Here is a 144179-nt window from a genome sequence, read left to right as displayed (position 1 = left end):
GAACTGGCAGCCTCGCCCCCAGCCTTCAGGCCCTCCCTGGCCTGAAGGTGGGGTCTTACTGGGGACCTGCCCCCTACAGCCCAGGAATCTGACTTCCTCCTGCTGCCATTTATGGCCCCAGGGCTTGGCCCCAACCCCACTCCAAGATTAGAGACGGCACTGGGAGAGGAGAGAGTCCAGGCAGTGGGAGCAGACACCCCCCAGCCAGCAGGGATGGAGAGGTGAGGGGCCTTTCCCAGGCCCCTGAGGATGCAGACTACAAAGATACCCAGGTCCTTCACCTGGGAGGACAGCTACAGCTACACCCAGGGAGCTCCCGCCCCACCAACTCAGAAGAGGCAGTGTTCCTGCTTGTCCCCTACTCCTGCCTGCTCCATGGAGCAGGAGGCCCAGGTCTGTAGCTGCAGATCAGGCGGATGCAGCTGCACCCAGTAGGGCAGATCCTGCCTGCTCCCAACCCCCTCCAAGAGCACAGGGAGGCTTGGCTCCACAGCTGCAGTTTGAGTAGCTGCAGCCCCATCCAGGAGGGTGGGGCTCCTGCCTGCTCCTTAGAGAGCAGGAGGCCTGGGTCTACAGTCACCATTTGGGTGGTTGCAGCAGCACTGGGGAGCTCCATGAAGTGTGCAGCCCCAGCCACACCACCCTGCTGCAGGTGCTGCCATCACTATCGCAAACTGTGCATTTGAGGGATCTAGGTTGTGTGCTCCTTATGAAAATCTAATGTCTGATGATCTGTCACTGTCTCCCATCATTCCCAGATGGGACCATCTAGTTGCAGGAAAACAAACTCAGGGCTCCCACTGATTCTATATTATGGTGAGTTGTATAATTATTTCATTATATATTACAATGTAATAATAATAGATATAAAGTGCACAATAAATGTAATGTACTTGAATCATCCTGAAACCATCCTCCCCACTTGCAACCCTGATCTGTGGACAAACTGTCTTCCATGAAATTGGTCTTTGGTGGCAAAAAGGATAGGGACTGCTGTGTTAATAGACGTTTATGTTGTTGGTAAGGCTTTTGGTCAACAGGAGTTTATTATCAGTGAAGTTCTGGGGGAGTTAAAAGTTTTGTGTATGGATTTTTTACTGCATGGGGACCTCCGCATTGTTCAAGAGTCAACTGTCATTCTTTTTGTTTTCCCTTTCAGGATGCCCTTCATGTTCGTCATAATCACAATTTGCCTTTTTAAAAAATTTAGGCTTATGCTAAATTTTTCACCTGGGAGGACAGCTACAGCTACCCCCAGGGAGCTCCCACCCCACCAACTACACCGTCTCTAATCTTGGAGTGGGGTTGGGGCCAAGCCCTGGGGCCATAAATGGCAAAAATTTAGACTTATGCTATGATTTATACCCTGCCTCATTTTTAAGATGATCCCAGCAATGTATGAGTAAACATCAAATAAGTTTTAGAGATAGCATTCAAAAGGAAAGAGATTGTCACCTCATGTATGCAATAACCTTAAATACAACAGCGAACATTTATGTAGCACTTGTTGTGAACCAGGCACTGTATTAAGTCATTCACTATCTCCCATAATCCTTACAAATGGGCTATAAAATAGTTACTATTTTTTAAACTTTTAAATGAAGTATAGAAAAGAAACAGTGGTCTCTATTTTCATCCTTGTTTTACAAAGGAGGACACTAAATGCTAGCAAGTTTAAATAATGTCCTCCAGGCTGCTTAATGTTGTTCTCTAATTCCAAAGCAGGAGCTCTTCACTGCCAGATTGTGTGCTCTTATTTTCTCCCTCGCCTTCTGTTATTAATTTCCTAGGGCTATTGTAACAAGTTACCACAAACTTGGTGGCCTGGAGCAACAGAAATTTATCCTTTCACGGTTTTGGAGGCCAAGTCCAAACTTGGCTGTGCTCCTCCTGAAGGCACTAGGGGAGAATCTGATCTTGTCTCCTCCAACTTCTAGTAGTTCCAGGCATTCCTTGGCTTAGGGTTACATAATGCCACTCTCTGCCTCTGCCTTCATGTGGGCTTCTCCTCTGTATGCCTTCTTTTCGGTCTGTTATAAGAACACTTGTCATTGGATTTAGTCCTACCTGGGTAATCCTGGATGATTTCATCTGAAGATTCCTAATGACATCCGCAAAGACCCTTTTTCCAAATAAGGTACATTCATAGGTTTTGAGGGTTAAGATGTGGACATAACTTTTGCATGACCACCATTTAACCTACTACACCTTCCTAATGCAATCCCTGTGGGTTGGAGTTGTCATTTATATGATATTGAAAGCTTAACGGACTCATAGAACACTAAGGGCAGAGTGAATCCCGGAGATCATCACATTTTCAACAGGATAAACTTAGTTCCAAAGGAGAGGTGGCTGACTTATGATAACACAGCAAGGTCACAGCGTATTCAAGACCATGCTTAAACCTCCTGATGCCTTACCCAATGGCCATTTCACACTATCAGAGAATGATTATATCATTGTGTGATTAAGAATGTTTTTCATCTCATAGTGTTTTTCATCTGCCAAAGAATCATGGTAAAAACAATTATCAGTATGTCTCTGTGACAAATTTCTGTCAGATCTCAAGCCCTTAACAAGTTTTTTTTTTTTCACTGATGGGCTACGTTTCACATGGCTAGGAAAGCCACATAATTATCTCTCTTTGTGGCCAACTGCTAAGGGATTAGGTCCAAATCTTAGAATCTCATCAATTCCCTGCCTTCCAGGCCAAATAAATTACTTTTTCTTGGATGGCTTTTGTGTTGGAAATTTTTGCTGCAACTTCAAGATACAGGCTATCAAACGTCAAAGTGTACCGCAAGGCAGACAGACCTCTGGGGAACATCCACAATATAGGGGCTTGAGAATTGTTCTGGGGCATCATAACTTCTCACCCTCAGAGACAGTATGCAAGGGTTGGGGAGGGGATTTGTGAGAACTCCCTTGGAAAGAGTTGTCGGGTGCTTTCAGTCCTACCTTCTCACCCAGTGTCTGCCCCCACCTCAAGCCTAGTGAGAAGGGCTTAGCTATGTCTACTCTGCATTGGAGGGATTGAGTAGCCTAGTATTTACTGAATCCTTGGGGAACCAGAGACAGAGATAGGTGCCTACACTGGTGGCCAGAGAGAGGGAGAGTTGCTGCTGCATTCCCAGAGTTGGTGGGTGCTGAGAAAGCCTGATTGCTCCCAAGGGTCAGATGAGCAGGTGTGGGGTTGCCAAAGGTCCTGCCCAATTGTTCCAAGTAGAGGGGCAAACAAGCCTCAACAGAGAAATACTGAAAGCATCACAGCACTCCTTTACTCTGAAAGAGTAAGCAGTGAGCCCAAGGGGAGCAAATCCAGTGAGCCCAGGTCAAGCAAACTGCAGGTGAGAAGTCCTGGTAAAATGCTTTAAAGAACCCATGAAAGAACTCCAGAGTATCCAAATAACCACAGAAGATCCTCTGTAACAAGAGAGTCAGCTTGAAACATTACCCCTGCTCAGAGAATGTGAGCTGGGCTTTCCACAGCACCAGCCAGGTAAGAACTCTCCCACTTCACCTCCCTCTCCTCCACCCTCTGCTCAAATGCAGGAAGGATGAGAAACAGCTGTCAGTTGGGGAAGTGGGGTAGGGTGGAAAGGAGGTAATTTAGAAGCAGCCGATCCTGTACGTTTCTCAGGAGTCAACAACCCCCCCGGAATAGGCCTTATCTGAGGGAGAGGGAGTAACTATAGTTTCAAATGAAGTCTCAAGCTTTGACAATGGAACTAATTTCTGAAACGAGACTGTTTCACAATTTAAAGATGCCTCAGGACTTTGTGTTAGCAAACAGTGACTAGAAAAGTCACGGGCCGGCCTGGCGTGGTGGCTCACGCCTGTAATCGCAGCACTTTGGGAGGCCGAGGCGGGTGGATCACCTGAGGTCAGGAGTTTGAGACCAGCCTGACCAACATTGTGAAACCCTGTCTTTACTAAAAATGCAAAAATTAGCTGGGTGTGGTGGAGCGTGCCTGTAGCTCCAGCTACTTGGGAGGTGGAGACAGGAGAATTGCTTGAACCTGGGAGGTGGAGGTTGCAATGAGCCGAGATTGTGCCACTGCACTCCAGCTTGGGCAACAGAGCAAGATTCTGTCTCAAAAAAAAAGAAAAAGAAAAGAAAAGTCATGAGCCTACCGACCACTTCCATCCAGGGTCAGAGGAAGAACTTTCTTTATTGAGTAAATCTTAAATGGACAGTTGAGGAGCAAAATTAAACTATCTGTGTAGTTGATAGGTTCTTGTTCAAATTAGCAATTACACTGTGTTGAAAACAAAAGCCACCATCTCAAACACCTGTTGATGAACAATTGGAGATCTATCACTCTTGAACAAAACGGTGTTTGTTATTGTGGGACAATGCTGGCAGAGATGGGTCTCATCTTGTGATGACTTCAGCAGACTGCCACTATTCACCACACACTGCCATAGCCTCCCTTTAGTTTGCTGTACTTCTCTTCCAGTGGCCCTCTCTCAGGAGCAAAACACAGTCTATTCGCTTTTCCTTATAGAGCAGGTTAGCCATTTCTTATTATGTAAGCTTCTGACCTCCATACTCACAAGGTCAATTGGTTTTCCTAATATAATTCCTTCTCTAATAATAATTCTGATGTCAACTGAAGAGACAGTGTTTTTCATCCCCACTGCATTTGATAGTAACCAAAAATGAGCTTCCCATTTTGTACATTTAAAAGATAATCTTTTCTCTTCAGTAAAAATTACACAGCTGTCAAAACCATGAAACTCACATACATGGTGAGATTTTGCTTGGCTACCATCCAATGTTTCTAGTTCCTAGTGGTTATTAAAGAGTTATAAGCTTCATATTCATTCAAGCTTCTGAATTCTTATTCATAAAGTCTGTTCAATCCAACTATAGGATTGACGAAAGCAAGTGTCAAATTAGTGGCCAGGTTATTGGCAGTGATTTGATGACATTTCCAACAGGATGAGAGTCTGGATGTCATAAAACTGGGAAGCTTTCTACTATTTAAAACCACTCAGCTGAAGAATGTTCTGATAAATAAGAGATGATTGACAGGATTTTTAAAATAACTCATGATCTTCGACTGTGAAGAATTACATATTGAAGAATTACATATCATTTGCAATTGACAAGACATTTGTCACAGGAAAAAAATTACATACTGAAACCATACCTAGCTCTGATTGTAATATCCTAAAATAGTTCCAATTTCTCAAAGGTTATTATAACATTTAAAAATATCTCCTCAACATAATTTCTATTCACTTCAGTTTTTAAAATATGCATGTAAAAGTTATAACTTTAAGGTAAGTTGTATGATTTAACTTTATAACAGTTCATACCAGATACATTCACATTAATACTATGCCTCTAAGTTGTAACACAATGGCGGACTCGAATAATCACTAACATTGCTTGAGGCTCTTCTGGAACTCTTCTTTGGAATTATCATTAGAGTTGGTCTATGAACCAGACCAAAAAACAGACAAAACAAGAAGTCATATTATTTCATGGATCTATCTTATATTTCTTTTTTAAAAGAATGAACAGATTACAAGGGGAGAAACTAGCCCAACCAGACATTAAAACATACTAAAAAGCCTCTGTAATTAAAACAATGAGTTACTGGTGCAAAAATAAATGAGTGAAATAATCTAGAGCAGGGATTAGCAAGCTACGGTTCAAAGTTATTTATTTTTGTAAGTAAAGTGCTATTGGAACACAGCTATGTCTATTCATTTACAAATTGTTTATGATTGCTTTTGCGCTATAACAGCAAAGACCTTGTGGCCTGCAGTCCTAAGTATTTACTGTGTGGCCCTTGAAAAAAATGTTTGCTGGCCAGGCACAGTGGTTCACGCCTGTAATCCCAGCACTTTGGGAAGCTGAGGCGGGTGGATCATGAGGTCAAGAGATTGTGACCATCCTGGACAACATGGTGAAACCCCGTCTCTACCAAAAATACAAAAATTAGCTGGGTGTGCTGGCGCATGCCTGTAGTCCCAGCTACTTGGGAGGCTGAGGCAGGAGAATGGCTTGAACCCGGGAGGTGGAGATTGCAGTGAACCGAGATCGCACTATTGCACTTCAGCCTGGCAACAGAGTGAGATTCCATCTCAAAAAAAAAAAAAAAAAAAAAAAATGCCAACTCCTCGACTAGAGTGTCCTGAAATACATTCAAGTGCATATAAAATTTTAGCATATGATAAAGTTGTCATCTTAACTTTATCCAACTCAACTTTACGCCAACTATTCAACCCAGTAGTTGGCATCTACTGGGATAAATATGGAGTTTTAAATAAATGATGCTGGGACAATTAATTCACCATTTGGAAAAAGATAAAATTAGATCCATACTTCACACCCATATACAGGAATAAATTCCAAATGTGTCAAGATTCTAAATAAAAGGAAACTAAATCATACAAGTATTATACAAAAACATGGATGAATACTTCTTAAATCTCTGTGTAGGAAAATCTGGAGTCAATGAGAGAAAATATTGATACATTTTACTATGTAAAAATGAAAAAAATTAACATGCAAACCCACCATAAACAGACACACACATACTGAAAATTTGGGAAAAAATATTTGCAACATATGTGAAAGACAAAGTGCTAATATCTTTAATATAAAAAGAACTCTTAAAAATTGAGGAACAAAGAACCACAAATCTCATTTTAAAAACTGGGAAAAGAAACAGGCAATTCACACAAAAGATACAAAAATGGCCCTTAAACATATAAACATATAAAAAGACACCCATACTCACTCATATTTACATTCTACTCATACTTACATCATTCTAGGTACCATTTCTCACCTATAGTATTGATGAAAATTGCAAATTAAAAATTATGACAACACATCCTGAGGTCTGGGGAAATGGGCAGTCTCATTTATACACTGCTGATGGGAATGCAAACCTTTTTGGGGCAGGCTATGGCACTATCTAACAAGATATATTACCAATCCTCCTCCAAGTCCTGGAGAATTTAAAGAGAACTTGAATTTAGGATCTTATCTTTAAGTCATTTTTTTCCTTTGTTCTCACTCTAGCACCTCATCCCTGTGATTAGGCCCAGGTTTTGTGATCCTGTCTTCTTTACCCTGTCAATCCTGCCCTGTGTTCCAATGACCTGAAGTCCATATGTGGGTTGTGGAGCTAAACCACCATCAAGAAGGGAAGTCTATATACCCACACAGCCACATTCATCACAAGTTTCTGTTGGAAGCTTGTTAAACTCATTACAACACAGATTAGTTCAGTTCAGTGTCAAATGTGCATTTATAAGGTGATCATCTCTATCTGCTAAGTATCAATACAGTAAAGTTTATTTTTGTTTCCATTTTTTCTTTATGATAAAGCTGTTTTATCCTTTTTCCCTTTTCAAGTGAAAAAAAAATCTCTAGGTTCATGAAACCGTTGAAAACTAGAATAGGAAATAAAATCTGCTTTTAGTCGGGCGTGGTGACTCACACATGTAATTGGAGTTTGAGACCAGCCTGGGCAACATGGTGAAATTACGCCTCTATAAAATTGCAAAAATTAGCCAGGTGTGGTGGCACATTTCTGTAGTCCCAACTACCCAGGAGGCTAAGGTGGGAGAATCAGCTGAGCCTGGGAGGTCAAGGCTGCAATGAGCTGTGATCATTCCACTGTACTCCAGCAAGGGTGACAGAGTGACACCCTGTCTAAAAAAAAAAAAAGAGAAGGAAGGAAGGAAGGAAGGAAAAATCTGCTTTCTAAAAATATTTTGATTACAAAAGTAATGAAACTCCCTGTTTAAAAAAAATCATCCGTACAGAAATGAAGAAAGTGAAAAATGTAATTACCCCATTCAGCACTGCTAACAGTGTGGTATGGCCAAGTGTGCAGCTCACGCCTGTAATCCCAGCACTTTGGGAGGCTGAGGCAGGTGGATCACAAGGTCAGGAGATCGAGACCATCCTGGCCAACATAGTGAAACCCCATCTCTACTAAAAATACAGAAATTAGCTGGGCATGGTGGTGCGTGCCTGTAATCCCAGTGACTTGGGAGGCTGACGCAGGAGAATCGCTTGAACCTGGGAGACGCAAGTTGCAGTGAGCCGAGATCATGCCACTGCACTCCAGCCTGGGTGACAGAGCAAGACTTTGTCTCAAAAAATAAATAAATAAATAAATAACCAAAACAGTGTGGTATGTATAGAAATTTACCCTACTTACAATCTTTCATAAGTGGGTATATATGGAAAAGTTACACTACAGTAAAAACCTCACTGTTTCTCCCAATTACCAATGGATGAAGTTAGTGGATACCTGCATAGTCTTGTCTCGTTGAACTTAATGAACACGTGGACTTTGTAATGAACAAATGGGCTTATTAAAAGCCATTTGAGGCCAAGCACGGTAGCTCATGCCTGTAATCCCAGCACTTTGGGAGGCCAAGGCAGGCAGATCACAAGGTCAAGAGATTGAGACTATCCTGGCCAATATGGTGAAGTCCCATTTCTACTAAAAATACAAAAAGTTAGCTGGACGTGGTGGCATGCACTGGTAGTTCCAGCTACTTGGGAGGCTGAGGCAGGAGAATCACTTGAACCCAGGAGGCAGAGTTTGCAGTGAACCAAGGTTGTGCCACTGCACTCCGGCTTGGCGACAGAGTAAGACTCTGTCTCCAAAAAAAATTTTTTTTAAAAATGCCTTTGAATCCTTCCCTATTGAGGAGCTTCTGTCTTCCCCAGGTTTTCTGTGTGTTGCTAACATCTGATAAATTTCAAGCACTGAGTTTCCTCAGGAATGTATACTGTATAATGTTTTCTTTTCCCAGAACCTTTCTTTCTCTTCAACAAATACTTCTTCCTAGATGACATGCAATGTAGAGGTCAGCTGAGGTACACAAACCCCAACTTATCCATTGATTTTTCTTTAAACCACCCACCATTCTCAATTTTCACTACCTGGGAAAATTTTCAAGTGTTCCACTAAGATTTCTGAAAATGTTCACGGATTTCATTTTAAGTCTCCTTGGCCCCATGGATGATGTCTGTTTCACCCTCCTGTCATCTCAGAATGCAGAGCTCAACCCCATTTCCAGTTCCCACAAGAATGTTCTTCACCCCAAGAATATTATATTCAAAGTTTGGAGGATTGCCTCACATGGTATTCAGCCTGCCTGCCACCAGCTCTGTGACCTCCCTTTTCTCTCCTTCCCTTCTGAATCCTCTTCCCCGATATGGTTTGGCTGTGTCTCCATCCAAATCTCATCTTGAGTTGCAGTTCCCATAATTCCCACCTGTCATGGGACGGACCTGATGGGAGGTAACTGAATCATGCGGTGGTTACCCCTATGCTGTTCTTGTGATAGTGAGTGAGTTCTCATGAGATCTGATAGGTTTATAAAGGGCTTTTCCCCCTTTGGCTTGGCATTTCTTCTTCTTGCCATCATGTGAAGAAAGATGTGTTTGCTTCCCCTTCCACCATGATTGTAAGTTTTCCAAGGCCTCCCCAGCCATGCAGAACTGTGAATCAATTAAACCTCTTTCCTTTATAAATTATCATCTCGGGAATGTCCTTATAGCATTGTGAGAACAGACTAATATGGTAAACTGGTACTGCAGAGAGTGGGGTGCTGCTGTAAAGACACTAGAAAATGTGGAAGCGATGTTGGAACTAGGAAACAGGCAGATATTGGAACAGTCTGGAGGACTCAGAAGAAGACAGGGAAGTGTGGGAAAATTTGGAACTTCCTAGAGACTTGTGGAATGACTTTGGCCAAAATGCTGATAGTGATATGGACAACGAAGTCCAGGCTGAGGTGGTTTCAGATGGAGATGAGGAACTTGCTGGGAACTGGAGCAAAGGTGACTCTTGTTATGCTTTAGCAAAGAGACTGGTGGCTTTTTGCCTCTTCCCTAGAGATCTGTGGAACTTTGAACTTGAGAGAGATGATTTAGGGTATCTGGCAGAAAAAAATTTCTAAGTGGCAAAGCATTCAAGAGGAAGCAGAGCATAAAAGTTTGAAAAATTTGCAGCTTAATGATGAGATAGTAAAGAAAACCCCATTTTCTTTGGCCAGCTGCAGAAGTTTGCGTAAGTAATAAGAAGCCAAATGTTAATCACCAAGGCAATGGGGAAAATGTCTTCAGGGCATGTCAGAGACACTTGTGGCAGCCCCTCCCATCACAGGCCTTGAGGCTTAGGAGGGAAAAATGGTTTCCCAGGGCCCAGGGACCCTTGCTCTGTGCAGCCTCGAGACATGGTGCCCTGCCTCCCAGCTGCTTCAGCTCTAGCTTTGGCTAAAAGGAGCCAATGTATAGCTCAGGCCATTGCTTCAGAGGATGCAAGCCCCACACCTTGGCAGCTTCCATGTGGTGTTCGGCCTGCGGGTGTGCAGAAGACAAGAACTGAGGTTTGGGAACCTCTGCCTAGATTTCAGAGAATGTATAGGAATGCCTGCATGTTTAGGCAGAAGTCTGCTGCAAAGGTGGAGCCCTCATAGAGAACCTCTGCTAGGGCAGTGCAGAAAAGAAATGTAGGGTTGGAGCCCCCACACAGAGTCCCCACTGTCTCAAAAATTAAAATAAAAAAGACTTTGGGGGACTGTTGGGAAGGCAGACAGATTGTGATTTGAAATGTAAGGACAAGTTATCTGGGAGGGGCCAGGAAAAGAATGATATGGTTTGGCTGTGTCCCCAACCAAATCTCATCTTGAATTGTAGTTCCCCAAAATTCCCATGTGTCATGAGAGGGACATTGTGGGAGGTAATTGAATCATGGGGGCATAAGAATCATGGGGGCAATTACCCCTCTGCTGCTGTTCTCATGACAGTGAGTTCTCACAAGATCTAATGGTTTTATAAGGAGATTTTCTCCCTTTTGCTTGGCACTTCTCCTTCCTGCCATCATGTGAAGAAGGATGTGTTTACTTCCTCTTCCACCACGATCATAAGTTTCCAGCCATGTGCAACTGTTAGTTAATTAAACCTCTTTCCTTTATAAATTACCCAGTCTCAGGCATGCCCTTATGGCAGCGTGAGAATAGGCTAATACAAGTGCAACCCCAGATTCTTCTCTTCAGTTATTCAGGTAGTGTCTTCTTTTTTGAAAGTCAGTAGTTCTCGAAATGTGGTTTCTGAACCTGCAACATTATCACCACCCAGGAGTGTGTTAGAAATGCAAACTCTCAAGCTCTACCCCAGGTCTTCTGAGTGAGAAATTCTGAAGGTGAGCTGACCAGCACATCTGAGTTTTAGCAACCCCCAGGGTTTCTGCTGCATGCTAAAGTTTAAGGACTTCTGCACCCAAACACAATGTTTACAGTCTTCTCCATGTTTGCCCCTGAAGTAATTTTACAAAGACACCTTTCCCCCAAAGAGGAATCTTTGCACCAGCTACTAAGGGAATAAACATATCCCCATCTTACTATATTCCAAATCTGCGGTGGTTCCCCCTTCTCTTATAGTAACCAGAAAACCTGCTAGATAAATTCTAAAAGAGCTGTAACATTTTATTATAATACATTTGCTTCTTGCTTTTCTGACTCTTTCTCTCTGATCAGACTCCTTCCTTGTTGCTGACCCTGGAGGTGGAACCAGGGACTTGACCATCCCTTTGACTACATCCTGTCTGCTGAGTTGCTGAGCCACTCTTGGGTGACCTGGCTGGATCATGCCTCTGGGTATCTAACAGACAGGGGATTCACAATAGGACAGTTAGGTCTACATATATAAGAGCATTTGAGGATAAGATGTGCATGGAATTGACTAGCAAAAACCAAACATTAAGGTAGTTGGAAGGTTGATATAAATTAAAGGCACTCCCATTACACCAACAGCTATCAGTTTAAAGTTTTTGCATTACCTCGGATAAGCAGAAGAGACACTGGAAAGGAAGAAGCATGGCAGCAAACAAAACCCCAAGTCCACCCTGCCATGGAAGGTCATGAGTAAATCTTCCCAAGAAGTAGGGAATACTACCAGACCAGGTCATGAATAAATTTTCCTAGGAAGTAGGGGATATTCCTTCCACCAGAGACTGCTACTCTTTCCCAAGAATGGAAAGAGATCTGGAACTTCACTGGGCTGAGAACCTCTTGGAAGGACAACTGATTCTTTATGGGATCTGAATTTGCCTTCCTGCTCCTACCTCCCAATCTCTCTTCCATCCTAGAAGTCCTGATTATCTTTGGTCATTGCCATCTCTGCTCATCTCTCCTCTTATGCACTCTCAATCCCCTATTGCTCTATTTTTTATTTTCCTCACCCAGTGTTCTACCATTTCACTCTCTCCTAAACTTTCCTTTCAACTGTGACCTTTGGAAAGGTTTTCCAGGCACACAAACTCCCCCATACACTTCACCTTTCCACTACAAGTTTATTCTGCTTCCAGAAAACTGGCTTTGCCCTGAGGAATCATGTTTCCTGCAGCTCTTTCTAAGAATGCTGCTTTCTTCCACACCCAGATTCTTGAATAACCCAGTCTCACCAGCTGTAGACACAGATGGGACCACATTTTGTGTTTGCTCCTTGTTCCTGCAACCAGCAAACCCTCAGCCCCCAAAGTTTTCCCAGTGATGTGTTGTAGCCTCAGAGGGTGACTCGCATGTACTCTTGGTCTTTTCTCCAACATTCTAAACAGAGTTCACTGCCTCTGCAAGCCAGTAGAGGCTGGCCCTGATGCTGTCCGCAGATGCTCTATGGGTCCAGCCATACAGTAGTCTTGGGTACTGAATAGTAGTAATGCCTCTGTCTCCAACCCTGTATCCCTTAGGTTCCAAAGTCCCATAAGGTCCTTCATTATCCAGTCCCTACAGCTTCTACCGAAACCTCCTGGGGTATCGATTTCTTTCATTTTTCTCTACCTATTCCACAAACCCAGGCAACAACATCTTTTCCTCTTTTAGCCCAAAAAAGGTAACAGCATCCATGTACATTAAGAATACAAATGGATGTCATGGATTGGAGCTGTACAGCCCCACACAACCACCATCCACAGCATTACACCCTTAACCTCCCATCTTCTAGAAAGGACTTAGCCGCTTCTACCTTTGAGAAAGGCTCTTAATTTTGGCTTTCAGAACACCACCTCCTTGAACCTTCCTCCTTCCTATCTGGCCCATCTTCTCTTTAGGAGCTCCTTTCTTGGGCCCTAGCCTACATGTTGATGTTCCTCTCCTAAGTCCCATTTTCCTTTTACTCCACACATTTCTCTTGGCCACCATTACTCACTGACCATATGGCTTCAATGACTAGATATGCTGAGATTCCTAGATTCATAACTGTAACCCAGACCTCCTTCTCCCCTTCAGAGCCACATATTTACATGCTCACTGGACATCGCTTCTTGGATGTCTTCCAGGTACCTATCATTAGTATGTGCTAATTCATAGTCTTTATCCACAAACTCTTCACCTATGTTCCCTATTTCAATGAATGGTATCATCACCCTTCTAGTTGTCCCAGACTAGGGGTCTCTTACTTACCTCTACTTCCCTTTCACTACCTACAACCAGTAAATTACAAAGTCCAGAATCAAGTCTTGACCTCTTGGTTCAGGCCAATATGATTTCCAATTGGAATTCCCATCAAACCAGTCTCCTTACCCAGGATTTTGCTCTCCTCTATGGCAGTGCTTTCTCATCTGTTTTCTTATCATAGCACACAGAAAATGACAATTTTAGTACAGCACACTAGGATAACAACTTGAGGCTACTGGAGGAAGCTTCCAGCTCTGACTTCCGCCTCAGAGTGTAAGAGGTTCATTACCTTGGCTCAAAGCCTATTAGTAAGCTCTTCTCTGATTTTTTTTCACCCTTCTGCAGCCAAAGTGGTCTCTCTAAAGCATAGACATTACCAGGTCCCAGACTCCCACGCTGGCTCTCCACCAGCTAGACCTCTTCGATCAGACCCCACCTCCCTCTCTAGCCTCCTCACCCCCTCGCCTTCTGCTCATGACCCCTTCCCCATGTTCCAATCACACCAAAACAACTTGCTATTATTACCCACAGAGGCCTGTGAGCTCTTGTCTCTAGACTTCCTCACCCTCCCACAGCATCCTGTACCTACCCTGAGGCTGCACTCCCTATCTTCTAACAAACATGAAAATCCACCAAAGGCAGGGGGCTGTGCCCAGAACTGCACCTGGCACATAGTGAGAATCCAAACACTTTTTGAAGAATGAGTGAATGGATGAGTCAGCTTTTGTGATAAATCACTAAACCAGGAAAGAGAACCTTGGATCCCTGTTCTGCCACTAACCTGCTAAACCACTGTGGATACCTCTGTCTGGGCCTCAGTCTTCTCACCCATCAAATGAGAGGATTCATCTCTGAATTCCCCTTCCTGCTGCAAAGGCCTGTGTACCCCTGGCTCTTTGGATCATAGCAATTCTGCAGTTATACAATTCTTCACTTTTAAAAAAAGACATTTGCTAAAAATGTCTGCATCAGCAGAAATAGGGAAGTAACTAAATGTAAGCAGTATTTTTAAAATAATACTTTAAAAAATTCTGCATTTAGGGAAGACAGCAAACCTTGAACTCCCCCACTCTCCCCTGCACTTTGCAGGAGGAGGTAAGGCACTTGACTGTGGAAGAGAATGGATTTCAAAGTCCCTGTGCCTCCTCTCTTCCTGCCATGATCCTCTTCTCCTCCTACCTCCACCCTATTCATTTGATTCCAGGAAAGAACAGATGCACTGTTTCTTCAAGACTAACTATGAAATAAGGTCTATGTGAAGGAGGTGAAGAGGTAGGTAACACAAAGTCTGAGGCAGGCTCTTCAAAAAGTCCTTTCAAGATTGTCCTGATTGGCCGGGCGTATTGACTCACGCCTATAATCCCGGCACTTTGGGAAGCCAAGACCGTTGGATCACCTGAGGTCAGGAGTTCGAGACCAGCCTGGCCAACATGATGAAACCCTGTCTCCACTAAAAATACAAAAATTAGCCCGGTGTGGTGGCAAGTGCCTGTAATCCCAGCTACTTGGGAGACTGAGACAGGAGAATCACTTGAACCTAGGAGGAAGAGGTTGCAGTGAGCCAAGATCGTGCCACTGCACTCCAGCCTCAGCGACAAGAGTAAAACTTCGTCAAAAAAAAAAAAAAAAAGATAATCCTGATCTTCCCAGGCCATTGTCATCAAACAAAAAGCTTTAGTCATCATGAGGACAATGAGTTATATTTTAGTGCTACACTTTATACTGGGTGGTAACTCTAAATGAAAATGATGCTAATAAATGATCTAACTCGAGAAGAAAGAGAAATGTCAATCTTCCCACGGAAAAGAGCCTAAGAAACTCAGTCACTGTTAAGGGCCTTTGATCTTGAAATTGTGTTGATGTGTTTAGGATTAAAACCAAGCCTCAAACCAAAGTGATTACTCCTACTAAGGTTTCTGCCAGGTAGAAATTTTACAGTTGAAAGGCCTTGCTAATAGCTGCTCATCATAATAATGTTAGCCATCAAATGCTGAACCATGGAGTTATTGTGCCCATTGTGGGCAAAATGAAGCCTATGTTATAGTATTCTTTTTCATGTATGTATTTGTTCTTTAGCTTAAGGGAAACTATCATCATAGTAACCACATACACACATATATCTATACATAAGTAGCCCTCATATATAATCTAAATCTAGGGCAGGTGTGTTGGCTCACGCCTGTAATCCCAGCACTTTGGGAGGCCAAGGTGGGTGCACTGCTTGAGCCCAGGAGTTCAAGACCAGCCTGGGCAACATGATGAAACCCTGTCTCAACAATAAAGACAAAAAATTAGCTGGGTGCATCGGCATGTGCCTGTAATCCCAACTACCTGGAAGGCTGAGTTGGGAGGATCACCTAAGCCTGGGAGGTTGAGGCTGCAGTGAGCCATGATCATGCCACTATACTCCAGTCTGGGTGACAGAGTAAGAACCTACTTCAATAAATGAATAAATAAATAAAATAAAATAATAATAAAATAATATAAAATAATATGCCTGGTGCAGTGGCTCACGCTATAATCTCAGCACTTTGGGAGACCTAGGTGGATGGATCACCTGAGGTCAGGAGTTCTAGACTAGCCTGACCAACATGGTGAAACCCCGTCTCTACTAAAAATACAAAAAATTAGCCAGGCATGGTGGCTGTTATCCTAGCTACTCTGGAGCCTGAGGCAGGAGAATCACTGGAACCTAGGAGGCGGAGGTTGCAGTGAGCCAAGATTGTGCCATTGCACTCCAGCCTGGGCAACAAGAACAAAACTCCATCTCAAAATAAATAAATAAATAACCTAAATCTATAGACTAATGACTGTTTTTATTTCTGTAGTCCTTTACATTTGTAGGTATATATTTCTTATTGTCATATTTTACCTTCATTCACATTTGCTTCTTTCTAATACACCCAATAGATTAGCATTCTGGCATCGAGATTTGATGGCCTGAGAAATTTTAGAAACATGTCACTTACTGGGTGTGGTGAGAATGAGGAGCAATAGAGAGAAAAGTAGATGAGAGAGAGGAGTGAAAATTAAAATGAGTTCTTGCGTTGGCAGCTTCTCATTTTGCAATGTGTGCCCCTGGAGAGAAAGTGATTTTCTTTTGACTTTAGAGTAAGAGATACTAGGGTTATCTCAGTCAATGTGAGTGACTGCAGGCACTGCCTCCCAAAGGTATCTTCCCGCAGAAGGATGGAACCAGAGCTCTGTTTTCTGGCAAGTGGGAAGATCAGTCTTGTGGATTTCAAGAGTTAAAAATGAAAAGCTGAGCAACCCAAGAGGGACAGGGACAGTTTTGGACCTCCGGGAGTGAATGCCAGAACCAACCATGACACTGAGGTCCCAAGGTAGGGAGCGACCTGCCCGGGACTCAGAGATGAAGCCCCTGGGCTGGCCCCTTGGGAGTTAACCCCAAGTGAGAGCCTTCCTTCGCTAAGTCTAGCACTAAGGCTGGGAGTATCCAGCCTCAAAGCTTCATTTCAGTCTGATGGCCTGGGTCTGCGAAGCGTTACCTCCCAGTAGACAACAGTAACTGCAGGTGGTCATGGAGGCCCAGCCTTGAAAAATGACCCTGAATGCCAGTGAGACACAGAGGCAGCAATGGCTGTCTGGACTGATTGGACATGATTGCTTTTCTGGCTTGAGGTAGCAGTCAGCTGACCACATCCTTTTAAACAGGGCAGGTCCTGAGCTTTTTGGAAAATTGGGAGGGGAAGACATATATTTTAAAATTCCTTTGGTTTGTGTGAAAGTTCATCTTCAGGTATTTAAAGAGTTCTTTTAAGGTCTCAGGTTCTTGCTGTCACACGGCAAATAACCTATTTGAACAGTCAATATTCTGTGGCAAACCTTGGTGTAGAGTTGGAGGTGAAGATGATATTGGAGATGAAGCAGTCTTAGTTTTTGCATTTTATCACAGGTAAATACCATTCTGTTTGTTGATCTTTTACAGGAAAAGAAAACTGATGAGAGTTTAGGGATTAAGATGGCAGATAGGAGGCAGGACTAGCTTGCAGTTCCTACTCAGATGGATAAAGCAGCATGTGGAGACTCACATCATGAACTTTTGCTGCAAGAACTACCGCAGGAACATAACAGGAAAGCTGAGAGAATCCACAGACCCTCTGAAGAAACTCGATCACCGCTGAAGGCTCCTTGAGACGCTGAAAAACTGTGAGTCAGCTTGCTTTCTCAACAGAGAGGCTCGTGGTCTGGGGCAAGTTCTCAGCCCTGATCACCGGCTGCCTGGAAATAGACTCAGTGCTGTTGTTGGGCATGATTCTTTTTATTTATACTGACATTCTGTTTCATTTCACAAAGGGTTTAAGCCAAATCACCATTCCTTTTTTTTTTTTTTTTTTTAAAGACAGAGTCTCGCTCTGTTGCCCAGGCTGGAGTGCAGTGACATGATCTCAGCTCACTGTGCAACCTCCATCTCCTGGATTCAAGTGATTCTCCTGCTTCAGCCTCCTGAGCAGCTGGGTCTACAGGCATATGCCACCATGCAGAGCTAATTTTTGTATTTGTAGTAGAGATGGGGTTTCACCATGTTGGCCAGGCTGGTCTCGAACTCCTGACCTCAAGTGATCTGCCCACCTTGGCCTCCCAAAGTGCTGGGATTACAGGTGTGAACCACCATGCCCGGCCCAAACCACCATCCTTAATGCACAATTTAAAAACCAATTCTTGAAAAATCCATAAGGGATGAAAAATTCTGTGAAAACAATTTAAAAAGTTGAACTATCTAGTGACCCGTATATTCCCTACCTTCTGATGCTCGCCCCTTTTTGTAGTCCCCTCACCTGAGTGTGAGTGGGACCTGTGACTTGCTTGTAACCAATACATTATGGCAAAGGTGATGGGATGTCACTCCTGCAATCACATTATGTTTATAAAACTTCCCCTTGCCAGCAGTCTTGTTCTCAGTCTCCTGCTGGCTTTGAAGAAGCAAATACTCATGCTGTGAACTGCCTATGGAGGGACCAACATGGCAAGGACCAGCAGAGAGTTTATAGGAGCTGGGAGCCTACAGCTTCAAGGGAATGAAGGCTGCCAACAATCTGAGTGGACCTCAAAGTGGACACTTGCTCAGTCAAACTTTAAGAATAACATTCAGCCTACACCCTGGTTGCAGCCTGAAGCAGGGACCCTAAAGCAGAGAACCCAGCTAAACCATGCCTGGACTCTTGCCCCACAAAAATGCTGAGATAAACAGCTGTTGTTTTAAGCTACTAAAAAATGTTGAAAGTTTCGGCTGGGCACGGTGGCTCATGCCTGTAATCCCAGCACTTTGAGAGGCCGAGGCTGGTGGATCATGAGCTCAGGAGATCGAGACCATCCTGGCTAACTTGGAGAAACCCCGTCTCTACTAAAAATACAAAATTAGCCGGGTGTGGTGGTGCATGCCTGTAATCCCAGCTACTTGGGAGGCTGAGGCAGGATAATCGCTTGAACCTGGGAAGTGGAAGTTGTGGTGAGCCGACATCGTGCCATTGTACTCCAGCCTGGGGAGGAAGAGCAAAACTCTGTCTCAAAAAAACAACAAACGTTAAAAGTTTCAACTATATGGCAGTATTTTTCAGCAACTCTATATGCAGAATGATTTTCTTCCTCACCCAATTTCCCCAAACACTAAGGTCTCTGCTGTTCAAAAGGGGGCAGGCAGCTTTAAGAAGGAAGTCAAATGGCAAATAAATAGAAGGTAAGTTTAGCAATAATATTTGAGACATAAAGAAGACAGAACTTGCTAGGAGAGATTTTGTGAGATGACTGACCATGGTCATTGTTGGTAGTCATCTGTACATTTTTCTTTTCTCCTTTTTCTCTTCTGCTTCTCCTTCTCTTCTTTTTCCTTTGCCTCTTTATGTTCCAGAAAATACGCTTAGCACTTTGCAGGTATTTACTACTTCATTTAATCCTCCCATGACACAGAACGCACGTATTTTCCTCAGGTAGAGAAACTGAGGTTCAGACTGATTAAGTAGTTGTTCTCATCTAACAAATTAGCTAGGATAAATAATATATGGAGGTAGGATTCAAACTCAGGCCTGCTGAAAACAGAGGCCCATGTTCTTTCCACACACTGAGGTCTAAGAAGGGAACCAGAGTCCATGTCTCTGCAAGTACAGAGATTTGGTGGACAATCCATACTTTATTTGAGGATCTCCCACCGCCCCCTCCCCATTTTTTTCCTACTACTTATAACACTTTATAAGAATTTTGTCTCCAGTTCAAGCGTGTTGAAACATTGTATATTTTATTTTATTATTATTATTTTTTGAGACAGAGTCTCGCTGTGTCACCCAGGCTGGAGTGCACCGGCGTGATCTTGGCTTACTGGAACCTCTGCCTCCCAGGTTCAAGTGATGCTCTTGCCTCAGCCTCCTGACACCACGCATGGCTAATTACAGGCATCTGACACCACGCATGGCTAATTTTTTGTATTTTTAGTAGAGATGGGGTTTCACCATGTTGGCCAGGCTGGTCTCGAACTCCTAACCTCAAGTAATCCACCCACTGCACCCTCCCAAAGTGCTGGGATTACAGGCGTGAGCCACCAACCCTGGCCAACCCACTGTTCACTTAATTTCTCCCTGTGCTGCTAGTATTCAAGGCTGAAGTCTGAGGCTGATATGAATGTGAATGGAGGTTGGGCTCTCTCACCTTGGGCAATGCTCTCAATGATGTTCCTCTGGCTGGCTGGCTTTCCTCTGACTCCTGCTGGTGGCAGGTCCCTGAGTCTCTGCAGTGCCTTCTCTCTCCAGTCTTTGAGACTTGGTCTCCACTCAGCCTCTGAGTGCAGGTGAGTCACCTTGCTCTGCCTCACTGAGTCTCAGGGCAGATGTGCTGCTACTAATTCAGTGTTGGCAATGCTGGGGAGCTGTGGGTATGTCAGGGAAGCTAAATATGAAGACCTTCTTCTGTTGAACCACGTCACTACATTGATATGGCAGCTCTCCTGTTGTGTAGGGCAGCCTGAGAGTTGGTGCTTTCCAGGGGCCTGAACAAAGTTGTGCCTATTCCCCCTTCCTATTTCTTTTCTGTTTCTACTTGAAGGATTTAGGAGAGCTGAGGTGGAAGGATCACCTGAGGTCAGGAGTTCAAGACCAGCTTGGCCAACATGGCGAAACCCTGTCTCTACTAAAACTGTAAAAATTAGCTGGGCACGGTGGCAGGCTACTGTAATCCCAGCTACTCAGGAGTCTGAAGCAGAAGAATCACATGAACCCGGGAGGCAGGGGTTGCAGTAAGCCGAGATTGCAGCACTGCATTCCAGCCTGGGCGACAGAGTGAGATTCCATCTCAAAAAAAATAAAAAAAAAAAATAAATAAATATAAAGAAAGAAAGATTTAGGGGAAAGCAGGAAAAATAAAGATCATTTAGAGAAGCCAAGCCAAGAGACTCTATCTTTCCCTAAACAGCCTTTAGGCAAACTGCAAGGGAAGAAAGTTTAGGAGCCTTAATAACTGTCTTCATAATCAAACCTAAGACACCGTAGGCCTTGATAGAGTGATCCAAATAGTAACTGGAAAATAAGAGCTGCAGCTTCAATGAAAGGTCTTCGGGAATAAGATGGAACATGAGAGAGGTGAGCAGGTCCTGAGGTGGCATTACCCTTCACATTATCCTCTCGACATTTATGGCAAATTCAGAACAGCAGGAAGGAAGGACTGCAATTGCCAGTAAACAATGACCCTATGCGGACCTTGAGCTCTTCCTCTGACCCTTGTACACTCTTTGGCCTGGACTTAGAGTTGCAGCTGTAATGCCCAATGACAAATTCATCCTTTGTTACAATCAGCTTTAATATAAGATCCACGAGAGGAGGAACTTTGTCTTATTTTATTTACTACTGAATACTCCTAGGGCCCAGGGCCTAGCACAGCACTCAGTAAATAGAAATCTCAAGAAATATTTGTGGCCTGATTAACTGATTATTTTATAAATTGTGTGCTATGTTGAAACTTTTTTATCAGCATGTTCCGTGTTGAAGGCAATAATTCTATAGTGTATTAGCTTACTTTTTTTTCCATGTAATAGTTCTCATTATTATTATTATTATTATTTTTGCCAAAGGGCCTTGTTCTGTCACCTAGGCTGGAGTGCAGTGGCACGATGATGGCTCACTTTAGTCTCAACTTCCTGGGCTGAAGTGATCCTCCTGCCTTATCCTCTGGAGTAGCCGTGACTACAGGTGTGCACCACCATGCCTGGCCAATTTTTTTTTTCTTTAATTTTTATTAGAGATGAGGTCTGGCTTACGTTGCCTAGGCTGGTCTTGGACTCCTGGGCTCAAACAATCCTCCCACCAAAGTGCTAGGATTACAGGTGACAGCCACTGCACCTGGCCATACATTTTGAGCTATACTTTAGATATATAACAATTTTTTTATTACAATGCTAGTTCCATTAGAAGATGCTTTTAGAGGATTTTTTTTTTTATTTTTTGTTTTGCATAACCAGAAAACATAATCCCACAATTATGGCAAAAACATATATGGTCATTGCTATAGTTTGGATATTTGACCCTCCAAACCTCATGTTGAAATCTGATCTTTAATGTAACAGAAGGTGTCTGGGTTGTGGGGGTGGATCCCTCCTAGATGGTTTGGTTCCTCCTTGCAGGAATGAATGAGTTCTTGCTCTATTAGTTCCTGCAGAAGTTTCCCTGAGAGCTGATTGTTAAAAGAGAGCCTGGCACCTGTTCCACCTCTCTCTTCCTTCCTCTCCTGCCATATGATATCGGTGTGGCCAGCTCCCCTTCACCTTCCACTGAGGAAAGCAGGCTGAAGCTTTACCAGAAGCAGATGCTGGTGCCAGGCTCTTGTACAGTGTGCAGAACTGTAAGCCAAATAAACCTCTTTTTTTATAAATTATTCAGCCTCAGTTATTCCTTGATAGTAATGCAAACTGACTAAGACAGCCACATTGCAAATATCCAATAAGGCTTTAATTTGGGAACAAAGTTACTAATCTTGGATTAGTACACTATTACATAATTTTGATGCCATTCAATTTATCAAGTATTCATAAAGTATCAATTGTGATAATGAAGTATTTGACATTGATAAGATATGAACCCAGTCCTCTCTTCCTGGGATGCCAGGAAGCTGCCCGTATCCTTAGGAAATTGCTAAGTAACAATACAGTGAATATATGACTAATATGCTCAAATGAGTGATATTAATGGTGAATGCTCTGGGAACATGAAAGACAAAGGTGAGGTCATATGAACTATAAGAGACAAGGGAGGCTTCAGGGAGAAGTGGAGATAGCCCTGCCCAGAACCCCTTCTTAGAGGGCCCTGCTCTGGCCCTTCTCTGGCCACAGTCCAACACCAGAGTGAGGAGTCCATCAGGAAATGCTCACCAGAGCCTGCACCCACCCCCTCTCTTCTAGACCACACTTTGTGTACTGGGACTCCCAGAATTCTGGCCAAACACGCTGAGTCCACTTCTAAGGCCTGTATAAGGCCTTTTACGCTGGCATCCACAGCAGGCGAAGGAATGAGTAAAAGGTAGAAAAGAAACTAGGTGGGCCACGGGCCTGAGGCAGAGGGCCAAGGGCTGGCTCTTCCTGCCCCACTACATTTAGGCACAGAACAATAATTCAGAATTAGAACTTCCCCTTCCAGGTTATTTATGAAGTATATTGGACAATGGAGGAAGATAGAGCACATCTCCTCTTTCAAGTTTTTAAGTTAATTTGTATGATTAAAATATTTAGATATAAGTAACATTGAGCCTTATTTGTACTTTTGCCCCATACTCAACAAATGTTATGAACAGATCTGATCAGAAAGAATGAGGAAAGGGAAGGACTGGTATGGAATGAGAATAGAATAGCTAGTAGAAATGCTCTAAACTCCATTCAGGTGTCAAAAGTGAATCTCTCACAGTGCTTGGGATGATGGATAGTAGATGAAATATTGTTTTTGATGAAAAAGAAAAGAAAAGCCCTTACCTGAACTTGTGCATGTATGATTTTGCAAGCTAACAGCCTTCCTTTCAATAAATTCCTTTGCAGCTTAAATCAGAGTATATTTTTTAAAAAATATTTTTTAGTTTTGAAAATTGAGATCGTCTCACCCCTGTCACCAAGGCTAGGGTGCAGTGGCATAATCACTGCTCACTGCAGCCTTGACTTCCCTGGTTCAGGTGATTCTTCCACCTTAGCCTCCCGAGTAACTGGAATTACAGGCATGTGCCACCATGCCTGGCAAATTTTTTGTACAGACAGGGTTTATCCCTGTTGTCCAGGCTGATCTTGAACTCCTGGGCTCAAGCAATCCGCCTGCCTTGGTCTCCCAAAGTGCTGGGATTACAGGTGTGAGCCACTGTGCCTGGCCCAAAGTCCATTTCTCAATTGCAATTAAGACAGATATCACAAGCACACAAGAAAGGCCAGGTATAATAGAAGTATTCTATGATAACAAACTAAAAAACAAATACAATTGAGATCAAGCAAAATGTCTAACAGGAGAATAAGAGGTAATTCAGATAATGGTCAATTCAGATAATGAAATACTACGTAGCCTTAAAAACCATGTTGAAAAAGACCGTTTTGTGACTTGGGAAATTGTTCACGATATTAGTAAAAAGAACGGTATACAAAATTGTACATAGTATAAATAATGTCAAGTTTGTTTTTAAAAATACACCATATGCATATTGAAAAGGCTAAAAATAAATATACTATAATGGTAACAGTAATTGGTGGATTATAGACTTTTTTATTTCTCTATATTTCCAAATTATATACAATGAATATATATTACTGTTGTCATCAGAAGACCAACAACTGTTATAAACACAAACAGACACATCTGAGGGCAAAGATCTGTGTGAAGAAAAAAGCAGAACTAAGAGTTATCTCCAGAGGATTCCAGTCCCGTATGGTGATGGAACATTTGTGCTTTCTCTATTCTCTCAGGAGAACCTGATGAAATAAATATAATTACATAGAAGAGCAAAAAGGAATAAACGCTTACTTACCAGTGAGGGCTGAACCATTAGATGAGAAGTATCAAATGACTTCAGGAAGATGAGAAGATCAGAGCATGTGGATGGGTTAATGCGAGTGGAGGAAGCCCATAACACAAAGTCTAAGTAAGGAAGAGGCTAAAGTGGAGGTGAGAGCTTAGCTTAGTGGTAGAAAGCTGAAGAGGCTCTAGGCCAGAGTGGGGCTGTTATGCAGAGACAAGAAAGGGGTCTCGGGCCAGGCGCAGTGGCTCATGCCTGTAATCCCAGCACTTTGGGAGGCCGAAGTAGGAGGATCTCGAGGTCAGGAGTTTCAGACCAGCCTGACCAACATGGTGAAACCCCCTCTCTACTAAAAATACAAAAATTAGCTGGACATGGTGGTGGGCACCTGTAATCCCAGCTACTCAGGATGTTGAGGCAGGATAATCACTTGAACCCGGCAGGCAGAGGTTGCAGTGAGCTGAAATCGTGCCACTGTACTCCAGCCTGGGCAACTCCAGCGTGGGGGGCTACAGAGCAAGACTCCATCTCAAAAAAAAAAAAAAAAAAAAAAAAAAAAAAAAAAAGAAAAGAAAAGAAAAAAAGAAAGGGGTCTCAACATAATACACTGAAAGTTAACATCTGACCTCTTTAACTCCTCTCCCTTCTCACAAGTGCCTTACAGTAAAACAATCCATATTTATCCTGAGGGCAAAAAAGCGAAAGGAGAAAGAAACAAGTGGGCTCTTACTAAAATAAAATGGTCTGGTTAGGGGGAACTAGGCTTCCTCCCTCTTTATTCTGACATTTTGAGGCTTCCAGTCTGATGCTCAGCGTCAGGTCCACACACTTTAAAGCAAAGTCTGCAGTTAACATGCGCTGGCCAAGCATGCAGAATTCCCTGTTTTCCTAGTCTAAGGGGAGGTCTCTTGGGTAAAGAAACTGACAATCCAACAACAGAGAAAGCTCGCACTAGCTACCTGGAATAATCAATCTGGTCCTCCTCCAAAAGTGCTGGGATTACAGGAGTGAACCACCATGTCTGGCCAAAAATGCTTTTGTATTATCTTTTTCTTACCATGGTCCTGTAGTGCTTTATTTAAAGCAAAGTCAAAATAAAATACACTGTGATTACAAAACTACAGAAATAAAACATATTTACATGACTCCTAAAATATGCTATCTTATATGAAAATACATTTTACCTGTTTTCAATCCCCAGTTAGATCCTTGAAAATTACAGGCCCAATACAAAAATTTCTGTCTTGAGACAAATTTCAAAATACTCTTCTTTTATAAAGACTTTAACACTGCCACCTTGTGGCAGCAAAAAGCACTCTTATTTATGTAGAAAGTTATGTGTTTTATTTTTATTATTCATATGGTTCAAAAATCAGTATTTTTTAAAACATCATGTGATAAAACTCTCCCTCCAACCCTGTCCTTTCCATAGAGAATACAATGTTAATAATTTTTGTGTATATTCTTCCAGGGATGTTTTAAGCACATTCAAACAAAAATGTATTTTTAATACAAATGCTAAAATACTACATTGCTATATATTTTGCTTTTTCAGTCTTTTAATGGTATTTTGGAGATTTTTCTGTATCAAGACATAAAAAGTCTTCCTTATTTTAAAAATAGGTGTAAAATTGTTCACTATATTGATGTTGGTTGATTTAACCAGCACATAATGATGGTTAGTTACAGTTTTGTTTTTTGTTTTTATGAAACAGAGTCTTGCTCTGTTGCCCAGGCTGGAGTGCAGTGGCATGATCTTGGCTCACTGGTTCAAGCTATTCTCGTGCCTCAGCCTCCCCAGTAGCTGGGATTACAGGCACACACCACCACGCCTGGCTAATTTTTGTGTTTTTAGTAAAGACGGGGTTTCACCATGTTGGCCAGGCTTGTCTAGAGCTCCTGGCCCTAATTGATCCAACCACCTTGGCCCCCTAAAGTTCTGAGATAACAAGTGTGAGCCACTGTGCACAGCCAGTCTAGTCTTTTCATTTTCCAAATGATGCTGCAATAAATTTGTGTGTCATTTCACACATTTTAGGAAGAGTACATATATTTATAATTTTGATAGATTTTATCAAATTTACCTCTCCTGAGTTTGTACCAATTTGCACTCCAAACAGGAAGATATGAGGGTACTGTTGTCTTATACCAATGACATTTTGTTATCCAGACTCTTGATCTTTAGCAATTTCATTAGAACAAAAATGTTTTCTTGTAGTTTTAATATGAATTTCATTTACTATAGGGGAGGCTGAGTAAATTTTCATATGTTTAAGACCCTATATTAGTTTGCTAGGGCTGCTGAAGCAAAGTACCACAAACTGGGTATGGCTTTAAATAACAGAAATACATTGTCACAGTCTGGAGGCTGGAAGTCTGGGACCGAGGTATCTTGCAGGTTTGTTCCAAGGGGTGTGAGGAAGGATCTGTTCCATGCCTCTGCCCTATCTTCCAATAGGTTGCTGGTAGTTCCTGGTATTCTTTGGCTTGTAGAAGTGTCACTCTGATTACTGCCTTCATCTTCATGTGGCCTTCTCCCTGTGTGTATGTGTCCAGATTTTCCTTTTATATTTGTTTTTACACCTTTCTTTAAGGAGACCAGTCAAATTGGATTAGGGCCCCCCCTACTGACTTCATTTTAACTAGATTACCTCTCCAAAGACCCTATTTTCAAATAAGGTCACATTCTGAGGTACTGGGGGCTAAGATTTAGACATAGGAATTTTAGCAGAATACAATTCAACCCGTAACAGAGCCAATTATATTTTTTTACATTTTCTGTTAACATAATTTATCTAATGAACCTTTTAAAATTGACTGGGAATGGTGGCTCACGCCTGTAATCCCAGCACTTTGGGAGGCTGAGGTGGGAGAATTGCTTGAGCTCAGGAGTTTGAGACCAGCCTGGGCAATATGGTGAAACCCCATCTCTACATAAAATACAAACATTAGTCAGGCATGGTGGCTCCTGCATGTGGTCCCAGCTGCTCCGGAGGCTGAGGCTGGAAGATCACTTGAGCCCGTAAGTGGAGGTTGCAGTGAGCCGAGTTTCTGCTACTGCATTCCAGCCTGGGTGACAGAGCAAGACTCTATCTCAAAAAACAAAACTAAATAAATAAAATAAAATTGATGTGTAGGACTTTTACACGTGAGAAAAATTAGGCCTTTGTCTAGGATGATTAGAAATATTTTCTCAGTTTCTTCACTTTGCTTATGAAGGTTTTCCTGCATAGAAATTATTATTATTATTATTATTATTATTTTTTTTTTTTTGAGAGGGAGTCTCGCTCTGTCGCCCGGGCTGGAGTGCAGTGGCCGGATCTCAGCTCACTGCAAGCTCCGCCTCCCGGGTTCACACCATTCTCCTGCCTCAGCCTCCGGAGTAGCTGGGACTACAGGCGCCCGCCACCTCGCCCGGCTAGCTTTTTGTATTTTTTTAGTAGAGACGGGGTTTCAACGGGTTAGCCAGGATGGTCTCGATCTCCTGACCTCGTGATCCGCCCGCCTCGGCCTCCCAAAGTACTGGGATTACAGACTTGAGCCACCGCGCCCGGCCAGAAATTATTTTTTACATAAATAGATTTGATCAATTTCTTGTTTATGACTTCTGAGTTTTTGTATATACCCAGAAATATCTTCCCCATGTTGCATTGTATAATAATTCTTGCAGGGCTTTCCACTAGTACTTTTATAGTATTAGTGTTTGCTTTTATTCATTTGGATTTTTTTTTTTTTTCTGGTAGGATATATGATGTATAAAGCCAATTTTCTTTCTGGGTGTCTATTCAGTTTTCCATTAATATTTGTTGAATATTCATATCTCCTCAGTTATTTGAGATGCTACCTTTAAAACATGGTATGTTCCTATACTGGGTCTAATCCGGATTTTTCAAAAATTTGGCTCTAGCAAACTGCTGATTAATGAGCCAGTTCTATGCTATTTTAATTACTGAGAATGCATATTTTAAAATTTGACAAAGTTAGTCCCCCTTTTCAGAATGTTCATGAATTTTTTTTTTCTTTTAAAAGATCAGCTTAGGATAACTGACATCTTATGCCTTTTTATTTGAGAAAACCATGTAACTTTTGATTCAAATCTCCATTTGTGTTCAACAGTAGCATTTAAAAAACTAAGCTGGGTGTGGTGGTTCATGCCTGTAATTCCAGCACTTTGTGGGAGGATTGCTTTAGCCCAGGAATTTGAGACCAGCCTGGGCAACATAGCAAGACCCTGTCTCTACAAAAAATTTTAAAAAATAGCTGGGTGTGGTGGCACACATCTGTAGCACCAGCTACCTGGGAGGCTGAGATGGGAGGATCACTTGAGCCCAGGAGGTAGAGGCTGCAAGGAGCCGTTATCACACCACTGCACTCCAGCCTGGGTGACAGAGTGAGACCTTGTCTAAAAAAAAAAAAAGAAATTTAAGCCAGGTGGGGTGGCTGGTGCTTGTAATCCCAGCACTTTGGGAGACAGAGTGAGACCTCATCTCTAAAATATATATATATAGTAAATATTACCCATCTTATCATACAGTTCTATGAATTTTGAAAAATGAATATGTAACTGCTACCACAATCAAAATATAGGATTTGTTCATCACCCCCAAAATTCCCCTTGGGCCTTTTTATAGGTGATCTCTCCCCTTCCTAGTACATGGCAACCACTGATAGAATGTTCTATCCTTATAGTTTTCCCTGTTCCAGACTGTCATATAAATGGAATCATACAGTATGAAGTCTTTGAATTTGGGTTCTTTCATTAGCATAATGTACTTGGAATTTATCCATGTTATATCAGTTTTTTATTTATAAGTAATAATCCATTACATGGATGTACCAGTTTATGCATTCACCAACTAAAGGAATTCTGAGTGAGTTGTTTGCAGTTTGAGATTATGAATAATGCAGCTATAAACATTCACATACAGATTTTGTGTGAAGTTTTTCCTCCACTTGAGTAAATACCTAGGAGTGGGGTTGCTACTTGTAGGGCAAATTGCATGCTTAACTAAGAAACTGCAAAACTGTTTTCCAAAGAGAATGGACCATTGTGCACACCCATCAGGAATGTATGAGAGTTCCAGGTGCTTTGAATCTTTGTCAGCACTTGTTGTTGTCAGTTTTTAAAATTTTAGCAATCTAATATAGGTGTGTAATGGTATCTTGTAGTTTTTATTTGCATTTGTCTCATGATTAATGATGTTAAACATCTTTTCATATGTTTATTTACCATCCACATCTTTTGTGAAGTGTCTGTGCAAATTTTTGCTCATTTAAAATTAGGTTGTTTTCTTAACTGAGTTTTAAGATTTTGTATATTGACATTAAATTGATTTCCTGCAGTATTAAAGTTTTCTTCATCTTAATCAGGCACTTTTTTTTTTTCCTTACTATGTTGCCCATGCTGGTCTCAAACTCCTGGCCTCAAGCGATCCTCCTGCCTTGGCTTCCCTGTGATTACAGGCATCAGCTTCCTCACACAATTTCTTATAACGTTTATTCCTTGGATGAAATTCCTACTGTAAATACATTTTCTTTCTTTCTTCTTCTTCTTATTATTTTTTGAGATGGAGTCTCCCTCTGTTGCCCAGCTTGGAGTGCAGTGGCGAGATCTTGGCTCACTGCAACCTCCGCCTCCTGGGTTCAAGCAATTCCCTGCCTCAGCCTCCTGAGTAGCTGGAATTACAGGTGCCCGCTACCACGCCAGGCTACTTTTTGTATTTTTAGTAGACAGGGTTTCACCATCTTGGCCAGGCTGGTCTTGAAATCCTGACCTCGTGATCCACTCACCTTGGCCTCCCAAAGTGCTGGGATTACAGGCGTGAGCCACTGGGCCCAGCTGTAAATATATTTTCAATTCTTCTATACAACACATACATGCATACATTGCTGTGAAAGTGGCTTGTTATGGAGGCATCTGCCATTGAGTCAGCGTGGCCTAAAAGCATAGTAGGAGCTGCTCCCTGAGGACCACTGGGCTCCAACGGTCAATAGTAAAAATGGACAATGGGAACTTGAAAGTGTTTTCCTGCCACAATATAGTCTGTGGTGTCACCCTAGTGCTCTCTTTTGACAAAGCTTAACACTATGCCAGCTGGTAAAGGAAAAATACTTAAACAGTTCAGCTCCAGTGTCAAAAAATAGGGCAAAGAAGAGTGGATTTGGAGCTGGTGGGGCAATAAACTGAAAATAAACACACCGCTCTCTATATGTTTTGTAATCCCCTTTTCTATTTCAGCTATTTCAACCCCTATTCAGGACCCCCATCTCATGCCCAATTGCTCTAAAAGCTTCCTAATCCATCTTCTTGCCTCTATTCTTATAATATCTCCCCACAATCCATCTTCAACAAAGATGACAGTGATTTAAGAGTCCAATTTTGACGATATTCTCATACTTAAAATTCCTAAGTCCCTCCTTCCTAAACGAAGTGTATTACGTGTTGCTTGGTCTGCCACCTTCCCACCACTACCTGCTGTGAACTTTGAGACTAAAAATGATGCCAGCTTTCCCTTCCCTGACATTGCTCACAGAAGAATGCTCTTGTCTCCACTTCATTTTGTTAATTCCTGAGCCACTCAGGAGGTCCTATTTCCCCCAAGTCTGGGCTAAGTATCCATCCTCTTTCTCCCCACAAATCCATTTATTTAATCATCTAAAGAATATTTGTGCTCTATGTTCCAAGCAATGTGCTATATAGTTCTGTTATAATCTAGTAATGTATGAATTTTCATTGTGAACTTCAATGTGCTCTAAAGAAAGGGAATGGAATTCTGAAATTGTATTAAATGAGGAAGAGCTGAAAAGCCAGTGCAGTTGAAACACAGAGTGGTATGTGTGAGAAGTAGCTAGAGAAGTAGGCAGGGGTCAGAAAATGGAAGACCATATCCATGTTAATGATTTTTACTTAAATCAAGGATATGTGAACACAAGTTACTTGTATTAAGGAACTGTTAATTTGTAAGAGGGTTGATGATAGTACTGTAGTTACTCTTAACATTTTTTTTTTTTTTTAAGAGATACATGTTTGGGATTTGCTTCAAAATAATCCTAGGGAGACAGGAAAGGTGAGTGGGCTGAAGATGAAACAAGCTGGACCATGTGTTGATGATTGTGGAAACTGGGTGATGCATACAGGGTGATTATTTTATTCTAATTTTGCACGTGCTTGCAATTTCCAATAATTTAATCTGGAGAAAAATAGATGGGTTTCATTTTAAGAAAGGTGAAAACATATGAACAGTAAGAATGATCTGAACACTCAGATTTGATTTCAGAAAGATCATGCTGTCTTCATTGCAGACATCAGAGGAAGAGGGTCAGAGTGGCTGTGAGAGACCATCTTAACAGACTTACAATGGTTCAAGAGACGAGACGATGGTCAGACAAAGGAGGTGGAAATGGAAATAAGTGAAGGAATGCAAGAACCATTTTGGGGAACTTTAGGGTGAGGGCAGGTGACATTCACTCGGGGAACAATGCAAGAAGATGTTTGGCAGTGGAAGAGAAAGACATGAGCTTAATATTGGACGAGAGTTGTGGTTGTCTTTCAGATAAGTGAACATTTCAAGGAGGTAATATGGAGATTTCAGAGAAAGCCAGTACTCAATTAGGGATCAGTAGTATGTCACAGATGATCATTGAAGTGTGGTCATCATAGAATACAAACGAGTTTGAGAAGAGAAACTTGGTTGAGGCTTGAAAAACTCTTAACATTTAATGACCAGGGAAAAATATGTGCTAGAAAGGAGATAAAATTGCTGGGCAGGGGTCTGAGGGCATAGGGAGGTGGCAGTGATTAGAGGAAAAACAATGTGGTGTTGTGAAAATCTAGAAGGGAGTCATGAAGTGCCTAGTGTTTGAGTCAAGACGAAGACAAAAACTGCTCATTTAATTAAGTAACATATAGGCTGGTGATTTTTCAAGGGCTTTATGGAGTGATGGGGGCAAATCAAAGACGGGAACGGGTTGAGAAGCGAATGGAATGTGAGCAACTGGAGAGAACAAGCAAATTTACATGAACTTTGGCTGTGATAGTAAGGGGAGGATGTAGTAGCTGGGTGCTGAGATTTAAGATAAAAGTTTCAGCATGTTTACATGTTAGTGGGTACAATCACATTGAAGGGGGCATAGCTGAATATAAAGGGGAGAAAAATCATAATTCACGGTGTGAGATTCCTTAGTAGCAGGAGATAGGATTCAAGACAGTAAGACTGCCTTGGTTATGAGGAAAGCTTCTCTAATGGAACAGTGAGGAGTGGAGGAGTGATATCTAAATGGGTTTCTAAGCTGGAAGTGAACTAATGGAGTTCCTTTCATATAGTTTCTCTTTGCCACTGCCCCGTACTGAAATAGGAAAGGTCATCTACTAAGAGTGAGAGGGAAGCAAGGAGTTACAGGCTTGAAAAAACTGACGTCTAAATAGTTGAAGAAAGTTTGAATTTGGAGGTAATGAGTTTAGAGATACCACATCTAAATTTGTGTGCGCTCCATCAAATGCTCTGATGCAGTACCAAAGCAGCAGTTTGCCTAATGTATCATGTACATCTATCATTGCTTTTATCATGCTTTCATTTACCATTTATCTATCACTGCTTTTTATTTGCCTATTTATGACTGTCTCTCCCAGCAAACTAAATTGAGAACGCTTGCTACATTTAATTGGTTTGGTGTCCCTAGCTCCTGGTTTACTGCCTAACCCAATGTAGGTTCTCAGCTATTTGACAAAGGTAGAAATGAATAAAGCTTCTGCCTTTACTTGCAACAAACTTTAAAGGGAATTTCCCCTGGATGCTGTAAATGAGTGCTTATTATCTACCTATAATTATTGTGTATGCTTTACATGAATTAACTCACTTAAGCCATACGAGCAGGTACTATTTTCCATTTTTTCAGATGAAGAAACTGAAGCACACAGGGATAAAATAACTTCACATACATAAATAAACCAAAACATTCTAATAATTTCATACTATAGCTGACTGCCCAAAACGGCAATCACTTAACTTTGTGGTTTGGATACTTTCTTTGTAAAAAATCTTATTATAATAGTTATTTCAATAAATCACCCATACAGTATTTCCAAAAAATAAACTGTATCAATAGTGTTAGACGATATTAGGTTACCTCTGCTTCATAGTATATAAAACTGGTATTTGAAAACCACGAGGATCCATTTCAACATCCTTATGGATGTCAGATATCCAGACCAGATGCTGGGTAAAATATCAAAAGTGAGGAAAACGAAATAAGGAAATGGGCATTCATCTGGCAAGCTATGAAGTACCTTCCCTTTCTATTGAAGGCGTTCTAAAACTCAGATGCAAAGAGACAAATTTAAAAACTGTAGATTGAAGGCTTTTAGAGGTATTCACTACAATCAGTTCATCTGAGAAGTTGCACCATTATCACAAGCGTTTATTGAGTACCCATATAACTCATGGTACCTTCACGGTGTTTACAGAACTTTGTTTATATGCCGACCTTGCCCTTAAGGAGCTTACAATCTAGTGGAAAGACGGAGTAACTCAGATGTGATAGAGCAATGAGTGAACAGATACTACAGACTGAAAAATTACCATAAATATAAAACACATACTGAAAAATGAGGGTTAATGGGGATGGCAAGGATGATAGGTAGTCCCGGATATACTCCTGACTTCTTGAAGGAGATAAGTATCTAGAATATTCAAGGACGTAAAGTGCAGGTGAGAAAGCCAGGATGCAAACAAACACTTCCTAACTGCTGCCTCTTTTCTTGCTCCCTGCAGTTGAGAACTGCAGAAAGAAAACGGGGATAGAGATAATGGGTAAAAACTTTTTAGTATTCTTTTAGCACTTCTCATTCTGAGTTAGACTGGAACAAAGTCACCATTTAGGTAACTTAGTTATCCTAGATCATCCTAAGCTGATTAAAAGGAAAAAGATTTTAAAAACTAGCTTGTCTATGTGAATTCTATGTACATATATAATTTAACCTTAACTAAACAGTTAGGATGACTAGGACTGCCACTATGCTGAAGACCACTGAACTGAATATAATACTGACATGGCAGAAGTGCGAGTTTTATCAGTGATACACGTTGTGTACTGCATTGGGGGCTTACTAGATGTGTGGCAGAATATACCCATTTATGAAGGCAGCACATCAGCAAGTAAAAACCTAAGTGGAGGTAGGAAATACCTAGAACACACGATGTTTTATGCAGCTGAACAGGACAACCCTGAAAAGACAAGAAATATGGTAATACCATAGTGACTAAGGTTGTCTTGACTCCCCCCCAACCACAATTATTAATCAAAACATGGAGTCTTTTTTTTTTTTTTTTTTTTTAAAGGTAAATACCCTCTTTAGCTGAGTCCAAGACTTTGGATATTACTGTACCTAAAAAGGGTAGAATGCTGGCCAGGCGTGGTGGCTCACGCCTGCAATCCCAGCACTTTGGGAAGCCAAGGCGGGTGGATCATCTGAGGTCAGGAAACGAGACCAGCCTGGCCAACGTGGTGAAACCCCATCTCTACTAAAAATACAAAAATTAGCTGGGCGTGGTGGCGTACGCTTGTGGTCCCAGGTACCCAGGAGGCTGAAGCAGGAGAATCGCTTGACCCTAGGAGGTGGAGGTTGCAGTGAGCCAAGATGGCACCACTGCATTCCAGCCTCGGCAACAAGAAAGAGTAAAATGGTAACTATGCACAAAGGATGGGAGAAAGGTGGCTCACAGGGCTCAAACATCAGAGAATGGAGAGGACAGGACAATGAGGGAATTATCTGGAAGGTAGGTAACTGGATTGAGAACCACAAAAAGTATGTAGATTTACGCAGATTACAAGACATTTAAACAGCTGTTTCAAAGTAAGAGTAAAAACAGGCTGGAGAAAATCTTGGTAAAATTAGAGTAACATCGTCTAGGATAGCAATCCATCAGTTATAGAGATCAGAGGTAAGATATAGTCAGGGAAATTAGGATTCATGCTTGAAGAATAATAGAAAGAAAAACCTAAGTGAAACAGGTTATTAAAATTTTCTTTATAAAGAATAAAACTGGAAGAGCTGATAGTCTGGAAAGGTGAAGTAATCTGGAGTAGGCAGCATACTTAGAGCTACAAAAGGTATAAAATTTGTGGAGAAGGCAAAAATTGGGGCAGAAAATATAAATGACAAGTGAGTACTGCAGTCCTCTGGTGGGAGGTAGATCAGAAAGAATCTGTAGGACCATTTACTGTTCTTCATAGTCAGCTGCTCTTACACCCAGAGCCGTAGCTGTCAATCTTATTGAAAACACACTTGACTTAGACATCCTGAGTGAAACTGCCATCACCTAAAGGGCCTGGATTTAAAAGGAATTTTCAAGATTATTGTAACTTCTGGGTTAAGTGTTTAGGGAAAAAAATGTTAAATCTACTTTTCTTACACATGATTGGTGTGCTTAGTTTTTATCAATTTGACACTACAGTCCAGATTTGCTTCTGATCACATTAGAATATAGGTTTTACCAATGTTCATTATTTTTCAACTTCCTTTATTAAGACTGGTCGGGCACAGTGGCTCACGCCTGTAATCCCAGCACTTTGGGAAGCCGAGGTGGACAGATCATTTGTGGTCAGGAGTTTGAGACCAGTCTGGCCAAAATGGTGAAACCCCGTTTCTACTAAAAATACAAAAATTAGCCAGGTGTGGTAACGTACTCCTATAATCCCAGCTACTCAAGAGGCTGAGGCAGAATTGCTTGAACCCTGGAGGCAGAGGTTGCAGTGGCCTGAGATTGCACCACTACACTCCAGCCTGGACCACAAAGCGAGACTCTGTCTTAAAAAAACAAACAAACAAAAGACTGCACTAACACCATCAACGTGCATATTGATTTGAAGGCATCTTGCAGCAACTTTTAAAAGTTACTACTGTACATATATATTTAAAAGCATACACTTTATTAGTGTGCTTATTAAGATGTTTAGGGAAAACCTCTTTAAGTGTTCAAAATGTCGTTTGTTAGGCATCAATTTGTTAGTGTTTGGGAGTATTGCATTGGATGTCTGGGCAAAAATTTTTCCCCCCATAATATTAAATTATTGGCTGACAGTTAATGAATTTTGCCAATGAGTAAAATAATCAAGAAGTTACAAAAATGACAAGATACTCAGCTATCTTGGCCTTCAAAACAGTCTATGGTGGATTCTAACTGAAATTTTATATATAAATGGTAAATAATCCACCAAACCCAAGGAGTTAACAATTAAAGTTGGCCTATTTATAGTTCACTTTAATAGCTACAATGGAAGATTCAATTTTGGAAACCCAAAAAGGTCAACTAATTTCAAAACTTCGGCAAGCTTCTATAACGTTACCCATTCCTTAGTAAACAAAAAAAGATCCAAAAAGCTATATTCATTTTGTGCACTGGTTCACAAATTTAAATGAATCTAAATTACTTTTAGAATAGTAATTAGAAGCACTGGGCAGTATGGGAGTTGAGATGTGGGCCTTATTTGGTCCTTAGTAGCTGTGTGAGCTTGGGCAAATCACCTCAACAACTCTATCATCTAAAGGGGAGGGTTGGGACAGAATGTAATTCATGGACTCTTATGAATCCCCTAAAACTGTATGAAAAACTACCATGTATATACACTTTTTGGGGAAGCTGGTCCAGTTTTCATTAGGTTCTCAGAGGCAACCTTGATCCCCAAATAAGCTTGCTACACTAATCTTGCCATGATAACTACATGAGGTTATCACTTCTAAACTGTTCCAGTTCTAGTTATTTCCTTGTCATAGGAAGAACTCTTAAGATGGCTCCCAAGATTCGCTGGTATACATACTCCACATAATCCCCTCCCTTGACTGTGAACAGGATCTTTGAATATGATGGATATCACCCTTGTGATTGGACTACAATGCAGGGCAAAGGTGATGGGATTTTGCAGGTGTAATGAAGGTACTTCATCAGTTTGGCTTTGGGTTAATCAAAAGGGAGATCATCCTGGTGGGTAGGTGGCTTGATCTAATCAGGTGAGACCTTTAAAAGAGCGCTTAAGGCCCTCCCTGAGATCAGAGGTTCTCTTGCTGGCCTTGAAGAAGTTGCCACGATTTCTTCAGTTGCTAGGCAATGGATTTTGCCATATGTGCATAGAAGAGCACCCCCTAGCTTCAGATAAGACTGCAGCTCTGGCTGACACCTTTATTGCAGCCCTTTGAGATCCTGAGCAGAAAACCATAACTAGACTCTTGATCCACAGAAATTGTGAAATAACGTATGTTGTGTTTTAAGACACTAAGTTTATGGTAATTATACCAAAATTACACAGCAATTCTTCTCTAAAGCCAAAATTCAGCTTAATCTTTGTAACTTTTTCCTTGAAGAAACTGAGGCAATGGAGAATCCAAAAAGGGTGCCCCATAAATTAATGTTACAATAAACCCAGTCATTTTACAGTGCAGTTATACCTTTAAAGAAACAAAAAACTCCTCACCCTATGAAGTGCTGCTGAGGTGAGCCTAAATGATACACTCCCTTTCCCCCAAATTATTCCAGATCCATTTTTAATGATTAATAGATAGCTCTAATTATAGAAATGCTCCAGGTTTGGTCCAGAGCAATGTGGAAAGTATTATTTCCACCATAACACACAATTACCAAAGTCTTTGAAAATTACAAAGGATATATATTCAAAGATAGATTTTAGACTAGGGTGTCTCACACACCCGTAATATAATATTCTTATTTTTACAGCACTTGAGGTGGTCTCAATGCTCAAAAAGACAGTTTCAGACATGAAATGTTAAGAACATTTAGCTTATTAGGCATATTATTCTATGCCCCCATCCCCATCAGAAATAAGCCTGTATTAAAAATGATCAATTTCCTAGATCACTGGAGAATTTAAAAAAAAAAAAGTGTTTAACTCAGGTAACTGTGGTGAACTGTCAACTGTACTGAAAGAATTTCAGAGACAGAAAAGCCCTTCCTAGAATTTCTACTAGAAAATCAATGTTCTATATGAGGCTATAGATGGAAATAAAATATTTAAACGATAAGGTAGTCCTTATACCCAGAGATATTAATATTACCCTTACCTATTTTCCATATCACTATTCTATACAATAATTTGTATATAAAATTTGTATACAAGCTTACTGGCTTACTTTGAATCCAATTTTTACTAAAAAAACACAAATTATGTAAAGTATTGCTGTGTTCACCTTCCAATTACTGAAACCTTCTGTACTATGCTTTGTATACAATCCATCGTTTGGAGCTGTATGTTGAAGATACAGCAATACTCAAAATACAGTTCAAGTTGTCTCGGTCTGTTTTACTGTAGAACGAATGAAAGTTAAAACCTTGGTTTGGATGGGGAGAAAACAGAAGCACAGATGGTGTCAACTGGACAAATTCAATGGGCTAAAATATTAATATGTCCATACGGAAATGACAGAACCGAAGAAATTTCTTGTTATGCTGGTTCTAGGTAAAAAGACAAGAAGCTAATGTAAGCCATTGAATTATACTCTAACTTTACAAAAAAAAAAATCCACACACCACACACACACACCCCATGTAAAACATTGCTTTAAGTTTTAATGTTTATTTCCCCAAGACAGCCTAGCCTGCACTCTACTTGGATAAATTTTACAAGCTAGTTTTCTGCTGCTTCTAGTTTTAAACTTTAACCATGTTTCTGATGACAAGGAATGCTGCAAAAATACTCTAGTTCAACAAAGAGTTATGATCACAAAATAATTTTTATCCATTCTACAGTGTTTCAGAATTACCAGCTGATTTTTAAACACAAAGTAGATATAGATGCTAATGGTGGCTAATCTGGTATGTTTCTTATAGCAAACTGTTGTTCATGCAACACTTGTGCTCAAAGGGGAAGGCACAGGATTTCCTACAATGAGCCACCTTATAAAGAGTTCTTTTTGTACAAATTAATTTATGTCACATTTAATTTAGTGTGCATAACCTCAAAACTGAGGTATTATTCCAATTTATAAAAACCACTTGCATAACTTCTATGCAAGTTTTAAAAATACAAAGTTTTCTCCCTAAAGTGGCTCAAAATAGATTGTTCATGGCTGCCTACATCTAAGATAAAAAGATTCTAAAACAATTGAACAGATTAGGCATATTATTAAAGGTGTTCAAACCATTACTTGATTTGTACATCTACTCAAACCTCTTCATCGGTCTTTATTCAGCAGTACATATGCACCAAATTCCATTTTAGAAGTTTCCATATCATTTTCATAGAAAACAAGGTTTGAAAACAAGTTAACATTTAAACACAGCACGGTATTCTACCACAACTGAAACTTTTTTCTTCTTCTTCTTTACAGGACTCAACAAAATCTAAAAATGAACTATGCTGTAGATTTACCTCATGCAAAGATCTTTATGTTATCTCTGAAAATGAAAAGGATGGCCTTTTAAGCACATTTTACTGTTTTATACTATTATGGCAACTTGTGTACTGCAACACAGTCTATTTTGAGGGAAATTTATGATTTTTTTCATGCAAAAATCTACACAAATTAGTTTTGATGATATGGAAAGCTTTTCATAGCATCAAACATTCATCTGGTGCAAATGCACAGGGAAACCTTCCTGAAAAGTTTTCTGACTTGAGAAGCAACTAAAAAAAAGGCATACTAGGTAAAGTAAATAAAGACTAAAAAAAAAAAAAAAAAAAAAAGAAAAAAAAAAGAGTGGGGTGGGGGGAAGGAGGTGGGAAAGGGGGAAATAGAAAACACAGGCTGCAGAGTAAACCAATGTCTGCTGCTAAACCAGTCTTTGTTTTCATGTCCAGTGTACATTAACACTTATGATCTCATTTTGATGATTTACTAGGTTTGTTAGCCCCCTGAAGGTGAATCAAGCTTGCATGCGTTCACATACAGCACCACAACCACGCTCTCGTACACAGTCACTCCAGGACTAGGAGTCTGCTTCATGAGTGAAGAGCCCTAGATTTCAAAGATGAACCTGGCTCTCCATCACCGAGCCAGACATTCATTCAACATTGTCCATTCACACACTGCTTCATAGCAAGGCCTGGGCTCATTTTCCTTTGACTTATATGGGCAGCCTATTCTCTTTTATGTTTACAAGGCTTGAAGATGACAGTACTGCACTTTCCCCTCAATTGATATAGAGTAAGTCAATGTTCTTTCTCAGGCACTGACGATCTGTGACCTGTAGCCCTTTTTACTTTGAACAACCTAAATAAGCGTTCATGTAAAGTTTTCATTACATTTTGCCACTCATTCTCACTCGCACCCACTCGCCATCTTGACCTCATTTGGGCATTTTCTGTGATTCCAAATGAAATCTTCACATTTTCTTTCCCGATTTAATGCAGCAGCAGATCCCATGAGCCAAGCTTGATGGATCAAACCTTTATATATATATGTATATATATATATATATATATATATCTCAGTGCTGCATTGTACCTAACTTCCACAACATCTTTCTAAAACTGGAACCCTTCTGTTGGTACATTGGCAGATGAATTGAAACCAAATGTTCCGCCTTGAATTGCCTCCGGAACAAGGCTAGGGTCTTCATCAATCTAGGTGAAAAAAAGGAAAATAATGTGATAATTAGTTTAAAAAATATATAAATAGTATTACAGTACTAATTCCCTTACCCTTAAAAAAAAGTCTGGAGAGATGATGAATGCCAACACTGTCTTACCATCCTTTAGAAAACTGAAACACTTTATAAAAGGTTTTTTTTTTGAAATGGGGTCTTACTCTGTCACCCAGGCTGGAGATCAGTGGCACAAACATGGCTCACTGCAGCCTCAACCTCTCGGGCTCAAGTGATCCTCCCACCTCAGCCTCCCAAGTAGCTGGGACTACAGGTGTACAACCACCATGTCTGGCTAATTTTTGTATTTTTTGTAGAGATGGAGTTTCACCATATTGCCCAGGCTGGTCTCAAATGCCTAAGCTCAAGCAATCTGCCTGCCTTGCCTCCCAAAGTGTTGAGATTACAGGTGTGAGCCGCTGTGCCTACTCAAGGCTTTTTCTCAAGGGATGCCAAAATGAGAAAAAACTTAAAAAGAGTATGTAAGATGGGCATTTTCCAAAAGAATGAAGGAACAGTAATGATGGCCCTAAGTCTCAAATAGAGGATGCAAAATTTGGTACTCGATTTCCCTTAAACCTGGGCAAGTACGGCTGGGCACGGTGGCTCACGCCTGTAATCCCAGCAGTGTGGGAGGCCGAAGTGGGTGGATCACTTAAGGTCAGGAGTTCAAGACCAGCCTGGACAATGTGGCGAAACCCCATCTCTACTAAAAATACAAAAATTAGCTGGGCGTGGTGGCATGTGCCTATAATCCCAGCTACTTGGGAGGTTGAGGCAGGAGAATTGCTTGAACCTGGGAGGCAGAGGTTGCAGTGAGCCAAGATTGTGCCACTGTACTCCAGCCTGAGTGACAGAGTAAGACTCCGTTTCAAAAAAAAAAACCACACAAAACCCTGGGCAAGTACATAAAGACAATGACATTAAAAAAGAAAATTAATGCAACCACTTTTGGAAAGTAAGTGAATCTTTGGTGTATCTTTCAATAGCAATTGGAGACAAATGGAATTTGGGCATAAAATAGTAAAATACAGATTGAGTATCCCTAATCTGAAAGTCCAAAACATAAAATACTCCAAAATCTGAAACTTTCTGGGCACCAATATGATGTTCAAAGGAAATGCTCATTGGAACATTTTGAATTTCATATGCTCAAGTGGTAGAAATAATTCAAATATTCTAAAATTCAAAAAAATCCAAAATCCAAAACTGTTCTGGTCCCATGCATTTCAGATAAGGGATACTCAACCTATAATAGTTCTGCTAATAATGGTTATTCTTATTATATACATTATTCTACATGCTTTACACCTAAAAGTTCCTTTTTGAAATTCCACAATATTACAAACCTGCAGTGTACTTCCTGTAACTATGTATATCATCTGAATTATTCTTTTCACAATCTAAGACAAGAACAAAAACTACATGTTGAGGTATTAGAAATTATAAGGCTATTACAATTAGTCACCATATTGCAAATTATGATTTTCAAAAATCCAACTTTAAGACATACGATCAAAGTTACCCTACAAAGAATATGCCAGGCTGGGTGTGGTGGCTCATGCCTATAATCCCAGCACTTTGGGAGGCCAAGATGGGAGGATTGTTTGACTCCAGGAGTTTGAGATCAGCCAGGGCAACATAGACAGATCTTGTCTCTACAAAAGACTTAAAAAATTTTCTGGGCATAGTGGCATGAACTTGTAATCCCAGCTATTTGGGAGGCTGAGGTGGGAGGATCACCTGAGCCAGGGAGGCGGAGGTTGCAGTGGGCTGTGACCGCGCCAATGCACTCCAGCCTGGGCCTCGTCTTAAAACAAAACAAAACAAAACAAAACCTTTTCTGAATTTTATTTCTGGTTTAACTGGCCTTATATTCTAAGGACTAAGCTTAGACAACTATAAGTAAATAGTCTATAATTTTCTTTTCTAATATTGTCCTTGTCAAGTTAATGTCCAAACTATACATGCTTAACAACATGTTTAATAACATTCTATTCTTTTTGATAATATGGAAAGGCATGCAGTAAAATACTTATTCTTTGAATCAAAGTTGAGAAATCATTCAAGAAATCCTCTGGTGGCTGCATTGAACCACTATAAAATTTTCTAAGGAGCAACTGGTTTAATTTTAGATTTACTTTTCCAAAGAGGAAATACTAAAAATAAGTTAATACTTTAATTTCCACTACTATTACTAACAATCTGTAAGATATTTTTGTATACTATACCTTACATTATACAGTGCCTTACCTTTTTATTTCCATCTTATTTATTTATTTTCATATTTGTTTTTGGTCATGAAATAAAAGTAACAGTGACCATCCATTTAAGTGTGGATTAACTACTGTCATAAAGAACTTATTATAGGATATACTAGTATCACTGTTTTGTTTATAAATATGGTATGCTATTAACAATTTAAAAAAATGAGAACTATAAAGACACCAAGTGAAAATAAAGTCTGACTCATCTAGTTTGGTCAAAAAAGTCCTTATCTTCTTGCCATTAGAGCTAATATGCCCCGAAGGGACCCTAAAATATGGAAATATTTATGTTTTCAAAGCCCGTGACATTACTGTCATACATCTATTTTAATTCCATTCCAAAAAAATACATACATGTACATCCCCCTAGCTTACTATATATATAACTTCATCCAGATCTATGTTTATATATAAAACTAGGAAAACTACAAAATTATTAAATACATCATCTGAAGAGAAGAACTGATCAATGATCTCATAGGCCAATTTGTAGATGTCTTCATTTTCATGATTTTGAAGTTGTTCAATTTTCTCCAGTCCTGCAAGAAATTTTGTAATGTGAAACAACAGTAATATTTAAAGAGCAGTCACAAGTTAGAATAATCTTTGGAACATGTAACCCAATTTCTGAATTGCAAATTTTTTGAATTACAATTTTTTGGAATTTAAAGGTGAATCTTAAATATAAAAAATTTTTATGCACAAAGATAGAGTATATTTATCTTAAAATTAACAACCTGAGTATCTAACTGCTTGTAAATGTATAAGTAATGAGACATCTGCCTATTCATCAGAATACATAACCAATCTTTATAACCAGTAATAACATGTAAAATTCCATTTGTTTAAGTAAAAAGCAGAATCTTCCTACTTTCCAGCACCTGCCAAGTTTTTCTACTGAGCATGTATGAAAACAAAAATTAAAAATACTGGTGATTAATAAATATGATGCTTAAGATACCTGTTAAGTTTACTGGAAAATGATGAAGATCTAACACAGTATTTCAGGGGAAAATATAATTTTCCCTGTAAACATTAATGAGAATTATAGGCAGAAACACTAAAAAGTACGTACTTAACTTGCTGATATGCAAATTGGATCCTGTTTTACTTTAGAGGAAAAATAATTTTAAAGTCTTTGAGAAAAGTGAAATTGCCCCTTCATGAGTGTTCTTCCTCTATCCATTTCTTAAATGGAGGAAGTTATCTTAGCCTCATTTCTCACCTACACACTCATTGTGGTGATCTTCCCATTAAAAAATTTGGCTACTACATATAGGCTGAGGACTTGCAAATTTATAGCTTCATTTATTTTCTGAGCTTCACATGCATAAAATTAAAATGCTTGTGTAATTCTACCAGGAAATTTCATAGCTACCTAAAACTCAAACTGTCCAAAACACAATTTGTTATTTGCCTTCCTCATTTAAACGGTTCATCCTACAGTTGTATTCTTATTTGGTGATAATCAACAATAGCTTGAAATCTAAGAGAAAGCCCAAGTTCCCCTTTCCCTCAGTATCCCACAATCAAACCTCAAAAACTTGGAAGTCCATCCACTGGACTTTAAATCTCCTCATCTCCCCCTTGTCTCTATTATTATGACTGCCTTCATTTATTGTGGCTTGGCCACTATATACTTACTTTTTTTTTTTTTTTTTTTTGAGACAGAGTCTCACTCTGTCGCCCAGGCTGGAGTACAGTGGCATGGTCTCAGGGCTCACTGCAGCCTCTGCCTCCTGGGTTCAAACGATTCTCGTGCCTCAGCCTCCGGAGCAGCTAGGATTACAGGTGTGTGTCACCACGCCCGGCTAATTTTTTATATTTTTAGTAGACACGAGGTTTCATCATGCTGACCAGGCTGTTCTTGAGCTTCTGGCCTCAGGTGATCTGCCTGCCTCGGCCTCCCAAAGTGCTGGGATTACAGGTGTGAGCCACTGCGCCCGGCCATAAATACTTTCTTAACTGGTCTCTTCCTGCCTCCTGTCTTCATTTCATTTCAAGCCGTCATTCCAAAGGCATCATTTCCCAGCTAGCCATGTTCCATCTGAACATATCCATCCCCTAGATCAATCACCAATGGCCTGTCACCTCCTGTGGCACAATCCACTGGGGATTCCTGGGTCTTACCTCCAATGAGGAAGGCAATGTCCAAGAACTCATATTTTTATTTGAATGTATAAAGATATTTTAGTAATTAAAATGTTTACAAGTTAAAAAAAATCTAGTAAAAATAATTAAGTATTCCTATTGTTATTTTTTGTTACTTAATTAGTTCTGTAACACTATTCCCCATCTCTTGTTCCTAACTCGATAGTCACAGATTTTTTTATTGTTGTTGTTCTATCAGTCACTTTAGTAACTTTAAGTATATCTTTTCTTATTACATTAATTTTGAAGCATCTCAACATTCCCACTTAGCTGAAGTTATGGGTTCTCCTACTTTTGCAGTTACCTCTCTTTTCATTAACTTTTCACGTTCTGTCAGAAATACCTTTACTTTTATGCTTATCCAGATAGGTAACATTTACATTGTGTTACACAGCCACATTTGAAACTTTTATGGTCTGTCTGTATATTACCTCTAAGACTTGAAAGCTAATAAGTATTGTTTACATTCCAGGAGGCTCTGGTACATGGCCATGTTTGGAAACTACTGCCCTAAAGAATAAAGCATCTGCTGTGCCATAAAGCTTAAGACTTCACAGGAGGCCGGGCGCAGTGGCTCATGCCTGTAATCTCAGCACTCTGGGAGGCCAAGGCCAGTGGATCACCTGAGGTCAGGAGTTCAAGAGCAGCCTGACCAACATGGTGAAAACCCGTCTCTACCAAAAATGCAAAAAATTAGCTGGGCATGGTGGCAGGCACCTGTAATACCAGCTATTCAGGAGGCTGAGGCAGAATTGTTTGAACTTGGGAGGCAGAGGTTGCAGTGAGCCGAGATCGTGCCACCGCACTCCAGCCTGGGCAACACAGCAACACTCTGTCTTAAAAAAAAAAGCCTTCACAGGATGCTGGTTACTTCTCCAGCTTTGTCTCTTGGTGGTTTCTACCCCATACTGTGTGATTCAGCAACACTGAACTACTTATAATTTGCTGAATGCTATTTCTCACCTCAGACTTTGCTCATGGTGTTATCTCTGCCTGGAACACCTTTCATCCCTTTTTACTTTATTAATCCTTATTCATCTCTCAAAATCCAGCTCAGGTGCACTTCCTGCTTCTTCCAGAATGGATTAGGCATCCCATTTTGTTGTACATTTCTATTAGGGTAATTAGCACATTACATCAGTTCATATTTATCAAGACTAGACTACATGCCTTGAGGTCAAGGACTGTGTCTTGTTTACCACTGTCTTCCCAATAACTTATCACAGTGCCTGTTCAATATATGGCAGCAATTCAGTTACCTAAGCATATGTAAGAGGCTGAGCAGGACTGTACATACAGAATGTAATACTGACTTTATTCTGCTACTTGAATATCTAAGAAAAATATAGATGTGCTCTATTAGTCGGCAAATAAAGGTAGTTACAAAGAGAACATTAAGAAGTGGAATAAGAGCTTACAATAAACTTACCTCCACATTCTTCTATAAGATTGCCTATGGTTTCTGCCTCATCTTCAGCCATTTTTAATATATTACTTAGTCCATCGAGTACTACTTGCACAACTTGTGCATCTTTTACAGTCAGCAAATTGCAAAAAGGTGGGATAACATTTTGCTGGATAAGGTAAGCCACCTGAAGAAAAAAAAAACAACATAAAATAATCCAATATAGGTAAACTTCGTGTGCCATGTTATCTCACTGGAATAATTTTGATTTTGAAATTTTGAGTATAGAAGTATGACCTCATCTCTCTCATGTTAAGTGTGTCTACGTTATTAATCTAACCTCCTTTTTAAAAAAATTTAGTTTCCTTTTTCCTGAACTTAGAAAAAAACAACATAAAGTTAAAATAAAGGCATCACTCAACTTCATATTAAACATTTCTTTGCCATAAGAAATATTTCCCTCAAAGATCTTTTTCCCTTTAAGAGTAAGAAATTATGAAATCAGTTAAGGAGGCTGTTAATGGAGGCTGTATGCTATTTTTATTTAATTAAATTAATTAATTTAATATATAGAGATGGGGTCTCACTATGTTACCCAAGATTTATTTATTTATTTATTTATTTAATATACAGAGATGGGGTCTCACTATGTTGCCCAGGCTGGTCTTGAACTCCGGAACTCAAGAGATCCTCCTGCCTCGGCCTCACAAAATGCTAGGATTACATGCATGAGCCACTGCATCCAGCCTGGACACTAGTTTCAAAAAACTATAACGGTTCAATGTGACGGCATCCAGTGGCTCTCATGTGCCTGGCTACTTCTCAATTCACTATTCTATTGATTTCATAATATTTTCCAATGATTTCAATATTTCATTAGTTATAATTTCCATGCATTATATTAATATTTCTGTTCTGCTCTGTATTTATGTGAATTCACTGATAACCACTAGTCCACAGCTTTTTTGTTACAGTTATCAATTTACTGCTATTCAGCTCTAAATTTGTTTTTACCTACTCTGTGACACAGATCTCACCTCTTTAAAACTGCTTTTCCTTTGCCAGTTGGTACAATGTTAAGCTTTGTCACCTGCACGACCTGAGAGTGGGTGCCTCCTTTCCTATACATCTTATATTCCTCACCCTAGTTCCTAAGTCCTAGCCATCTGGTTGAGTTTTTAATTCCTTGTTTGGTTTGCTGCTGAATTTGTTATTGTTGCTGTCTTTTTACTTTTTGTTGTTGCTGTTCATTTGTTAGGAGAATCTGTGATGCAGTTTCTTTCTTCCATATTAACTTAAGAAGTCTGTTCATTTCTAATACTGTTAAAAACAAAACAAAACAAAAAATTCCTGACTATAGGGGCCTCGATTTTACCACAGGTTAAAAAATTCTTGTAGGCCAACAAATTGGGAAAAAGAACACTTCTATGAAGTATGACTAAAGGAATCAAGGTGATACTTCTATGTGAAAAAGAAAGTTATATACCTGTTATAAAAAAGTTAGTACCTGTTATCTTGCTATTATTTTATTTTTTTAATAGAGATGTGGTCTCACTGTGATGCCCAGGCCAGTCACAAACTCCTGGCCTCGGCCTTCCAGAGTGTTGCTATTATTTTAAATTATAACTTACTCAAATCTAAATCAAAATTACCTGTACTTTTATTTTACCAGTTTTGAGAAATACATTTTAAAAAGCTCCACTTACTTGATCTTTCCTTCCACTAATTGTTAAGTTACTTATGGCCCAAGCAGCTTCTTTTTGAGTGCCAAAATCTCCCTGTAAAAGGCAAAGCAAAAGGCTATAAAAATTGCCACATAAACTGGAAAAAATGTTTGCTGTGATGATTTTTCAACTGCTTATTTCCCAAAGTCTCCTTTTAGTCTTTCTGTATACATCACTTTTTCTTAAGACAGGTCTTTGAACTATACCCAATCTACCCTAAATACATGGAGACACTTTTCTGTGAACTGTCCTGGATACAAACTGAGTTGGTATTATTATTTAATAATATCAGATTAAATGAAGTTGGTGATAAAATGAAATAAAAATAGTAAAGAAAAAAATTTAAAAATCTACAATATCACTAGAGTCATGTAAACTAACATATTCTTTTACACACAAAGCTTTTACACACAAAAATGATACCCACCATTAATGAAACTATGATCAAGATGTTATACATTGCCTTTCAAATATGAAATGAAGAAATATTTAAAAGTCACTAAAAAATTCATATATATAAACTTCATAATCTCATTTTTGAGAATTCACCAAGAAAATAATATAAAGCAGAGTAATATCTTTCTATATATGGTTATCACAGCACCGTAAGAGCCAGAAAGTAAAAACAACTAAAATTCTCAATAAGCATAATTGTCTTATTATGGTAAATCTACTGAATAAGCAACTATTAAATATTAAGACAACTGGCAACCTGAAAAAATGCTTATGATGTATTAAAAAACCATGTAAGTAAAAGAAATGCAAATTAAAATATCCATATCTCCTTTCATATTTATCAGAATAAGAAAATCTAAATATTTGTGTGTGAGGCTGGTAGGAGTATAAAATGGCATAATTCTTATAGAGGGGAATTAGCCCTATAATAGCAAAATTTACATATATGTTTATCTGTAGATCCAGTAATCCCAAATATAATGGGCAAAAACATTAAAAAAACTTACAAGCTATTCTATTTTTTTTTTTTTTTTTTTTTGAGAGGATCTCACTGTTGCCTAGGCTGGAATGCAGTGGCGCAATCTCAGCTCACTGTAACCTCCACCTCCTGGGTTCAAGTGATTCTCCCACCTCAGTCTGCTGAGTAGCTGGAACTACAGGCATGTACCACCACGCCTGGCTAGTTTTTGTATTTTTTGGTAGAGACAAGATTTCCCCATGTTGGTCAGGCTGGTCTTGAACCCCTGACCTCAACTGATCTGCCCACCTGAGTCTCCCAAGTGCTGGGATTACAGGTGTGAGCCACTGCACCCCGCCACAAGCTATTCTTTTATTTTTTTATTTATTGAGATAGGTCTTGCTCTGACGCCTAGGCTGTAGTGCAGTGGCGCAATCTGGCTTACTGCAAGCTCTGCCTCCTGGGTTCATGCCATTCTCCTGCCTCAGCCTCTCGAGTAGCTGGGACTACAGGCACCCACCACCACATCCGGCTACTTTTTTGTATTTTTAGTACAGACGGGGTTTTGCCATGTTAGCCAGGATGGTCTCGATCTCCTGACCTCGTGATCTGTCCGCCTTGGCCTCCCAAAGTGTTGGGATTACAGGCTTGAGCCACCGCGCCCGGCAGCTATTCTTTAAAGTTCTGTTTAACAACAAACACTGGAAACATCTCAAATATCATCAATAATGGATTGACTTAATACATTATAGTGCATCCGTACAATGCAATACTATGTAGCTATGAAAGGGGTAAGAAAAACAAGGAATAAGAAAAAAAACAAGGAATAAAGAAGCCCTCTATATAGTGCTATGGAAGTGACATTGTTTTTAAGTACATTACTGAAGAAATATATTCTAAAGGCAAACAAATGTCAAAGAAATCTTAAAAGTACATTCAGTAGTCATGCTGTCAGGGGCAATATGGCTTTGTTTTTATATATATATATATATCAAAATATATATTTGCATCTCTTTTGTCTCATGCTGAAAATTAGGATAGTTTTTTTTGGTCTTTGGGATATATGTCATCAATGATGTACTTAAAAATAATGTATATTGTCATATATCCACAGATCTAAACATACCAATATATAAGAAAAATAATTATGTTAATGTTTTTAGGAAGATTTTCAACATAAAAGAGATGTAAATATAAAATCAGAGGAATCAAAATTAAAAACCCTGTTATGTTAAATATCCAATAATATTTAATAGCTTCCTTTCATTCATGATTCATTTTTTATGAACTCTCATGTTCCTGAACTCATCTTTCACTTTCTACAACAATGCCTATCATTTACTTTGTTTACTCAGACCTAGAAAAAATGACAACACTGTAACAATGATCACCTTTATAGCTGAAATATGATCCTTAAACACCATTCTCTACAAAACAAAATCAAGATACCATAGAAAAATAGTTAATTCCAGTTCTAGATCAGAAAATATGTAAGATAGGCTGGGAATCATATCATATCCAAAAGGTGTAGCTAGTGATAACATAAAAGACACAGGTCACCAATTCTAAGAGGTTCCTGTTGGTCAGGAACAAACAGAGTGTCAAAAAGAGTAAAAACTAAAATGGATTAAAACTTGCAAAATATATTTTAAAAATTCATAATTTCCAAATGACACTAAAAAAAATCTACTCTGGTCTGCTTTCAAGGTTATTAGGAAATGTGTCATTCTAAAAAATGACTGATAAGGACAAAGAATCAAACATTTATCTTGCCTATCCTAAATGAACTATATTTCACAGTATTAATAAACAACAGCTGAGAAAGAAATGCTCTTGGCCGGGTGTGGATGGCTCACACCTGTAATCCCACCACTTTGGAAGGCGGAGGTGGGTGGATCACTTGAGGTCAGGAGTTGGAGACCAGCCTGGCCAACATGGTGAAACCTCGTCTCTACTAAAAATACAAAAATTAGCTGGGTGTGGTGGCGTGCGCCTGTAGTCCCAGCTACTTGGGAGGCTGACACACAAGAATCACCTAAACCGGGGAGGTGGAGATTGCCAGTGAGCCAAGATTGTGTCACTGCACTCCAGCTTGGGTGACAGCGAGACCGTTTAAAAAAAAACAAAAACAAAAACAAAAAACAAGACAAGTTCTTTACTAAAGAATCATGGCCAATACACAAAAAATGACAGAATTAGAAAGTCACCATTTTGCAACTCCTAGTAAAACAAGGGATCCTAACAATGATCATCAATGCTACCTAAAAACCAGAGGTGAAAGATTAATGGATAACTTAATATGTTACAGCTGGAATAGGCTGTAACACCTGAGGTCAGTCATCAATCTTAATATCACCACATGTAAGACAGATTGTGTCTCCTTATGTGAATCATTAGGAAATAAGAGTTATGCATGACATATTCTTGCCTAAAAAACTGAACTCGATTTACAGGAAACATAGAGAAACAGATTTATCTTCTCTTTAATTACAGATCAGTGTTCAGAACCCTCATGCTGTGATTGTTTCTTCTACTTTATGTGTGTGTGTGTGTGTTTTTTTTGAGACACGGTCTTGCTCTGTCACTCAGGCTGGAATGCAGTGGCATGACCGTGGCTCACCACAGTCTCAACCTCCCGGATTCAAATAATCCTCCCACCGTAGCCTCCTGAGTAGCTGGAACCACAGGTACATGCTACCATACCTGGCTAATTTCTTTTTTTGAAAAACTTTTTGTAGAGATGGAGTCCCCCTATGTTGCCCAGGGTGGTCTTGAACTCCTGGGCTCAAGTGAGCCTCCTGCTTTGGCCTCCCAGACTGCTGGGATTATAGGTGAGAGCCACTGCACCCACCCTCATGCTGTAATTGTGATAAGCTGTTTCTCCCAAATGCTAATATGAGGATGAGAGATGATATGGCATACAATAGCATACTTATTTCCTATCTGATTTTGGACAATTTATTTGTCTATACCAGGGTTTCTTCATCTATCAAGTGGGGATAATCCCTAATCTTATAGGGTTAATCTCATTAAATGAGGTAATGTATGTAAAGTGCTTAGAATACTATGTAAGCATTTATTATCAACAGTAACAATATGAAATTTTAGTATGGCCTAAGATAATGGCAATTTTGGTAAAAGAATGATACAGAGAAAGGGCTAGGATTTGCCCCCAACCCCTCAAAAAGTTTCTTGTATATAAAAACTGCTAGGTTCAAAAGTTGTAATGTTAATATTACTTTACTGTATTCATGCCACTGTATAGCTTCTAATTAAACAGAAAAGTATAAATTCACATAATGTCTTAGATTTAAATCCCCTTCCCCTTACATGAGATACATGATACATACAACATGATTTTCTTACCTTATCCAAAAGGTGTATTATCATTGGTACAAGATTGGCATCAATTACTGCCTGTACCTGCTGCTGATTTCCTGCAGTGATGTTGGAGAGGAACCACACTGCTTCCTGTAGAACAAGAGCATTTGAGTATTTCTCATTAAAAAATAAAATGTGCATATGAACTAAGAAAAAAAAGCATTCACTACACTGTCCCAATGATTTTATTATGAAATGAGCTCCATAATAAAAATATCAGGAATCTCAATTCCTTTACAGCCCTTTCCATATTTTCTTTGGACAAATAGCTAATGGACCTAATTCAAATCACAATGAACTAATTTCAAGAATTCTGAAGAATTCTTGAAAACAATGCTCCCAAATAGTGTGACTCAAAAGAAGCTTGGCTGAAGAAATTTGAATGAGCAAATATGAAATAATGAATGAGCAAATATGAATGAGTATAATACAAATCCTAAAGCAGCTGTAAATAAGATTCAGTGCCCTTCCCTCACATAATGTGCTTTATTCTCCATTCTATGCTGATGAAGAATGTCAGCTGAAGTAGATAAATATCAATTATCCACAATAATGGAGACATAAAAAACAAAATAGTACATTGTTTTAGTATACTTATTTGTAATAGTCATTCACTGCATCATTTCTCTCAAGGAAAAGTGGAACTAGATGTCTGATTGCTTTATTGGTCTATCTTAATAATCTTTTTGTTACTCTTTACATCACAGTTGGTGCTACTTCTGACAAGATAATGGTGGCCTTAAGTGTTATAATCATAGATAACTAATAAGTTTTACTCTAAAAAAATTAGTATTAGCTAATGTATACTAGGCTCTTTTGGATCAGATCACAGGACCATTTTAATGAACCTGTTAGAGATTTTAGGGTGCCGGGCTAGTTAGGTGAGCTGTTCTTGGGTTATAATCATTGGCAACGTTGTAATCAACAACCCATGTTATTTCTACAACAGCCTCAGATGCACTCCAATATCAGCATCACCAGTCAGTGCCCCCTTTCCATAGCCACCACAAGCACACACGCATGCATACACACTATTCTCTATTAAGTACCTATAAAATACTAAACTTATAAAAATTATGTAACATATATATTAAAAATTTCCAGTCATACAACATTCAACACCCAATTATCTCTATTTCATCATTTCCGAGAGAGCCAAAATACCACTTTTCATAATCGGTCTTATATATCAAAAAATAATTTATTAATGCTTGCTATAGAATAAAATTTTTATTTTCTCTTGATATCTAAATGACAGCTTGTATTAAGAATATTACAGACATTTCTAAGACTCTAATTTTACAAATAAAAACTGCCGACATTTTAAGTGCAAGTTATTTAGTAGTATTTAATAGTACTTACTTTATTAATTTTCTCTTTGGGATGTGTCAGGAGTGCTGGGAAGTGTGAAAGAGCATCACAGTTCAAAACTACTTGTGTTTGCTCATCAGTTCCAGTAACAATGTTGCCCACAGCTCTAAGTGCAGCAGTCTGAAATGCACAATGAGATGATGTTCTATGTGAAATACTTTTTTTTTTTTTTTTTTGAGACAAGGTCTTGCTCTGTCCCCAGGGTGGAGTGCAGTGGTGCAATCTCAGCTCACTGTAACTTCTGCCTCTCAGGCTCAAGCGATCCTCCCACCCCAGCCTCCAGAGTAGCTGGGACTACAGCAGTGCATGACCCTGCCTAGCTAATTTTTGTATTTTTTGCAGACACAGAGTTTCACCATGTTGCCCAGGCTGGTCTCGAACTCCTAGGCTCAAGGGATCTGCCTGCCTCGGCCTCCGAAAGTGCTGGGATTATAGGCATGGGCCATTGTGCCCAGCCGAAACACTCCTTATTAAAAGGCTTGTTAGGCACCTTATAAAAGATAAATGCATTCATTCACTCATTATTTCTTCCAACAAACCTATTTTTTTTTTGAGACGGAGTCTCACTCTGTCACCCAGGCTGGAGTGCAGTGGCTTGATCTTGGCTCACTGCAACCTCTACCTCCCAGGTTCAAGCGATTCTCCTGACTCAGCCTGCCAAGCAGCTGGGATTATAGGCACATGCCACCATGCCTGGCTAATTTTGTAATTTATTTTTAGGAGAGATGGGGGTTTGCCACGTTGGCCAGGCTGGTCTTGAACTCCAGACTGTGGGTGATCCACCTGCCTTGGCCTCCCAAAGTACTGGGATTACAGGCCTGAGCCACTGCACCCTGCTCCAACAAACCTATTGTTTTTGAGCACTTAGTGTCAGGCACCGATGTAGCAACAGAGATGTGAAGATAGATACATGTTCCAGCTCTTACACAGCTTATATTATTGTAAGAGAGGAGTCAATAAACAATTAAGAAGGATAATTTCAGACAGTGCCATAAAAAAAGAAGACAGAACTTTAGATTTAGTGTTGGAAAAATAAAAACAGCTAGGTGTAGTGGCTCACGCCTGTAATTACAGCACTTTGGAAGGCTGAGGTGGGTGGAACACTTAAGCCTAGGTGTTTGACACCAGGCTAAGCAACATGACAAAACCCTGTCTCTACAAAAAATTAGCTGGGTGTGGTGGCACGAGCCTGTAGTCCCAGCTACTTGGGAGACTGAGGTGGGAGGATTGCTTGAGCCTCGGAGGTCCAGGCTGAAGTGAGCTGTGATCACACCACTGTACTCCAGCCTGGAGAACAGAGTAAGACTCTGTCAAAAACAAAAAGACAAAAAACATAGTGCTTTTCTGAAGGAAAGCAGACACCTGCTTAACATGAGATTTCACTATGGTATGAATTTGAATTATCGATTATTTTTCTGTGGTTGCATGAGGTCATTTCCTGTTAAGTAAAGCTTTTTACTCTAATTTTCCTTTCTACATGACAAATGATCCAAGTTTTTGAAAAAATTGAGATATAATTCATGTAACATAAAATTTACCCTTTCAAAGTGTACAATTCAGTAGTTAATATATTCAGAGTTGTGTAACTATTACAAAGTATCTAATTCCGGAACACTTTTTGATCACCCCCAAAATGGACCACCTGTATCCATTAGTAGTCACCTGTATCCATTAGTAGTCACTCCATACTGCCTTCATCCCTATGTCTCTGGAAGACACTATGCCTGTCTCTAAGATTTTGGCTATCTTGGGCACTTCATATTAACAAAATCAAAATGTATTTGGCCTTTTGTGTCTAGCTTCTTTCATTTCACATAATGTTGTAAAAGGTCATGTTACAGCATGCATCAGTACTTCGTTCCTTTTCATGACCAAGTAATATTTCACTTTGTGAATGTATCATATTTTATTTAACCATTCATTGGCTGACAGACATTCGAATTTTTTTTCATTTTTTGGCTATTATAAATAACGCTGCTGTGAATGCTTGTGTACAAATTTTTGTGTGGATATGCATTTCCATTTCTCTTGGGTATCTACCTAAGAGTAATTAATAGTCAGTTCATATTGCAACCTTATGTTTAACTTTTTCAGGTACTGCCAAAACTATATTCCAAAGCAGCTGTACTATTTTATATTCTTAACAGCAGTATATACCAATTCTAGTTTCTTACACCCTCACCAAAAGTTTGTTATTGTCTTCCTAACTACAGCTTACATCCTGGTAGGTGTGAAGTAGTATCTCACTGTGGCTTTGATTTGCATTTCCTTAATGACTAATGATGTTGAGCTTCTTTTCATGTGCTTACTGACCATTTGTTATACCTTCTTTAGAAGCCTGTTTACTCAAATATTTTGCCCAGTTAAAAACTGAGTTGTCTATTTTTGAGTAGTAACAGTTCTTAATATATTAAATATTTTAGATGTAAATCCCTTTGGCAATACATAATTTTCTAATACCTATTCTCTTCTATTCTATGTGTTGTCTTCTCACTTTCTTGATGGTGTTCTTTGAAGCACACACACGTTTTTAAGTTTTGTGAAGCCTGACTTACCAATTTTTTTCTTTGAAGCCTGACTTATCAATTCTTTTTCTTTGGTGGCTTGTGGTGTCGTATCTTAGAAACCACTGTCTAATCTAGGGTCATAAAAATTTATGCCGGTATTTTTCTTCTAAGAGGTTTACATTTTTAGATTTTATGTTCAGGTGTTTGATCTATTCTGAGTTTTTGCATATAGTATGAAGTAGGGGTCCAACTTAATTATTTTACTTGTCGATATCCAGTCGTTCTTGCCCATTTGTTGAAAAGGTTATTATTTCCCCAATGAATTGGCTTGGTATCCTTACTGAAAATCAACCGGCCGGGCGAGGTGGCTCATGCCTGTACTCCCAGCACTTTGGGAGGCCGAGGTGGGTAGATCACCTGAGTCAGGAGTTCGAGACCAGCCTGGCCAACAGGATGAAACCCCATCTCTACTAAAAATACAAAAAATCAGCCGGGCGTGGTGGCAGGCACCTGTAATCCCAGTTACTGGGGAGGCTGAGGCAGGAGAATTGCTTGAACCTGGGAGGCGGAGGCTGTAATGAGCCGAGATCGTGCCATTGCACTCCAGCCTGGGCAACAGAGCAAGACTCTGTCTCACAAAAAAAAAAAAAAAGTAAATCAACTAATCATAAAATGTATAGGTTTCTTTCTGAACTCTTGATTCTATCTCATTGATCTGCATATCTATATTTATGCCAGTATCACAAAATTTTATTTACTGTAGCTTTGTAGTGTTTTAAAAATGAGAAGTCCTCAAACTTTGTTCTTCTTCAAGATCATTTGGCTATTTCTAGGACCCTTATATTTCCATACGGATTTTAAGATCCCTCTTTGTAAAATTCTGTCAAAAACCAAAAGCACATGGGATTTTAAGAGGGATTGTGTTTAATCTGTAGACAAACTTGGGAAGCATGGTCATCCTAATAGTATCAGACAATCCATGAACATGAATGTCTTTCCATTTATTTAGGTCTTCTTTAATGTCTTCCAAAAATGTTTTGTAGTAATCCAGCTTCTTTAACAAATAAATTGAAAAGAGGAAAGATAAAAGAAAGGAAAAGAAAGTTGCACAGTAAAAGAGGCTTAAAATATACAGCCAGTAGATGCAATGTGTGGTCTTTATCTGGATACTGATTTAGTAAAATTGTGAAAAAAATAATGAAGCAGTAAATAAAATCCAGATACTGACTGAATATTTAACATTAAGGTTTTAAAAAGTCTACAGGTGGTATTGTGGTTATGTTAAAAAATAGGCTTAAATTTTAGAGCTGCAAGCTGCGTAAAATGATATCTGGAATTTGTATCAAAATAAATTTGGAGGAGTAGAGATACAGAGAAAAAAGCTACATGGAGTTCCATTACACTATTTTATTTTATGATATTATGGCATGAAAGTTAAAAAGTATAAGAAAATCTCTATAAGGTGTCAGGTAGAGTAGAGAATTTCAACTTTCCTTGAGCACTGGCTAAAGGTAAATTCCAAGCCCTACAGATTCTTAATGAAGTCCATTATGAAAACTGAAGATACATTCTGAAAAAACAAAATACAAACCAAAATTCTGTACCAAGACATAAGTACCACACAAAATAAATACAAACTTAAGAATAAACATATGGCCAGAATATTTAAGATAAGTCATAAATACCCTTAAATGACAAATTATTTTCTTTTTTTTTTTGAGATGGAGTTTTGCTTGGTTGCCAGGCAGGAGTGTAGTGGTGTGATCTCAGCTCACTACAACCTCTGCCTCCTGGTTTCAAGCGATTCCCCTGCCTCAGCCCCGCGAGTAGCTAGGTCTACACGCGCATGCCACCATGTTGGCTAATTTTGTTGTTGTCGTTGTTGTTGTATTTTAGTAGAGACAGGGTTTCACCATGTTGGCCAGGATGGTCTCAATCTCCTGACCTTGTAATCTGCCCACCTCGGCCTCCCAAAGTGCTGGGATTTCAGGCGAGAGCCACCATGTCGGGCCAAATTATTGTATTAATTCTTTCTGTATTTAGCTAAGTGTTCTTTCTTTAAAGTGATTTAATTTTAAGGTACTGGGTCTCTAATCTATGTATCAGTATCACCTGAAGAGCATTTTAAAGTTCAAGTTTCTAAGAAATATTTTCTGAAACAGAATCTCCAGGGGTTGAGCAAGAGAAATTAAAAACATATTCTTTAAGCTCCACACATTTGCCTTTGATGTTCAGGCATAATGACTTAGGCTACAGACTTAACAGTTTTTCTTATGCGATTATTGCACTTTACAGATTCTAAGCCATTAGCAGATTAAAATATACTATTTACTTCAGAAAGGTAGGAGGAGCTTGCTGCGTCTCCCTCATTACAACTGTAGCTTGACAGCTACTGCTTATATCTCTGAGAACTTCTCACACTGTTTTTGGCTCTTTCTAGATGCAAGTTCTTTGGGATAAATATTATGTGAAAGAATTTAAACAATAAAAAATAAATTTAAATAAGTGAAAAGGAACAATTTAGAAAGCCCCTAAAGAGCACATTTCAGTACAGTGCCCTTATTTCAGCATCAATGAAGTTAAGAGTTAACTAAACTTGCCAGGTGAGTAAAAAAGGATGGTTGGCAAGGAGGAAAAAGGTAAAAGTAGGGAAGTGACAGAAGAACAAAAAAAGAGTAGGCAAAATTAAGTGTCTGTCAATACTTGTTTCAGATGCCATGCATGTTGCTATAATGAACTTCCCTGGTCTACATTAAAAATAAGTAATCCGGCCAGGCACAGTGGTTCACACCTGTAATCTCAGCACTTTGGGAGGCTGGGGTCAGAGGATCATTTGAGGCCAGGAGTTCAAGAACAGCCTGGCCAACATGGCAAAACCCTGACTCTATCAAAAACAGAAAAAAATTAGCTAGGCATGATGGTGTGTGCCTGTGATCCCAACCACTCAAGAGGCTGAGGTGGCAGAATGGCTTGAACCGGGAAGTGGAGGTTGTAGTGAGCTGAGATCACACCACCTCACTCCAGCCTGGGTGACAGTGAGACCCCATCTCAAAAAAAGAAATTAGTAATCTACAATGGACTCTTCTTGCTTATTATTTATTTTCCTCTTTCCATCACAGATTTGTTGTTATGCTAAGGATATACTTTAAACTACTGAAACTGTCCATCTTTGAATGCCATGCTTAAAGCAATTAGTGGTAAGAAATACTTACAATTTTACTAGAACAAACTTACCTGAACTTTAACTTCCTGGTGGCTGAGCAGAGGAACCAAATGAGGAACTATTCCAGAGTCTATTACCATCTGTATTTGTTCATTGCCAGCATCAGTAAGGTAAGAGAGGGCCCAGACTGTATCTACCAATATCTAGTGAATAAAATAAAAATTCAATCAACTTTTAAATATTTTCTCATTTTAGTAATTCTTGACCAAACGACGATTCTAAGATTGTTCAACTACCTTCTTCCTTTCTTTCTTCTCCCAGTTCAATTCATTTGAATCTGATCGCTATTGTATTAAACGTCATCATCTATAAATATCTGTACTAAGATGTACATCTTCTAGCCATATTCAGGATTCCGATCCCAGATTAGTATCCAATCTTAGTTCACTAAGCTACACATGCACACTACACAGCTCATAAAACAGGAGAAAAAGACATTCTCTTTCCCAAAGGCTGAGGGATAGTAGGTCCAAAAACATTGTGGCTCATGTATAAAGCTGGAAAGACTACATGTATCCAATATGCACAGTTTCTCAAAACATCTGGGCTAGATGAATATATTCAAGGAGTTCTCTAGTATCATAAGTACCATGTAGATATGCCTAAAGCCAATAACCCAACTATTCGTATTATAGTATTATAATAGTTAAATCTTTTCCAACTAGTTTGTTTTGCCTTATAGAACTGGAGGCAACTTTTTTTTTTTTTTGAGATGGAGTCTTGCTCTGTCGCCCAGGCTGGAGTGCAGTGGTGCGATCTTGGCTCACTGCAAGCTCTGCCTCCTGGGTTCATGCCATTCTCCTGCCTCAGCCTCCTGAGTAGCTGGGATTGATTACAGGCACACGCCGCCACGCCCCGCTAAGTTTTGGCATTTTTTAGTAGAGACGGGGTTTCACCGTGTTAGCCAGGATGGTCTCCTGACCTTGTGATCCGCCCGCCTCGGCCTCCCAAAGTGCTGGGATTACAGGCGTAAGCCACCGCGCCCGGCCAGCAACTTCTTAAATAGTGGAAGTCCCCTACAGCTGCAGATCAAGACATTAATCATAGGTCAATCTGTGAGATGAGATCTGTAATTAAAACAAAAAATATGTACTTCACTACACCTGCTACTTATGGAAAATAAAAAATAAAAAAAAGCCTGTGTAATCAGCTTCTACTAAGTAGCCTACTATTTTTTTAACGATTATATCTTTAAGTACAACAGGCCTTGTGTTTGATCTTTCCTAGTACATTAAGTCCTAATTAGAAGTTATGACCAAAGGGCAGTATGACAAACAACTGTAACTGCTGCAAATAAATACACAAATTATTGACAAAGACACGGGAATAATAATTGTGCCTAAAACTACTTTCAGAGCTTTTCTAGATTATGAATTCTGTGTCAAGACAAGCTGGAGAAGTATACAATCTTTAAAACTATAAACCAGGCAGGGATTGGTGGCTCACGCCTGTAATCCCAGCACTTTGGGAGACCAAGGTGGTGGACTGCTTGAGCCCAGGAGTTAGAGACCAGCCTGGGCAACACGGTGAAACCCCGTCTCTATGAAAAAACACAAACAATTCGGCATTGTTTTTTTTTTTTTTTTTTCCTTGTTCGTTAAGACCCTGACTTTAAAAAAATAGTAAAACTGTAAACTAATGTTATGTTTAAGGCACCCAAGAGGAAATAAAAAAATAAAAAAACATAAAAAAAAAAGACACCCAAAAACTCCTAAAAGGAGAAAATAGCGCTTTGCCATTGTTTCTTAGGAAATTCAAGAAAGCTCTAAATATATTTCTAATGTAAAAAGAAGATATTAAACGAAAGAGTTTGCACAGGCTGGGCGTGGTGGCTCACGCCTGTAATACCAGCACTTTGGGGGGCCGAGGTGGGTGGATCACGAGGTCAGGAGTTCAAGACCAGCCTGGCCAACATACTGAAACCCTGTCTCTACTAAAAAATACAAAAAAATTAGCCAGGCGTGGTGGTGGGCATCTGTAATCCCAGCTACTCTGCAGGCTGAGGCAAGAGAATCGCTGGAACTCAGGAGGTGGAGGTTGCAGTGAGTGGAGATCATGCCACTGTACTCCAGCCCGGGTGACAGTGCGAGACTCCATCTCAAAAAAAAAAAAAAAAAAAAAAAAGAGTTCTCCCAGAAAGAGTGGTATCAACATATGTGAAAAAACCTAAATTTCAATTTGCAAATGTAACTGAGTTTCTTTCCTGGAATATCAACATATGCTAAAATTTGTTGACATAGGCCAAAAATTTCAAGTTACTTGCTCATAACTGTATATAAAAGCTAGATACATGTTTTTAAAGGACATGTCACTAATATCCTCAGATCAAAATCATAATTCAAATCAAACTTCTAAAACATTATTTAGTAAGCAATATTATTTGTTAATCATGTTACTAAAAAGAACAATGCAAACAGACTTGAGAAATTCTTCAAGAAACATCAAAGGCAAGAAAATGGAGTCACAATCTCATCTAGATCGGAGGAAATAGGTGGAAAGAACATAATACATCTCTAAATAAAGTCAACCAAGATGTCCTGTTTTCCAGTAGAGGTATAAACTTTGAAGTTAATCTTTCTTGCCAATATTGATTGATTGATTGATTGACTGATTGAGACAGGGTCTTCCTCTGTCACCCAGGCTGCGATCACAGCTCACTGCAGCCTTGACTTCCCAAGCTCAGGAGATCCTCCGGCTTCAGCCACCGAGTACCTGAGACTACAGGTGCACACCACTATGCCCGGCTAATTTTTTTGTATTTTTTATAGAGACAGGGTTTCATCATGTGGCCCAGTCTGGTCTCGAACTTCTGCACTCAAGGGATCCTCCTGCCTCAGCCTCCTAAAAGTGCTGGGACTATAGGCATAAGCCACCACACCTGGCCTCTTGTAAATCTTTCAAAGCAAAATATTATGTAACTGTTTGATACAGTAAAATTCTAATTTTAATTTGTTCCAGACAAATTAAATTCTGGTCAAAAGGTACAGGCCTTTAAATTGTAAAGAAATGAAGCAGCTTGTCCAACACTGGTCACCGTGCCAAACTGTTTTTAAAGAACCACATGAGTTCCTGATTGTTGCTAAACATTTCATTCATGTGTTTTCCCTTACCCATTATATTCCTGGTTTCTCTAACACACCAAAGGCTGGTCTGGCTTTTACAAGCACTCAGGGCAGTTTTCCACCTCATTCATACTCCCTGAGTTGCTTTTTCCTCTGCCATCTGTGTTAGTAAAAATAAGCAAAATATATTTGCTATGTTTAAAATCTTGCCTGCACTGATTTTTTTTTCCCTTGTTGTTTGAATAATCAAGAGTTATCTTGATAAATGAAGCCACTGCCAGTCACTGTAACTGAGAAATAGAATAAAAAATGGAATTAAAGGGCAATTGATGTCCATGGTTTGGTATGTGTATATGAATACAAATCCATGCACAAACATTTTCCTTTTTCATCTTTCAAAAAACAAAAATAGCCACTATCTGTGTGTGCTTTCATTGGCCAAACTGTCAAAATGAGCTTCCATAAAAAGCACATGAACAATCAAAGACACTATCTTAGCAAGAGAAATCACTACTAACTGGCAAATTTTAAAACTTTTAATGTCAGTTTTTACAACACTAATATATATATATACATACATTATTGCCCACACCAAAATAACAGTTATACTTGATTTCTTAACTGGTATTATGTTTCGTGATATGGGAAAATCTGACAGTATGCTGACACAATGTGTTAGTATAGTATTTCTCCCCTATGTCACAGGGGAAGCCCTAGAAATACATACATACATACATAAATATATAATGGGACATATTTACTCACATTTACGTCTGTGTGATGAATTAAAACACAAAGGGCTGGAAGAATCTGAGGAGAGAAATATGTAGATTTAAAAACATACACAGATAAAAAACATATATATATAATGGTATCTCTTTTAATTTTTTTTCTTAAGTGTTTACCTCCTGAATGGTTTCCATTGGTGGTGGTGGGTCTTTGTGGCGACATAAGTTGACCATAACCCAAGTAACATTTCTTAAGAATGTTATAGGAATAGATGGACTTATGAAGGAAAGTAAAGGTTTCACAACTCCAAGACTTATGACATAATCTCTACACTGGGGCCCATCACCTGTGGAAAAAAAGGATTAACTCAATAAAACATTGACAGTAAGCATTTTCAGAAAACACAAAGCACTGGGAATATGCTGCTTCATGTATTTTAACCAGATACACTGTTCAGTTTTAGACAATAAGCAGGCTCACATTCAAGATTTCTGAGCCAAGAGAGGCAACATAAGGTGATAAGGTAATCTTTTGCACATTATTCCCATCTTCAGCATTTTGCTGTTCACTTAATTAAACTGCTGCTTTTAACTTCTCTCTCAATATTACTCTCAGTTAAACAAACTTTTATGTGATAAAAAAGACGTATCAAGAAAGTATTTGTTGAATTTGTACTTACGATCCAGTATCAGAGCATCAAGGTTATGAACTATAAATTACTCTACACACTTAGAAAACTATGTCAGAAAAAAAGGGTGAACCAGTGCTAGAACAGTGGTTCTCAATGTGATTACTGGGCTCTAGCTCAGGCCTCCTGAAGCAGAAACTCTATGAGTCTGGAATTCTGTGTTTTAACAAGCATCCCATGTAGTTCTGATTGCATGCTAAGGTTTGAGAACAACTGCTGCAGAGAACTGACAAGTTTAATTTCTGTATCTAAAGCATCACTGCAGTTTCTAATATATGAAGCCATGTTAAAAGGTTACCATAAGTGAAAACACCTTCCCTTGCACTATAATATTTGGAAATAAAATGTTTGTTCTTTTTGCATCCATATATTCGTGTTAATTACAGAATGTGACTGGAATAAAAAATGAAAGATCAAGATGCTGTATAATAGCTCTAAGTCTAACATTTGGTATAAAAGCAAGAGTGAGGGACTCTGGATATAGAAACAATAGCATTCCTAATAGTATAAACCCAATGTCGAGAATGGTTTACAGAGAAATTCTCCTTTAAAAACTCATAGCCACTCCTTACTTCCATGTTAGCCCTGTATAAGGGCAATAAAGAGGTGGCATATCAAAGTAACAATGATTATTTCCATGCAAGAATAAAGAATTTGGCAAAAATAATCTTTAGAATCATTCTCCTTCACTAGATTAGCAAGACCCCTACAAACAGTACCTCAACCCTCACTCATAATAGTTAGGTCTCTGAGCTATACTGGGGCCCAATACGATTCAGATTTTTTACATCCTTTACTGGAGAACAGTTCTTTGAATTTTTGAGTTTAGGCTCTAGTTAAAAAAACAAATCCTTGAAATACAAGAATTGTCTTTATTTTCCTTACAATTATTTATTAGACAGAACCTGAAAGTTATGGTAATAACATGGTGATCATGGTGTTAAATAGTTAACTAGACTGTCAAAAGGCCATGGTTATCTCATGTTGATTCATGGTGACAGGAAATAATATTGTTATATTTTATACATTACTAAATTCTAATATACTAAAGTCTGCAAGAGAGAAAAATTTCATTTTAGACTCTTCTCAGAACTGTCATTATGGAGAAAAATTATTGGTTTAAGTTTTGCCTCCTTATTTCTTGTTACTTTCTTTGATGGAGAAAGCTGAGAAATAAAAATGGACCCCACTGATCAACGTGGGCATTAGGGGAAGAAAAAATGGATCCTAGCATGAGACAGGAGGTCTAAATTGTATATATCTTGCATAATTATTCAAAAAATTAAGAGCTCACTATATACCAAAAATGATGGTATCTTAAGCAACAAAAATTTATTTACTATGAGTTTATGCTTTTACAGTAATACAGTTCAAATTTCTGTAAGCTATTTCACAAAAACTAGTACTGAAGGCAAACTGTTTTCCCTTTTGGATTATTAGTAGCTATTTTTATTACTTAGTATATGAGAACAATTTTTGGACTAGTATTACAAGTTTTATACAAACCTATGATGTTTCCCAATGCCCACACTGCTTGCTCACAGACATTCTGATGGGGTGAATGGAGAAGCCTCAGGAAAAGTGGCACAGCATCTGATGCAAGAAAAAATAACAATACTTAAGGCTGAAGATACCATAAACCAAAAATCAGTATTTTTTTGCTGACACCTCAAAAAAAAGGGGGAATCTATAAAACTATATTTAAAATATAGCCTCATTAAACAAATTTTATTGGAATAGCATTATTGGAAGAATTTTGACCAGCAACTATTTACTCAGTATCAAAATGAGTTATACAGACAAATGTTAAATCAGGCTTGTGAAATTTCATTGACAATTAAACCTGGAATTAATTTCAAGATTAACTCCTTATAGATTAAGTATTATCTCTAATTTGAAAAAAAAAAAGTATATTATTGAAGTAACTCTTTTTTTTTTTTTTAGACGGAGTCTCGCTCTGTCATCCAGACTGGAAGGCAGAGGTGAAATCCTGGCTCACTGCAATCTCTGCCTCCCAGGCTTCAGTGATTCTACTGCCTCACCCTCCCAAGTAGCTAGGACTGTAGGTGCGAGCCACCACGCCTGGCTAATTTTTGTATTTTTAGTAGAGACAGGGTTTCACCATATTGGCCAGGCTGGTCTCAAACTCATGACACTTCAAGTGATGTGCCTGCCTTGGCCTCCCAAAGTGCTGGGATTACAGACATGATCCATTGCACCCAGCCTGAAGTAACTTTTGAACACAAATTTATGTTAACACATGTGGGTCTTTAAGATAGGCTAGTGATTCTTGGGCCATGTGAGATCTTCTGAATCAGAAAGTGATTCTGTTACTCAACTGGATGGGAAACAGAGATAGGTCTGTATCCGAACAAAATACTGCACTGAACAAACGGTTCTTCTTTCCTTCTGATATTACTTTAAAAAGCACTATTTAAGTATATGTAGCTCAATCATGCTTGTAATAAAAGTAATTGTAAAAAAATACAACTATGTTTGTTAATAACCAACTTACTGGACTGAACTACCGCTTGAGTTATGGGTTTCTTTTTGAAGCAGTGCCTCACTCTGTTGCCCAGACTGGAGTTCAGTGGTGCCACCACAGGTCACTGCAGCCTTGAACTCCCCTGGCTTAACTGATCCTCCTACCTCAGCCTCCTGAGTTGTTGGGACTATATAGGTGCATGCCACCAAGCCCGGCTAATTTTTTTTTCCTGCATTTTGTAGAGATGGGGTTTTACCATGTTGCCCAGGCTGGTCTCTAGCTCCTAGGCTCCAGTGATCTGCCTGCTTCAGCCTCCCTAAGTGCTGGAATTACTAGCATGAGCCACCATGCCCAACCTCATTTATTTATTATTTTTGGTATATTAAAGCAGACTGGCAAGGTCAAAAAAAATTCTAAGTCTTTTTCTAATCTTTAGAGAACATACATAACGGAACGGAAAAAGTGTGAGAGGGAATAAAACATTGTTATGAAATCATAAAATTTACCTAATAGTCATACAAAACCAAAAAACCACAATAAAAACCACCTGAACCCAAAACTAAACCAGTTTTAATAGGATGTGAGGTAATTATCTTTTCTAAGTAATAATATTACAAGTGTCTACAATAAAATGATTATTTAGATAACATCTTTGTTCCCCTTCAAAATGTACAAATTAGTGCTTACATTTTTAATAAGCTCAGAGAAGTATGCTGCTTACACATTTAAAGAGCATTTTAAAAGTATCTTCTTCAAAATTATTAATTTTTTTCGTTTGGTAGAAGAATCAAATAGTATTCATGAAGACAATACACTCGGGGTTTTACTTCCAATAGTAATTTTCCACTTACATCTCTTGAAACAAAAAAAAGCAACCCTATTATAATAACAATGAAAAAAATATCCAAGCCATTCTTTCAACTAGGACTACTTTATAGAAGATTTCTTTAAAATATATGATATGACCAGGCATGGTGGCTCACACCTGTAATCCCAGCACTTTAGGAGGCTGAGGCGGGTGGATCATGAGGTCAGGAGATCGACCATCCTGGCTAACATGGTGAAATCCCATCTCTACTAAAAATACAAAAAACTAGCTGGGCGTGGTGGCGGGCACCTGTAGTCCCAGCTACCCGGGAGACTGAGGTAGGAGAATGGCATGAACCTGGGAGGCGGAGCTTGCAGTGAGCCAAGATCACGCCACTGCACTCCACGCCACTGCACTCCAGCCTGGGCGACAGAGCGAGACTCCGTCTCAGAAAAAAAAAGATAAAAATCTCATTAAGAGAGGTTGCGGCCGGGTGTAGGGGCTCATGCCTATAATCCCAGCACTCTGGGAGGCCAATGTAGGTTGATCACTTGAGCCCAGAGTTAGAGACCAGCCTGGGCAACATGGCGAAACCCTGTCTCTACAAAAAAAAAACACAAAAATAAGCTAGGCACAGTGGCACATGCCTGTAGTTCCAGCCACTTGGTGGACTGATGCAGAAGGGTCCCTTGAGCCTAGGAGGCCAAGGCTACAGTGAGCCGAGATTGTGCCACTGTGTTCCAGCCTGGGCAAAAGAGTAAGATCTTGTCTGAAAAAGAAAAACAACAACAACAAAAAAAACAAAAACAAAAAAAGAGAGGCTGAGAGGCAATGTGGCAACAGGAAAAACTCCTTTATTTCTACTGATGTCCTATAAATAAAGTGTAACAATAATAATGTAATCTGCTACTATAATTAGGAAATGTTCTCATATTTAGAAAGGAATCAAGTGAATTTTTGGACATACAAAACATCAGTCACCAGAATAAGAAGATTAAAGCAACATACTTAAGTTGACCTATTTCAATAACTACGTAGTAGCTATTATTTTATAATGTAAATTGCCAGAGTTTCTTGGGAAAAATCACTATTTTTTACTGACTTCTTTTAAAAAAATACAACTATGTTTGTTAATAACCAACTTACTGGACTGAACTACCGCTTGAGTTTGTTCAGAAGTTCCAGATGCAATGTTTGTCAAAGCCCATGCAGCTTCAAACTGCAAAGAAGGACTACAAAAAAACAAGTATATTTAAACAGCAGGATTTTTACATTGGGCCAAATATCTAACCATTCTTCCCTCTACCATTTCAAATGCATTAAACATTTTGTTTCAAAAGATATCTATCCATCCAGCACATTTTTTTAACCCTCAACAACTGTTTCAAACATCTCTTCAGTATAAAAAGCATACAACCTTCTCCAGCATCCTTATTTTTAGTAAGAAATCTTTTTAAGATACTTGCATACTACTCCCCAAACAGTTCTCTCAAGTACCGATCTGGTCAAACTACTTCTTGCCAATTAAAGCTTAAAAGTTAAATTTATCAAATTTATCATTCTCAAGTTCCTGTTTGGCTACTACCTTCATCTCTTGGTGTTAACAAATCTTGCACTGTTTTCACTTTGACTTTTCAACTCCATTCCTTAGCCCTTTTCTTTTTTCTTTAAAGATCAAACTAATTACTAGAGAGTCTTGTCTTCTCCAAAGGATACATTCTAAATTAAAAAAAAATAATAATGTACTCACTTGTCATCTCTTTCAAGACAATGGACTAAAATGGGCAATATTCCAGATTTTATTAAGTCATCAATTGGTGGATTTCGATCACTGGACAAAAGCTTCCTGTAAGAGATAAAAACACCCTTGTGAAACTTAATAACATGCAATATTATGATTAAATTTAAATTCATATTTGACAAATATTAACATAAATCTGAATATCTGGTACAAGTGCCTTCTCTGAAATTAACAATTTATATAATGCAACCTTTTCTCTAAATTTATAAAAAGATATATAAATTAAATTTATAAAGATGACAAATAATTAGAAAAATAAGAATACAGATATGAACCACTTTACTACCTTTTTTTTGAGATGGAGTCTCACTCTGTTGCCCAGGCTGGAGTGCAGTGGCACAGTCTTGGCTCACTGAATGCTCTGCCTTGCGGGTTCCAGTGATTCTCCTGCCTCAGTCTCCTGAGTAGCTGGCATTACAGGCATGCACCACCACACCCAGCTATTTTTGTATTTCTAGTAGAGATGGAGTTTCATTATGTTTGCCAGGCTGGTCTTGAACTCCTGACCTCAGGTGATCCACCCGTCTTGGCCTCCCAAAGTGCTGGGATTACCAGTGTGAGCCATGGAGCCTGGCCACTTTACTACTTTTAATGGTACACAATAATATTATTCCCTCAGTAAAGTCCTGATTGTGACTTACAAAAAGAAAACTAATTTTTTTTTTTTAAAATGTTACTTTTGGACATAAGTTTGAGTTCAGAGAAAAAAATGGGCAGATTTCTTTAACACAGCATTTACCTTGCTAAGCAAGGAATTAAGAGGTCACCAAAATATCCAAAATTATTCACACTAGGTCACAATAGAGTCAAGTGACAAAAGCAGGTAGGCTGCTGGAATATGTTTAGAGCTGATATTAGTCCCTAATTCTTTATTCTACTTTACACACCAAATTAAAGGTCATAAAAGTCCAACATTTTCATCTCAGCAACTAAAGAGAAATGGAATAAGCACCAGCAATGGACAGGAAAACAGCCAGAGAGATGCTAGAGAATCTGAGGTAAAAAAGACAGACACATCAATCACTGCTTTCATGGAGCTTATAAGATAAAAACAAAACCTACTGCCTATTTTCACATGTGTGAGACTACAGGTTTAGCTGATAAGTCCTCAGTGTAGCCTAATCATATCTTCACCCACTGGAACACCCTGTATTACTATATAAAAGCAATGTTTATGAAAGCTTAACCAAATCATGTCCCTATATAAACTTTGTGATGGCTGCTTATTTACCACCTTTATCAATGTAAACTCCTTGACCTAGCTTTAAACTACTTCACGAGTTGGCTCCATCTTATAACTAATCTTTTTGTCTGTAACTCAACAATAGGTTAGTTGTCTATCGCATTATTTCAATCGAAATAAGACTGAACCTATCCTAAACCCCTCACTTGAAATGCCCTGTCTTCTATGTATTCAAACTCTATTCTAAGTTCATTTCAAGTTCTATGTTTTACATAATACCATCTTTGAATTTCAAGAGGATTTATACAGCATAGCCCTACATTTGGTGTTATCACTACTTATTTTTTTGAGACAGGGTTTCAGTCTGTCACTCAGGCTGGAGTGCAGTGGTGCTACCTTGGCTCACTACAACCTCTGCTTCCCAGGTTCAAGCACTTCTTCCACCTCAGCCTCCCAAGTAGCTGGGATTACAGGCATGTGACACTACACCCAGCCAACTTTTATATTTTTAGTAGAGATGGGGGTTTCACCATGCTGGCCAGGCTGGTCTCAAACTCCTGACCTCAACTGATCTCCTGGCCTCGGCCTCCCAAACTGCTGGGATTACAGGCATAAGCCACCGCACCCAGCCCCCTATTTCTTTAAAATAGTTTTGCCTTTCTAATGAGCTTATAAAGTTCTTAAAAAGAAAGAATTATACTACATGCTAGTTCCTCAACACACGGCACAGTGCTTAGCATAAGTGGAAATTAAAAAAACCAGAAAAACGAAAAAAACAAACACTTAGAAAGAGTCTTAACCCAGTCTTAAACCTTCTCAAACAAGGCTTCATGAGATCAAGGGTCAAAATTTAATTTAAAAAATTTTTTTTTTACATTTCACTGAGGATATTTTAAAAGAGAAATAGCCTTTATTCTCTACATAATGGTGAATAATACAATTTTTACAAAATATAATATAAAACCAGCTTGGTGCCACTGTCTTGATTTGTACTAAGAAGCCTGCAATTTTACTCACAGTTGCTTTGCAATACCAGTGTAAACGTTAACACCATGAAAAAAAGGCAAATAAAGTCTTAGAATTATTATGAAAACCAGTTTGCTCTTGCATACCCATGAAATTGCCTTGGAATCTCCCAGTGATCCACAGATCATACTCTGAAAACCTCTTAGAGTAGACTGGGCTTTAATTTTCTTGCAGATTGCATGTTGATTAGAACTGCCCCAAACTATCAAATATTCAGCTCTGACAATGGTGAGCATAATCAATTTCTTAATCATTCTTCCTAAAAACATTAATTTGCTATTTTGACAAATGAATGGTTCTGTGATTTTTCTGCCTACATAAAGAATTCCTCTCTAAGAAGTTCCTTTACCTCTGGTATACAATACTGTAATTTTATAATTTCCCTATCAGTTCTAAGTTATTTAAGATGGATAAACAAATACTGGAAAAGTCTAATAAATATAAAACAGATTCGTGCAGCACTGGATAAGGTATTGGATGGACCTATAAACTTTTGCTAGTTTCAAATTCTGTAACTAGGATCAATTTCTTACTTGTCTCTTTCCTACTGATAAACTCAAAATAGGGTGTTATTCTTATATTCATAAATACACAAAGCAACCACTAAATTGCATTATGATACAACCATGTCTTCCCTAACCTATTTATTAATACAAAGGTCTCAGTAATAGATTTTTCTGCTTCTTCCCTTAAAGTATGAGAGAGCACAGGTTTCACAATGGAAATGTACAAAACAGGCAGGGTACGGTGGTTCATGCCTGTAATCCCAGCACTTTGGGAGGCTGAGGCGGGTGGATCACGAGGTCAGGAGTTCAAGACCAGCCTGGTCAAGATGGTGAAACCCCATCTCTACTAAGACAAAAATTAGCCGGGCATGGTGGCGGGCGCCAGTAATCCCAGCTACTCGGGAGGCTGAGGCAGAGAACTGCTTGAACCTGGGAGGCAGAGGTTGCAGTGAGCGAGATTGCACCACTGGACTCCAGCCTGAGTGACAGAGCAAGACTCCATTTCCAAAAAAAAAAAAAAAAAAAAGAATGTTCAAACAACTTGGTACTTCCTACCTGGAAAGACACTGGGAGTGTATGATGCAGTCATTAATCTCTTTTTTTGAGATGGAGTTGCGATTCTACTGCCTCAGCCTCCCGAGTATCTGGAATTACAGGTGACCGCCAACACGCTCAGCTAATTTTTGTATTTTTAGTAGAGATGGGGTTTCACTATGTTGGCCAGACTGGTCTCGAACTCCTGACCTCATGATCCGCCCGCCTCGGCCTCCCAAAGTGCTAGGATTACAGGCGTGAGCCACCGTGCCCAGCCGTCATTAATCTTAATCTACATCTACTTGTCTATGTACACTGACATAGTAAGATTATAATTCTGGATTTATTGTTTGATCAATATGAGGACTGTGAGAAGAATTAGATACCTGGTAAGGACCTGAAGAATCTGACTTTATAAAATTAAACCTATTCATTAGTAAAAGGTAAAGCTTTACAAATGTTTTTCTTTTACTCTATGGCATTAATTTGTTAAATCAACTTTCCCTGGCATCTGTATGCATTATGTACATTAAAGCTTCAGTGTACACACTTTCAACTAAAAATAAAAAAGTGTGAGTTAAAAAAACTGTCACCAATTTTAATACTCTAAACCAGATAATTAAAAAAATAAATAAATTTAGTTGATCTATTACTATTTACTATTGTTTGTCATCAAAGTTAAATTTGATTAACAGGGTCTACTCCATAGTAAAAATTCAAAATAGAACCCCTGTGTAAGTTATAAAATCTAAACATGTCTTCAAAATTTAACTTACCTAGCAGCTTGAACTGCACTTAACTGAATTCCTTGGTTATCACTTGAAGCATTCTATAAAAAAAAATAATTTATGATGTAAATATATAATAATTAGCTGCTGAGGATAAGAAATACAAATGAAGAGAGAGTAAAAAATCCAACTTACTTGAACAATAGCTTCTAGAGAGGTATTTTGCTGGGAAAAAAGTTAAAGAGAAAACTCAGTTAAAAAGTCATCTTAAAATTCTTTATTAATGTTAAATCTTTCACTGGTACTTTTACTTTACCAGAATAACAATAACAATAACTTACCACTCTATAATCACCATCTATATCAGAGTCTTCACAGATATCTTCATGTGGTACATTCCTTCTCTTTAAGAGATGTTCATCTCTTTTATTCTTAAAAAAAAAAAAAAAAAAAAAGAAAAAAATCAAAGAATTTGAGTTAAAAAAAACCTGAATACTTTCATACAAAGCTCAGGCAATCCTGTGCCTACAAAGTGAAATATGAAGTGCCTTTTAAAAGTAAAATTCAAATGTAAAAAATTAAACCAAATTGTGAATTAACCACTCACACAAAACTAATTTGAGTCCCAATTCCCAAATATTACATTTTTAATGAACCGTGAACTATGTAAAAACAAACAAAACAAAAAGTTTGACTAAAAAATATAGTGTACAGTTTAAGCCAGAACCAAACACAAATATTTATTTAAAAGTACTAAACCATTTTACACATGATCTGGGAGCTCCTCTTTATCACCTAAAAGCAAAGTCAAAGCAGAAGTTGGGCAGTTCAAAGTTAGACAAAAACCAACAATGTCTTACAAAAATCAAGGGCCATTTCAACTTCACTTAAAATGCTGGGAGCAAATTTATAAATATAATCTCAACTATAATACTTAAAAGTTGAAGAAGTTTGCAACAAATTCTTTTCAGGGCCTTACGACTACCCATTAATAGCAGAACTATTTAATGCAACTGTATCTCAATGACTTATACTTTTAAGCTCTTTATATCTGTTTTTGCACAATGATAAAGTTACAAGGTGTACCCTTTCAACTTCAAAAGTTTGTCAAATTCAGTCAAAATCTCTCCTTTTTCTCAAGAAAAATGCTTAGCAGTTGAGATTTTAAAAAGTTTAACTAAATTTAGTAAATAAAATTTAGTTATACAATAGGTTATACATTTTACATAAAAACAAAATATATATTTGGCATCTTGTATACAATGCTCTAATGTTGTTAGAATTATGCTTAGAAGTACCCAATATTAATCAGACTCACCTTCCTTAATTCAACTACAACTTCATTTCGTTGTCTTCTCATAGTCTACAAAAAAATTAAAGGAAAATATTTTAAAAATCACCTCAAATTCCATTATCCAGAGAAAACCACTATTAACATTTCAATATACACCTCTGATATTTTCTTCTAGCCATATGGATATAAAGTCAAATCTTATAATAAAAATCATACTATGTAAATGATTTTCAATCTTCATTTCCCATTCATATTGCAAAACATGAAAAATCTCTTTGAAATTATTAATAGATCTATAATATTGGCTATATCATAATTTTAAAAACTACAACATAAGGTTAATAAAAACACAGAGGTACAAAGAATAAAAGAGCCCATAATCTCACCCCTCATATGAACCAATGATATTACAAAAAATAACACACGTACAAGATTAGTAAATTCAACTGCTTTAAAAAAAAAAAAATAAAGCCAAAAAAAAGCCAAAGGAGCCCTCCTGCTCACCCACAATTTCCTTCTCTCATAGGAAACACTTAGATTTACCACGATTCTGACACACGTCTATCTAATCCTGTTCTTTACCTTGTTTTGGTTTACTTTGTTTATAGACCTTAGAGATATTCCATGGTGGTGTATAAAGACCTATTTCATTATTTTTCATGGCCACACAATTATTCTATGACACACAGTGGCCATTCTTTTATTTTCAAATATATTTTTCTCATTTTTAAAATTACTTACTATAGGGATGTGTGCTCACTGTAAAACATTCAAATGTTCAGAAACAATATAAGTTCAATCTGTTTTCACATACAGGTTCACCTTATTCTTTCTAATGACTGTGTATTATGTAGCGGTAACAATTGAGTCATATTAGATGTCTAATAAATATCACAAACCTAAATCCAAAACCGAACTTCTGATCTTTAACATACTCCACCCGCCATCTCAGCAAATGGTAATTCCATCCTCGCAGCTGCAAAGACCAAAAAACCTTGGAGCCATCCTTGATTTTTTTTCTCTTACATTACATATTCAATCTGTTAGCAAATCCTGTTGGTTCAACCTTCAAAACATACAATCCAAACACAGATCACTGCCTCCTCTGCTACTATTCTGGGTCAACTTACCATTATCTCTCAACTAGATAACTGCAAAAGTCTCCTAACATGTAGCCCTCCTGCTCTTGCCCTCTATCTTCCTCCGGAGTCTATCATAATGACAGCAACCAGAGTAATCCTCATAGGACTCATAAGGAGTCTTAATTTTTATGTGCCATGGACTCCTCTGGCAGTCTGGTATAATCAATGGACACCTCTCAAATAGTGTTTTTAAATACACACACACACTATATATGTAGTTACAAAGGAAACTACCTTGATACATAGATGTAAAAAAAAGAGCTGTAAATATATATAAAAAAGTGTAAGTGCTTCTTTATTATCACATTAAATGGGATCTTAGCAGGTCTAATAACTACTATAATTTCAAAGTAATGATGACCATAAATGCAACAACGAGGTGATTTTTATTGGTGGTAACAAGGTCACAGGTAATTCTAATATTACTATGGTTAACTGGCTACATTAAGTGAAGGAAACATCGTTTCAGTTATAAGTTAGTGAAAATGAAGATGTAATTTCTTCTAAATTTCAGGGGCCCTCCTGAATTCTACCCACAGACTCCAAGGAAGGAAAGGTCCAAGGACTCAGTAAAAAATATTTTCTAAAAGTCAGATCATATCATCCTCCTGTTCAAAAATATCCAAAGGCTCTCACACACTCCACTTTGGACTTAAAACCCCAGTCTTTACAATGGCTTCCATCCAATCAAATCTTCCCACCTCATTCCCTCCCCAAATACCACCGTTTGGATCTTAGCTCCTACCTATCTCATTCTGCTGTACTCACACCAACTTTGCTATTTCTTGAACAAACTGGAAAGTCTCTTGTTGCAAGGCCTTAACTAATACACTATATAGTAACTTCTCAGAAGATGGTCTCCAGAGTCAAACTGCCTGGGTTCAATTTTTTTTAGCCATACTACTTACTAGCTCTTTGTACTTCAGTTTCCTTATATATAAAATTGGGATAGTAAAAACACCTTCTTCATAGGACTGCTGTTAAGGATTAAATCAGCTAAAATATGTAAAGTACTTAAACTGTCCCTGGTACACAGCAGTGTGTGTGTTAACTTATTATTATTGCTGCTGCTATTTCCTCAGTTTGGAATGCACTTCCCCTACTACCTGCAGTGCTCAGTCCCTTATCTCTATGGGAAGGCTTTTCCCTTCCTGACCATCTGCCAACTCTCCATTTGGGTACTTTCTCTTTCTCTTTCTCTCTCTCTTCCCTGCCTTATTTATCTCTATACCATTTATCACTTTCTAATATACCATGTAACTGTATTTGGTACAGATATTTTTAAAACACCAAGAGTCAACTTTAAAATAATAAAATAGACTGCAAAATGAGTAAAAATAATTAGCTAAATACTACAGTAAGTGTTAACATCTATCTCATTTAATCATTATAGCCTTATGAGGTAAGAATAAAATAATCCTTTATTTCTTTTTAAAAATAAGAAAACTGAGACTTAGAGAAGATAAATTGCTTGTCCAAAGCTGGCTAGGATTATAACCCAGACAGTCTCACACAAAGCCACTTAACCACCAAGCCATATTGTTTTCTACACTTCTCAAAGTCAGAGTTCAAGTGAACTGGAGAGCCAATCGTTCACACTAAAGGAAAAGTACTATTACCAACACAATGAGCTTTGCATAATATCACAATATGAAATCAATAAGCTATTCTAACAACAAAAAACCATGACCTATGTCTCAGGCATAGAAAATAATACCTGTAGGATGCATGACTTAAGACTGTTCAACAAATAAATAGACTTCTGAGGGATGGGGTATTTCCAGTTTAAGGAAAGTTTTTATTAGCAATCACTTCATCTAAAGTAGCAGGATTAAGGTACAATGGGCTTTAACTTCTTTTCATTAGAGCAAACTAATAAATAAATCCCAAACAACTACATACTGCATATTTACATAAACGTTTTGTTTATCCCCCAAAATTTTCTTCCATTATATTACATATTTATTAAATCTGTAGATTTACAAAAAATGTTCTTTCTTTTTTTTGAGACGGATTCTCACTTTGTCGCCCAGGCTGGAGTACAGTACAAGGATCTCAGCTCACTGCAACCTTTGCCTTCCAGGTTCAAGCAATTCTCCTGCCTCAGCCTCCAGAGTAGCTGGGACTACAGGCGCATGCCACCATGCCCGGTTAATTTTTTGTATTTTTAGTAGAGACGGGGTTTCACGGTGTTAGCCAGGCTGGTCTTGAATTCTTGACCTCGTGATCCGCCTGTCTTGGCTTCCCAAAATGCTGGGATTACAGGTGTGAGCCACTGCGCCCAGCCCGAAAAATTTTCTGTTTTTTCTTTTTACTTGATACTCATTTGTTACAACAAAATCTGGAGGTTTTTCAATAATTTGAAACTACTAATATTTATCAAAACAACTTAGCACTGTAGTAACAACGTAAGACCAGGCTATTACCACTTTCACAGAAACTTTGCAAAATAAGAGATATGACAATCCCTTTATTATACAGCAAGAGTTTCTTTTCCTCTCCAAGGTAGAGAATGAACAAACTGGTAGAGAGAAACCCTTTGCACCACAGCCTGGCAGCATTTTGCCATGTTTTTTACAGCAAACAACAGTTGTTCTTTGGGACCCCATGAAAGGGGTATATAAGACTTCTAAGCCTGTCCTTAAAGAGCAGGTTTTGTATACTACATGAAAATATATTAGTTGTGAATTCACATGACTTATACTGATGCAGTAAGCAGTGGTGTCAATTAGAATTCCAAAAAGCTGACAAACTGGCCAAAGGCTTATGTATAGGTCAAAGAGCTATATAAAGGACAAAGACTGTAAGTGGGGGAGGTTGAGGACTGCCGCTGCTATTTTCTCAGAGGAGGTGGGTCGAGTTTAGGCAGATCACTCAGATATTTTATATTTCTTTGCTTGTCAGACAGTTATAAAATTATAAATTCAGGCAAAAGAGGATAAGAAGTTGATAAAAAATTTCAAACAAGTCAAAACAGAATGCTAGTTCTATTTAAAAGGAATGCAGTTTGTGTACTTAACGAATATTTACTATGCATCCATCACTGTGTTAAGCACTAGGGATTAAACACTTTCCCTGCTTTAATGAGGTGTAGATTCTAGTATTTTCTTTCCACTTAATTGCTACTTAATTTACAATTAGTGGCTACTTGATTCCTGCTAATTTTCAAGTCAGTTTTACCAACACATGGTTTTTCTTTAAAGTCCTAAAAATTGTTAATTTAAAATATGATATAGTAATTACTGTATAATTTTGGATATTTTAAATTTTCTTGAGCAAAGTTGGGATTTAGTTAGGACTCAATCTCACTAGAGAAAAAGTTTAAATAAAATTCTTTCTAACAATACAAAGATAAGAAATATAATGCCTTGTTTTTATTTCACCCAGTCTGACTTTCACTGATACCTTAGGAAGGTTAATACTTAGGTAACAGCACTACAAAAAGAAAATAAGAATTAAAATATTTATACAGGCATGAGAGATCTTCTGTGTCGTAACTAGGATATATTCTAAAACTGAATTGTGATAATGGTTGCACAACTACGAAAATTTACTAAATATCATTGAATTCTGCACTTAAAATTGGTGAATTTTATGATAGGTAATAAAGTGGTTTTTAAAAGTTATACACACACACACCTTCCCTCCCCAACATGAGTTAACAGTAAGTATATTACTAATTTAGAGCCTTCTGGAAAGCATTCACTCAAACATTTATTAATCACCGATTTGCCAAGCATTAGAAATACAAAGATGGACCAGACACTGCATATCTATGCCCTAAAGGAGGTGGCACTCTTATGATACAGAAATATAATTTAGTAAAATAGTAATAAGGCCCAAACTTAGCAAATAGCAAGTGCCAAACACCATTCTAAACATGTTACTTGAATGTACTTATTTAATACATGTATTAATAATATGCACACAAGGTGCTCTGACAGTAAAGAGGGTAATTACTAAAAGTAACATAGAAGCTTAATTTTCAAGACTGAACGGCAATCCATTTAGAGAAAGGCATTCCAGGTAGAAAATACAGCATGTACAAAAAGAAGAACCATGAAAGATGGCATGTGTGGAATCTGCTGAAGAATACCAGAAGCCAGAAATAAACAGGTAGGCAAGGAGACAAATCAATCACATAACATAAAGCTAAGCTACACTTTCCAGAGAAAAGTGAGTTACTGGTGATTTCAACCCAAATTATCATCACAACCCAAACACATTTGGTAGGTAAAACAGTTGTTCAACCCGATTACATGGCGAACCAAAAGTTAAAATAGCATAACTAGAAAAGTGTGTTTTTCTATTTCTTGTTTTTCTCTCTCTGCAGCAGCAGCCATCATGGTGCTTAATCATGCCTTTGTCAAATAGTATTTATGTTGGCAAACTGCATGTAATTTGCAAATAAATTACATTATGACAATAAAAGGGAAATTTTAAATGCCTAACACTGTTAAATGCTTGCTCAAGTGGGTCAATCATTAATACCTCCTAAGGATAAAAACCCATATTAAAATCCTTCATTTTGGCCGGGCGTGGTGGCTCAAGCCTGTAATCCCAGCACTTTGGGAGGCCGAGACGGGCGGATCACGAGGTCAGGAGATCGAGACCATCCTGGCTAACACGGTGAAACCCTGTCTCTACTAAAAAATACAAAAAACTAGCCGGGCAAGGTGGCGGCGCCTGTAGTCCCAGCTACTGGGGAGGCTGAGGCAGGAGAATGGCGTAAACCCGGGAGGCGGAGCTTGCAGTGAGCTGAGATCCGGCCACTGTACTCCAGCCTGGGCGACAGAGCGAGACTCCGTCTCAAAAAAAACAAAAAACAAAACAAAACAAAAAAATCCTTCATTTAGAAAAGTTCATTTAAGAAGTAAGTTTAGTTCAAATTTTCAATCTGTAGATTTATTTCTCAGAGGTAGCACTTATTAATACTAGTATTGAAGGAGTATTGAAGGCCTGAAGTTCTACTAGAGATGAGCAAAAGCGTTCCCAAGCAGAATCAAGTTATCTCTTCAAGAAGTGATAAGATTAATGGACACTGAGCATAAGTGAAGAAGAGTTTGAAAATACATTGAGTGTAGGAGGCCAGACTTAATCTAGGCAAGCTATTGGAGCAATATTAAGAACTAATTCTAGTCTATAGATACCATACTTTAAAATGATCCATATCTAAACTGTAAGCATTGAAAATTTATTAGTACATAAATATAATTTTTTAAAATTGCCAAAATGTAAGAAACTGTTAGGTGTTAACTCCAAAGAATGGAATTAGAGTTGCACTATCTCTTCAACATTCAAACAATAGGAACATGTATTAAATTAAAAAGTTATACATATCTATTTGGAAAAGTTACAAAATAAAGAAGGAAAAAATCTGAATTCCCAGAGTTCTCTATATTCATCTATCTTTTGCAAGAGATGACATATGATAGAAGAGAAAATAAATGCATACATCTCCCAAGATGGTTTCCTAGTATATGGTTATACTACTCTACTAGCATATGGCTACTAGTCCCAGTTCTACCTTTAATGAAATCATAGGCAAGTCATGACCTTTATGGGTATTAATTCCTTCACTTGTAAAGATAATTCGATAGATCCCTAAGATCTTTTACGCCTCAAAAACTGTATCTTTTTTTTTTTCCTGAGACAGAATCTCACTCTGTCGCCCAGGCTGGAGTGCAGTGGTGCAACCTCGGCTCACTGTAACCTCAGCCTGCTGGGTTCAAGTCATCCTCCTGCCTGGAGTATCTGGGACTACAAGTGTGCACCACCAAGTATGGCTAATTTTTGTATTTTTGGCAGAGACAGGGTTTCACCATGTTGGTCAGGCTGGTCTCAAACTCCTGACCTCAAGTGAATCATCCACCTCGGCCTCCCAAAGTGCTAGAATTACACGTGTGAGCCACCATACCCAGCCAATTTATTCAACTTTAGAAAACAATGTCAAAAAGTATGTAATTGTCATTTGTAGTTACTATGCATGGCAATGTAGTTTCTATGCTAAGAATCATGAAAAAGTCATAACTCAAAATTATAAACAATAAAGAGCTACTTTGTGGCTCTGGTACAGTTGCTTGGTGTTTTCGTATCATGCCAAAAGGACATGTGAATCCTTGACCTTTCCTTTTCTTTTCCCCGAGATGGAGTTTTGCTCTTGCTGCCCAGGCTGGAGTGCAATGGTGCAATCTCAGCTCACTGCAACCTCCGCCTCCTGGGTTCAAGCGATTCTCTTGCCTCAGCCTCCTGAGTATCTGGGATTACAGGCGTCCGCCACCCACCACACCCAGCTAATTTTTTGTATTTTTAGTAGAGATGGGGTTTCATCCCATTGGCCAGGCTGGTCCTGAACTCCTGACCTCAGGTGATTCACCTGCCTCCCAAAGTGCTGGGATTACAGGCATAAGCCACTGTGCCCAGCCTCCTTGACCTTTCAATAGCTAGTTTTGGTAGCAGAGACAATTACCAAACTGTGTGTGTGTGTGTGTGTTCATGTATACGTGTGCACTGGCAAAGAGATGGTGTTTGACAGGGAAAGAAAAAAGTTTAGAAACGACCATAGGTTTGGTGAGACACATATAACCTCTCAGGGATGGGAAACACTGCAAGATAAACTTTCAGAATCACTTATAGAAGGCAACTGAGGACAACCTATAAATAAATCTACTCTAGTAAACAAGCACATATATGTTTTATATGAGCACAAGGGAAGGTACTCTAGGATTAATGGGTTATAAGGGAATTGATCAAATGCTACCAAGAATGATCACTTCTCTTCAAACCCCCTGCAAAGATCATGCCAGTGCACTCCAGCTTGGGTGACAGAGAAAGACTTTGTCTCAAAAAACAAAAAACTTTGAATCCTTAACAGAAGAAATAAAATTTCACCAATTGTTTGAGTGACTTGAAGAAAACTCAACTCATGGGAAAAGACACTGGGAAAAATTACCAAGGAAGAGTAAGAGAAGAAACGAGATATACCCAAATTAAGAAAGTCACTAGAACCCAAGCTTTTATATTACTACTGATCTTTTTACTGTCTCTATAGTTTTACCTTTTAAAGAATGTCAGATAGTTGGAAGTATATAGTCTTTCAGTTTGTCTTGTTTCTTTTAGCAATATGCATTTAAGATTCTCCACATCGTTTCATGGCTTAATAGCTCATTTCTTCTTAGCACTGACTAATATGCCACTGTCTGGATATACCACAATTTATCCATTTACCTACTGAAGGACATTTTAGTTGCTTCCAAGTTTTGGCAATTATGAATAAAGCTGCTCTGTGTGGACCTAAGTTTTGAACTCATTTGGGTAATTACCAAGGAGTGCTATTGCTGGGTCATATGGCATGAGTATGTTCAGTTTTATACTGCCTCTCAAAGTGATTGTACCATTTTGCCTTCCCAACCAACAATGAATCAGAGTTCCTGCTGCTCCACATCCTCACTGGCATGTGATGACGTTAGTGTTCTGGTTTTTTTGTTGTTGTTGGTGGTGGTGGTGGTGGTAAAATATACATAACAATAAAATGTACTATCTTAACCACTTTAAAATTTAGAAATTTAAGAAAAACTGTAGTAAAAAACACATAACATAAGCTTTACCATTTTAACTATTTTAAAGTGAGTTCAGTAGCATTAAGAACGTTCGTACTGTTGTGCACCGTATCTCCCAAAACTATCCTGGTCTTGCAAAAACAAAATACTACATCCATTAAACAACTCCCTATCTCCTTCCCTCTATCCCCTGGCAACCATCATTCCTCTTCCTGTTTCTACACATTTGCCTATTCTAGGTACCTTGTATAAGTGGAATTATACAGGTTTTTTTTTTTTTTTTTTTGTGACTGGCTTATTTCACTTGGCATAATGCTTATGGTTCACCATGTTGTAATGAGTCAGAATTTCCTGCCTTTTCAAGTCTAAATAATATTCTACTGTTATGTACATACACATTTTATTTATTTTATATATTAAATAACCTTTTGCTTCCACCTTTTGGATACTGCAAATGCTGCTACTATAAACTAGAGTGTACAACTATCTTAGTTACTGCTTTCAATTCATCTGGATATATACCCAGAAGTGGAACTGCTGGGTCATATAATAATTCTATTTTTCACTTTTTGGGAACCACCATTCTGCTTTTCATAGTAGCCTCCCCATTTTACATTCTCATCGATAACACACAGGATTCTGAATTCTCCACATCTTCACCAACAGTTATTTTATTTTTGTTATTTTTATAGTAGTCATCTTAACGGGTGGGAGATGGTATAGTTGTTTTGATCTACATTTCCCTAATGATTACTGATGTTGAGCATCTTTTCATGTGCTTATTGGCTATTTTGTTTATCTTCCTTAGAGAAACATCTTTTCAAGCCTTTTGAACATTTTAAAATAGGATTTTTGCTATTGTTGAGTTTTAGGAGTTCTTCATATATTCTGGATACTAATCCTTTATCAGATATATCATTTGCAAATATTTTCTCACATTCTGCAGGTTGTCTTTTCGCTCGATTGTTTCCTTGGCGGCACATCAACTTTTCAGTTTGATGTTGTTCCATTTGTCTATTTTTGCTTCTATAGCTTTGAAGCGTCTTATCCAAGAAATCAGTGCCAAGACCAAAGTTATAAAACTTTCTCTATTTTCTTCCAGTTTACCAGTTTCAGATCTTATGTTTAAGTCTTTTATCCATTTTGAGTTGATTTTTGTATATAGTACAAGGGTCCAATTTCAGTCTTTTGCATGGTGGATATCAAGTTTTCCCGGCACCATTTGTTAAAGGACTATCCTTTCTCCAATGTGTAGTCTTGGTATGTTTGTTGAAGATCATTTGCCTGAATATGCAGGGCTTTATTTCTGGGCTCTCTATTCTGTTCCACTGTTTATGTCTTTATGCCGGTACCATATTGACTTGACTACAGTAGCTCTGTAATATGTCTTTCAGTCTGGAAGCATGAGGTCTCCAGGCCTGTTCTTTCTAAAGATTGTTTTGGATATTCAGAGTCCTTGTGGCACCTTATGAATTTTAAGGCTGCTTTTCTATTTCTGTAAAAAATGCTGCTATGATTTCGATAGGGCTTGCAACGGAATATTTAGACTGCTTTGGGTATCACGGACATTTTAACAATATTAAGTTTTCCATGAACATTGGATTTTTTTTCCATTTGTGTTTATTTCTTTCAGCAATGTTTTGCATACAAGTCTTTCTTTTATTTGGTTAGGTTTATCCCTAAGGTTTTTTTTTTTTTTTTGACACTATTGGAAATGAGATTCTCTTAATTCGCTTTTCAGATTGTCCACTGTTAGTGTATAGAAACACAGCTGTTTTCTATGTTGATTTTGTATCCTGCAACTTTGCTGAATTTATTAGTTTTAATCATTTTTGTGGAATCTTCAGTGTGATTGTGCCATCTGTGAACAGAGATAATTTTACATCTTTGTTATAGATTTGGATGTCTTTCATTTCTTTTTCTTGCCCAACTGCTCAAGCTAGTGTTTTCAGTACTATGCTGAAGAGAAGTGCCAAGGGTGAGCATCCTTGCTTGTTTTGAAAGAGTCTTACTCTGTTGCCCAGGCTGCAGTGCAGTGGCAGTCACTTCAGTCTCAAAATCCTGGGCTCAAGCAATCTTCCCTCCTCAGCCTTCTGAGTAGCTGGGACTCCATGTGCACGCCAGCATGCCTGGATAGTTTTTATTTTATTTCTTCTTTGTAGAGACAGGGTCTTGCTATATTGCCCAGGCTGTTCTCGAACTCCTGGGCTCAAGTGATCTTCCCACGTAGGCCTCCTTCCAAAGCACTGGAATTATATGCATGAATCAGTACATACTGCCACTGCCTTATTTCTGATCTTACAGGAAAAGCTTTCAGTTTTTCATCACTGAATATGTTGTTTGCTGTGGGCTCTTCATATATGGCCCTTATTATGTTGAGATAATTTCCTTCTATTCCTAGTTTGAGTGTTTTTACCATGAAAGGGCACTGAACTTTGTCAAAGTTTGGCACTGAACTTATCCTCCATCAACTGGTATGATGGGGTCATTTTTGTCCTTCAGTCAGTTAATGTGGTGTATCATACTGATTTTCCTATGTTGAACCATCCTTGCACCCCAGGCATAAATTCCACTTGGTCATGGTATGTGATCCTTTTAATGTGCTAATGGATTTGGTGCACTAGTATTCTGTTAGGATTTTTGCATCCATTTTCCTCAAGGATATTGGCCTGTAGTTTTGTTTTCTTATAAGGTCTTTCTCTGGTTTTAGTATCAGGGTAGGGTTGGCATTGAGTTTGGAACTCTTCCATTTTTTGAAAGAGTCTGAGCAGGATTGGTATCAATTCTTCTTTAAATGTTTGGTATAGAATTCACCAGTGAAGCCAATGATCCTGGGCTTTTCTTTGTTGGAAGATTTTAAAATTACGGTTTCAATCTCCTTACTACTTACAGGTCTAGTCAGATTTACTACTTCACGATTCAGTATTGACAGGTTATGTGTTTTAGGAATTTATCCATTTCATCTAGGTTATCCAAGTTGTTGGCATACAAGGCCATACATATCCTTTTGCAATACTCTTTTCTCTACAAAAACATATGAAAAGTAAAAACATTGTCTTACAGGAGAAAATAACCAAATATAGGTACATAAATAACTGCTCTAAGAGTTCAGTAAAGGGAAGATTCATATGAATTGATGTGATTAGTGAAAACTTAACTGAGTTGTGGAGGTTTAAGTTCAACCTGGAAGCATAAATAAGAAATGGCAAGGTAAAGGGGAGACTACAAGGTGTTTCCAGGACAGACCCAGCAAAAGCAAATACAGAAGAAGCAGAACTGAATGTTAAACGTGAGGTGGGTTCACTAGCCTGAAGTAGAGAGTCAGAGATGAAGTTAGTTGGATGGGGGAATTATCAACTAAAAAGGTAAGAATTTGGACAAGTAATTTCACTTTTATACCTTTACTAGCATTTATGCAGCAAACACTCAAATACCTGTTAAATCAAATTGAGAGCCTGAAATGCCTAGCTAATTAAGAACTTCTCAGTGCCTCTTAGAGATAATAGGAAGCCACTGAAGGTTTCTGGGTGGAGAAGTGAAAATAGCAATGATGTTCTGGGAAATTTACCAAAGTAACTGCATTCTAATGGTTCTCATCTGGGGTGAGTTTGCCACACAAGGGATATTTGGCAATTTCTGAAGACTATTCTTGGTTGTCACAACTAGGAGGGTGGGATGTGCTACTGACATCTAGTAAGTAGAGGCCACAGATGATGCTAAACATCCGACAGTGCACAGGACACTCCCCCACCCCCAACAAATTATCTGGCCCAAAACGTCAATAGTGCCAAGGATGAAAACCTTTGCTGTATTCTAACATGAGTTCCTCTCATGAGAATTCAAATTAAGTTCAAATATGTTTGAAAAAATGTACACATGAAAAAGGAAACAATCCAAAAGACTAACAGCAGTGAGAATATGAAAGATTATTTTAATTTTTCCAAAAATTGTTTTTAAAATGATCATGCATTACTTCTATCAAGAGAAAAAAATAATTGATCTAAAAATTCTGACTTCATCACTACGCAGTCTATACATGTAACAAAACTGCACTTGTACTCCATAAATTTATATAAGAATACATAAGATAACCTTAAAAATAAAAATTCTAATTTAGTTACTAATTCTAATCAGAGTACGCTCCTGTTTTCTTTTAAAACATTTTTCATTTAATTCTCTCAAATATTTACTTAAATGCTGACTATATACCAGGCTCTGTGATGAGACTTAAGAATATAGTGGTATACAAAATAGATTAAGTTTCAGGGAGCTTATAGTCTGATGGGAGAAACTAACATTGAGTAAACACACAAATTATCATCAGTGCTCTTAAGGAAAACAAGGGGATGGCCTCTGTGAGTAAATGACTTTGAAGCTGAGATTCAAAGGATGAGAAATTCTCACAGACAGAGCAGCATGCGTGAAGGGCTGAAGAGGAAAACACCACTGATGTGTTAGTGGAATTAAAAGATGAATGAATGACAGTATAAGTAACTAACGGAGACAGTAGAATGAGAGGGAGGAGAAGTAGACAAGGACCAAATATGGTATGGCCTTGGAGGTCTCAGTAAGGAGTATGGAAGCTCAATGTGGTGAGAAGCTAATGAAGGAGGAGAGGTGAGAATTGATTTACTTTATTATTATTATTTTTAAAAAACATGCAGGTTATTTTAGGAATGGAGAAAGGCAATTGCAAAAACAAGGTAACCACTCTGGAGATGCGACAATAATGATTTGCCTCAGATTACGACAGTGAGTAGAAAGTTAACAGGAAAGAAAGAACGGAGGTGGACATTAGCTAAAGTAATGTCATATTTACAACCCTGTCTAAAAGAAACTGCTCTTTTCAGGGGTGCTCCTCAAGAAGCAGTCAAATGATGTTACTTCTCATGTGATACTCCCATACTCCTCACACCACAGAAGACTGGTAGTGGGAGTTGGGAAGAAAGCACCTGACTCGGGAAAAGCCAATCCATAAACAGGCCAGCAGTAAAAACAATCTGCTTCAGCTTGGGCACAGCTTATTAGCTCAGTCAGATTATCTATCTTAGTAATTTAACATAGAATTACGTAAAGATTAAGACAGCAGCTAGGGAAAATAAAACCTAGTAGCTGACTTAGCAGCTGGCAGAGCAGAACTCTGAAGATCCATGAACACCTACCATCAAGACAATCCTACCTGACATGTCTTGGATAATATGAGAACTGGTCCCTGAACTTTCCTAACATCCCATCCTACTTGACCTAGTCTGAATAAGGATGTGTTCCTTGCATTCTTAAAAGCCTAATTCAAAACAAGTCCCCACTAAGATAGGATTGTAATTCTACAGATGCAGAAATGGAGGCTGAAAAAAATTATTATTAAACTTTCCTAATGGCAAATAGCTAAAGAGATACAATCCTAGGTGTTCCCATGTTAAAAACTAAGCTTTTGCATAAATCTCAAGGAGATATCAGACACAAAACATTTAGGCTTTTCTTTCTCTTCAAAATTAAGGTATAGTACTCACTGTAAATTTGAGTTTAGGAAAGAAACATAAGGAATCTAGCTCATACTGACTGAATATACCCATAGTGTTAGCTTAAGGCTGACTGATAGATCTTAGAGATTTGGACCTGTTAGAATGTAAACTTCATGAGAATAGGAACTCAGCAGAACCTCCAATAGAACCTCCAATACAGATGCTGAATAAATACTTGTTTAACAAATGAATTCAATACAAGGAAGAGTAGAAGGGAAAGTCAGTGAAAAAGAGCTGCTTAGAGTTCAACTGTGACCCCCAAACAGTGGAAAGTTTCACAACTCCCACTCATCTCTTACGTTTTCTATTGTATTGTATATTTCTAATATTTTAAATATTAATATAACATCTTTATTGAGATATAATTCACATACCATATAGTTCACCCATTTAAAGTATACAATTCAGTTATTTTAGTACATTCACAAAGTTGTGCATTGATCACCACCATCTTACTCCACATGACTTTCAACATCACAAAAATCAGCCCCACACCCACTAGCAATCATTCCCCCTTTTCCCTCTGTCCCAACTCCTGGCAACCACTAATTTATTTTCTGTCTCTATGGACTTGACTATCCTGGACATTTCATATTGTGATACTGTTAAATATTTGGTCTTCATCCCATTTCCAGATATACAACTTCTAAAATCCTTAAAATCTATGCAGTGATGAGTGTCTTTTGAAGGCTAATGAGATGACTGGTGCCTGGAGGGCCCTAGATAGTTTCAGGATGAGGGCTGATCACTGGAAAGACCAAGACATGACTGGAAAATTGGCACTTTCAGCGCCACCCTCCAACCTCTGGGGAGGGAAAAGGGGCTGAAGGTTAAGCTGATGACCAGTTGTTAATGATTTAATCAACCATGCCCACACAATGAAGTTTCCATAAAAACTCAAAATAATTGGGTTCTGATAGCTCAACACATGCTGTTGCCTAGACAGCATGAAAACTCAGTGCCCCTTCCTGCATACCACATCTGACTGTTCATCTATATCCTTTGTAATATCGTTTATTAAAAAAAAAAAAAAATCAGTAAACATAAGGAAAGTGTTTCCCTGAGTTCTGTGAGCCATTCTAGCAAGATAATTGAACCCAAGGAGCAGGTAGTGTGAACTCTATGTATAGCCAGTCAGTCAGAGGCACAAGCCTTAACCTGTGCTTGTGATTCCATCTGAAGTGGGGGACACTCCCATGGGACTGAGCTCTCTACCTGAAATCTGATGTTATCTCCAGGTAGACAGTGTCAGAATTAAATTGAATCAGTGGATACCCAGCAGGTAGGTGCCCGTTGCAAAACTGACTACTTAGTTGGTGTGTAGGGAAAAACCCCATACATCTGGTGTCAGAAGTGTTGTGTTGAGTGACTGTGTGAAAGGACAGTGTAGGAAAAAGAGTTTTTTATTTTACTTATTTATTTACTACACCCTCTCAAACATAATTGGAATTATAGAATGTGATCTTTTGTGACTACCTTCTTTTAGGCAGTTATCAAGGTTCATCTTTTTCAAGGTTCATCCACACCATTGCATGTGTCAGTACAATAGTCCCCCCCTTATCTGCACAGGATGTGTTTCAAGACCCCAGTAGATGCCTGAAGCTGCAGATAGTACTGAACTCTACATGTAGTATGTTTTTTCCTGTGCCTACATATCTATGATAAAACTTACTTTATCAATTAGGCACAGTAAGAGATTAATAACTACTAATAAAATGGAACAATTACAACAATATATTGTAAAAAAATTGTGAATGTGGGATCTCTTTCTCTCTAAATACTAATATCTTACTGTATCGTATTCACCTAGTTTCTGATCACAGTTGACTGCAGGTAACTGAAACTGCAGCTAAGGGTGAACTATTATACTTCATTTTATAGTGGAACAATACTCCATTGTATGTATATACCATACTTAGTTTATGCATTCATCAGTTAATGGGTATTTGAGTTGTTTCCTTCTTTTATTTATTTATTTATTTTTAATTATTATTATTTTTTTAGATGGAGTTTTGCTTTTGTTGCCCAGGCTGGAGTGCAATGGCCTGATCTCAGCTCACCACAACTCCACCTCCCGGGATCAAGCGATTCTCCTGCCTCAGCCTCCCAGGTAACTGGGATTACAGGCATGCGCCACCACGCCTGGCTAATTTTGTATTTTTAGTAGAGATGGGGTTTCTCCATGTTGGTCATGCTGGTCTCCCAACTCCTGACCTCAGTGAGCCAGACCGCCTTGGCCTCCCAAAGTGTTGGGATTACAGGTGTGAGCCACTGCGCCCAGCCAGGTTATTTCCTTCTTTTAGCTGTTATGGATAATGCTGCTATGAACACTCATTTACAAGTTTTTGTGCAGACATATGTTTTCAATTATCCTGGATTTATATCTAATTAGAACTGCTGGGTCACATGTTAACTGTTTAACTTTTTCAGGAATTGCCAAACTGCATTCCAAAGCAGCCATACCGTTTTACATTCCCACCAGGCATGTATGAGGGTTCCACTTTCTCCACATCCTCACCAACACCTGTTATTCTCTATCTTTTTACATACTGCCATCCTAGTGGGTGTGAAGAGGTATCTCATTATGCTTTAGAGCTGTGTTTCCCTAATGACTGAGATGGATCCTATTTTTTATTTGTTTATTGGTCTTAATTAAGCTTTTCATCACTAAGTATCCCTTATGTGAAATGCTGGGGAACACAGGTGTTTCAGATTTTGGATTTGGGGGGATTTTAGAATGTTTGCATAATACTTAGAGACTGAGCATCCCTAATCCAAAATCTGGTATGCTCCAATAAGCATTTCCTTTAAGCATCACGTAGGTGCTTAAAGTTTCAGATTTTGGAGCACTGTGGATTTCAGATTTTTGGATTTGGACGTTGAACCTGTACTGTCATTGTTTTAAAGCTGGAGAATAAAAAGGAAATTGGGAAAAATTATTCACGACATTAAGAGAAAAAATGTGAACAAATTTAAGGTGTTTGATAACAGCTGATCAACAATGAACCCAATTCTATAGATATATCTGTAAAAAAATGAACATCTCCACATAATATTCAAAAGTGAAATAAGGAACCAAACCTACCCTAAAGAGGTAGGACGACAGGTGTGTGCCACCACACCCAGCTAAATTTTTTATTTTTTGTAGAGACAAGGTCTCACTATACTGGCTAGGATGGTCTCAAACTCCCGGCCTCAAGGAACCAAACCCTCTGCACTATTTTAAAGAGAGATGGAAAATATTTGGGTTTCATACCTACTAAAGAACCAGGAGTGATGTAACAATTATTTGAAAATCTTAAGGTATTATCTTGCTTGTTTTTCTGAACCAGTAACAGCTTAAAGTGGCTAAAAAGTCAGTGTGAAAAGACAGAATAGGTGGCCAACAGGACAGGGCCATTTAATACAACCAAGCAGAGACCACTTAATTTGATCTTTCAGGATAAAACTACTCAACTGAATAAATTTATGTAATACCTACCTCAAGGGTCCAGAAAGACATACTTTAAAAAACAAACAGTAGATATGTGCAAACTAAAGTTTTCATTAAAGAACAGGACACTGAGATAGACTGTATGATTTACCTTCTAATATTAGACAATTCCATACTGAACTAGTAAAAAACACACTATATGAGGATTCCAACTTTTGCTAGTAAAAAAATTCACAAAATTCCACGTTTGTCAAAATACATCATTAATTAAAACGTAATTTACATTAAGTTTAAAGTAAATAAAAATTTAGGGAAAAAATGACAGGTGATCAAATTTTGTCCGAATAGTGAATAAACAGTAATAGAAAGTAAGTCAGCATTTAAAAATTTCTATCTGAGATGAGATCTCATTCTTGTCACCCAGGTGGGAGTGCAGTGGCATGGTCACAGTTCATTGCAGCCTCCACTTCCTGGGCCCAAGCAATGCTCCTGCCTATGCGTCGAAAATAGGTATGACTACAGGTGTGTGCCACCACGCCCAGCTAAATTTTTTATTTTTATTTTTTGTAGAGACAACGTCTCACTATATTGCCTAGGATGGTCTCAAACTCCCGGCCTCAAGCAATCTTCCTGCCTCAGCCTCCTAAAGCAATGGAATTACAGGCATGAAACACTGCCTGGCAAACTTTAGCATCTTTAATAATCAACTTAATCTTGTATTACCAACAAATATCTATGACCTTAAATCATTTTCATTCTGGGTGCTAAGTAGTGCGAATTATAGTTGTTTTCTGATTATATTTACAATCTTTTGAGAAACAGTTACAAAATCTACATAAAGCATTTAGTAACCCACTTACAACATATGATTAAAGAAATGAAGTCATAAACTAGTACATATGTGACAATTTGGCTGAAGTATGTGGGAGAAAGCAGGCTTTCAGGTGACTGTTAAATAAGGGGAATAGGAAGCCTTCCTCAATTTGTGTGATGTGGTTTGGATTATGGCACATAGAGGTACAAGAGGAATTTTGTAAGCAAAATGTTATTCTGATATGGAACACAGGGGTTTACTTGGATGCAATGTGTGACTACGTAAGTTGGCAGAAATAGTAAGAGGTTCCATTTATTCTGCATGTACTTTATGTTAGGCACTGTTAAGCATTTCAAAGGCTTAGAAAGAATTAAGTTAGCCTCCATAATTAACCGGAGTTCAAACCCAGACCTAAGTGACTCCACAGTCCATGTTCCTTTAACCCCTATACTCTAAGGCCTTTTAAGAGCCTGTATTAATTAAAAGTGACACTCATGTGCAAAAGAAGCAATGATAAACCAAGAGAGTGGTACTCGAAGTATGGTCCATGGGCCCCTATGTGGGTTCTGAGACCTTTACAGAGAGTAGACAGGGTCAAAACTATTTTCCTAATGATACTACTAATACTTAAAAAAAAAAAATTGTATTAACATTTGAATTGATGCCATAGTAAGACTGCTGGTGCTTTAGAATGAATTAAGGCAATGACATCAAGATGCAATAGTAGTCACTGTATTTCACAGCTAAAATTTTTTTAAAAGTCAGCTCACTTAAGAATATCCTTGAGGAAACAGTAAAAAATGATTACTTTTATTAAACATTGGCCTTTTCTAATTGGTGAAAAAAATGGAGATTATATATAAGCCACTTCTGCAGCATACCAACTTCTACTGAAGGAAGACTGTCTCAAGGAAAAAGTACTTGTGCAACTGAGTTGTGAACTAACTTAGCCAATTTTTTCATGGAACACTATTTTTACTTGAAAAAACGACTGACAGACAAATTATGGTTATTCAGACTTAATGGCTGGAAGATGTTTTCACAAAAATGAGCAAAGTGTGTCTAGGGCTTCAGGGATAATCATTTACAGCATTTATTGCTAATGATAAAATTTCAGCTTCCTCTGAACTTGTCCCAAAGGCACGGTAAAAAAAGAAAAAAAAATTGAGCTTCCAAGGGAAAGTTAGAATTTTAGAAAACTTGTATCCACTACTGTGAAACTGACAGATTCTCAATACTTACGATCTTTCTGAATTGTGTGGTTAACAATCATGAATTTTTTATTGAATAAAAATATGTTAGCATTTGGAAGATCTACATAACTCATGACATAATGTTTTCCAAATAATCCAATGCATGGTGTTACAAAAAGTATCAGTAAAAGATGGGTAAAAGTTACATCTGAAATGCAAGACAGACCAATAGATTTTAATGTAACAGTGTAAGAAAAGTTCACTCATATGGCTTTAGGTTCTACATTGCAACTAATCTTTAAGAAACTATCTCTTGTGGAATTACGGTGCAGTATCACTTAATCTCCATAATTATCCTGAAAAGCCTATGAAAACACACATACCTTCCTTCTTCAACTGCCTGTCTGTGTGAAGGTGGATATTCTTCACACACTTAGACCAAAATATGTCTCACAAAAGACTGACTGCAGAAATAGATGAGAATTCAGTTGTATTAAGTCAAACATTAAGACCTGAAAAAAAGGTTCAACATGGCCATTCTTCTCACTACGTATTTTTGGTTTTGAAAAATGTCCTTATTTTATAGGTGCCAATATAAAGATAGTTCTCATATTAACTACAGAAAAAGGAAGAACTCCAATGCTGTCTTTTACCAAACCTAAATGAAAAGCACAGAAAACAGTGTTTTCTAGTGCTTGAAAGTCCACAAGTGACACACAATTTCCAAAGAACCCTGAGAAAAAAAGAAAACATTTACTGAATACCTATTATACCCCACGGACTATGCTCAGTGCTTTCACGTAAAACCTTTTCATCAAATTTGAGACCAGCACTAAGGCTGAAAGAAGTCAAATGGAGTAAATATGGTATATACAAAAAGAACAGACTCTGACACACCTGAATTAAAATCATTCCCTTGAATGTTATCTTATTAAATCAAAAGCACAAGAGTTTCTTCTTTAAAATTAATTCAATATTTATAAGATTGAGAGAAATGTGAATACAGTTAAAAGCATATACAGTGGGTGCTTAAAAAGTTCCCTTCAGTCATACTTCTCTCTTCTGTTCCAAAACTAAAACAGCGAGTAAGTACCAAAATCAACGATCAAGGTTAAATTTGATGACATGCTTTTGTTTCATTCATCACTACAGGCCTCAAATAGATGAATGCTGCTCCAGAAAACATTTAAAAATATCTTAAGGACCCACAACCACTATCAGGTATTAGAAATCAATGTTTAAAAACTACCTATGCATTTTTTTTTTCTAAAATAGCTTCATTCTTTGAAATCTAAATCACTCCTACAATTCTTCCCAATCTTGTATATTCATTTGACCTATTAGTGACTATGAAAAATAAGGGCATCTTGGTATCTCCAAGAAAACTATCAATGAAGCAATTCTCAAACTGGCTACCTTGTAAACCAGCAAAGTTGGCAGGAAGCACCAAAACAATCATTTAATTCCTAACTATATTTCTATCAGATATTTCATACTGTCACATGCTTGGACTATTATGTGAAAAATTAGACAGTAGTTATTTTAAGTATAGTAAATATGTTCCAAGATTTGTGGTGAGAGAGATCAGTCTCTAAAAGTTAACAAGACTTAATACCTTAACAATGCTTTTCACTCTGTACACTTTAACAAATCACCAAGGCTCTTTCAAAACAAAAGAGCTGATCAATTAAACTCTTGCCAACCAAGCACCTTTTTTAAAAAAGTTCAAGCTGACTTCATACTTTGTGTTTGTGTGGGTAATCACAAGTTTCTAGTTATGTAGCATTTTAATATTCTTTTATATTTAAGGTAAGTTGTTTTCTTAAAGTTGTGTTTTTAAAAGATCTAGTTATATTTTATGCTCTATTTGAACCCAGACACTCAGAACTTTCATAAAAAGTATGCAAGTTTATTAGGAAATCTACCAGAAAATTCCCCTCTACTTTAAAAAACATAAACTATATGAGCTTAATTTACTTTATCCTGACAAATTTTTTATTTCAAGTTTGGTCACTACCCATTTCCTGTGTTGCACTGCATACCCTCTTTTCTATGGTTACTATTCTCAAACTAAGACTGGCGATCTTCAACCACACTGTAAGAAGCAGCCACGCCATGGTGGATATCATCTGATAGTTCTGGAAAATTATTTTAAATGGGTACTCAACATATGCCTTCTTTGATGCTTTTGTCCTTCAAGAAACTTAACATAACCATATTTTAGAGGAGCCAGAATGGTAGGAACAAATATCAGATCGAAATCTATGAATAACTTTCAACTCCAACACTCAGAAATTAAAACTTTAAAAGGATCATTAATCTGGTGTGTCTAAACTGCCCTTCAATGAGCAACTACATGTCTCTGTATTAAAACCTTTTTCTATTTTGTTCAGTGTAACAAGTTATACAAGCAGAGAGAAAAAACAGCCACTGAAAATAAGGGAGTAAGAGAATCAATTATACTGAATCCTATTAAATCCCTTCCCTCCCCCCAAACAGAAAAGCTGAAGGTGATAAAACGCTCAGAGAATTGCCAGGCATCTTCCTAACATTACCTATTAATCTTCACAACACTCATGAAGCAGATGTCAAGTACCTCTAGTTTTACAGATGAAAGAATCATAAGACTAAGCGATTTCCCCCAAGGTCATACACAAAGTTAGAGATCAAATTAAACTAAACTCTAGGACTTTGTACTCTTCGTCATTTCTAATCAAATAAACTGTTAGATCAAAATATGCTACAATTACCTCTCCCTAAATGCTATACTCTGTACATGGGCTGTTCCAGTAAGGTAGCCACTAGCCACATATGGCTATTAAGCACTTGAAATGCAGCTAGTCCAACTGGAAGTATGCCATAACTGTAAAATACAAACTGGATTTTGAACGTATGAAAGGGATAATATGAAACGTCTCAATTATTTTACACAAATTAGATGTTGCAATGGTATTTTGGATATACTGGATTAAGTTAAATTCACTGGACAGCACTGGCCCATACTTCTTTCCAAAGACTTCCCATGAAATAGATGTCATCACAAGATCCAAATCAAAAAGCAAGTATTTTCTTAGAATTTGCTGTATTCTACATACATTATGTAATGCAATGTAGTAACCATATCTAAAGGGTGATAAATGTTTAGAGAGATGCAGCATATATGTAAGTAACAAATACACAAAATAGACCACTGTAGTGTTCTCTAAAACATAAAAAAGAATGTTTCTATCTCATTACAAGCATGTGAGATTTTCAGTAAGCCACAGTGTGGACAAAGTAGGACTTTCCATTAGAGTCATATGCTATTTCCTTAGGTGGAAAAGTGAAAATATGTCTATCCCTAATGTATGCAAAAGGATATCAAAGTCACCAGAGGACAACCATAAGGCACTATGAATTTCTAAACAAACAAACAAACAAACAAAAACCCTCGTTAATGTCAATGTATACTTGTTTTTTAAAAGTCACACATCACAATATTCTTCTAATACAGCCTCAGCACTTAATCTGATTTTGACTAAAGTGCTAAAAGATATGAGGCAGGAGGAAACATCAATTTAAAAAATAAGGATAACTTCAGAAAGTCTGGCAATTCCACCAAAGGTTGAACGTAAGTTTCCATATGATCTAGCAATTCTATTCCTAGGCATATAGCCAAGAGAAATAAAACATACGTCCACACAAAAATGTTCTTAGCAGTATTATGTAAAATAGCTAAAAAAAGTGGAAACAATGAAAATGTTCATTAACTGATGAACGGATAAATAAAATGCGGTATATCGATGAGCTGGAGGATCATTAGGTCATAAGGAGGAATGAAACACTGATACAATCTTGTTACGACATGGATAAACCTTGAAAACATTACACTATGTGAAAGAAGTCAGTTACAAAAGAGCACAAATCGTACAATTCCATTTATACGGAATGTCCAGGAGAGGCAAATCTAAGAAGACGAAAAACTGGTTGCCTGGGGCTGGGGTAGTTGGGAGTTGGAGAGTGACTGTTAATGAGTACAGGTTTCTTTTTGGCGTGGTGAAAATGTTCTAAGATTGATTGTGGTGATGGCTGCAAAACTGCGAATACACTAAAAGCCACTTTAAGTGGGTGAATTGTATGGCATGTGAATTACATCTCAATGAAGCTGCTAGAAAAATGAAGCCAGAAATGTAAAGGAAAAAAGGGTTATAGGGATCTGTCAAGCACCTAATTGCTCTTTTTCTGGATTCTGTAATTTTGTGGTACTTATCAGTTTTTAAGTTTTATCATTTGTGATTTTTTCTCATTCTAAGTATTCATATTAGTAAAAAACATTTTCACCACCACAAGTAAATTTACTGAAAAATCATTGTTATTTAAGAAGCTCATTTTTATGGCATGCGAATTATCTCAATAAAGATGTGACATCTTTGCATTAAAAAAAGGGATCACAATGGTAATATGTTAACCTTAAAAGAACCACAGAATTAACAGCCCTGGACTCTTAGTAGTCCCTCAAATTATGAAACCCACTAAAACGCATAAACTACTTTAAAGATAATATTAACAGCTTTGTAAAAAGCCCAAAAAATATTTCAGTCAAGCAAACGCTCAAGTTCAGAAATGTCATGGGAAGTTGAAGATTTCATTACGAAAACATACGGAGGAACAACATAAAAAATACTGCTTGACCACTTTCCCTAAAAGCTAAACTCGTAATTAAGATGCAGAAGGTAAGTATTAAAATAAATCTATTTATCTAAACTCTTAAAGCTGAAGGGAAGAAGTCTTCTATCAAAAATCTCAGTGGGGTGTGTGGGTATGCGTGTGTGAATGTATGTATTTAAACCATACGCCCCATGTAGACAATCTGGGGAGCAGCTGTATCTAAGACAACGATTTTTTTTTTCCTTTTTTAAATAATCAAACGTGATGGTGCCATTCCCTAGCCCACCCCATCCCCCACTACCACCACCAGCAGGTGGAGGGAAAGGATACTGTAGACTAGAGGATGACAGCTTTGTATAACCCTTTGGACTTTATATGTAAGAATGCAGCTGGTGGTCTCCTCTCAGGAGGGGGTAAAGAGATTTGTGGACAAGCTGAAATAAGGGGTATCCTTTGCCTGGAAGAGGGCACACCGTGAGCCACATCTTGAATCAGCTATATCCAGAGTAAAACACAGGCCGCTGGAAGGCACTGTTAGCATCACCAGGATGGCCTCTCACGCCGGGGGTGTTTTTTTCAACGGAGAAGTTGTCCTGTAGTTTGGATATTGGGGGAGGCAGGGGTAAAGCGGGAGTCGGGAAGACCAGAAAAAATGCCTTTAAGTGGAGACGCCTCGGGCCTCGCTGAGGAAGTTCAGAGCCCCACTCGGTCGCCACACGCTTACCCTCCCACCCCCCACCGCCCTCCTTCCCGCAGCGCCAGACGTCGGTGCCCGAGCGAGAGCCGGAATCTCCGCCGCTGCCAGGAAGGGGGCCGCGGCCCGGCCGGGGCAGCGCCGACCGCACACGCACGCCTCCTCCGCACGCGCCGCGCCCGGCCTCCCCGCCGCGCGGCCCGACCCCTCGCACCCGCGCTGGGCCGGCTCTACCCCGCAGGCCTAGGCCGCGCCGGCCGTACCCGGGCACCTCGCTCCCCGGCGGAGGCGGAGCAGGCCCGACATAAACTTCCCGGCGCGCTAGCAGAGGCGTCACGGACGGGCCGGCCCCCAGCGCCATTCCCCGAGGCCCGGAGGCGGCTCCCGCCCCTAATCCCCACACTCGGGGTCCCGGCGGAGACCGGCCCCAGGCCCACGGCCCCCACCCCTCCGGCGTTGTCCCGCAGTTTACCTCCAAGTCGCGGCCTTTGTTCTTGAAATTCTTGAGCCGTTGGTTGTCCAGTTTCTCGTTGTCCGCCATGGCCGGGCCGGTGACTCCTTCCCCCGCCCGGGCCCCGCGGGATCCGCCCCAACCACCGCGCCGCACCGACACTCCCAGGAACCGGGCCGCCGCCTGAGCTGCTATGCTCGCCGCGCCGCCGCTTCCTTCCTCCTCTCACCTGCCTCCGCCGCGGCCTTCTCCTCTCCCCGCCCGCCCCCCCGCCCTAACCCCTGCGCGACTGCAGCTCCGGCAAATACAACTGTGGGGCCGGGCGGCGGCAACGGCAGCGGAATGTGCTGCCGGCTGAGAGGGGGAGGCAGCCTCGATCTGAGGGCCCCGGAGCTGCGGCCACGCCCATCGCCTCCAGCCCAGCTCGTCCATTGGCCAACCAGGCTCCGGTGCGTTCGACCAATGAGAAGGGGCGATGGAGAGCCGGGGCGGAAAGAGCGAACGGAAAGGGGAAGCGAACGACGCTGGGAGGAGCCGGCTCGAGGCCGGGAGGGGTGCGGCTGGGGCAGGCAGGGAAGGACCACGTGCCTTCGGAGAGAGGGGGAGGAAGCGACAGAGAAGTACACTTCAGGGGAAATCAGCAAGGGGAAGGAGAGACCCGGGAACGCAGCAGGGCCAGTTATTTTGCATCACTCGTCCGGGAAGCCCTAGATGCAGGGGTCCAGGATCCAGACTGCGTTAAAGTAACATTCTTTTCTCCCCGGGCGCGCCCTGTCTTCCTGGGCATTCCTTGCGCTCTCTGTTCGCTTTGCAGAGAGATCTGAGCTTCGCTCTTTCCCAGGTCGGACACTCGCAGCTCCGTTCCCGGGCTGGGGCTCCCTGCCGTCCAGGGTCGAGTCTGGGGGCCAGGACCTGCAGGGATGACGTGAGTTGAGGAGGCTCAGCGGAAAGCGACAGGAACGGTGGGTGGAAAAGGAAAGGGCCCAGTAGACGAATCTGATTTATCTTCTGTGATTAAGCGCCCGCAACAGGTAGGAATTTAGGCAGAGCTAGTGATCCTGGGACAATAGCACTTCCTAGGTAATTCGTCTTAGAAAGTTAAGGAAGCTGTTTGACCACAAAGTATGAACTTCTGGAGGGCGGGGCCCGTGGCAGCTGACAGGGAATATTGTCTGTTGAGAAAGGAAGTGAATTCCAAGGATACCAGGGACAACATTACCAGAGGCAGAAATGACACGAGTTACAAAAGAACGTATTCAAAAATTTCACAAAACAGAAATGGGAAATTATTTTAAAATATATTGAAATATCAACGAATAACATCTCAAATGTCCAGGGATATGTAAAGCAGCAACTCTGGTCGGAAGCAAAGAATCGAGGCGTTGGGTGTGTTTAAACTTGGCAAGGTAGGGAGAAGAGACCCTGATACAAACTCCTTCAGAATCGTTGACTCCCAGTCCTTTCTAGTACATTTTTTGAGCAGAACAACGTGCAGAGATAAATGTTTAAAACGCAGATGTTTCTTAGGGAAACACTTTTAAAGCCAACAGAGGGGAATCTTTTTTAAGTTAAAATGGAAGAAGTCAGTGGGTTTAACAGATATGAACAACTGAGTTTCCTTTGGGGGAGAGGTAATGAAAAGAGCCGGAGTACTTTAGGAATCACTTTGGAGAGGATATTGTAGTGGGGGAAAGGAAGGTAAAAACTGAGGAAGCAGAGTAGTACCTTTAAAGTCGTCAGTACTTTATAGACCATCAACTGGGCTATGGACAACAGAAGCTGTGCCTGGGAATAACTCACCCTGAAGGTTAACTTGAATATAAATTTAGAACAGATCTTAAATACAAATGATGATGTTCATTATAAACTGTTATTCCTCAAAGAGTCATTTAATTGAAGTAACATTGTATTTGCATACCAGAGCACTGATGTTTTTCAAAATGAGTTTAGGATAAGAAAATTCACTTGAAAAGCTGGAGTATGTGTGTATTTTGTGCCATCATGGATTTTATCATAAGCAGTGTTCAAGAAAACAAATTACCAGCGATTTCCCACCCTATGAATAAAAGTTATCTTGTCAACATATCGATAGATGAACATTTTGTTACTTTTTGGAATACATGTCATGGTAGCTTTCATGATGAAGTTTATAGAAGTGTCTGTTACATGTCTTCATATCTCCAGCTACAACTGAGTGTCTCTGATGATTAAACAACAACCCGAGTTTTCTCTCTGCAAAAGGCTCCTAAAAAGGGGTTGCAATTAGTTACCAACTCAGAAAGATGCAATACAAATAGGAAATAACCGCAATTTATGATTTTATTTGTTTATCTAAAATCTGTCTTCCTCCGTAGACAGTAAGCTCTCTGAAGTTAAGAAGCATAGTTTTTTTGTTCACTACTGTATACCCAGCACCTAATAGTACTTGGCACATAAGTACTCAGGAACTATTTGTCTAATGCAAGAATGTACGCCCCAAAAGTGGGAGTCAGGAAAACCAGAAAAAATGCCTTCAAGTATTACAGAAATGCCACAGGCCTCCACTTAAATTGAAAAGCAAGCTAACACCTCTCGATAAAAATGTGGATTGAGATCAATAAGCAGCTTCTCCACTCCTTCTGGAATCTCCACCTGGTTCAGCCTGCCTGCCTCCACCATGTCCATCAGGGTGACCCAGAAGTCCTATAAGGTGTCCACCTTTGGCCCAGGCTTTCAGCAGCTGCCTCTGTATAAGTGGGTCCAGTGCCTGCACCAGCTCCTCGAACTTCTCTCCCTAGTGGGGAGCAGAAGCTTCCGGGGTGGCCTGGGTGGAGGCTATGGTGGGGCCAGCAGCATGGGAGGTATCACCACCATCACGGTCAGCCAGAGCCTGCTGAGCCCCCTTAACCTGGAGGTAGACTCCAACATCCAGGCTGTCCACACCCAGGAGGAGAGGCAGATCGAGACTCTCAAGTTTGCCTCCTTCATAGACAAAGTACAGTTCCTGGAGCAGCAGAACAAGATGCTGGAGACCAAGTGGAGCCTTCTACAGCAGCAGAAGATGGCTGGAAGCAGCGTGGACAACATGTTCGGGAACTGTATCAACAACCTTTGACAGCAGCTGGAGCCAGGAGAAATTGAAGCTGGAAGCGGAGCTTGGCAACATGCAGGGGCTGGTGGAGGACTTCAGGAACAAGTATGAGGATGAGATCAATAAGTATACAGAGGTGAATGAATTTGTCCTCATCAAGAAGGATGTAGATGAAACTTACATGAACAAGGTAGAGCTGGAGTCTCACCTGGAAGGGCTGACTATATGAAGTGGAGATCTAAGAGCTGCAGTCCCAAATTTCCAACATGTCTGTGGTGCTATCCGTGGACAACAGCTGTTCCCTGGACATGGACAGCATCATTGTTGAGGTCAAGACGCAGCATGAGGAGGTTGCCACCCGCAACTGGGCTGAGGCTGAAAGCACGTACCAGATCAAGTATTTGGAGCTGCAGATGCTGGCTTGGAGGCACAGGGATGACCTGCGGCATACAAAGACTGAGATCTCCAAGATGAACCGGAACATCAGCCAGCTCCAGGCTGAGATTGAGGGCCTCAAAGGCCAGAGGACTTCCCTGGAGGCCGCTGTCACAGATGCTGAGCAGCGTGGGGAGCTGGCCATTAAGCATGTCAATGCCAAACTGTCCGAGCTAGAGGCCACACTGCAGCGTGTGACTACCGGGAGCTGAGGAACGTCAACTTGGCCCTGGACATGGAGATTGCCACCTACAGAAAGCTGCTGGAGGGCTAGGAGAGCTGGCTGGAGTCTGGGATGCAGAACATGAGTATCCATACGAAGACAACCAGCGGCTATGCAGGTGGTCTGAACTTGGCCTATGTGGGCCTCACAAGCCCTGGCCTTAGCTATGGCCTGGGCTCCAGCTTTGGCTCTGGCGCAGGCTCCAGTTCCTTCAGCTGCACCAGCTCCACCAGGGCCGTGGTTGTGAAGAAGATCGAGACCCGCAATGGGAAGCTGGTGTCTGAGTCCTCTGACTTCCTGCCCAAGTGAACAGCTGTGGCAGCCCCTCCTAGTCTGCTCCTCCTGTGGCTGCCACAGACTTCGGGAGGGAGGCTGCTGTGTGGGGGAGCACAGGGAACAGGAGACCCCCCTGAGGCTCAGCCCACCTGCAGGGGAGTTTACTGCCTGGGGATCCCCCCTTGCCCATGCTTCCAGCTACAAAATTCAACTGCTTTTTTTTTCCTTTCTTTTTTTTTGTCCAAAATAAAACCTCAGCTAGCTCCAACACACACACACACAGAAAAAAAATTGTAGATTGAGTCGTTATTGCTTCTAGTTTACTGAGTTCGTTCTATTAATATAAATTCTTGATTTGGTATCATGCTCATTCTGGGGTGAAAAGTTTAGGGAATAAATCAGACATACATTTCAGGGAAAAACCTCCTGCATATTTAAAAGTAGTTGGGACACACTTTGTTAAACAATTATCCTTAATTATAATTCTTAGGTAGTCTATTGGCTTAAATTTATTACTTGAAATTGTCAGTACTCGTTTGCCAAGTTTATGTGTTTAGTGTCTGTATTTCCGGTTCTTCCCAGATAGAAGATACATAATTTATCAAATGGGCAAAGAAGTCCTTCAGGGAGTTGGTAATAGCTCTACATGCTGATTGGTAATTGAATTAGCAAGATATAGTAGATCTAACTGATTAGGAGGTTTCAGTTTTACTTTCTGGACTAAGGAAGTAAAATGCAGAATTATTAATAACCATTTCAATATTATCTTAATTTGGGATGTGATAAATTATCACAAACTGAGTGGCTTAAACAACAAACACTTCTCACAGTTAGGGAGGACCTGAAGCCCATTATTAAGGCAGATCTGGTATGTGGTGAGAATTCACTTCCTGGTTTGGAGATGGCTATCTACTTATTGTATCCTTGTAGGTTGGATAGTAGCCAGGAAGCAAGCTCTCATTTCTCTTATACAGGCACTAATCCCATTCACGAGGGCTTCACCCTCATAACCTAATTACTTCCCTCGAACCTCACCCTTAATGCCATCACATGGGGGTTAAGATTTCAACATAAATTTTGGGGAAACACAAACATTTAGTTCATGACTAACACAGACTATTTAACTAAGACACTTTTTTGTGTATATGAAGTATAGTTGTTATAACCAAACACCAGAAAACCTATTCTGTATCTGAGACCTGTTTTGCAATAGGCTATTTGGTGTTAGGTAACGATCTCCTGACTTGTAATCACTCCTGGTATTGGGAAAGTCTAAAATATTATGGAGATACTTGCTTTCAGTGTGTCATGAAATTCTCTTTGAGTCACTTTCTGAATAGAGAAACTCTGTTCTGCAACAGACATTTGTGAAAGGATTTGTGAAGACTTACACAGGATTTTGGTTGATCAAATGCAGTCTCAAAAATAATTATAATTGTGAGTTAAGCAGTTTAGACTCTTCTCATGATACATGCATTAAACTGAAGATTATAGAATCTTTCTTTGTAATATGGATCCTGTGGTTTCTGTTACTGTTTGGGGGAATACCTGAGATTATGTTTGATTTCCGGAGCAAAGGCTGGATAGTGTTGGCTGAAAAAAGAAGGAATTTTTTTTTTTTTAATTTTGAAACAGGATTTCACTCTGTTTCCCAGGCTGGAGTGCAGTGATCTCGGCTCACTGCAACCTCTGCCTCCTGGGTTCAAGCAATTCTCCTGCCTCAGTCTCCCAAGTAGCTGAGATTACAGGCACTCACCACCACACCCGGCTAATTTTTGTATTTTTAGTAGAGACGGGGTTTCACCGTGTTGGTCAGGCTGGTCTCAAACTCCTGACCTTGTGATCCACCCGCCTTGGCCTCCCAAAGTGCTAGGATTACAGGCGTGGTACTGCGCCTGGCCTCAGGAATTTTGTATGTTGCTAAACCTTACTAAAATATAATTGATTTTGTTACAGTTGGACTCCTGCTTTTTTGAGAGAAAAATATTAAACCTTTGGTAATACACCTTTATTTTCTCTGGAAAACAAAGTTGATCAGGTAGTAGAGACTTCATTCATTCATTTTCATTGCCAGACTTTTCTGACTTATAACTTGGGGAGCCTGGAGAAACAATTACTACCAAATATTGAGCACCTACCATATTCTAGGTCTAGGCATTTTATCTATGTAAAGTGTTTTAAAATTATTATTGTTATTTCTATTTCTGCTATTATAGGCAGATAATTTTGACTGAAGCCCCTGGTAAAAGATGATGAATTAAAAGCCTAGCCATTGATGTTGTTATTATTTTTGAGACAGAGTCTCACTCTGTTGCCCAGGCTGGAGTGCAGTGGGGTGATCTCCGCTTACTGCAATCTCCGCCTCCCAAGTTCAAGCGATTCTCCTGCTTCAGCCTCTGAGTAGCTGGGATTACAGGTGCCTGCCACCATGCCCGGTTAACTATTTTGTATTTTTAGTGGAGACATGGTTTCACTGTGTTGGCCAGGCTGGTTTCAAACTCCTGACCTCAAGTGACCCGCCTGCCTTGGCCTCCCAAAGTGCTAGGATTACAGGCGTGAGCCACCGCACCTGACCATTTATGTTAATTTGATTGAGAGGGATGCATCTAGTTTTTCTTTAGCTTAGTTTTTTTAAAAAAACAAACAAACAAAAAACAAAACACTTAGTTTTAACTATTTCATTGGAGAAGAACAATTACAGGCCCAGCCTCCAGGCCCAATAGTTCTCATTTCAGGCAAGCTCCCTACCCCTATCTTTTTTTGTTGTTTAAACTTTTTATTTTAAACTAATTACAGATTCACAGGAGTAACAAAAAAATGTACAAGGAGATCCCATATGTCCTTTACTGAGTCTCTCCCAATGGTATCATCTTGTATAACTGTAGTACACTATCAAAACAATGAAACTGATATTGATATAATCCACAGAGGTTATTCAGAGGGGAGGCATGACATTAGAATGTGAAGAATACATGGAAGTATGAGGCAATATCCATGTATTGGAACCTTTTATAACCTTATACTTTATAGGAAAATGTTCTATAATGACAGTGATGACAGTTGTTACCAAATATGCAGCACGTACTGTATTCTAGGTTTAGGTATTTTATCTATGTATTTTATTATAGTTATTTGTATTTCTTTTGTATTTCTGCTATTATAGCCAGGTAATAGTTAATGAGCACTTATGTGACAGTCAGTCTTTTTTTTTTTTGAGGCGGAGTTTCGCTCTGTTGCCTAGGCTGGAGTGCAGTGGCACAATTTCACTGCAGTCTCCACCTCCCGGGTTCAAGTGATTCTCCTCTTGCCTCAGCCTCCCGAGTAGGCGCGAGCTGCCACATCCAGCTAATTTTTGTATTTTAGTAGAGACGGGGTTTCACCATGTTGGCCAGGCTGGTTTTGAACTCCTGATCTCAAATGATCCACCTGCCTCGGCCTCCCACAGTTTTGGGATTACAGGCATGGGCTACTGTGCCCGGCCTGGCAGGCATGAAAAGCATGTGTAACCCCAGCTATTCGGGAGGCTGAGGCAGAAGGAGAATCACTTGAACCCGAGAGGCGGAGGTTGCAGTGAGCCGAGATCACGCCACTGCACTTCAGCCTGGGCAACAGAGCGAGACTCTGTCTCAAAAAAAAAAAAGAAAAAAGAAAAAAAGACTGCCACCTAAGTGCTCAATAACTATTACCTGCCTATAATAGCAGAAATATAAAAGAAATACAAGTAATAATAATAAATACTTTATATAGATAATGTATGTATGCAATGTATGTATGTTAACTCATTGAATCCTCACCACCACCCTGTGAGTTAAGTATACTCACTTTACAGATGATAAAATTAAAGAACAAAGAAGTTTGGTAATTTTCCCAAGATCACACAGTAGCTGGCATTTGAACTGGGCATGACACCAGAGCTGGCACTCCTAATTACCATGGAGGTACATAAACTTCACTGTGCATAGCAACTTTTAAAGGCAGGTATTTCCATTTTCTTATGAGGAACCTGAGGTTAAAAGAAGCAATTTGTTCAAGACCCTATACAACTAGCAGGTGCTAGAACCCTAGTTGGATTCCAGCCCTGCCTAGCTGTAAACCCCTGTGATTTCTAATTGACCATTCTAGATAGACCCCTGGCCTATCACACTGATCTCAGCTGGATCTCTGAAGAGGTCACGTTCTGAAATGCCCAAGGGAATGGTTTGCAACCTTCAGAATGCATTAGAATCACCTGGAAGGTTAAAACCCAGCTTGGTGGCCTCTATCCCCAGGGTTTCAGTAAATTTTGGATAGCCTTTGAAGATGTGAATTTCTAACAAGAGCTCAGATGATGCTAATGATGTTTCAGTTTCTAGAATACATTTTGACAACCACTAAATCTGGCCCAACAGGGCTCATTATAAGGTGGTTTCACCATTAAGATAAGAACAGACTTAAGGGTTAATTAGGCATCACAGTAATAGATCATATATCATGCAACACTTCAAAGTACTGCATGTCAGCTGGGCATGGTGGCTCACGACTGTAATCCCAGCACTTTGGGAGGCCGAGGTGGGTGGGTCACTTGGGCCCAGGAGTTTGGGACCAGCCTGGGCAACATGGTGAAATCCTGTCTCTATAAAAAAAAAAACAAAAACAAACACAAAACAGAAAAAATTAGCCAGGCATGGTGGCATGCACCTGTAGTCCTAGCTACTCAGGAGGCTGAGATGGGAGGATCACTTGGGCCTAGGAAGTTGAGGCTGCAGTGAGCCATGATCACACCACTGCACTCCAGCCTGGGTGACAGGAGTGAGACCCTGTGTAAAAAAAAAAAAAAAAAAGGCATGAGTGTGTAAATTTATTGTTATAGATTTCTTACTTGAAAAAATGTACCAAATAATTAGTATTTCAAGGACAGCATTGAACAAGCCAGTAATACCCAGTTCCATATTACTTTCTGAATAGATAGATGTATGTACTACTTTCCTGGGTTTCTCTTTGCTTCTGGTTTTCCTCTTGAATTTTCTCAAATACTGTTTTCTTTATGGCATTCTTCACCAAGACTGGCTCCATTGAGCATGCAAAGTCTATTCTGAGTTTTTTGGTGTTAGTTTAAATCTCACATACTCTGCCACTGCCTTCCCTAGCTCCTTGAAGGATCAAGCCTGTCCTCGTTCTTGAATCAATTCTCAAAGAGGCAGATTGTCTCCATTAACTATTCTTCCTCTGTTTCTGAATTTTAGCCCATTTGCCAGATACTCTGTTTCCCTTCTACTAGTCTCCTTCTCAGGGCCCTCCCCCTAGAGGTCCAGTCAGGAGAATTGGAGTTTCCTGCCCTATCTGGACTGACCTTTTCGAACTATCTCTGACACCAACAAACAAAACAGAACTACTGGGTTAGCTTCTCTCTTTTTAGTCACCCTGTTCAGGGGGATTCCTTTACAATCAAAACAAGGAAAAAAAGAGAACTCTTCATTTTTAATCCTTTTTTATTTCTGCTAATGGTGCTACACAGTTACTTGAACTGAAAACATTAAGTAACTTTGATTTTTCATCCTTTTCTTTTGCATCCCACACTCAATCAATGCCAAATTGTAATGATTAAGTATCTTCACAGAGTCTCTCACATTTGCCTACTTTTCATTCCCAATGCCTCTGCCCTGTTCAAGACTTGTAAGAATTGTTTCATATTCGTGATATTTCAGAGTTGGGAGAAAGTATAAATATTACCTAGATCAACCATCCATTTTGTGCTTGAATTTTCACTTCCAATATTCCCATCAGGTGGTTTTTCCAGCCTCAGTACTTCTTGAGTCGTAGCCCATTAGCTTTCAGAAGATACCGTTAGAAAGCTTTTCTTGTAAGACACGTGTGCATCTAATCATTTGAAACAAAAAGTAATTGTAATATTTAGAGTAAAAGTAGTTAAATATGGAAATAACAAAGGGCAAATGCATTAAATAGAGCTCTTTTTTGTATTTGTGAAAATGATATAATTCTTTCTTCAGTAATACCACACACCTGAATTATAGGTTCTGTTTCAAAATATGAGAATAGTAGTGCTAATCAGACTGGTGAAAATTAATTCTCGTGAATATAAGTGTCTTTAATAATTTTAATGAAAACAGACTAATGTCCTAAAACAGATGACTGCCTTGGATAATCTCATATAAGGATTCTGATGCATTTATTAGTTGTTTTTCTTTATTACTGAGCATAGGTTGTATGTGATATATGGTACCATGTATACACACATGATTATAATTGTGTAACATGAATTAAAAGATAGTGTAAGATCAAACACTTCTAAGGCATAGGATTTAGTCTTGAAATACACACCTCATAGGATTTATCAGATTTCTATTTATAGTCTGTCACCATGTTATACAAAACCCTGAAGTGTCTTGGAGAACTTCTCAAATAGAATTTCAACAGATTCTCCAGATGCCTATGAAGTCAAAGGTTTATAGTTCCTTGTGTGCCATTTACACTTAGTTACCACTGGTTACCTTATGATGGTAAGGTAAAATCTTTGACAACAAATCTTTGACAACAAATCTTTGACAACAAATCTTTTAATGTTTTTCTTCTTCCTTTCCACAGTGTTGAATCCTGGAATTCCTTGTCTTTCACCTACATGCTTATCCCAACACTTTCATTAGGGCCTGTTAAAGGTTACTGTTCATATAACTAATGAGAATAAGAGCCTGGTAAGTGTTAGACCATCTTTAGTGCCCATGAGATATTAGAATGTCTTGTGCCCTTGCTTTTTGGCTACAACCTTAAGATCTGCCTAATCAAACTTGATGTTCTGCATGACAGAACATAGCTACCATACTGATCCCAAATTAGACTTCCCAGGTTTTTAGTTCTACTTATAAATAGAAGCATCAGAGGAAACGTTTAACTTGTAGACAGATCAAGTCAATTAATGACTAGTAACACTACTATTTGGTTAAGTCAAGGATATCATCAGACCATTTAGAGTAGTAGAAAAATATCAGTACCCAAGTGACCTAGAAGAGCTATTTAATTTATAGGGATAAGAAATACCTGTTGTTTTATATTTATCTTCTTACCTTTTTCTTATACTCCTGCTTGTGACATGAAAAGAGGAAAAAAATACCCTGCATTTATTATTTAGATAGTCATTAGAATGGAAAACTCTTTAAGAGTAGTTAAATTTTGCCACAGAAATCTTTAGTAATACCACACACCAGGATTATAGGCTCTGTTTTGAAATGTGAGCAGGGCCATATATCTCTGTCTTCTCGTTGGATTTCAGTCAGTCCTCTTGGAGGCACTCTTGTGACATGTGAAGTGATCCAAAGGGTATTCTGGCAAATCATTGATCTTGGCACCCTTAAAATGCTAACTCCTTTTAGGGATAATTTAAATACAATTTGTATTGACTTTATTACTCAAGATAATAACAAGGAAGGAAAGGGAAGGATAAACCACATGTGTGTTTCTACCCACCACTCATATGCAACCCCTTACTTAATGTATATCTTAGCATATACTAAGTGTAAGTTATAGTGTACTATGTAGTACAGCATATATCTAAGGGTATAGTGTTGTGTATAGTCAGTCCTGGCTTTATGGACATGTGACTCATACAGCCAAACAGAGCTCTGTGCATGGCTTAAAACTCTGCTGTCACCATCTTAGAAATTGTGTTTTTAAATTGGGGGCTCCACATTTTCATTTTGCACTGGTCCTTACAAATATGTAGTCTGCCATATTTAGTGTAGCATATATGTAATACCATGTATCAGCGTACATATAGTGTAACATATGTATCTTGTACTCCTTACCTACCCACAGTTCTTTTTTGGCATGCATTCCTTCAGTTTTTTTTTTTTAAACTGTCTCTATAATATTTCCAGTTTAAATGTAAACAAGTGATATGGTTTTGCTCTGTGTCCCCACCCAAATCTCATCTTGCCACTCCCATAATTTCCAGGTGTTGTGGGAGGGACCCAGTGGGAGATGATTGAATCATGGGGGCGGGTCTTTCCCTTGCTGTTCTCATCATAGTGAATGGGTCTTATGAAATCTGATGATTTAAAAAATGAGTTTCTCTGCACAAGCTCTCTCTTTGCCTGCTGCCACCCACGTAAGATGTGACTTGCTCCTCCTTGACTTCTGCCATAATTATGAGGCCTCCTCAGCCATGTAGAACTGTAAGTCCAATAAACCTTTTTTTTTTTTTTTGTAAATTGTGTGATCTCAGTTACGTCTTTATCAGCAGCATGAAAACAGACTAATATAACAAGTAAGGTAAATGTAAATAGAATCATACTACGTATACCATTCTGAAACCTGTTTTTTCATTTAACACATTAGGGACATTGCTTCCTGTTAATTTATCTCATACTTTGTGATTTCTGAAGAATATTGTCTTGTATAGATAAATCATAATTTATTTAATCAGTCTCCTACTGATGGACATATATTGTATCCTGTTTTTTGCTGTGACAAAGAGTGAACATACTTGAATATACATATTGTTTGTGCATTTGCCCTATTATTTCCTGAGAATAAGTTTCTAGAAGTGGAATTGCTGAGTCAAAGGGTAAGAACATTTTATGAACATTTTAAAATGTGATAATGCTACCAGGTTGCTCCTCAGAATGATTATACCAGATTATACTACCAGTAGTATACAAGCATGTTTGTTGCCCCACATGCTAACTGAGCATAATAACTCAATTTCATCTCTGCTAATCTGATAGTCCCTTCAGTTTTTAATGATATTGGCCTGTGTTTTTAGCTCACTGGGATATCACTGATTCTGCTAATATGGAATGGCAGTGTATTGAGTTAAACATCATTGTACCTATCAAAGTGAGTACCTTTTAGGTAGTAATTTTGGATTGGCCTTTTTAGCCAAATGTAAGGTACTCTAAGCTCCCAACTTTTCTTTTAAGGTAATAAGGTTTCTGCTTTCCATGTGTACCATTTAGGGATCCTGGAAGTGCTCAAAGGGATCTTCAGGACACTGACCTTACTTTCTGCTCTTAATCCCTGACTATTTAAAAAATATATTTTAAAAGAATTTCAGACTTTCACAAAAGTTGTAAAAGAATAGTACAAAGAATTCCCATATACCTTTCATCCAGGTTCCCCAAACGTTAACATTTTACACATTTACTCTTGCATCCTCTCTTTCTTTCTCTGAACTCTGAGAGTTAAGTTGCTGACATGATGTTTCTACACCAAGTGCTTCAAGTTCATTAATCACAGTCTAATTATCTAAATCAGGAAAATCGACATGAAATTCTTATCTATAGACATTATTTAAATTTCATCAATTTTCCCAAAAATAGTCTTTACAGAAAAAGAAGAAGAAAAAAAATTTCGAGTTCAGGATTCAAACCAGCCACACACATTACATCTAGTTGTCATGAATACCTCCTCTCTTTTTTTGATCATATTTTTTTCCAGACAAATCCTAGGATGATATAGATAAATACTTTTTGGCAACCTACATACTAAAAATATGGTTGGTTAGGTTTTTGGATCTATATGTTCTAAAGCAGAGAAAAATTGCTTAAAAAAGAAAAGACGAGGCCGGGTGTGGTGGCTCATGCCTGTAATCCCAGCACTTTGGGAGGCTGAGGTCGGTGGATCACTAATAAAAATTCATTAGAAGCTCTCAACAGCCAAATGGATCAAGCATAGGATGGTCTCGACCTCCTGGCCAACATGGTGAAAAAAAACCCCGTCTCTACTGAAAATTCAAAAATTAGCCAGCCGTAGTGGCGTGCTTCTGTAATCCCAGCTACTCAGGAGGCTGAGAAAGGAGAATTGCTTGAACCCAGGAGACGGAGGTTGCAGTGAGCCGAGATTGCGCCACTGCACTCCAGCCTGGGTGATAGAGTAAGACTCTGTCTCAAAGAAGAAAAAAAAAAAAAAAAAAAAGGAAAAGATGAGATCCAACAGGTTAGAGAAGTGGTGTATTCTGACCATAGATAATAGAAGTTTGCAGCATTGAATCATAAGTTGTAAAAAATTAAAATTTCAGAAACCTTTAACAATACTCTGAACTTTAAGAAAAGGTTTTCCAGAGACTTTCTAAACGAATCGTTTGCCACCTTTGCTAATAGTGTCAGGTGTTGAGGAGTTTTATTTAATTACATGCAAATAAAGTTACCTCTGAGTCCCTAGAAAGCCTAGAGAAAAGGGAAAATTGAACGGATATAATGAGAAATACTTCTCCCACTGGAGATGAAGAGCATTTGTGTTCTTAATAAGATAACACTAAACAGCTTTCCTTTCTCTCGAATCTTTTGTTAAAGACCAAAATAACACATAGATCCAAAATGGTGGTATAGCAGCAAGCTGGCTTCACTCTCCCCCACAGAAAACTAAAAACAAATATACAGCACCAAGATTATCACCAGCAATATCCCAGAACTCAAATATGAAGATGAGACAGTTCCTGCGCCCACAGAGAAGTGAAAAAAACTCTGAGAAGACAGAGAATAGAACTTCCACATCCACGATGTCCCTCCTCACATTCAGGCCAGTGATAAGGGTGGGAAAATTCTTCCCCAACACAGTTTCTACACTGGAAAAAGTGAGACTGAAGTGGACAACCAGCTTCCTCACCAATTTGGGTTCCCTGGCAGGAGACTGGCACCTGCCTTGACCACAGGGCACACTGTGAGTGCCTGAAGGAAGAAATATCCCTGAGAATAGGCAGAGACAAAGGGCGGAGGCAGTACTACCATGCAGCCCTGAAAACTCTGTTGTGTAACTCAGCTAAAGGGGACACCAAATGAGAACGATTGCTCAGCAGCAGCATGCTGTAGGAGATTTGTTCCACAGGTCCCCTGGGTACAAACCACTAGCCAACCTTCCACACTGCCAAAATATCTTCTTTAGGACTTCCCCAATTTGGGAAGGGCAGTGCTATGATTGTTTACTACAACTGAGGTGAAGCTGGGCTTAAGGAGCCACATAGACTGAAAAGGAGGCAGCAACCTAGTGGTTAAGAACCTCTAAGCAAATATATCTAATAAAAACCAAAATAAGCTAGTCAAAGAAGACTGGAATAAATAATCCTTCAATGCAAAGACACAGATGTACATCCACAAGAAACAACAGCAAATGGGGAAAGATGATCTCCCCAAATGGACAAAGCAAGGAACCATCTTACTGACCCCAGTAAGATGGTAATATGTGAATCTGACCAATAATTTAAAACAGCAGTTTTAAGGAACTCAGTGATTTCCAAGATAACACAGGAAAGCAATTCAGAAGTTTATCAGATAAATGTAACAAAGAGATTGAAATAATAAAAAAAAAAAAAAACAGAAATCTTGGAACTCGGAAATACATTTGCTAAACTGAAAAATTCATTAGAAGCTCTCAACAGCCAAATGGATCAAGCACAGGAAAAAAATCAGTGCTCTCAAAGACAAGATGTTTGAAAATACACAATGAAAGGAGAAAAAAAGGAAACTAACAAAGATCATCTACAAGATACAGAAAATTGCCTCAAAAGACCAAATCTAAGAATTATTGGTATTCAAGAGGAAGTCGAGCAAGAGCATGGAGTGGAAAACTTATTCAAAGAAATGATAAAATGAAACTTTCCAAAACTTGAGAAAGATATAAATATTCAGGTACAGGAAGGTCAGAGAACACCAAACAGATTTGATTAAAATAAAACTACCCCAAAGCATATAATAACACTTAAAGGACAAGGACAAAGGAAAGATGCTAGAAGTGGCAAGAGAAAAAAAGCAGATAACATATACAGGAGCTCCAGTTCATCTGGCAACAGACTTCTCAGTGGAAATCACACAGGCCAGGAGGGAGTGGAATAACATTTTTAAAGTGAGGGAGTTTTTTTTTTTTTTTTAAACTGCCATCCAAGAATACAGTCTCCAGTAAATTTATCCTTCAACCATGAAGGAGAAAAAAGTCTTTTCAGACAAACAAAAGCTGAGAGACTTCATCACCATCAGATTTACCTTACAAGACATATGAAAGGGAGCTATTCAATCTGAAAGTAAAAACACTAATGTACGAAACAAAAAGAAAAGAAAACTAAAAAAAATTTGAAACTATAAAACCCACTGGTAAATCTAAATACATGAACAAACTCAGAATACTCTCATACTGTAATTGTGGGATGCATTCTACTCATAATTCTAGTATGAAGCCCAAAAGACAAATCAAGCAATAATAGCGACAGTAACCTGTCAAGTGATAGATAATTTAAAACACATAAATTGAGATGACTAAAAGTCAAAATGAGGGGGGTGGGAGTTAACATGTAAATTTTTTAAAAAATTATTTTCTTTGTTTTTATTCTACTTTTTGAGATCTAAGATATTTTTTCATCTCTATAAAATAATTTCTTATGTCTGCAAGGTGCTTTTTATAATCCTCAAGGTAACCACAACACAAAAACCTATAATAGATACACTAAAAATAAAAAGCAATGAATTAGAAATACTACTAGAGAAAATCACTTAGCCATGAAGGAAGACAGCAAGAAAGGAAATAAGAGGAGAGAAGGTACAAAACCACCAGAAAATAAGAAACAAAATGGCAGTAGTAAGTCTTTGCTTACCAATAGTAACACTGAATATAAATGGACTCACTTCTCTGATTAAAAGGCATAGGGTGGCTGAATGGATAAAGAACCAAGACTCGGCTACATGCTACCTACAAGAAACCAATTTCGCCTATAAAAATACACATGGACTGAAAGTGAAGAGGTGGAAAAAGAGATTCTATGCAACTGGAAACAAAAAAAAGAGCAGGAGTAGCTCTACTTATATCAGATAAAACAGACTACAAATCAAAGACTGTAAGAAGAGACAAAGCAGATCACTATATAATAATAAAGGAGTCAAACTGGCAAGAGGATTAACAATTATAAATATCTATACACCCAAAACAGGAGATCCCAAGTATATTTTAAAAAATTAATATATCTAAAGGGAGAGATAGATCACAATGCAATAATAGTGGGGGACTTTAGTACTCTACTGTGAGTAATGAACAGATTATCCAGACAGAAAATCAACAAAGAAACATTGGAGTTAAACTGCACACTAGACCTAATAGGCCTAACTTATTTACCGAATATTTTACTCAACTGCTGCAGAATACATATTCTGTTTAACAGCACAAGGAACAGTCTCCAACAGACCATATCTTAGGCCACAAAACAAGTCTGAACAAATTTTAAACAGTAGAAATCATATCAAGTATCTTTCCTGGCCCGGTGAGGTGACTCATCCCCACATTCCCAATACTTTGGGAGTCTGAGATGGGAGGATCACTTGAGCCCAGGGGTTTGAGAGCAGCCTGGGCGACATAGTGAGACTCCATCTCTACAAAAAATAAACAAAATTAGCCAGGCACGATGGCACCTGCCTGTAGTCCCAGCTACTTGAGGGGCTGAAGTGGGAGGATCACTTGAGCCTGGAAGCTTCAGGCAGCAGTGAGCCATGATCATACCACTGCACTCCAGCCTGGGCAACAGAGCAAGACCCTGTCTCTAAAAAAATAAAATAAAATAAAAATAATTTTAAAAATTACCATTTCTGATCACAGTGGAATAAAACTAGAAATCAATAATAAGAGAAACCTCAAAAACTTCACAAACAAGTGGAAATTAAACAACATACTCCTGAATGACAAATGGATCAATGAATAAATTAAGAACGAAATTAAACATATTTGAAGTTAATGAAAAGGAGAATACAGTATACCAAAATATGTGGGATGAAACAAAGCAAAGCAGCACTAAGAGGGAAGTTTATAGCAATAAACACCTATATCAAAAGAGTAGAACAACCTCAAACAACTTAACGATGCACCTCAAGGAACTAGAATAGCAAAAAGAAACATAAATCAAAATTAGTAGAAGGAAGGAAATAAAGATTAGAGCAGAACTAAATGAAATTGAAACTAAAAAATATTATGGGAGATCAATGAAATAAAAAGGTTTTTTTAAAAGATAAACAAAATCACCAAACCATTAACTAGACTAAGAAGAAAAAAGAGTGAAGGGCTAAATAAATAATCAGAAACAACTGAGACTACAGAAATGCAAAGGATCGTTAGAGATAATTATGAATAACTATATGCCAAAAAATTTGAAAACCTAGAAAAAATGAATACGTTCTTGGATACAGCAACCTACCAAGATTGAACCATGAAAAAATAGAAAACCTCAACAAACCAATAATGAGAAATGAGAACAAAGCTGTAATAAAAAGTGTACCATCAAAGAAAAGCCTAGGACCTCATAGCTTCACTATTGAATTCTACTAAACATTTAAAGAAGAACTAATACCAATTATACTCAAACTCTTCAAAAAAAATGGAAGAGAAGGGAATACTTCCAAACTCATTCTGAGGCCAGCATTACCCTGATACCAAATCAGAGAAGGACACAATAAAAGGAAAACTACAGGCCAATATCCCTTATGAAAACAGACACAGGAAAAAAAAAATCCTCAATAAAGTGCTAGCAAGTTCTCTTTCCCATCTTGCAAGATGGTGGGTGAAAAAGTTGAGAAGGTGGATACTAAGGAGAAGAAACTTTAAGCCAAGAAGGCTGATGCTAATGGCAAGATAAAAAAGGGTAACAAAAAGGCCAAGAAGGGGAAACCTCATTGCAGCTGAAGTCCTGTCTTCATCAGAGGAATTGGCAGATATTCCCAATCTGCTATGTATTGAGGAAAGGTTATGTACAAGAGGAAGCATTCAGCCAGTAAATCAAAGATTGAAAAGAAAAAGGAGAAGGTCCTTGCAGCTGTTATAATACAAAAGCAGTTGGTGGTGACAAAGTTGAAGGTACTCAGCTGGTTATACTTTGCAAAATGCGTAGGTATTATCCTACTGAAGACATGCCCTGAAAGCTGTTGAGCCACAGCCAAAAATCTTTCAGTCAGCACAGAGAAAACTGCGAGGCAGCATCACTCCCAGGACCATTCTGCCGATCTCCACTGGGCACCACAGAGGCAACAGGGTGGTTTTCCTGAAGCAGCTGGGCAGTGGCTTCTTACTTGTGCCTGGATCTCTGGTTCTCAGTTGAGTTCTTCTATGAAGGACACACAAGAAATTTGTCATTGCCACCTCCACAAAAATTGTTACCAGCAATGTGAAAATCTTAAAATATCTTACTCATACTTACTTCAAGAGGAAGAAGCTGTGGAAGCCCAGACACTGGGAAGGTGAGATCGTCAACAAAGAGGAAAAAAAAAAAAAAAAAGGAGGTTATACAGCAGTGCAAGGTTGATCAGAAAGCTGTGGACTTGCAAATTTTACTAAAAATTAAAGTGATTCCTCAGCTCCAGGGCTACCTGTGATCTGTGTTTTCCCAGATAAATGAAATTTATTCTCAATAATTGGTGTTCTAAATATCTTAAGAATAATCTAATTCATTTTTTGATGTGTTGTTGAATTTGGCTTTCTGGTTTTTTAAAAAATGTATCTGTAAATACACTAAAGAAAAACAACACAACAAAAAGATAATTCGCCATTATGAGATTCATCCCATGGATGCATGGATGGTTCAACATACACAAATCAATAAATGTGACACGTCACATTAACAGAACCAAGAACAAAAACCGTATGATTATTTTAACAAATGCTGAAAAAATATTTGATAAAATTCAACATTCCTTTATGACAAAAGACCTCATCAAACTGGGCATAGAAGAAATGTGACTCAAAATAATAAAGGTTGTATATGACAAACCTACAGCTAACATTAGTCTGGAAAAAAACTGAAGGCCTTTCCTTTAAGATTTGGAGTGAGACAATAATTGCCACTTTCACTGCTTTTATTCCTTTTATTCAACAGAGTACTGGAAGTCCTGTCCAGATCAATAGGGAAGAGAAAGAAATAAAGGGCATCCAGATTAGAAAGGAAGAAGTCAAATTACTCTCGTTCACAGATAACATAATCTTATACTTAGAGAAACCTCAAGATTCCACCAAAGACCTGTTAGAAGTTATTACAAAACTCAATAAAGTTGTAGGATACAGAATCAACATACAAAAATCAGTAGCGTTTATATACACCAACAGTGAACAATCTGAAAAAGAAATCAAGAAAGCAATCCCATTTAAAATAGCTACAAATAAAATAAAATACCTAAGAATCAACTTAAAGAAATGAAAGATCTATACGAAGAAAACTATAAAACACTGATAAAAACAGTTGAAGAGGACACAAACAAAAGATATTCCATGCTTGTGGGTTGGAAGAATTAACACTGTTAAAATGACAATGCTACCCAAAATAATTTACAGATTCAATGCAATCTCTATCAAAATACCAGTGACATTCTTCACAAAATAGAAAAAACTTCTAAAATTTATATGGAACCACAAAACACTCTAAGTAGCCAAAACACTCCTGAGCAAAAATAACAAAACTAGAGGCATCACACGTCCGACTCTAACACTTACTACTGGCAGAAGGGTGGAATGAGATGACAGAATAGAAGGTTGCAATAATTGTCTCCTCACCCCCCATGGGAACATCAGATTTAACATCTACACACACACACACACACACACACACACACACACACACACTTTCAATGAGAACCAAAAATTAGGTGAGCCACTCACAGTACCTTGTATTAACTTCACCTTACTGAAAGAGGCACTGAAAAGGTCAACAAAAAACAGTCTTTAATTGCGGTTTCCTGGTACCCCCCGCAGTGGCTGCATGGTGTGAAGAATCTGTGTGCTTGGGGAGGGAGAATGCAGTGATTGTGAGACTTTTCATTGAACTCAGTTCTGGCAAGCCTTGTCATTGAGTGCTGGAGTGCTCTGGGGCTCTAAATAAAGTTGAAAGGCATTTTAGGCCACAAGGACTACAACTCCTAGGTGGGTCTTAGTGCTGAGCTGGGCTCAGAGACAGTGGACTGGCGGTGGCACATGACCTACTGAGACGCCAGGGCAGCTAAAGGCGTGCTTGCGCCACTCCTCCCCAAACTCCAGGCTGAACAGCTTGCAGGTCTGAGAGAGATCCCTTCTTTCCGCCTGAGGAAAGGAGAGAGAAGAGCAAAGAGGACTTTGTCTTACATCTTGGATACCAGCCCAGCCACAGTAGGATAGGGTAATGGGCATAGTCGTGAGGCCCCCATTCCAGGCCCTAGCTCCTAGACAGCATTTCTAGACACACCTTGGGCCAGAAGGGAACATGCTGCTTTGAAGAAAAGGACTTAGTCATGGCAGGACCCCTCATCACTTGCTGACTAAAGAGCACTTGGGCCCTGAATAACTAGTAGCAATATCCAGGTATTCTGGGCTGTGGTTGAGACTCTGAGAATTGCCAGCTTCAGGTGAGACACAGCACATTCCCAGCTGTAGTGGCTATAATGAGAGACTCCCTCTGCTTGAGAAAAGCAGAGGGAAAAGTAAAAGGGAACTTTGTCTTGCACCTTAGATACCAGTTGGGCCACAGGAAGGTAGAGCACCAGGTAGGCTCTTGGGGTCACTAATTCCAGGTGTGGCTCTTAGATGGCATTTCTGGCCTGACTTGGGTCACAAGGAGCCTACTTTTCTGAAGGGTGAGTCCCAGGCTTGGCAACATTCACCACAAGCTGACTGAAGAGGCTTTGAGCCTTAAGTGAACATTGGTGGAAGCCTGGCAGTACTCCCTGTGGGCCTGTGGTGGTGGTGGCCACAGAGTGAGACTCCTCTGCCTATGGAAAGCAGAGGGAAGACTGGGAAGGGCTCTGTCTCATGGTTTGAGAAACACAAGCCTGTCTGGCTTTACTACCTGCTGATTGTACAGTTCTAGGTCCTTGAGCAAACATAGGTGGTAGCCAGGTAGGGGTAACAGCAGGCCTTGAGCAAGATTCTATACTGTGCTGGCTTCAGGTCTGACCCAACACAGTCCCAATGGTGGTGGCCACAGGGGTTTCTTGTGTCACCCCACCCCCAGCTCCAGGAGGCTCAGGAGAGAGAGAGAGAGAGAGAGAGAGAGAGAGAGAGAGAGAGAGAGACTGTTTGGGAGAAAGTAAGAGAAGAGAACAAGAGTGTCTGCCTGGTAATCCAGATAATTCTTCCAGATCTTATTCAAGACCACCAAGGTGGTACCTCTATGAGTGCCCAAGAACCACAGCATTACTGGGCTTTGAGTTTCCCCTAAAACAGATACAACTTAGATCACAACACCCAAGTCGTTTCAAATACCTGGAAAGCCTTTCCAAGAAGGACAGCCACAAACAAACCCAGACTGGGAAGACTACAATAAATACGTAACTTTTCAATGCCCAGATACTGACAAACATCTACAAGCATCAACACCATCCAGGAAAACATGACTTCACCAAACAAACTAAATAAGGCACCAAAGAGCAATCCTGGAGAGATGAGATATGTGACATTTTAAACAAAGAATTCAACATAGCTGTGTTGAGTAAACTCAAAGAAATTCAAGATAACACAGAGAAAAAATTCAGAATCCTATAAGATAAATTTAACTAAGATATTGAAATAAAAATAATCAAGCAAAAATTCTGGAGTTGAAAAATGCAATTGATATACTGAAGAACACATCAGAATCATTTAATAGCAGAACTGGTCAAACAGAAGAAAGAATTAGTGAGCTTGAAGACAGGCTATGTGAAAATACACAGAGGAGAAAAAAGAAAAAAGAATAAAAAGTAATGAAGTATACCTACAAGGTCTAGCAAATAGCCTCAAAAGGGCAAATCTAAGAGTGAAACGGCCTTAAAGAGGAGTTGGAGAATAAGATGGGGGTAGAAAGCTTATTCAAAGGAAAAAGAGAATTTCCCAAACCTAGAGAAAGCTATCAATATCCAAGTACAAGAAGGTTATAGAACACCAGCAGATTTAGCCCAAAGAAAACTACTAGGCATTTAACAATCAGACTCCTAAAGGTCAAGGATAAAGAAAGGATCCTAAAAGCAACAGGAGAAAAGAAACAAACAACATGCAATGGAGCTCCAATACATCTGGAAGCAGACTTTTCAGTGGAAGCCTTACTGGCCAGTAGAGAGTGGCATGACACATTTAGAGTGCTGAGTGAAAAAAATGTTTACCCTAGAATAGTGTATCTGGTGAAAATATCCTTCAACCACGAAGGGGAAATAAACAGTTTCCCAGACAAACAAAAGAATGAAGGAGTTTATCAACACCAGACCTGTCCTATAAGAAATGCTAAAGGGAGTACTTCAAACAGAAAGAAAAGGATGTTGATGAACAGTAAGAAATAATCTAAAGGTGTAAAACTGACTAGTAACAGTAAGTATACAAAAAAACACAGATTATAACACCCTAACTGTGCTGTGTAAACAACTATTAAGTAGAGAGACTAAATGATGAACCAATTAAAAATAATAACTACATCAACTTTTCAAGATATATACAGTACAGTAAATAGAAATAACAAATAGTTAAAAAAGCAGGGGGATGAAGTAAAAGTGTAGAGCTTTTACTTTCTTTTTGCTAGTTTGTTTACGTAAACAGTGTTAAGTTGTCAGCTTAAAATAATGGGTTATAAGATTATATTTGCAAGCCTCATGGTAACCTCAAACCAAAAAACACACAACAGATACACAAAAAATGAAAAGCAAGAAAAGAAATCATACTACAAGAGAAAATTACCTTCACTAAAAGAAAGACAAGAAGGAAGAAGATAAGGAAGAGAGGCCACAAAGCAAAAATCAAATAACAACATGGCAGGGGTAAGTTCTTATTTATCAGTAATAACATTGAATGTAAATGGTCTAAATTCTCCAATTAAAAAACATAGAATAGCTGGATGGATCAGAAAAAGAGACCCAACACAAGCTTGATGCCTATAAGAAACACAGTTCACCTATAAAAACACACACAGTTCACCTATAAAAAACACACAGACTGAAAATAAATGGATGGAAAAAGGTATTCCATGTCAGTGGAAACTAAAAAAAGAGCAGGAGTAGCTAGCTATACTTATATTAGACAAAATAGATTTCAAGACAAAAACTATGAGAAGAGACAAAGAACATCATTATATGTTGATGAATGGGTCAATTGAGGAATAGACTATAACAATTGCAAATAAGTGTGCAGATATAAATCCACGTCTTTAAAGTCAATTCATCTTTGACAAAAGTGCCAAGAACACACAATGGGGAAAGGACTCTTTTCAATAAATAGTGCTGGGAAAACTGGACAACAATATGGAGAAGAATAAAACGACACCCCGAATTTAGCTCGGCAAGATGGCCGAATAGGAACAGCTCCAGTCTCCAACTCCCAGCGCGAGCGACACAGAAGACCGGTGATTTCTGCATTTTCAACTGAGGTACTGGGGTCATCTCACTAGGGAGTGCCGGACAATCGGTGCTGGTCAGCTGCTGCAGCCTGACCAGCGTGAGCTGAAGCAGGGCGAGGCATCGCCTCACCTGGAAGCGCAAGGGGGAAGGGAATCCCTTTTCCTAGCCAGGGGAACTGAGACACACAACACCTGGAAAATCGGGTAACTCCCACCCCAATACTGCGCTTTAAGGAAACAGGCACACCAGGAGAATATATCCCATACCTGGCCGGGAGGGTCCCACGCCCACGGAGCCTCCCTCACTGCTAACACAGCCGTCTGCGGCGATCTATCCGCAAGGCAGCAGCGAGGCTGGGGGAGGGGTGCCCGCCATTGCTGAGGCTTAAGTAGGTAAACAAAGCCGCTGGGAAGCTCGAACTGGGTGGAGCTCACAGCAGCTCAAGGAAGCCTGCCTGTCTCTGTAGACTCTACCTCTGCGGACAGCGCACAGCTGCAGTCCATTAGGGGAAAGAGCGGGGCCGTTGCAGACGCGAACGACTCTGTCTGACAGCTTTGGGGAGAGCCGTGGATCTCCTAACGCGGAGGTTGAGATCTGAGAACGGACAGACTGCCTGCTCAGGTGGGTCCCTGACCCCTGAGTAGCCTAGCTGGGAGACATTCCCCACTAGGGGCAGTCTGACACCCCACATCTCACAGGGTGGAGTCACCCCTGAGAGGAAACTTCCAAAGAAAGAATCAGACAGGTACACTCGCTGTTCAGCAATATTCTATCTTCGGCAACCTCTGCTGCTGACACCCAGGAAAACAGGGTCTGCAGTGGACCTCAAGCAATCTCCAACAGACCAACAGACAGTCCTTCTGACTGTCAGACAGAAAACTATCAAACAGGAAGGACACCTATACCAAAACCCCATCAGTACGTCACCATCATCAAAGACCAGAGACAGATAAAACCACAAAGATGGGGAAGAAGCAGGGCAGAAAAGCTGGAAATTCAAAAAATAAGAGCGCATCTCCCCCTGCAAAGGAGCGCAGCCCATCGCCAGCAACGGATCAAAGCTGGTCAGAGAATGACTTTGACGAGATGAGAGAAGAAGGCTTCAGTCCATCAAACCTCTCAGAGCTAAAGGAGGAATTACGTACCCAGCGCAAAGAAACTAAAAATCTTGAAAAAAAGTGGAAGAATTGACAGCTAGACTAATTAATGCAGAGAAGATCATAAACGAAATGACAGAGATGAAAACCATGACACGAGAAATACGTGACAAATGCACAAGCTTCAGTAACCGACTCGATCAACTGGAAGAAAGAGTATCAGCGATTGAGGATCAAATGAATGAAATGAAGCGAGAAGAGAAACCAAAAGAAAAAGAAGAAAAAGAAATGAACAAAGCCTGCAAGAAGTATGGGATTATGTAAAAAGACCAAATCTACGTCTGATTGGGGTGCCTGAAAGTGAGGGGGAAAATGGAACCAAGTTGGAAAACACTCTTCAGGATATCATGCAGGAGAACTTCCCCAACCTAGTAGGGCAGGCCAACATTCAAATTCAGGAAATACAGAGAACGCCACAAAGATACTCCTCCAGAAGAGCAACTCCAAGACACATAATTGCCAGATTCACCAAAGTTGAAATGAAGGAAAAAATCTTAAGGGCAGCCAGAGAGAAAGGTCGGGTTACCCACAAAGGGAAGCCCATCAGACTAACAGCAGACCTCTCGTCAGAAACTCTACAAGCCAGAAGAGAGTGGGGGCCAATATTCAACGTTCTTAAAGAAAAGAATTTTAAACCCAGAATTTCATATCCAGCCAAACTAAGCTTCATCAGTGAAGGAGAAATAAAATCCTTTACAGATAAGCAAATGCTTAGAGATTTTGTCACCACCAGGCCTGCCTTACAAGAGACCCTGAAGGAAGCCCTAAACATGGAAAGGAACAACCGGTACCAGCCATTGCAAAAACATGCCAAAATGTAAAGACCATCGAGGCTAGGAAGAAATTGCATCAACTAATGAGCAAAATAACCAGTTAATATCATAATGACAGGATCAAGTTCACACATAACAATATTAACCTTAAATGTCAATGGACTAAATGCTCCAATTAAAAGACACAGACTGGCAAACTGGATAAAGAGTCAAGACCCATCAGTCTGCTGTATTCAGGAGACCCATCTCAAATGCAGAGACATACATAGGCTCAAAATAAAGGGGTGGAGGAAGATCTACCAAGCAAATGGAGAACAAAAAAAAAGTGGGGGTTGCAATCCTAGTCTCTGATAAAAGAGACTTTAAACCATCAAAGATCAAAAGAGACAAAGAAGGCCATTACATAATGGTAAAGGGATCAATTCAACAGGAAGAGCTAACTATCCTAAATATATATGCACCCAATACAGGAGCACCCAGATTCATAAAGCAAGTCCTTAGAGACTTACAAAGAGACTTAGACTCCCATACAATAATAATGGGAGACTTCAACACTCCACTGTCAACATTAGACAGATCAACGAGACAGAAAGTTAACAAGGATATCCAGGAACTGAACTCATCTCTGCACCAAGCGGACCTAATAGACATCTATAGAACTCTCCACCCCAAATCAACAGAATATACATTCTTCTCAGCACCACATCGCACTTATTCCAAAATTGACCACATAATTGGAAGTAAAGCACTCCTCAGCAAATGTACAAGAACAGAAATTATAACAAACTGTCTCCCAGACCACAGTGCAATCAAACTAGAACTCAGGACTAAGAAACTCAATCCAAACCGCTCAACTACATGGAAACTGAACAACCTGCTCCTGAATGACTACTGGGTACATAACGAAATGAAAGCAGAAATAAAGATGTTCTTTGAAACCAATGAGAACAAAGATACAACATACCAGAATCTCTGGGACACATTTAAAGCAGTGTGTAGAGGGAAATTTATAGCACTAAATGCCCACAAGAGAAAGCAGGAGAGATCTAAAATTGACACTCTAACATCACAATTAAAAGAACTAGAGAGGCAAGAGCAAACACATTCAAAAGCTAGCAGAAGGCAGGAAATAACTAAGATCAGAGCAGAACTGAAGGAGATAGAGACACAAAAAACCCTCCAAAAAATCAATGAATCCAGGAGTTGGTTTTTTGAAAAGATCAACAAAATTGACAGACCGCTAGCAAGACTAATAAAGAAGAAAAGAGAGAGGAATCAAATAGTCGCAATAAAAATGATAAAGGGGATATCACCACCGACCCCACAGAAATACAAACAACCATCAGAGAATACTATAAATGCCTCTACGCAAATCAACTAGAAAATCTAGAAGAAATGGATAATTTCCTGGACACTTACACTCTCCCAAGACTAAACCAGGAAGAAGTTGAATCCCTGAATAGACCAATAGCAGGCTCTGAAATTGAGGCAACAATTAATAGCCTACCCACCAAAAAAAGTCCAGGACCAGATGGATTCACAGCTGAATTCTACCAGAGGTACAAGGAGGAGTTGGTACCATTCCTTCTGAAACTATTTCAATCAATAGAAAAAGAGGGAATCCTCCCTAACTCTTTTTATGAGGCCAACATCATCCTGATACCAAAGCCTGGCAGAGACACAACAAAAAAAGAGAATTTTAGATCAATATCCCTGATGAACATCGATGCAAAAATCCTCAATAAAATACTGGCAAACCGGATTCAGCAGCACATCAAAAAGCTTATCCACCATGATCAAGTGGGCTTCATCCCTGGGATGCAAGGCTGGTTCAACATTCGCAAGTCAATAAACGTAATCCAGCATATAAACAGAACCAAAGACAAGAACCACATGATTATCTCAATAGATGCAGAAAAGGCTTTTGACAAAATTCAACAGCCCTTTATGCTAAAAACGCTCAATAAATTCGGTATTGATGGAATGTACCTCAAAATAATAAGAGCTATTTATGACAAACCCACAGCTAATATCATACTGAATGGGCAAAAACTGGAAAAATTCCCTTTGAAAACTGGCACAAGACAGGGATGCCCTCTCTCACCACTCCTATTCAACATCGTGTTGGAAGTTCTGGCTAGGGCAATCAGGCAAGAGAAAGAAATCACGGGTATCCAGTTAGGAAAAGAAGAAGTCAAATTGTCCCTGTTTGCAGATGACATGATTGTATATTTAGAAAACCCCATTGTCTCAGCCCAAAATCTCCTTAAGCTGATAAGCAACTTCAGCAAAGTCTCAGGATACAAAATTAATGTGCAAAAATCACAAGCATTCTTATACACCAGTAACAGACAAGCAGAGAGCCAAATCAGGAATGAACTTCCATTCACAATTGCTTCAAAGAGAATAAAATACCTAGGAATCCAGCTTACAAGGGATGTCAAGGACCTCTTCAAGGAGAACTACAAACCACTGCTCAGTGAAATCAAAGAGGACACAAACAAGTGGAAGAACATACCATGCTCATGGATAGGAAGAATCAATATCGTGGAAATGGCCATACTGCCCAAGGTTATTTATAGATTCAATGCCATCCCCATCAAGCTACCAATGACTTTCTTCACAGAATTGGAAAAAACGGCTTTAAAGTTCATATGGAACCAAAAAAGAGCCCGCATTGCCAAGACAATCCTAAGTCAAAAGGACAAAGCTGGAGGCGTCACGCTACCTGACTTCAAACTATACTACAAGGCTACAGTAACCAAAACAGCATGGTACTGGTACCACATCAGAGAAATAGACCAATGGAACAGAACAGAGTCCTCAGAAATAATACCACACATCTACAGCCATCTGATCTTTGACAAACCTGAGAGAAACAAGAAATGGGGAAAGGATTCCCTATTTAATAAATGGTGCTGGGAAAATTGGCTAGCCATAAGTAGAAAGCTGAAACTGGATCCTTTCCTTACCCCTTATACAAAAATTAATTCAAGATGGATCAGAGACTTAAATGTTAGACCTAATACCATAAAAACCCTAGAAGAAAATCTAGGTAGTACCATTCAGGACATAGGCATGGGCAAGGACTTCATGTCTAAAACACCAAAAGCAACGGCAGCAAAAGCAAAAATTGACACATGGGATCTAATTAAACTAAAGAGCTTTTGCACAGCAAAAGAAACTACCATCAGAGTGAACAGGCAACCTACAGAATGGGAGAAAATTTTTGCAACCTACTCATCTGACAAAGGGCTAATATCCAGAATCTACAAAGAACTCAAACAAATATACAAGAAAAAAACAAACAACCCCATCAAAAAGTGGGGAAAGGATATGAACAGACATTTCTCAAAAGAAGACATCCATACAGCCAACAGACACATGAAAAAATGCTCATCATCACTCGCCATCAGAGAAATGCAAATCAAAACCACAATGAGATACCATCTCACACCAGTTAGAATGGCAATCATTAAGAAGTCAGGAAACAACAGGTGTTGGAGAGGATGTGGAGAAATAGGAACACTTGTACACTGTTGGTGGGATTGTAAACTAGTTCAACCATTATGGAAAACAGTATGGCGATTCCTCAAGGATCTAGAACTAGATGTACCATATGACCCAGCCATCCCACTACTGGGTATATACCCAAAGGATTATAAATTACTCTACTACAAAGACACATGCACACGTATGTTTATTGCGGCACTATTCACAATAGCAAAGACTTGGAATCAACCCAAATGTCCATCTGTGACAGACTGGATTAAGAAAATGTGGCACATATACACCATGGAATACTATGCAGCCATCAAAAAGGATGAGTTTGCGTCCTTTGTAGGGACATGGATGCAGCTGGAATCCATCATTCTTAGCAAACTATCACAAGAAGAGAAAACCAAACACCGCATGTTCTCACTCATAGGTGGGAACGAACAATGAGATCACTTGGACTCGGGAAGGGGAACATCACACACTGGGGCCTATCATGGGGAGGGGGAGGAGGGAGGGATTGCATTGGGGAGTTATACATGATATAAACGTCATGCACATGTACCCTAGAACTTAAAGTATAATAAAAAAAAAAAAATAAATAAAAAAATAAAAAGACTGGCAAAAAAAAAAAAAAAAACGACACCCCATCTCTCACCATATACAAAAATCAAATCCATATAAAGACTTAAATCTAAAACCTGAAGCTATAAAACTACTAGAAGAAAGCTTTGGGGAAATGCTGCAGGACCATTGGTCAGGGCAAAGATTTTTGGATTAAGACCTCAAAAGCATAGGCAACCAAAGCAAAAATAGACAAGATTTATTGTTTTTTATTTTATTTATTTATATTTATTTCCAATTTGTGTTTTAAGTTCAGAGGTACATGTGCAGAATGTGCAGGTTTGTTACATAGGTAAACGTGTGCCATGGTGGTTTGCTGCACAGATCATCCCATCACCCAGGCATTAATCCCAGAATCCACTAGTTATTCTTCTTGATCTTCTCCCTCCTCCCATCCCTGCCTCTGACATGCCCCATGTGTGTTGTTCCCTGCCATGTGTCCATGTATTCTCATCACTTAGCTTCCCCTTATCAGTGAGAACATGCAGTATTTGGTTTTCTGTTCCTGCATTAGTTTGCTAAGGATAATGGCCTCCAGTTCCATCCATGTCCCTGCAAAGGACATGATCTTATTTCTTTTTATGGCTGCATAGTATTCCATGGTATATATGTACTACGTTTTCTTTATTTAGGGTATCATTGATGGGCATTTAGGTTGATTCCATGTATTTGCTATTGTGAACAGTACTGCAATGAACACACACATGCATGTGTCTTTATAATAGAATGATTTATATTCCTTTGGGTATATACCCAGTAATGGGATTGCTGGGTTGAATGGTATTTTTAGTTCTAGGTCTTTGAGGAATTGCCACACTGTCTTCCACAATGGTTGAACTAATTTACACTCCCACCAACAATGTAAAAAATGTTTCTTTTTCTCCACAGCCTCGCCAGCATCTGTCATTTTTGAGTTTTTAATAATTGCCATTCTGACTGCTATGAGATGGTATCTCATTGTGGTTTGGATTTGCATTTATCTAGTGATGAGTACTGTTAAGCTTTTTTTCATGTGCCTGTTGGGAGAATGTATGTCTTCTTTTGAGAAGTATCTGTTCACGTCCTTTGCCCACTTTTTAATGGGTTGTTTGTTTTTAAGTTACTTATGGATGCTGGGTATTAGATCTTTGTCAGATGCATAGATTGCAAACATTTTCTCCCATTCTGTAGGTTGCCTGTTTACTCTGTTGATAGTTTCTTTTGCTGTGCAGAAGATTTTTAATTTAGTTAAATTGACAAATTGGATTGCTTCAAGCTAAAAAGCTTCTGCACAGCAAAGGAAGCAGTCAGCAAAGTGAAGAGACAATATACAGAATAAGAGAAAATATTTGCAAACCACCTATCTGAAAAGACATTAATAATCAAAATATATAAGGAGCTTAAACAACTTACTAGCAAAAATCCAAATAATCTGATTGAAAAATGAGCAAAAGATCTGAATAGACATTTCTCCAAAGAAGACATACGAATAGCCAACAGGCATGTGAAAAAATACCCAACATCACTAATGATCAAGGAAATGCAATGCAAAACCACAAGGAGATGTCATCTCACCCCACTTAAAATGGCTTTTATCCAAAAGACAGGGAATAATGGATGCTGGTGAGGATGTGGAGAAGGGGGAACCCACATACACTGTTGGTGGGAATGTAAATTGGTGTAGCCACTATGGAGGACAGTATAGAGGTTCTCCAAAATCTAAAAATAGAACTACCATATGATCCAGCAATTCCACTACTGGGTATATATCCAAAAGAAAGGAGATAAACATATCAAAGAGACATCTGCACTCCCATGTTTATTGTAGCAATATTCAGAATCAACCTAAGTGCCCATCAATGGATAAATGGATAAAGAAAATGTGCTATATATACACAATGGAATATTATTCAGTCATTTAAAAGAGTGAAATCCTTTCATCTGCAGTAACATGGATGGAACTGGAGGTCATTATGTTAAGTGAAATAAGCCAGGCACAGAAAGACAAATATTGCATGTGGTCACTCTTATGTTAGAGCTAACAAAGTGGTTCTCATGAAGATAGAGAGTAGATTGATGGTTACTAGAGGCTGGGAAGGGTAATGGGGAGGGAGGATGGAGAGAAATTGATTAATGGTAAAACTGTACAAATGTATAGTTTGATAGAAGAGATAAGACCTAGTGTTAGATACATCAGTAGGATGACTATAGTTTACGATAATCTATTGTATATTTTAAAATAGCTAGAAAAGAATAATTTGAATGTTTCTAGCATACATAAAAGACATGTATTTAAAGTGATCAATATCCCAAGTGCACTGATATATATAATCTTTACAAGCTATATGAATGTATTAAATTATCACATGTACCCTCAAACTATGTACATCTGTTATGCATCAATAAAACAAAATAAAAATACACATTGTGCCTACAGTTAACAATACGATATCATATGCTTAAATTTTGCTGTTATTAATCAAATCAAAGCAAACAAAAATAAAAAATACAAATAAACAAAAAACACACACCCACATAGCCCCAATCTCTAGCCTCAATCTCATAGTAAGGTACAAACAAAATTTTTAATTATTAATTAAAAAATAATCCCCCTAATAATGTGAAATATGTTGATAAGGTAAATTAAAGCTTTAACTATGGCTAACACCTGAACAGGCTCCGTGAGGCACTGGGGAGGCAGATGGTTTAGATCAGTTTACCTGAGAGCTTCTACAACTTCAAGGTGAATTAATAGATAAGGATTAGACGAATATTTACTTATTAAACAAACCTTCAGAAAGTGCTCGCTTCATGTGAACAATGTTTTAAGAACCTCAAATGAAAATTCATTATCTTATTATCTGATCTCCATGTTACAAATGAGGGAAAGAGGCCCAGAGAGGTAGAAAAATTTTTCCAAGGTCACATAGTTAGTGGATGGAAGAGCTAAGAAACTAGGGGAATCTTCAGGGAAAGCCTACAGTATCCCGAGTGGCTTAATCTCATAAACTTTGGAAACTGACCCACCAGTCTCATTTCCATGGCTGAGACTGCAGTTAAAACGTAGCAGGATAGGAACAATGGGGAAGGAAAGAGAAGCCCAGATTAAAGTGGGAGAGGGGAATAGAGTCACGGAATCTCTGATAGCGAGCTGCCATATTTTGAACAATCAAGGTTATAAAAGCTGTCTGAATCAACCTTTCTTCTTAAAGTTCTGGAAAACTAAATTCGCATGAAAATGAGCAACAGAAAAATATTGAGGTCGGATGCCATACAAAGTTTTTAAGGCTAAGTATGGCTTATCTGAAATGCTTGCAATTAGAAGTGTTTCAGATTTAGGATTCTTTTGGATTTTGGAATATTTGCATATACATAATGAGATATCTTGGGAATGGGACCCAAGTTTCAACACAAAATTTATTTATGTTTCCTATTTGCCTCAGGCACATCACCCGGAAGTGATTTTAAACAGTATTTTAAATAAGTTTGTGCATGTAACAAAGTTTGTGGTAAGTACTTATGTGTGGAATTTTCTACTTGTGGCATCATGTTGGCACACAAAAAGTTCTGGATATTGGAGCATTTTGGATTTCAGATTTTTGGATTAGGGATGTATAAGAAAAAAGAGAATAAAGAGTAAAATAACATCTATACAGACAAAAAAATGCCAAAAAGACATATCAAAAAACAGGTCCAATGTACTGCATTATTTCAAAATGAAGTAAAAGACATTAAGAAAATTATATAAGGAATGAAAAAATAAAATTAATTCAAATTCAAAAATGAAGTGACAGAAATCAAGAATGGATTAAAAACTACAGTAACAGAATTTGGGTTCCCACTCTAGGGGCTGGCTCTACTGAGAACCACACCTCAGGCCCTACTGGAGCTGCCTCCAGTGTTATTAATGAAGGAGCTGAGTTTCTTTACTTTTAAAAGTGGCTTTAAAATATTTTAAAATAATAAATATTGTTGAGTGATTGTAGTAAAGATAACTAAATAAAATATGAAAAATTTATTTTAGAATGTTGTGGCTGCTTCAGTAGAAAATTAAAATTTAAATCTCAAGCCCTGTACTTTTAATCCAAAGACTGTGGCACATTACTACATTAATTGTGGTTTGGTGAAAAGTGACTATAATTTTTTGGAAGCCAAAACCAAAAAAGTGAATTTAATATGGGGTGACAAATGTCAAAATGTATTATGGAGACATTATACTTATGTAGAAACTTACCCCAAATTTAGTAGACAGAATAATCTTTTGTAATGTCACGTATGCATTGTTATTATAAATTGGAATTTTGCCATCATAAAGATGTGAGGAATATGTTTAAGAAAAGGATGCTGTTAGCATGCCAGGCATGGTGACCCACGCCTATAATTCCAGAACTTCGGGAGGCCGAGGCAGGTGGATTGCTTGAGCTCAGGAGTTTGAGACCAGCCCGGGCAACATGGTGAAACACAGTCTCTAAAAAATACACAAAAATTAGCTGGGTGTGGTGGCACATACCTGTAATCCCAGTTGCTTGGGAGGCTGAGGTGGGAGAATAGCTTGAGCTTGGGAAGCAGAGGTTGTGTTGAGCTGAGATCACGCCACTGCGCTCCAACTTGGGTGACAGAAAGGATGCTGTTAGCAAAAAAACTGAATGGTAAACTTACAGCAAATCATTCTCAAGGTGAGAAAGCATGTGTAATTTTAAGAAGCCTACTCAATATGACTTGTTTTACAAACCAAGAAAATTGAGCTTGGCCATACATGGTACTCATGCCTGTAATTCAAGCACTTTGGGAGGCAGAGGTGGGAGGATTGCTTGAGGCCAGAGTTTGACAACAGCCTGGGCAACATAGTGAGACCTTTCTCTGCAAAATATTTAAAAAATTAGCTGGACTTGGTTGGCACACACCTGTAGTCTCAGCTACTCTCAAGGCTGAGGTGGGAGGATTGCTTATGCCCAGGAGTTTGAGGCTGCAGTAAGCCATGATGTCACCACTGCACTCGAGCCTCGGCAATAGAAAGAAAGATCCTATCTTGACTTTTTTCAAGAAAGAAATTCAAGCTTGCTAAAGTCTGTTCCATGGTGAATATGTTATTCTGCTGTGAGAAGATACTACAATGGAATAAGGTAAAACCTGAGATACAGTGACATAAATCCTGAGTGTATGTGCATCTGTGAGTGTGCACACTGGAGGTAAACAGGTGTCGACTCCATGTATTCCAATCACTGTGGCAGATTTTCCAAACTATAGTACTCAGGCCAAGCCCATCCAACCCTGGTTGAAAGCCACAAATATGGATTATTAAGGCCAATTTGAGAGAGATTTGAGCTATCTGCAGAGGCTGTGCTATAGATAGTCTCGGAAAACTCTCATATCCGTAACATTTTTTGCAGAAAATGTCAAATTAAATGAATGCTGAAAAGTCTTAAGGTAAAGGGGTGGCTTTGTTAGCAAGTTGTTTTAAAATTTTTCATAACTTGTGCTATTTCTTTGAACCAACATAGAACTGAGAGAACATTTTTAAACCAGATTTTGATGGTCCTGTGAGTCCTAGGTCCTGATTCCGACTTCTTCAAAACCATTTCTGATCTGGACTTTGGAACCCTAAAGTGGACCTACCTCACCAAGAAATGAAACATAGGTGACCTAGATCTGTTTGCTTATTATTCATTAATAAGGTAATTTGCTAGTACAACCGAGCCACAGATGAGTGCAGATAGCATTAGCCAGTTTGTCTGAGGCTCATTTCTGGGTGAATTTGGACACTAGACCCAGGGTGAGTTTTGCCTGCTTTGTTTCCTAGCACCTTAACTTCAGTGTTGCACACAGCCATTCTTTCTTACCTGGTGACTCAATCCTTTTGTGACTTGTTTAGATTCTCTGCTTTTTAAAAAACATGCATTTTCCCAACTCATGGTACATTCTTAGGAGTTTTGAGGTGAGAATAAGAGACAATTTAACTCAATTCAACTCAGCCCATTTTATTTTTGTTAGCAGTTTGAACAGAGAGTCCTTAGGGTAGAATCAAAACTTTTGATTAAAGAGATTTGAATTTTGGAGAGTTTCATTTATTTTTGGCATCATGACCCTGGGAATGCAGAGAATTAACTTGTTTCTATTGACATTCAGTTTTGTTTTTAGATAATATAACAGAACTTTATAGTTAGAATATCAGTACATTCTGTAGAACTTTGGAAAAAACACGGACTATCTCCAAGGGAGATACAAAAAACTACTTATGTAATTTTTGGTGTTTTTCATGTTATTGTTGTTGTTATTGTTTTTAAATTGTGATTTATGGTGATTGTAAGGTAATACATACATGTGGCTAAAATAAACACATAAAGAAAACCAAACAGGCTGGGCATGGTGGCTCATGCTGGTAATCCCAGCACTTTGGGAGGCAGAGGTGGGTGGATCACTTCAGATTTGAGATCAGGAGTTTGAGACCAGCCTGGCCAACACGGTGAAACCCCATCTCTACCAAGAATACAAAAATTAGCCTGGTGTGGTGGCGAGTGCCTGTAATCCCAGCTATTCGGGAGGCTGAGGCAGGAGAATTGCTTGAACCCGGGTGGTGGAAGTTGCAGTAAGCCAAGATTGCACCACTGCACTCCAGCCTGGGCAACAGAGTGAGACTTCATCCCAAACAAGCAAACAAATGAACAACAAACACACACAAAAAAAACAGTACAAGATTATCTAGTGAAAAATAAATCCTCTTTTCAGACCTATTCAGACCTATTCCTAAATCTGCAAGTTTCCTTCTGAAGAGACTCTCACAGTTTCTGTGGCTAAGGTTGATAAGGAGGTGACGAATTAATCCTTTTTGCAACTCAATCTTGACCTTTAAAGATTAAACAAAACAAAACAAATTGGGCCATAAACCTCTGCACTGTTGGAAAGGGTCACATAGCATTGGTTTCCTAAGAGTCCTCACTGGTGTTGCATGTAAAATGGATATCCAAGGTTTAGAAATGATTGCACAATAAAAATTAGAATTCTCTGTTGTGGATCATTGAATAGGTGCCACTCAGATTACAATTTAACCAAGCTAAAGAAACCAAACAATGGAAACAAATGGTAATAAGTAGAACAATCATTAGAGATTTGAAACAATTTGGGTTTAATTTATAGTTTATGGAATATTCCTTTTCCATCAATGTCGTATAATTTGAATGACTGTTTAAAGTAATTGCCTTTGGTGAAATAGGATTTTTCAGAGATAGCTGTATTACCAGAGAAATTCATTTCCTAGTTTTATAAACCTAATTGTAAATGTTTATCTTTGCATTCACTGTTATCTGATTTTTTTTTTCATATAAGAAATTCCTTGTCTTCTCATGGTCAATACCCACTTGTCTTTGATATTTGAATACTAAATTCTAAAATCAATCTCCCTTTACAGTTCATTGCATTAAGCTACTATCTTAGAACATAGGATAGATATTTTCTGTGAAAAAGTTATTTATGTTCTGGATTATTTTGGGTTGTATTTGAATAGCTCAGAACCCAATATTTTATTAGTGTGATCTGAATTATTTTCTTCCAATTCATTTATCTTGACATGTTTGTATTGAATTCATCTGTCTAATTTTTACATTTTTAGAGTCATTGTTAACCTCAATGGTAGTTTACAATCCACACAATAAACATTCATTTCTCTAACCAGCAAATATTCAGTGAATATCCACTATAGGTCAAAGGCGGATAAGACACAGCATAGTTTCTTACAGCCTCACAGTGTTAGATCTGAGAGGCCAAACAACATGGAAAAGCAAAAAAACAGAAACCAAACAAACATAAAAACAAAACAAAACCAAAACCTTGGACAAATCAGTTTTATAAAATGTTAATACAGAAAATACATTCATAAATCTGAACATCCCCTTGATGGTGAGATATTGCAATAATAACATTGACAGAATAAGCTTTACTCTTGCATAGAAAAACAGTTGCCTGTTATCCACAGGTATTAATTATTGGACAGGAGTTCAGAATGTTTGGTCGTTCACGATTTTAATTTGTGTTGTACAAACTCTAAAAGAGTTGTTTGGTCCTGGTACCAAAGGTTTTACTTTTTGCAGCTACTGAATCAGTAGGGGTAAGATTGGTCAACTGAGAATGCCTGGTTTGCTTAGCACTAACTTGCTGGAATTGATTACAAGAGAACATTGCCAAAATAAATTGATGTCATTAGCATTTTTAATCATAAGTAGTAGGATAAGTCCAAAGGTAACATCTTGGTCGGTTTCTGTAGCAAATATATCTACCTCCTAATGCTTGATGTGTACTTTTACGGAAAAACAAAGATCATATAGTTCAATTATTACTAATTACAACATTCTTTTGTTACCATAAGCAAGAGAAAGAAGCATCTTTCATCTTTTAACTGAAGCTCTTGAATTTCTCCCCAAATCTATTCCCATCTACTTTTTCCTTTTATCAATAAATGGTAACTGTCCCCCAATTGTTTATGCCAGAAACCTGGTTGTCATCCTTGAAAATTCCATCTCCCTCTGAAAGGTACTTCACATCCAATCAATGACCTTTCTACCTTAAAATATTTATTAAATGTATCCACTTCTCTCCATCTTCATTGTCATTTGCCTAATCCAAACCACCATTGTATCTCTCTGGATGACTGTGAAAACCTTACTGGCTGTTCTGTGTCCACAGTTGCCCTTTCTTCAGTCCAGTCCCCAATAACTATGAGAATTACAGTTTAAAGGAAACATCATATTATGTCATTTCTCTGCTTAAAACTCTCAGTGGCTTCTCAGTGCTCTTAAGAGAAATTCAAACATCCTTGACATGGCTCTATGTGATTGCTACTGTCATTTTGAGCTCTTGCTCTCCATGCCCCAGCTGTGTCACCCCCCCCTCCTCCAGTGAACCTCAAACTCTTTTCTCTTGGGGTCTTCTAACACGTTTCCTCTGCTGGCATCTGCTTTCTCCATCTCTGGGCAGGAACTTATCCATCAAGTTTTAGCTTGAATGTCACTGTGCCTTCAATCCTGATCCTGGATGCTAGATTGGATCCCCCTATTATGTTTTCCTCCAAGCACTCTATTCTCATTTTTTAATAATACTTACCAGTAATAATTATGTCACTATTTGTATAATTATTCATCCAGTGTTCATCTTTCCCATTACTATAAGCTCTGTGAGAGCAGAGACCTCACCTGTTTTTGCTCATTCTGTATTTGAAGCATCTAGTGCGTCTCCTAGCACAATAACTGCTCAGTAAATAATTGTTGAAAGCAAATGAGGGCAGCTACTCACTAAAACACAGAATGATTCAGTTTTAATGTGTGAGATCTTGGGTATTAAAATATTTTTAATTAATTCAGAACCTATAAAATAATCAGTTATCTTTTCTGAGCATTGACACCATATACTATGGTTTAGCAAGTTTTTCCCTTTCTCTCTCTTTTAAGACAGTCACAGAGTCTATGTATCTTCTCTGGCCTTTCACTGGAAGGTTTTTTGAATCTCTGTAAGAAGAGAACGTTTACCATGCACCCACTTTCCTTTTGCTACAGGGCTGGCCTGCATGTTTTACTCTGCTATTCTTAAACTCTACTGGGTAGCATTTCCTGAATGCCCCCAGTCCCTGATGCAGGCTGTCTTTGACTCCAGCAAGATGGTTGTACAGTTCTAGTTATTGCTTCTGTGCCTTGGTTCTCAGACATAAGTCCACTTCCCACTTGTCAATGATGTTGCTACTGCCACAGCTCATGATTTCCATTGAGCAATCTTTGCTTATTCCCATTGTCACAACATTTCACTATTTAGAAAATGATTTCTGTTGGAAAACTGGGAAATCTTGTTATTTTTCTTCTCCCCCCAAATCATTTGAAAAATATTAATTAAAATGATCCTAACACAGATACTTTGGACACCACTGTGACATTTTTTCCTAATTTTTATCCCTAAGCCAGTTCCCTATCTGTAGGACAGACTCTAAGGAGGCCTCATTTTCTCTACCCCATGGCCTTCACACTTTCCCTTTCCCTTGAGTGTGTGTGTATGTGACCTGTGACTCGCTTTTAACCAATAAAATACAGAAAGGTGATAGGATATACTTGGTTACATGTATGTGATTGTGTTAATTAAGACTGTAAGATCCTTCTTGCTGAGACGCTTTCTCTCTCGCTGCCTTTAAAGAAGCAAGTTGCTGTGTTGTGAGCTTCCCTGTGGAGAGGACATGTAACAAGGAAACTGAGGGCAGCCTCCAGCCAACATCTAGTAAAAAACTGAGACTCTTAGTCTGTTATCCTAAAAAGAACTGAATACTGCCAATATCCATGTGAGTATGGAAGTGGATCTTCCCCTAGTCAAACTCAGATGAGAATCCAGCCCTGGCCAACATCTTGATTTTAGTCTTGCAGAGACCCCAGCTAAGCTGTACTTGAATGCTTGACTCACAGAAACTGAGATAATAAATGTGTGTTGTTTTAAGTCACTAAGTTTATAGTAATATTGTTATGCAGCAATAGATAACTAATGCATCTATTCTTTTTTTTATTATACTTTAAGTTCTGGGGTACATGTACAGAATGTGCAGTTTTGTTACATAGTTATACACGTGCCATAGTGGTTTGCTGCACCCATCAACCCATCACCTACTATCCCTCCCCTACATCCCCACCCCCAAACAGGGGGTGATGTTCCTCTCCCTGTGTCCATGTGTTCTCATTGTTCAATTCCCCCTTATGAGTGAGAACATGCAGTGTTTGGTTTTCTATTCTTGTGTTAGTTTGCTGAGAATGATGGTTTCCAGCTTCATCCATGTCCCTGCAAAGGACATGAACTCATCCTTTTTATGGCTGCATAGTATTCCATGGTATGTATGTGCCACATTTGCTTTATCCAGTCTATCATTGATGGACATTTGGGTTGGTTCCAAGTTATCTATTCTTAACTGAAGTGCTTTTATCTCACACTCTTTTCCCACCCATTTATGGATAAGAAAACTTTCGGCACAAAACTTGGACAAAACTTTGTGAAAAAGTAGATCTCATGGCATCCTCTTCTTACATGTAATTATTTACCCACAAAAAAAAATCTAATCAAGTATGATTTTTGTCTTAAAAATCCTTATGATTATCCCTTCTACCTCCAGGGGTCATATGTATGTACACATTCAGAAGTAAGACCTTTAATAATTGATTTCATCAGTACCTGGCTAGGGAAATATGGCTACAACCACTTCTTCCTTGATAAAACCTCTCTCATGAATAGGACATCTCCCATTCTAGCACAGGGTAATCTAACACAATATCGTCTGTTAATAATGTAATAGCTAAAGATATTTCTCTAAAAAAGGTTGTCTGGTTTTTACAAATTTTCTAAAAGTTACATTTAAAAAGTAACAAAGCCAGATGAGATAGATTTTAGTAGTATATTTTATTTAATGGAAGATACCTAAAATAATTTCAGCATGTAATCAATGTAATAAAATTAATGAGACATTTTTTCCCTTTTCCCCCTAGGTCTTCAAAATCCTGTTTTTTTTTACACTTAGAGCACACTTTGATTTAGATTAGCCATGTCTTACATGCTCAGTAACCATATGTGGGTTATTGACTAGTGTAGTGGACAGCACAGCTTTAGATAGTTACATGAGCATGTTAAACCACAGATATAAAATAATCCACAAAAAAAATCTGCTTGAGGCAGCTGATTGAAAATGCATGTCACAAATACACATGTAAATAGAAGATCTGAGTACCTAGGCAGATGTGGATCAAAGAAGGAAGCTCTATTAGGGTTCTCCAGAGAAATAGAACAAATAGTATACATATAGATGTATAGAAAAAAATTTATTATGAGGGATTGACTTGTGAAAGCTGAGAAGTCCCATAATCTGCTATCTGCACACTGGAGGTCCAGGAAAGCTGGTGGTGCTCTATCTCAGCCCAAAGATCTGAAAACCAGGGAAGCCAATGCTACAAGTCTCAGTTGGAGCCCAAAGGCCCAGTGTCTAAGGACAGGAAAAGATGGATGTCCTAGCTAAAGAAGAGAGTGAGTTTGTTCTACCTCTGGTTTTCTTTAAATTTTTATTTATTTTTATTTTTATTTTATTTTTGTTTTTTTCTAGAGACAGGTTCTCACTCTGTCACTGAGGTTGAAGTGCAGTGGTGTGATCATAGCTCACTGCAACCTTGAACTCCTGGACTCTAGCAATCCTCATGCCTCAGCCACCCAAGTAGCTAATTTTTTGACAAGGGTGTCTTTATGTTGCTCATACTAGTCTTGAACTCTGGCCTCAAGCAATCTTCCTGCCTTGGCCTCCCATTGGGATTCTAAGTGAGCATGAACCACTGGGCCCAGCCTAATACCTCTGCCTTTTTGTTCTATCTGGGCCCTCAATGGATTGGATGATACCTGCTCACATCAGTGAGTGTGACTCTTTCTTACTCAACCACTGATTCAAATGCCGTTCTTCCAGAAATCTTCACAGACACACCCAGAAATGTTTTACCAGCTATCTGGGTATCCCTTAGTCCAGTCAGATTGACACATAAAATTAACCATCACAGAAGCCATGATAGGTGCTATGATTTAATAAAGGCACAATGAATCCTTGGCATATGCGGATTTTACATCTGTAGTACCACCTGCACAAGAGTGACTCAAAGGATCTTGATATGTAGGTCTTGTAACCGTGCTGTGGTGTGAATTTGAAGCAGCCTACTACAGGAACAATGCCTTGGCTGATGTGTAAGTCTGTCTGACCTCCCTGTGTCTGCATATCTCTACTTATCTCATAAGTGGTAGCGGTCACTAAAAGCCTGATGGAGCCACTTAATTTTTTCATTTATATTTGTGGCATCTTATGGGGGAAATCACACGCGTGGCAAAATATACAGACTGTAGGCACTGAAACTGAATCATTTGCCAATGCCAGATTTTTTTTTTTGGGTGGGGGGACAGAGTCTCACTCTGTGGTCCAGGCTGCAGTGCAGTGCAAACTCTGCCTCCTTACTTACTGCAACCTGTACCTCCTGGTTCAAGCAATTCTCCTGCCTCAGCCTCCTGAGTAGCTGTGAATACAGGCACATACTACCATGCCCAGCTAATTTTTATATTTTTAGTAGAGATGGAGTTTCACCATGTTGACCAGTCTGGTCTCGAACTCCTGACCTCAAGTGATTGGCCCACCTCAGCTCCCAAAGTGCTGAGATTTCAGGCGTGAGCCACCACCCCTAGCCCAATGTCAGATTTTGATGGAGCAATGAGAAGCTTGTGAGAGTAGACTGGGTTCTCCTCTCTGCTTGCATTTAATTAAAAACTATGGAGTTCCTATGAAGTGTTAAGCCTCATTTATTGAAAGTTTTTATTATAGAAAACTTCAATTTTTCTTTCTTTCCCAGATGTCATGCTACCTTAATAATATTTGTTAATATTGTTGTTTAATGAGCCTAATAGAAAATTCTTACTCTTAATTTAACAAATTATTCCTTTCAGAAAATTTACATGTTAAAGTTCCGTGAAGGAGAAATGAAAGATCTTTACCTGAGGATATGTAAGTACTCTTCCATCAGATACAACTGATTCTCAGTCAGAGGGCTGGAGTGTGTCTGAAGGATTATCCGGACTCACAGCTCCATCT

At 38.9% G+C, this 144179-nt stretch overlaps 1 protein-coding gene, 1 non-coding gene and 2 pseudogenes across 4 annotated transcripts; 1 reads left to right on the top strand and 3 right to left on the bottom strand.

The window, feature by feature from the left end:
• Positions 1-11410: 11410 nt before the first annotated feature.
• Positions 11411-11479, bottom strand: LOC117084661 (annotated as a pseudogene).
• A 22348-nt stretch (positions 11480-33827) lies between these two features.
• KPNA4 (karyopherin subunit alpha 4) lies at positions 33828-100651 on the bottom strand. Of its 2 annotated transcripts, none has more exons than XM_033202722.1 (17): positions 100281-100651; positions 74829-74873; positions 73852-73941; positions 73706-73735; positions 73559-73611; positions 69483-69578; positions 68879-68964; positions 65946-66032; positions 63928-64097; positions 63788-63832; positions 59972-60103; positions 54222-54350; positions 52845-52949; positions 48548-48619; positions 46866-47028; positions 43730-43824; positions 33828-40998 (listed from the first exon to the last, which is right to left on the bottom strand). In XM_033202722.1, the coding sequence occupies exons 1-17, from the start codon at positions 100347-100349 to the stop codon at positions 40900-40902; spliced, it is 1566 nt and encodes a 521-aa protein (XP_033058613.1). In that variant the 5' UTR covers positions 100350-100651; the 3' UTR covers positions 33828-40899. The 2 variants fall into 2 exon arrangements, with proteins under 2 accessions (XP_033058613.1, XP_033058622.1); XM_033202731.1 differs by lacking the exon at positions 100281-100651 and adding an exon at positions 75704-75728.
• Positions 53676-54008, bottom strand: LOC117084750. Its single transcript, XR_004437649.1, has one exon.
• Positions 100584-105759, top strand: LOC117079120 (annotated as a pseudogene). The gene has a single exon (XR_004435268.1). The product of XR_004435268.1 is annotated as a keratin, type II cytoskeletal 8-like (transcript).
• Positions 105760-144179: the final 38420 nt, after the last annotated feature.

Source organism: Trachypithecus francoisi, unplaced genomic scaffold (genome assembly GCF_009764315.1).
Source record: "Trachypithecus francoisi isolate TF-2019V2 unplaced genomic scaffold, Tfra_2.0 Lachesis_group0, whole genome shotgun sequence".
Classification (NCBI taxonomy): domain Eukaryota; kingdom Metazoa; phylum Chordata; class Mammalia; order Primates; family Cercopithecidae; genus Trachypithecus; species Trachypithecus francoisi.
The sequence above is the reverse complement of the archived record's forward strand: the minus strand, read 5'-3'. Positions and strand labels throughout refer to the sequence as shown.

Excerpts from the sequence above, each read along its gene's own strand:
- KPNA4 (XM_033202722.1), bottom strand. The coding sequence starts at position 100,349 with ATGGCGGACAACGAGAAACTGGACAACCAACGGCTCAAGAATTTCAAG. Across the intron at positions 66,033-68,878 it reads TCAAGCGGTAGTTCAGTCCA|ATGCTGTGCCACTTTTCCTG; the intron begins GTAAGTTGGTTA and ends TTCTTGCATCAG. Across the intron at positions 48,620-52,844 it reads TAATACACCTTTTGGATAAG|GGAGATTTTGGCACTCAAAA; the intron begins GTAAGAAAATCA and ends TGCCTTTTACAG.